Source organism: Haliotis rufescens, unplaced genomic scaffold (assembly GCF_023055435.1).
Source record: "Haliotis rufescens isolate VD_foot unplaced genomic scaffold, xgHalRufe1.0.p SCAF_67, whole genome shotgun sequence".
Classification (NCBI taxonomy): Eukaryota; Metazoa; Mollusca; class Gastropoda; order Lepetellida; family Haliotidae; genus Haliotis; species Haliotis rufescens.
Genome location: NW_025964358.1, coordinates 1,455,569 through 1,577,464, shown reverse-complemented (window position 1 = coordinate 1,577,464; position 121,896 = coordinate 1,455,569). Strand labels below are relative to the sequence as shown.

The 121,896-nt window shown below is 39.9% G+C and overlaps 4 protein-coding genes and 1 long non-coding RNA gene across 6 annotated transcripts; all 5 read right to left on the bottom strand.

Moving 5' to 3' along the window:
• Positions 1–203: 203 nt before the first annotated feature.
• On the bottom strand, positions 204–17,600 carry LOC125376003. Its single transcript, XR_007218893.1, has 3 exons — positions 17,392–17,600; positions 11,059–11,061; positions 204–213 (listed from the first exon to the last, which is right to left on the bottom strand). It is a non-coding gene; the product is annotated as an uncharacterized LOC125376003 (long non-coding RNA).
• Positions 17,601–19,923: 2,323 nt separating this feature from the next.
• LOC124126390 lies at positions 19,924–53,628 on the bottom strand. 2 transcript variants are annotated; one of them, XM_048387157.1, is made up of 11 exons: positions 53,604–53,628; positions 30,912–31,224; positions 30,353–30,438; positions 29,983–30,145; positions 29,699–29,748; positions 29,198–29,291; positions 28,046–29,116; positions 27,816–27,856; positions 27,370–27,439; positions 27,127–27,177; positions 19,924–21,605 (listed from the first exon to the last, which is right to left on the bottom strand). In XM_048387157.1, the coding sequence occupies exons 2-11, from the start codon at positions 31,183–31,185 to the stop codon at positions 20,950–20,952; spliced, it is 2,556 nt and encodes an 851-aa protein (XP_048243114.1). In that variant the 5' UTR covers positions 31,186–31,224; positions 53,604–53,628; the 3' UTR covers positions 19,924–20,949. The 2 variants fall into 2 exon arrangements, with proteins under 2 accessions (XP_048243114.1, XP_048243113.1); XM_048387156.1 differs by lacking the exon at positions 53,604–53,628 and adding an exon at positions 31,689–32,744.
• On the bottom strand, positions 36,625–40,331 carry LOC125376006. The gene is made up of 2 exons (XM_048387168.1): positions 38,184–40,331; positions 36,625–37,019 (listed from the first exon to the last, which is right to left on the bottom strand). The coding sequence occupies exon 1, from the start codon at positions 39,886–39,888 to the stop codon at positions 38,347–38,349; it is 1,542 nt and encodes a 513-aa protein (XP_048243125.1). The 5' UTR covers positions 39,889–40,331; the 3' UTR covers positions 36,625–37,019; positions 38,184–38,346.
• A 3,609-nt stretch (positions 53,629–57,237) lies between the features above and the next one.
• On the bottom strand, positions 57,238–79,747 carry LOC124127578. The gene is made up of 11 exons (XM_046490982.2): positions 79,720–79,747; positions 68,253–68,565; positions 67,710–67,795; positions 67,340–67,502; positions 67,047–67,096; positions 66,539–66,632; positions 65,387–66,457; positions 65,158–65,198; positions 64,728–64,791; positions 64,149–64,199; positions 57,238–59,203 (listed from the first exon to the last, which is right to left on the bottom strand). Exons 1-11 carry the CDS (start codon positions 79,732–79,734, stop codon positions 58,548–58,550), a joined length of 2,604 nt encoding a protein of 867 aa, XP_046346938.2. The 5' UTR covers positions 79,735–79,747; the 3' UTR covers positions 57,238–58,547.
• A 7,506-nt stretch (positions 79,748–87,253) lies between these two features.
• On the bottom strand, positions 87,254–112,512 carry LOC125376005. The gene is made up of 7 exons (XM_048387161.1): positions 112,449–112,512; positions 106,772–107,823; positions 106,495–106,553; positions 106,224–106,328; positions 105,957–106,017; positions 105,720–105,788; positions 87,254–90,534 (listed from the first exon to the last, which is right to left on the bottom strand). Exons 2-7 carry the CDS (start codon positions 107,820–107,822, stop codon positions 89,879–89,881), a joined length of 2,001 nt encoding a protein of 666 aa, XP_048243118.1. The 5' UTR covers position 107,823; positions 112,449–112,512; the 3' UTR covers positions 87,254–89,878.
• Between the last annotated feature and the right edge of the window lie 9,384 nt (positions 112,513–121,896).

The window sequence follows — 121,896 nt, the reverse complement described above, 5'->3', positions numbered from 1 at the left end:
CTGTGTTTTATCCTGCTACCGTAGACGTAGGAGCCATTCACTGAACACAACCATTACGCTGATAGCTGCGGCATTGAGTTGATGTACTACATGCAGAAATAGATGTATTCAGAGCTCTCCGTCATCCTCGTAGCCGTGCGGACACGGTAGCGCTTTGATCTTATCCAACTGCGACAGGGACGTCGTATATTTGTGACGTTGTTGGTGATGTTGCTCTACAAGCTTAGCTGTCCACGGAGAGGAGATTTATTACAGCTGTGTATATCGATTCTGTTTCCACCTGGCAACAACTGCGGCAGAAATAGCCAGTAAGTCCCCCGCACGTGTGTCCCTGTTCACAGTCCAGGTAGCCCATATTTAATACCATTTGTAATTTCCTATCTAAGTCCGTGTTTGCGTCACAGCGTCTGTTCGCCATCAGACAGGGCCTAACGAATCAAGTTTCAGTGGCGATCGATGAAAGTTTGTTATAAGCGCGTTCTGTGAGTCAGGGCGTGTTTGTGACGTGACCCCAGCGTATTGTGTTGTAACCTGTATAGGTCAAGACTGAGCAGTGACAGTCATTTACGCCATCTTTATTTTAATTGCACTTTTTTGACGGCATGTTCAGTTTATTTGTCCGGTTCTCTTTGATAATGTTTCTAGGTTCCTGAGCACCAAAATATCCCAGCTATATGACAGCGGTATGTAAATAATCAAGTCTGGACCAGACAATCCAGTGATTATTTGTAGAAGTGATTCTCTTTCTTGATAATCCCGTAATGGGATTCGAACCAAAGAGGTTAACCCTGTCAGCAAGCTGACAAGGTAAGGATGTCATCTGTGGAATGACTCCCCACCCTGCTACATATGACATTGCTTGTCGCGAGGTCAATATCAAGTTTGAATTACTGGCAATGTATTTGGGTCCAAATTTGCAACATATTAAATATAATTGTATCACTGGGATTGGTTCAAAACTTGTCATCGTAATGTATCCCCAAAAATTGTAATGGTTGACATTTCTGTATTATCAAGGTGAGATTAGGTTAGTTGGTTTCTTGTTTAATGCCACACTCAGCAATATTCCAGCTATATGACGGCGGTCTGTAAATAATCAAGTCTGGACCAGACAATTCAGTGATTGACATCATGAGCATCGATCCACACAATTGGGATACGATGACATGCATCAACCAAGTCAGCGAGCCTGACCACCCGATTCCGTTAGTCGCCTCTTACGACATGCATAATCACCTTTTACGGACAGCATGGGTTGCTGAAGACCTATTCTAACCTGAATCTTCACGGGCAGATAATTACTAAATATGTGATGAATTGTTTAGTGTGTGTGTGTTTTACATGAATACCATACAGTATATTGACTCCGACTGAACCAGTCCTTATTTTCCGAGCGCCATTATTTCCGAGCTCCAGGCAGGGTAACAACACGTACCATCTTTTAACATCTTTTGGTATGACGCGGCCGGGAGTCGAATCCCCGACCTTCCGCTCTTTGGGCAGACGCTCTACGACTGGACTATGGTAGCAGTCTGTAGAGGTCTAAGACCCGCATTACTTCGAATTCAACCCCCCTATCAACTGGTTATGTCGTGATATAATTCAAATGTATTGTTTTCAAAACACACCTGAACATGTATTCTAATGATTGATGGTGTGATACATTAATGGTAGGACACATTGATGGTGAGATGATGAGACACTAATGGTAAGATGGTGAGACACAGTGAGGGTGAGATGTGGGACACACTTATGGTGAGACACATTAATGGTGGGACACACTGATGGTGAGATGGTGAGACACTTATGGTAAGATGGTGAGACACACTAATGGTAAGATGGTGAGACACACTGAGGGTGAGATGGTGAGACACACTGAGGGTAAGATGCACTGACAGTGAAACACACTGATGGTGAGATGCACTGCTTGTGAGATGCACTGCTGGTGAAGGGCACTGGTGGTGAGAGGCACTGATGGTGAGACACATTGATGGTGAGACACACTGATGGCAGGACATACTGGTGGTGATACACACTGATGGTGAACGAACACACGCTCTATCCACCAGACCATGGAAGTGCTCTACGAACACACGCTCTATCCACCAGACCACGGAGGTGCTCTACGAACACACGCTCTATCCACCAGACCACGGAGGTGCTCTACGAACACACGCTCTATCCACCAGGCCACGGAGGTGCTCTACGAACACACGCTCTATCCACCAGACCACGGAGGTGCTCTACGAACACACGCTCTATCCACCAGACCACGGAGGTGCTCTACGAACACACGCTCTATCCACCAGACCAAGTAGGTGGTCTACGAACACACGCTCTATCCACCAGACCACGGAGGTGCTCTACGAACACACGCTCTATCCACCAGACCATGGAAGTGCTCTACGAACACACGCTCTATCCACCAGACCACGGAGGTGCTCTACGAACACACGCTCTATCCACCAGACCACGGAGGTGCTCTACGAACACACGCTCTATCCACCAGACCACGGATGTGCTCTACGAACACACGCTCTATCCACCAGACCAAGTAGGTGCTCTACGAACACACGCTCTATCCACCAGACCACGGAGGTGCTCTACGATTACACGCTCTATCCACCAGACCACGGAGGTGCTCTACGAACACACGCTCTATCCACCAGACCAAGTAGGTGCTTTACGAACACAAGCTCTATCCATCAGACCACGGAGGTGCTCTACGAACACACGCTCTATCCACCAGACCACGGAGGTGCTCTACGATTACACGCTCTATCCACCAGACCACGGAGGTGCTCTACGAACACACGCTCTATCCACCAGACCACGGAGGTGCTCTACGAACACACGCTCTATCCACCAGACGAAGTAGATGCTCTACGAACACACGCTCTATCCATCAGACCACGGAGGTGCTCTACGAACACACGCTCTATCCACCAGACCACGGAGGCGGCCCCTGGGGAATTAATCCGAACAGTCGATTTAATGCAAAACACGGGGAAGAAGATCCCTCTGCTTTTAATTTGTAATTTCTGTTCTATTTCGATGTATATTTCATTTGTACCACAACACCTGCCCATCTGTTCGGAAGACATCGCCTAATGTCCCTAATTGAGATGCTTAATGACCTATGTATTATATAGAAGGTTGCATGGACCCGGTTTTTTAACGGCACATGTTGAAATTCATCCTCCTGGTATTGTACAGAGTTCTCCATTGATTACAGGAGCAGATTTGAATACATTGCGTTGATATCATGAGACGAGCCCGTCCAGGTGTCGTTCTTTAGGCCTGCTATGCCCAGGTGTCATTGCAAGACCACCCGTTTGACAGTACTTGTCCCACAGACAAGGTATTACTCTTTTACTAATGATTTGTCAAACATTCGGGAAATTTGGGATATTGACATCCTTGCCCACTACCCCCCGACCTCCACACACACACACACACACACGCACGCACGCACGCACGCACGTACCCACGCACGCACGCACGCACGCACAAAAACACACGCACGCACGCACAAACACACACACGCCCCCTTGCCATATATAATTATATTCAGGACTTTTAAAGATGAACCCGTGAAGATCTTCAGCAACCCATGCTTGCCGTAAAAGGCGACTATGCTTGCCGTAAAAGGCGACTATGCTTGCCGTAAAAGGCGACTATGCTTGCCGTAAAAGGCGACTATGCTTGCCGTAAATGGCGACTATGCCTGTCGAAAGAGGCGACTAACGGGATCAGGTGGTCAGGCTCGCTGACTTGGTTGATGCATGTCATCGTATCCCAATTGTGTACCTCGAAGCTCATGATGTCAATCAATGGATTGTCTGGTCCAGACACGATCATTTTCAGACCGTCATCATATAGTGGGGATATTGATGAGTGCGGCGTTAAACAAGAAAGAAAGAAAGAAACTTCTAGATGACAACATCGTACATATATCATTCCCGCCCCAAGGACAATCATATTCCGTTGTACACCATTAGTCACCCATGAGGTGTGTTTCTCTGGCCTGTCTTCGTCACCGACGGACAGCGGATATCTACATCTGAAGTCGGTCCTCGGAGACGTTGACAATGACGACAATGCGCCAAAGCCGCAGAGGACGACACCGCCACCGTGAAGTGCAAATACGTGACAGGCAATCCATTTGGGTCAATATCTGATATGGAATACCATTACCAAAGGGAGATAACCGATGGATCAGTTGATTTCATGGTTTCTTGGAAGCTTCCGTGGCCTGATTTAAGAATCGGACTGCTAATCCCCCCTGAGATGAGGGAGCAGGTTGCATGCTGATGGTTCGCGCTGACTTGACCTAGATTGGGAGTCAATAATCCTTGTGACAAACCTGGTATTAACTACATATTACACAGGGAGAGTTGCGGTAGGGTAGCCTCGTGGTTAAAGCGCACGCTCGTCACGGGTTCGATTCCCAACATGGGTACAATGTGTGAAGCCAATGTCTGGGGCCCCCCGCAGTTATATGACTGGAATATTGTTAAAAGCGGCGTAAAACAAAACTCACTCATTCACAAACAGAGGGAGTTCAATTTTTCCATGTTACGTCATACTATCGGAGAAGAGTTTTACCTACCGTGCAGTCGAGATGTGAGTAAGGTAACCAATCTGAATGGAAATTCTCATTATTGACACAATTTATTGTGTCATGTTATGACGTGAGAGGATTAGTGACGTCATGAACACAATGTAACGCCAGAGGATAGTGTTATTGATACCATTATCCATACATGAAACTATTACTTCTTGTGTATAATTTCACAGGCGGACTTTTTCTTCTTCCCTCCCATGTCAGATCGCCTCCGTGGTCTAGTGGTAGAGCGTCCGCCCGGAGAGCGGAAGGTCCTGGGTTCGATCCCCGGCCGCATCATACCAAAAGACGTTAAACTTGTAAACTTGGTACTTGTTGTTACCCTGTCTGACGCTCGGCATTAAGAGGCTAAAACAAGGACTGGTCGGCTCGGAGTCAGTATACTGTGTCTGAGTGGATTATTCATGTTAAACTGCGGCATGGTATCTCAGTGTGCTAGCACTATAAATCGGCATCAGTCCGAACAAGTACAAGCAGCCACACACACACACACACGTGCATGCACGTCGTTATATTAGTGCAATAATCTTGGACGCGACGTGAAACCCCATTTAACCTGACCCTCCCATTTTAAAGATTCGGTTGTTTTCGTGTGACATCGAAGCAACACTGGGGTCCTTTTCAGTGTAGTTTTAAAGTAAATGTTTAAAAGTGACCCAGCATAGCAACTAGGGACACTAGTTGGGCGTCGCTGGTGTTAGACTCATCGCTACTTAATGATGTAATTTGTATACAGTGAACTGACGTCACAATGACGTCAAAGGGCCTTATCCCCAGCCATTGGTAATTAGATCAACAGTAAAGTTATCACGTCTCAGAGTGGGCTCACAATCTGACCCCAAACTCTGAACTCTAGTAAGAGATAAAACGCTGGTTAACGTCGGTGTAACGAGATAACGGGACATGAGTTGAAGTGCCAGCGATGTCACTTTGGTCATTGAATGGGAACGATGCTCCACACGCCCTAGGATATCAGGTGTTCAGTGTTGGAGTATATGAGGTGCTCAGTGTAGGGGTATATGAGGTGTTCAGTGTTGGAGTATATGAGGTGCTCAGTGTAGGGGTATATGAGGTGTTCAGTGTTGGAGTATATGAGGTGCTCAGTGTAGGGGTATATGAGGTGTTCAGTGTTGGAGTATATGAGGTGTTCAGCGTAGGGGTATATGAGGTGTTCAGTGTTGGAGTATATGAGGTGCTCAGTGTAGGGGTATATGAGGTGTTCAGTGTTGGAGTATATGAGGTGCTCAGTGTAGGGGTATATGAGGTGTTCAGTGTTGGAGTATATGAGGTGCTCAGTGTAGGGGTATATGAGGTGTTCAGTGTTGGAGTATATGAGGTGCTCAGTGTAGGGGTATATGAGGTGTTCAGTGTTGGAGTATATGAGGTGTTCAGTGTAGGGGTATATGAGGTGTTCAGTGTTGGAGTATATGGGGTGTTCAGTGTTGGAGTATATGAGGTGTTTAGTGTTGGAGTATATGAGGTGTTTAGTGTTGGAGTGTATGAGGTGTTCAGTGTAGGGGTATATGAGGTGTTCAGTGTAGGGGTATATGAGGTGTTCAGTGTTGGAGTATATGAGGTGTTCAGTGTTGGAGTATATGAGGTGTTTAGTGTTGGAGTATATGAGGTGTTTAGTGTTGGAGTATATGAGGTGTTCAGTGTAGGGGTATATGAGGTGTTCAGTCTTGGAGTATATGAGGTGTTCAGTGTAGGGGTATATGAGGTGTTCAGTGTTGGAGTATATGGGGTGTTCAGTGTTGGAGTATATGAGGTGTTTAGTGTTGGAGTGTATGAGGTGTTCATTGTAGGGGTATATGAGGTGTTCAGTGTTGGAGTATATGAGGTGTTCAGTGTAGGGGTATGTGAGGTGTTCAGTGTTGGAGTATATGAAGTGTTCAGTGCAGTGGTATATCAGGTGTTCAGTGTTGGAGTATATGAGATGTTCAGTGTAGGAGAATATGAGGTGTTCATTGTTGGAGTATTTCAGGTGTTTAGTGTTGTATATAAGGTGTTCAGTGTTGGAGTAAATGAGGTGTGTAGTGTTAGAGTATATGAGGTGTTCAGTGTAGGGGTATATGAGGTGTTCAGTGTTGGAGTATATGAGGTGTTCATTGTTGGAGTATTTCAGGTGTTCAGAGTTGGTGTATATGAGGTGTTCAGTGTTGGAGTATATGAGGTGTTCAGTGTAGGGGTATATGAGGTGTTCAGTCTTGGAGTATATGAGGTGTTCAGTGTAGGGGTATATGAGGTGTTCAGTGTTGGAGTATATGGGGTGTTCAGTGTTGGAGTATATGAGGTGTTTAGTGTTGGAGTGTATGAGGTGTTCATTGTAGGGGTATATGAGGTGTTCAGTGTTGGAGTATATGAGGTGTTCAGTGTAGGGGTATGTGAGGTGTTCAGTGTTGGAGTATATGAAGTGTTCAGTGCAGTGGTATATCAGGTGTTCAGTGTTGGAGTATATGAGATGTTCAGTGTAGGAGAATATGAGGTGTTCATTGTTGGAGTATTTCAGGTGTTTAGTGTTGTATATAAGGTGTTCAGTGTTGGAGTAAATGAGGTGTGTAGTGTTAGAGTATATGAGGTGTTGAGTGTAGGGGTATATGAGGTGTTCAGTGTTGGAGTATATGAGGTGTTCATTGTTGGAGTATTTCAGGTGTTCAGAGTTGGAGTATATGAGGTGTTCAGTGTTGGAGTATTTCGGGTGTTTAGTGTTGGAGTATTTCAGGTGTTCAGTGTTGGAGTATTTCGGGTGTTTAGTGTTGGGTCATTTCAGGTGTTCAGTGTTGGACTATTTCAGGCGTTCAGTGTTGGAGTATTTCAGGTGTTTAGTGTTGGAGTATTTCAGGTGTTTAGTGTAGGAGTATTTCAGGTGTTCAGTGTCGGAGTATATAAGGTGTTCAGGGTTGGAGTATATGAGGTGTTCAGTTTTGGAGTATTTCAGGTGTTCAGTGTTGGGGTTTATCAGGTGTTACAATGACCAATATGCAACGCAGTCACCCCATCGACGTAGATGGTCATCAGCTACGTCTTGTCCCATGTTAACGCCATTGGGCCGTTGACACAACATCATAGTTGCGTTTGCAGTGTTTCGGCAAAGAAAAGTTTAGACAACGGTTTTAATATTTTGGTCACATCCAGTTTTCAAGCGAACATCTTCTTTTGCTGGCGGTTTACCCGACATGAACGTCAGTCAAGGCGTCCAGAGTCTGGAAGTAATGTTCCTTATGAGATGCAAATATATCAACAACCAGCTACATCTTTTACACTTTTATGACTGAGACGTTAAACGAAAACGATAATATTTAACTGCCCTCAACGTAATATAATTCAACATCCCTACCACATATTGCTGTGTGAAACGCACTGTCAGTGGTTAGTTCGGCTTCCCGGATGAAAGTCATTTACGGAATCGTACATAAAAACACACTGCTTATTACCTTCTAATTTCCGTGTCGATTGTCTTGAAACGTAGAGGGCGATTATCCCGCGAGGTGCGATACTGGAGGCTTGGCTTTGATTGGCTGATCATATGAATACAGGTTTCGGCCACAACTTCCGGTTGTGTCTACCAACCATAACATTTGGTGTCAGAAGTGGAATAACAAGAACCCGACTTTGCGGGTCACGTGCATCGGCATTTCTCGTCGCCTTCAGTGGACATAACCTATAAGGAGATGCATTAACTGAAAACCGAGCCCTGCTGTGTACTCCATCGAAAGGAGGTAACATGTATTAGTACTGGAAGAAGGGGCAGCCAATACCTCCACATGATGAATATTTGGTGGGACAGGACACGACTGTTGTTGACGACAGCGAATCTGTTTGTAAAGATAATCGAAATATGGGGGCGTCCGTTAGGCGGGATGTATGCACCCACTGACCTCCAGATCGGTATCGGGTGATCACATACAAAGAGAACGGCGTTAAATCTGAAAAGAAGTCTGTGTAAAATTGTAGGGGCACGCAAAAATTAATTTGATCTTCATGAAGTCGTTTAAGAAAGTGTGTAACTGTGATTCTGACAGTCAAACAAATGTTTTCAAGAAAATATGGCTCGGGCTTTACAAAATGATATGTATGGAATCTTAGAAGGGTCGCAATGTCGCTCTTACAAAAAAAGTGTCAAAAATTAATAAAAGCGCGACAACGCAACCATGTCTCCCTAGGAGTTTATAGATATGCGTTCGCTTGACATTCAGGATCTCCTAAAAAAATATGTGTAGAAAAATTCTATTTTCAGAGGAACATTATTCATTTAAGTGACTATTCCAAAATAAAAACAATCACATTTCACCGACGTCCAGTCCTATCACAGAAGGAAACCCATTTCACTAAGAATCTCGGTTAACACGGAAGGAAACCCATTTCACTGAGAATCACGGCTCACACAGAAGGAAACCCATTTCACTGAGAATATCGGCTAACACAGAAGGAAACCCATTTCACTGAGAATCACGGCTAACACAGAAGGAAACCCATTTCACAGAGAATATCGGCTAACACAGAAGGAAACCCATTTCACAGAGAATCACGGCTAACACAGAAGGAAACCCATTTCACAGAGAATCTCGGCTAACACAGAAGGAAACCCATTTCACTGAGAATCACGGCTAACACAGAAGGAAACCCATTTCACTGAGAATCACGGCTAACACAGAAGGAAACCCATTTCACTGAGAATCACGGCTAACACAGAAGGAAACCCATTTCACTGAGAATATCGGCTAAAACAGAAGGAAACCCATTTCACTGAGAATCACGGCTAACACAGAAGGAAACCCATTTCACAGAAAATCTCGGCTAACACATTTTACTGTTACTGTCAGTCCCAATACTAAAGAATAACCCATTTCACTTACTACCAGTCCCAATACTAAAGAATGAACCATTTTACTGACTGTCAGTCCCAATACTAAAAAATGACCCATTTTACTGTCAGTCCAAATACTAAAGTATAACCCATTTGACTGACTTTCATTCCCAGTACTAAAGGATGACCCATTTCACTTACTACCAGTCCCAATACTAAAGAATGAACCATTTTACTGACTGTCAGTCCCAATACTAAAAAATGACCCATTTTACTGTCAGTCCCAATACTAAAGTATAACCCATTTGACTGACTGTCAGTCCCAATACTAAAGGATGCCCCATTTCACGAACAACAGTCCCAATACTGAAGGATGATCCGTTTTACTGTCAGTCCCAATACTAAAGAAAGACCGATTTTACTGTCAGTCCCAAAACTAAAGAATAACCCATTTTACTGTCAGTCCCAATACTAAAGTATAACCCATTTTACTGACTGTCAGTCCCAATACTAAAGGATGCCCCATTTCACGAACTACCAGTCCCAAAACTAAAGGATGACCCGTTTTACTGTCAGTCCCAATACTAAAGAAAGACCGATTTTACTGTCAGTCCCAATACTAAAGAATGACCCATTTTACTGACTGTCAGTCCCGATACTAAAGTATAACCCATTTTACTGACTGTCAGTCCCGATACTAAAGAATAACCCATTTTACTGACTGTCAGTCCCAATACTAAAGGATGACCCATTTCACTGACTACCAGACCCAATACTAAAAAATAACCCATTTTACTCACTGTCAGTTCCAGTACTAAAGGATGACCCATTTTACTGTCAGTCCCAATACTAAAGAATAACCCATTTTACTGACTGTCAGTCCCAATACTCAAGGATGCCCCATTTCACAGACTACCAGTCCCAATACTAAAGAATGGCCCGTTTTACTCACTGTCAGTCCCAGTACTAAAGTATAACCCATTTTACTGACTTTCATTCCCAGTACTAAAGGATGACCCATTTTTCTGTCAGTCCCAATACTAAAGAAAGACCCATTTTACTGTCAGTCTCAATACTAAAGAATAACACATTTTACTGTCAGTCCCAATACTAAAGAATAACACATTTTACTGACTGTCAGTCCCGATACTAAAGTATAACCCAGTTTACTGACTGTCAGTCCCAATACTAAAGGATGACCCATTTCACTGACTACCAGTCCCAATACTAAAGAATGACCCGTTTCGTTTTACTGACTGTCAGTCCCGATACTAAAGTATAATCCATTTTACTGACCGTCAGTCCCAATACTAAAGGATGACCCATTTCACTGACTGTCAGTCCCAATACTAAAGGATGACCAATTTTACTGAGGCCCAATACTGACACAGAAGGAAGTCCCATTTCCTATAGATCGTGACCAAAAGATTCACATTCAACTGAAGCCGAGACTTGGGACGACGAAACCAACTCCCACGCCAGCCAACACTCCACCAAAGTATATGAGCTGCAGCTAAACGCCGCCACCATGGCCACCGTATATCTGTACGTGACAGTGACACACCTACGCGCTATTCGACAGCCTGTAGCATCTGCCACTCCCGCACAGAGGATTGTCTTTCACGGCCTCGTCTAATTACATGCATAAGATGGGTTCAGGTATGCGACATGTCACGGCAGTCACGCTCAGAGTCGTGAAGCCAGGCTTATGTGGAGACTTTAGCTGTCGAGTCTGGACCAGGCAAAACAGTGGTCGAAGGCATGAGCGACGACTGAATATATTTTACGACGCTTTTAGCAATTTAGCAATACGCCTCCAATATCATGGCGGGAGGACACCTGAAATGGAAATTGGCTTCTATGGGAATCGAACCCTAGTCTTTGGCGTGACGAGAGGACACTTGAACCACCAGATTACCCCATGCCACGCCTGACACTATGACACACAGACAGCTAACTGTCGGTGGAACGATGTACCCAGTGTTCGGTTCACCCTCCTTGAAAAGACATAATGATGCAGGTCATAGACGTCTACCCCTGTGGTAAAACCCACGGCTGGTTAATCATGACTATCCATCCCCCCAAAATATAGAAATAAATAAGTTTATAAATAAATGAAATAAAAATATAAAACGGATGAAGTATTTGTGCTCCGTCTAATAAAAATCATGAAAGTTGACTGGTCGGACGGACATACACCACCACTCTCGTTTTTTTCGAAACAAGGACTTTTCTCGGAATTGCACGAGTTGTCAAGAATGCTGGTCGGTCGACAATATGGCGTCATAATTATGTGACGTCACTGACTCACAAGTGATTGTGCTCGCATTGTACTGATTGTCAAATAAACATCTTTTAGAGGACATTTATTTTAAACTTAAATTTTAACGCTGTACTCCATTTGTATTCAATACGGAAAAAATGCGAAGAGCCACTCTTCAACTGATCACAGATCTATTACTCGGCTGGGATACTTTCTATCCGGTGTAACAAACCCGTGCATTGTCGAGTCGTGTTCTCTGGTATTCCCGGATCTCGTGTTGACGGCTCTCCTCCACGTGAGTTATATGCCCTGTTGACAAGCGGGTGCAACATCCACAGACCCAGTCTTAACCGCCCGCAACAAATCAGCGATAGCGGAAGTTGTTCTGACAGTCGCTTCCGTTTAACAAATCACGACCGTTTTCTTTCATGTCTATTTCGAATACAACCCTCTTTAAAAATGTACAAACATAAAGCCGTCCTCACCACACGCAAAAGTAATTGTAGTCGGCGTATCAAATCGCCTTCAGCTCTTCAGCTGTATGTTGACAGGTACTTGACATCTCTTGGGTGACGTCACAGAGAGCGCGCGTGCGGCGAGGCCTGCCAGTCGATGCTTGTGTATCGACCGCGTAATTGTAGCGCTAATACGCAGCCCGGAAACACTTTCACGCCTTTTTACCTCAACTGACAGTTATGTGATCACGTTGTGTGTGTGATGCAGTTATCTTGGGGTCAGTCCCCTTCGCTTGTCTGACCCTAAAAAACAAGCTTCGCTAGAACCCTGTTAAATATTCCATCTAGCAATCCATTCCTAAAACCCAAAACTGTTACACCCGATATATCAACATTTTCGCTCAAAATATGAACTGTTTCACCTGGTGCATCGATACATGACATTATGTGCAATACATCCATCCATGCCGTTATGGTCAATACATCCATCAATGCCGTTATGGTCAATATATCCACCCATGCCGTTATGGTCAATACATCCACCCATGCAGTTATGGTAAATACATCCATACATGCTGTTATGGTAAATACATCCACCCATGCAGTTATGGTCAATACATCCACCCATGACGTCATGGTCAATACATCCACCCATGCAGTTATGGTCAATACATCCACCCATGCCGTTATGGTCAATACATCCACCCATGCTGTTATGGTTAATACATCCACCCATGCCGTTATGGTCAATACATCCACCCATGTTGATGTGTCGAATACGTCCACCCGTATTCCCTGTACTGGATAACGGAGATATATCTTCTACAGTCCATATGACTAGTCTTGTATTGCCCTGTACTGAGCAACGGAGATATATCTGCTACAGTCAATATGAATTGTATTGCCCTCTACAAAGCAACGGAGATATATCTGCTACAGCCAATATGACTTGTATATCTCTGTACTGTGCAACTGAGATATAGCTGCTACATTCAATATGACTTGTATTGCCCTGTATTGAGCAACGGAGATATTATCTGCTACAGTCAATATGAATTGAATTGCCCTGTACAGAGCAACGGAGATATATCTGCTACAGTCAATATGAATTGTATTGCCCTGTACAGAGCAACGGAGATATATCTGCTACAGTCAATATGAATTGTATTGCCCTGTATTGAGCAACGGAGATATATCTGCTACAGTCAATATGAATTGTATTGCTCTCTACAAAGCAACGGAGATATATCTACTACAGCCAATATGACTTGTATATCTCTGTACTGTGCAACTGAGATATAGCTGCTGCATTCAATATGACTTGTATTGCCCTGTATTGAGCAACGGAGATATATCTGCTACAGTCAGTATGAATTGAATTGCCCTGTACAGAGCAACGGAGATATATCTGCTACAGTCAATATGAATTGTATTGCCCTGTATTGAGCAACGGAGATATATCTGCTACAGTCAATATGAATTGTATTGCCCTCTACAAAGCAACGGAGATATATCTACTACAGCCAATATGACTTGTTTATCTCTGTACTGTGCAACTGAGATATAGCTGCTGCATTCAATATGACTTGTATTGCCCTGTATTGAGCAACGGAGATATATCTGCTACAGTCAGTATGAATTGAATTGCCCTGTACAGAGCAACGGAGATATATCTGCTACAGTCAATATGAATTGTATTGCCCTGTATTGAGCAACGGAGATATATCTGCTACAGTCAATATGAATTGTATTGCCCTGTATTGAGCAACGGAGATATAGCTGCTACATTCAATATGAATTGTATTGCCCTGTATGAATAACCGAGATGTTATCTGCTACAGTGGAAATGACTTGTATTGCCCTGTATGAATAACGGAGATGTTATCTGCTACAGTCAATAAGAATTGTATTGCCCTGTATTAATAACGGAGATATATCTGCTACAGCCAATATGACTTGTATATCTCTGTACTGTGCAACGGAGATATATCTGCTACATTCAATATGACTGGTATTGCCCTGTATTGAGCAACGGAGATATTATCTGCTACAGTCAGTATGAATTGAATTGCCCTGTACAGAGCAACGGAGATATATCTGCTGCAGTCAATATGAATTGTATTGCCCTGTATGAATAACGGGGATGTTATCTGCTACAGTGAAAATGACTTGTATTGCCCTGTATGAATAACGGAGATGTTATCTGCTATAGTCAATATGAATTGTATTGCCTTGTATGAATAACGGAGATATATCTGCTACGGTCAGTATGAATTGTATTGCTCTGTATAAATAACGGAAATATATCTGCTACAGTTCGTATGAATTGTATTGCCCTGTATGAATAACGGAAATATATCTGCTATAGTCAATATGAATTGTATTGCCTTGTATGAATAACGGATATATATCTGCTACAGTCAGTATGAATTGTATTGCCCTGTATGAATAACGGAAATATATCTGCTATAGTCAATATGAATTGTATTGCCCTGTATGAATAACGGAAATATATCTGCTACAGTCAATATGAATTGTATTGCCCTGTATGAATAACGGAAATATATCTGCTTCAGTCAATATGAATTGTATTGCCCTGTATGAATAACGGAGATATATCTGCTACAGTCAATATGAATAACGGAGATATATCTGCTACAGACAATATGAATTGTATTGCCCTGTATGAATAACGGAAATATATCTGCTTCAGTCAATATGAATTGTATTGCCCTGTATGAATAACGGAGCTATATCTGCTACAGTTAATATAAATAACGGAGATATATCTGCTACAGTCAATATGACTTGTGTTTTACAATGAAGAGTACTCGATTCCGGCAACAATGTTAATGACGGTACACTCGGGTGAAACTGCTCACACACAGACGAGAGCATTGATTCATATTGTGGCTTATTTTCCATACACATTACGTTCGATAAAATATTAAGTCAAGTGGGGGATTTCATTGGGAGCGATTATGTCACTTAAGTGGTCGCTTACATCAGGAGTCCGCGATTTGCATTTAATGAACTCTTTCTCAACACAGTAGCGGAAAATCTATAGTTTTATATGCATATTTACCGCTGTCAGAATTGTCAATTGCTGTAAGCGTCAAGCCCGTGATTATTTTGTTAAACTAGAAAGAAAGGACATCGAAGCTCATTGCTGTGGAAGGCGCCTGACAAATCTGAAGAGTATTTTACTGACAGTCTAAGTACCCACATAGTCATTGTACGTTCCCCAAGTCGTACATAGTGCACAACCAACACGGGAGAACGCGCCCTTGTCCAACCAGGCACTGGTCCTGCTGTGACGATTGGTTTTGATTTCGATTGAATCTGTTTGTAACCTTTACATCATGACTTGAGAAGGGAATTGCTGGGCGCATCATGGTGTGACTTGACTAACGATGAACATCACTTCTTGGCATCTGGATACATATAATATTTAATCAGTAAAGACGTATATTTGAAGTAAGTATGTACGTCTCCCGGCCGCCTGACCCCTGGGTTACCGGGTGTTGTTAAACAAACGTCATCATCAGTCCTTCTGGTCCGATGGACGTGGGACAGACAGAAAGACAATAGTTTATTAACGTCTCACTTCTGTACATACATAAAACAGCTTTGTACAACTTGACATAGATAGAATGTACAGAACCATTCAATAGAATTATTAGAGACAAATTATCACAGAATTTATACATAAATGATATAAAGATGATATAGTAAGAAGTTATCCATATAAAAGATGTTTTCTACGATTAAGAATTAAAAAGCAGACTTTGGCAAGTATAAAACACACACTGGAGTCACTGAAAATTAAACAAAGTTTGTCGATATCAGGTATATCTAAAACATTATAAGATTAAGCAATACATTCATTAAAAAGAGTTGCCCTGATATCGTCATATAATACGCAGTGAAACAAAACATGGCCCTCGTCTTCTACGCTGTCATTAAAGTGCAAACATTTTCTATTGTTGACAGGCACACCTTCGTACCGACCGGTTTCCACTCGAATAGGAGACACGCCACATCTAAACTTGGCTAGTGCCGATCTATAGTTTCTGGGCATCTTATTTGAAACATAGTATTCTGTCCCATATACTTGTTTGTAACATCGATACATTCTCAATTTATTAAGCCCATTTCGCCCCTCTTCCTTTCTTAACATATCACTCCAACGGGTAACATATTCATTCTTACACCATTGTTCCACCTGTGTACAAACAGAAAATTTATCAATAAAACCTGTAGCGTTTAATAGATGTCCTAAATCCATATTAGTAAACTTCTTTCTTACCCTACCATTCCAATTTTTACAACCATTTACAGCGTATCTATCAGCACAGTTAAACACGTGTTTGTTTAACCTACTAGACATGTTCTCAAGGCGACACCATCGTCTTGCTCCACTTTTCCTCTGTCTGACAACAGCCGGTATCCATCCCATGTGGGATGTGCTCGGTGGCCAGTTCATCTAGCATGGCGATCAGCTGTTAATACACCCACCGACATATTGTTTACATAAACATACACTCAAATAAGTCCTTACAGACATTATTTAATAAGCCCAGCCAATAACAAAACTTTATAAGTTCAGTCTGTTTTGACAAAAAACACTTATTCGTGAGTCAAGTCTCGTACATACAAGAGCGCGCGCGCGCGCACACCAACGCACGCACGCACTCACTCACACACACACACACACACACAAGCCTAACAACTTTAATTCAACCGCCGCCTATAGTTCCAGTCCCTTACATTAGTACAGACACACAGACATACAGTCCGGACTGGTACATTCAGCCACACACATGCACGCACGCACGCACGCACGCACACACGCACGCACGCACAGACACACACGGACATGCGCTTTCATAGGAGAGACTCTCACTCTTGTGGATGAACATGTTCTGACAGATCTGAGTAATATTAAGCCAACAAGAGTTGTTCCCCTTACCCGTTCGTCATCCCCAGTCTTGTTCACTGTAGGGTTTTACAGTAGACCTAAAAGATGCGTTTATATTGATTGTTTAACGTCACACTCAGCAATATTTCATCTATGAGGCCGTGACCTTTATATAACTGAGTCTTGACCATACAAACCAGTGACTGATAGTACGAGCAAACTTGACCAATCAATGTTGTATCAATGTGACGTCTGTTTCACGCTTTGCATACCTCACCTCAGACTTAATGTTGTATCAATGTGACATGTGTGTTTCACGTCACAGGATATCCATCAGTGATCATATCTTAGGCTGACGCATATACAACTATACAATCATATAAACTAGTGGGTGTAAGGTGATGTTGGGCGTCACAGGATATCCATCAGTGCTCATATCTTAGGCTGACGAATATACAAATATACATATAAACTAGTGGGTGTAAGGTGATGTTGGGCGTCACAGGATATCCATCAGTGATCATATCTTAGGCTAACATACACAAATGTACATATAAACTAGTGTGTGTAAGGTGATGTTGGGCGTCACAGGGTATCCATCAGTGATCACATCTAAGGCTGACAAATATACAAATATACATACAAACTAGTGGGTGTAAGTTGATGTTGGGCGTCACAGGATATCCATCAGTGCTCATATCTTAGGCTGACAAACATACAAATATACATATAAACTAGTGGGTGTAAGGTGATAATGGGCGTCACAGGACATCCGTCAGTGATCACATCTTAGGCTGACAAATATACAAATATACATATAAACTAGTGGGTGTAAGGTGATGTTGGGCGTCACAGGATATCCATCAGTGCTCATATCTTTGGCTGACGAATATACAAATATACATATAAACTAGTGGGTGTAAGGTGATGTTGGGCGTCACAGGATATCCATCAGTGCTCATATCTTAGGCTGACGAATATACAAATATACATATAAACTAGTGGGTGTAAGGTGATGTTGGGCGTCACAGGATATCCATCAGTGCTCATATCTTTGGCTGACGAATATACATATAAACTAGTGGTTGTAAGGTGATGTTGGGCGTCAGGGGATAACCATCAGTGCTCAAATCTTAGGCTGACAAATATACAAATATACATATAAACTAGTGGGTGTAAGGTGATGTTGGGCGTCACAGGATATCCATCAGTGCTCATATCTTAGGCTGACGAATATACAAATATACATATAAACTAGTGTGTGTAAGGTGATGTTGGGCGTCACAGGATATCCATCAGTGCTCATTACAAATTTGATCAGAGTGAGTGAGTTGTATAACGCTGCATTTTACTGTATTCCACGTGTCAGCTTAATGTGGAAAGCCAGAAGTTCTGCCTGTCTTAGACACTTACTTCTTTGTTTAAACCTACGAGCACAGTTATGGTGCTGACAAGCCTAGAAATATAATCGGTGCGAGTCGGGATTGGAACCCACGATCAGGTTTCTGGCGTGCCCAAGGGAGACAACTCTGCGTAAATTTGTTATGCTTTATTTGTGTGTGTGTGTGTGTGTGTGTGTGTGTGTGTGTGTGTGTGTGTGTGTGTGTGTGTGTGTGTGTTGTTTAACACCGCACTCAGCAATAATCAAGACAATCCAGTGATTGACATCATGAGCATCGACCCGAGCAATTGGGATACGATGACATGCATCAAACCAAGTCAGCGAGCCCGACCACCCGATTCCGTTAGTCGCCTCTTACGACAAGCATAGTCACCTTTTGAGGCAAGCATGGGTTGCTGAAGACCTATTCCACATGTCGACGGTTACAAAATAACCATTGTTTACAGTAAAGAACATATGTTTATTCGGACATGAAATATTACAAAACTGGTATTTCTGGTTAGGTCAGTGATTATTATTCCATAAAAAACATATTTCGTCGCGTAACTGTGTTTAATGGGAAATAATTACAGTCGACATATATTGATCAAAGATGAGCGAGTGAATGAGAGTGAGTTGATGAGTGGTTTGGTGAGTTAGCGAGTGGGTGAGAGAGTGAGCCAGTGAATCAGAGTTAGTGGTGAGTGAATCAGTGGGTGAGTGAGTGAGTAAAATACGTGTAGCTCATTTCATGTGTTCAGACTCTGAACTCAAGCTTATTTGATAATTTGTAGATCAAGTAAATAATAAGAACAAGTCGTCCCTGTAAGACTGGCGTAGAGTTCACTTATCTAGACTTGGATGCTATAAGGGCAGGCTTACTAAACACACAGGGCAACCTTGTAGCAGAGACCATTAAATTATTTTGTGGTCACAACTTGTAGTAAGGCTACGGTCAATCGTGTTCTCTCAAGTCTGTATCTAAAAAATCAGGAAGTCTGGAAGAGTCTGGAAGTGTTCGTAAAATCTGTAATCAACTCGTCATTCAAGATTCTGTTTGAGCGAAAGGATCGTCAGTGTGTGCACGTGGTGTAGTTGGTTGTTTTCCATCAGATGAGAGTTCAGTTTCTGGACCAAAATCTATAAGTTAGTGGCAGGTGTAACGAGTCTGACCTCGACATGACATCGAATGTAGAGCATTGTGTAATAAGCAATGGTTGAGACGCAATCACAGGATTGATATAAGAACACACTAAAGACACCCTTTTCTAAATCAAACAAAGACTTGTGCAGCACTGAGAAGATAGCGTTCTCTCCTGTAAAGGTATATCTATGATTGAATGATGATTTTCTCGAACTGGGTGTAATCCCCCCTGACAGCCTTCCGTGGTTTGCTGCCTTATTTCAGAGGCTAGTCCACTATAACCCCCCCCCCCCCCACCCCCCCACCCCCCCACCCCCCACCCGCACAAAAAACAACAACAAAAAACCAAATGTTTTGACGGTGTTGGTGTGAGACACACACACGCACACGCACACACACACACACACACACACACACACACACACACGGTCGCAATGTAAGTGAAATATTATTGAACGCGACGTTAAACCTCATTTCACCTCACCACACCATGTCAGAGTGATGAGATCTGATTGTATCACGTTATCTTGATAAAAATCTATGTATCCCGTCTGGGAGACAAATCAAATTTTTGAGCGGCAGAATAAATTCCTTATGCTCCGCCTCGAACAAGACAAGCTGTACGTGATTTCTGTGGGAACGAACAAGTCCCTTATTCCACGCTTCGAAGCGAAAAAAAACCCATGATCTATTTTTTTCGAGTCACGCAACGTCGCTGACATAGCTAAATTTAACCTCAGCTCACTCGAACAGCTGTTTTCCATCAATTTTGGATTTGTTTTAATTCTTTTGCAATGAGTTTAAAACATGTTGGTAAGATAAATTCGTTGCTGGAGTACCACTCGGGGTGCATGTATGTTTTTTGCGTTCCACTGAAGCGCGTGTAAAATACATTCTGGAATTTTGTCGTAAGAAATGATCAAAAGGAATTGTTGTAGCAAAATGTCTTAAAGAAATGCTTGAGAGTGTATTTAAATATAAATTTGATATTTTGTGCTAAATATACTTATCGCATACAACATAATTTACTTAAAACCAAAAGATATAAACACTTTAAACAGATTGATATTGATTGCATTCCCCACAGTCCGCAGTTGTTCCTGAGCAGTGAGTGTCTTCCAGAAATCTATGTGTGTTCATATCACCATCATTCTCACCATCACGACAACGCCTTGACAATCAGTGTCCTCATCACGACAACGCCTTGACAATCATTGTCACCATCACGACAGTGCCTTGACAATCATTGTCACCATCACGACAGGGCCTTGACAATAACTGTCACCATCACGACAGGGCCTTGACAATCATTGTGACGATCACGACAGCGCCTTGACAATCATTGTGACCATCACGACAGCGCCTTGACAATCATTGCTTTCTTCTCCTCTGTCATGTTGATGTCGCTGCCCACTACAAGTGTCATGCTGACAGTGAGGACAGATGGATTATACACCCCGAACATCGGCCACAGTGGCTGACTGGAGTCTACATTGTCTAACCTCGACATCACTTTGTTCTCCTTCACATCAATGAAGACAATCTTCTTCCTGGCGTCATCATAGACAACACCGTAATGTAGTGTGCGTAATGTCCTTGCTGTGTTGGGGAGAGTGTCAGGCAGACACAGCACACGCTTCCCCTCCTTCCATGTCTCCCTGCATATCCCGCCGTGTGTAGGACAGTGGGAGACCCGCATACAGCAGGTGCTGGGTTGTTCACTGATACAATGAGACACGTCCCTCTGCTCCTCCTGACACACCCCTACCTCCAGGATGAGCCAGTTCCATGTGAGTGGTTTGTCCAGACTGACCCTGTTTACCACCTCCCAGTACTGGGGACAGCCAGCCCGGGGGAGGGGGGCAGTGCTACATGTGCCACAGTACATCTTCAGTCTCCCTTCCCCTGCAGGTCTGGTGTCCGACTTCCTGTTGACTAGGTCTCCTTCTGTGTTGATGTGGACTTTGTCGAGATTGACTCTGTCTTTGTCATACTTCAGATGTATACCTACAACATATGAATGTTGTTTACTTGTGAATAAAACATAAGACAAATAGTGATAGTCTAGTTCTATAATGATATTTAAATGAAAGAAATTGACAATGTACTAATATACAAACAGTATAATATAATCACAGTGGAATAGTAAGAACATAAAACCTACTGTGTAATACCTTGGATCTATGTGTTTACATTGGATTCACTGATAATCCTTTAACCTGACTGTAGAATTAGTAAGTGACAGGTGTAGTGCGTGTAGTGCGCAAATTATTCAGAACGGCAGACACAAGACATCAACATCAATTAAATTACGTCACACAAATCAGAAATATTTGCAGTTGAGATTCTGAATTACAAATACGTGGGGATATACTGGGCACGACAATCACACAGTGGGCGAACAGACGCAATCACAATGTACACCGTGTTATAACAGAGACACTAATGAACGTGGTATAATGAGGAACATGTAGATTGCATGTCAATGTTGAGATCACAGTGTCACGTGACCTGGTGACGTCATCTAGAAGCTGGTGAAGTATTGTGTGGCACGTTGCAGGACGCACAAGGGTTGACGATGGATGATAGTATGGTTAGGCAGCATCGTCAGTAGAGGACACCAACAATAAGACCCGTGAAGAACAAATTACCGAAATCACTCATTAACCAGTCTTGTTAATCCGACACAGTGATCAGCGTACTCCGTGGTCATCTGCCCGCGAGTACACAGTCTGTGTTTTGATACGAGACGAATCGTCGAGTAGCTGTATATTTCAACGGCTGCACAGATAAACTTGCTTAACAATAAACAATTACTGCTTTAAATAAACAAAACAGGATTAATCACATGCCTAGATTACCTCAATCTCTTCAAATCGGATACGAGTTCTCGCTGCCGCTGAGGACATCCTCATTACAGGTCACGCCAGAACGACCATTCTCGAACTTTGACCGACCAATGAAATTACGTATTTATTTCTCAAAAATCATAGTCGCAAATCAAAGTTTACTCTAAGACTATCGTTGGTTATTTGAAACTCGGATGTTAAGCTTAGTACATGTGTCAGTGCATGGAAAAAGTTCTATTATACCACTGAGAGGGTACTAAGAGTGGAAATTGAACCCAACTAACTGTACCATGTTGTGATCACACGAGTGACCATGGAATCGGGATCATTTATTTTATTGATTATAATCAATAAGAAATATTTTTTACAATTTCTGTCAATGGTCGCAAACCACAATTATCCAAATAAAATCTGTAAATACTAATCTATAACGCTAGCTATTTACTGTGGTTTCCCGATGTAATATGTGAAGGTAAGGAATATTGAATAAGTGTAATAAGAGGTTGTGAAATAGCGTTTTCCGTTAGAAACGATTGAAATATTGTAAATCCTATCGACAAAACCCTTTCCATAAAATAACATGACATAACATGAGAGTGAGTGTTTTACTGTTGCTTATTATAAAATTACCAGTACTATTATTGCAGCTGTTCGCGTGGGTGGTGAGTGAATGAGTATTTGCCTACTTCATTGGGGAAATTGGTGGAATGATACCAAAATAATATTAGGTTTACTTATTAGCACACATTGCATTTTTTATTCATGCCTCGGCCATCTTTTGGCTTTCTTTCCTGAATAAACTATGGAAGTTACATCAAACTTAAAATGGCCACTGTCATCCTACCGTGTCATTTCGATCGTCAACTTCGTTGCTTTGCGCGCTATAACGGGGTGTACCATGGAGCCAAACAAGGTGTGTGTGTGTGTGTGGAGGGGGGGGGGGGGGGGGGGCATCATCCTACTTAACTTGGCATGCATGTTCTTCTAATTAACGGCATGGTGATTCTGGGCCACAGTATGTTTCCTCAGCAGCCAAGAGGCGATTACATGGATCGCTTGGTCAGGCTCAACGCATCTACAGGTCAGTAGGCGGAATGACAGGACGTACATGTGGAAGTTCCAGTGTCTTAAATCTTGACCAGGGAACCCAGATGTTCATGTATTTGGAGAATGGGGCCACACACATTGTCTACGGCATGTTCAACGTGTAGCAATGCTAGTTCTATAACATTGGAATAATCATCTGATACGTTGTGTATTTACATGTGAGCGACGGGTAGTGTATCTATAACAGACCGCCATCATACAACTGGAATATTGCTGAGTGCGGCGTTAACCAACCAACAAACAAACCATAAGAAAGTTTGTGAGTGTATATTGTCAAGTGTCAATAAGTCGGCGATTTTTTCAGAAATAGAATAATAATAATACAATCGAACTGATTCACACAGGCACGACACAGTTAACAGTGTTCATGGTAACAACATGAGGAGAATGTTGAACAATTCACTGTACCTGCCTGTACGTCATACAATTAACACATTTTCTTTTTGCTGGCTCCTTTATAGATTATCTTGACCCATCAAGTGAAGGGCTGACAGTCTTACAGCTTCAAACATATCAGAGTTCTTGTTGGACCACACCGTGAGTCTACCCTGTGTGATGCACGTGAAATATACTACCGACAAATAATAGGGGAACTATAGTCCTCGCCTCCTGACATGGAGTCACGAAATATCGCGATTATTTATTAACGAAGTTAGCTGCATGAGTGCTGATACTTATAAATCGAAAACTGGACATTTCGCTGATAAGGAATATGACTTACAGTAATTCAAATTATTAATTGCGTTTTGGTCATGTTGTCAGAAAGTGACTGAGGATCGGCATTTAGATGAGCGCGAGCGATTATATATTTAGTAGCGTTTTGGAGCGTACCAACATTACCGGCTCGAACTGAAAGAAGAGTACGTGCAGATGAAGTATTTAAAGGGCCATCGACCAAGGTCACTGCTAAATTTTACGTTCGCAGTCACCTGACTGTAGAATTTCCCCCATTTTTAAACCCAATGATGATGTTTATCGCAAAGAAAATGTACATTTCTTGAAAATCGCACTTTAAATTTTGTTACATTACCGTAGGTCATATTTCTCATTGGCGGAAAGGCTTGTTTTCACTCAATACGTATTGGCACACATTCAGCTTTCTTCGCTAATTAATCAGGCGATAGACCCGTGAAGAAAAGGTCCGGGGTACAATAGGTCTTCAGCAACCCATATGTAAAAGGCGACTATGCTTGTCGTAAGAGGCGACTTACGGAATCTGGTTGTCAAGCTCGCTGACTTGGTTGATGCATGTCATCGATCCCAATTGCGTGGATTGATGCTCATGATATTAATCACTGGATTGTCTGGTGAAGACAAGATTATTTACAGACCGCTGCATATAGCTGGAATATTGCTGAGTACGGCGTTAAACAACAAAACCGACAACAACCGACCTTCATTCATTCTTACGACGTGATATTTCAAGTAGCGAGAGCTATAATGTCTTGAAAGTAAGGCTGAGGCGCATTTGCAACGAGAAGCCGCGCCAAAAATGCCTTTAAGCTAAGCACACGCTAAATTAAAGAATGCCACATAGACAGATTCTCAATGAACAGACCAAATGGCGACTTGTGAATACGATAGAGGGTAGACGTCAATATTCCCAAGTTGCCCGAATGTTTGGCACTTCAAAAGTGTAATTTTCCGTCAAAAGGGTGGGGTTGCAATGCAACTTTGGTCTATGATGCTGAGAGCGACTTGATAATACCTCATGAAGTGAAGCCCTGCCAAGTTGATGAGCAGATGTAAGTATTAGAATATTCTTTGTTTAAGTGTGTCCCTGCCTATATTGTCGGATGAGTTCATATATGAGATAATATGGATTGTTTTAATTTTTCTTGTATCCAAATACATGCAAGAAATGAGTTCACCCCACGGAGCCTCCTTGAATGCAAGCTGTAAAAACACGTAAGCTACAAAAACAAAGTAACTTTGGTCATATCCTGTTTTGTAATATTGTGATGTTTTACAGTTTTCACAGAAACTCAAAGCTTTTAAGAAAAAAGCAAACTGGTGTTTATTTATCAACACCTAGAAGGTATATGGAGTGAAATGAAACTAAAATTAGCCTATTAGACTCTGGATTATTTAATCAGTTATCAAGACATTTGTTAAACAGACCTTCAAAATGTGAAAAAATGTAGTACTCATAGTGGTATTTATCTGGTAAATTGAGGTTTTCAGGAAAATTTCTTGGATATAAAGCCATTTCCACTGATCTCTGAATTCGAACATTCAACCCATGAAAATAGTATGCCTGCTGATTACAAATCCCCATCACTTCACTTGACACAAGCTGGATGGTGTAAGTTTTACCTAAATTACCTGATCATCACGGTGTAAATTTACATACCCACCCCACCTATCTGGTGTAGTGTAGCTCTGCCTCCGCTAATAAATGGAGGGAGGGGATCTTGTAGCCCTTCCTCCCCTGATGAATGGACCCGTGAAGATTCTGGGGTAAAATAGGTCTTCAGCAACCCATGCTTGCCGTAAAAGGTGACTATACTTGTCGTAAATGGCGACTAACGGGATCGGGTGGTCAGACTCGCTGACTTGGTTGATGCATGTCATCGATCCCAGTTGCGTGGATCGATGCTCATGATGTCAATCACTGGATTGTCTGGTCCAGTCTCGATTATTTACAGACCGCCGTCATATAGCTGGGATATTGCGGAGTGAGGCGTTAAACAACCAACCAACCAACCAACCCCTGATTAATGAAATAAGGGTATCTTGAAGCCATGCCCCCCTTAATTAATGAAAGAAGGGTATCAGTAATTTGAGGTTTTCAGAAAAATTACTTGGATGTATGAAATAAGGGTATCTTGCAGCCCTGCCTCCCCTGATTTTTGAAATAAGGGTATCTTGCAGCCCTGCCTCCCCTGATTAATGAAATAAGGGTATATTGTAGCCCTGCTTCCCGAAATTAATTAAATAAGGGTATCTTGCAGCCCTGCCTCCCCTGATTAATGAAATAAGGGTATGTTGTACCCCTGCCTCCCCTAATTAATGAAATAAGGGTATGTTGTACCCCTGCTTGCCCTTTTTAATGAAATAAGGGTATATTATAGCCCTGCTTCCCCTGATGTATGAAATAAGGGTATCTTGCAGCCCTGCCTCCCTGATGTATGAAATAAGGGTATCGTGCAGCCCTGCCTCCCTGATGTATGAAATAAGGGTATCTTGCAGCCCTGCCTCCCTTATTAATGAAATAAGGGTATATATTGCAGCCCTGCCTCCCCCAATGAATGAAATAAGGGTATATTGTAGCCCTGCTTCCCCTAATTAATGAAATAAGGGTACCTTGCAGCCCTGCCTCCCATAATGAACGAAATAACGGTATATTGTAGCCCTTCTTTCCCTAATTAATGGAGTAAGGGTATATCAACCCTCACCCCCCCCCCCCCCCCCCACCCCACACACCCCCCCACCCCCACACACACAAAAAAAAAGAGTGGAGGAATGGTATATTGTATCTCTGCCTTCCCTAATCAATGGAGTGAGGCTATATTGTAGCCCTACCTCCACGACAGGCTATGACAACAGTAACATACGTTGCATGTACTTACACTGAAGGATAGATGACCGGTCAATCTTTCTGGCATCCAGGAAGTATATTCCTGAAAGAAGAGAAAACTCAATGTATTTCAGAATCATTTCATGACTACAATAACGCGTACGTTGGCAAGTACCAAAGCATCGATATTTCTCTAGGTATTTTACATGACAATGTGCAGTCATCCGCAACCTAGACTGCATGTCGACATGACACATCGAGCTTGGCTCCAGAGGATTAACATAATGAATCTTACCTAGTGATTCCTGGTTGTCCTTTAAGAGCGTGGTCACTTCCATCAAACGTTTCCTCTCCATTTTGAAGTCCTAATGTAAAAACAGAAACAAATTCTAATATAACAATGGTTGTTGCGATGGGTCATAGAGACTTTGCTTGCTACATGTTAAGTTTAGAAGTGAATTTTAAGGGGCGTGTATTATCATACAAAATCATGACATAGCATGTTATGCTAATATATTTTCTATAACTGTACTAGAGAAAATCTTTTGGGAAAACTGCCAGTGTGAAAATAACATCTGATATAAAGTGAAGTCATTTACTTACTTACGTCATGTACGAATGGTGGGATTACATGTGCTCTACATATGTTTATCAATCCATAATTTTTCTATTGTATATTCATAGAGACGTACCTGACACAAACAATGAAAAGTTTAACATGTTGTTTGTTCTCTTATTTACCTTTTCCTGATCTTTGAAAATGACGATCTCATTTTGCAAGTCTAGAAAATACAGTAACAAAAAATAGATATAGCGAGTGTAATCTACAAAGATATTGTTTTGGTTTTCCACGCATTATAATGGATATAAGATATTTCATTGTTTTGTAAATTTATATAATAATTTATAGAATTAAATAATGATTTCAAACACGCGAACTAAAGTTATACCACACGAAGAAAGAAAATTACCTGTTATAGTCGGAATGGTATCTAGTTCATCTACGCCCTTGTCAGAGGTGCTGAAGGTGCCAAACATTTCAACCAATTCGTGAAGAGCTCTATGTCCTTGACGAATGAAACTCATGGACTGTGTCTTCACTGAATCTTCGGGAAGAACGCGGAGAAGGTCTTCGTCTATCTTGTTGACAATGGTAGATGACAGATCCATGAATTGGGCGTGTGTGGTAGATGCCATGGCTCTTTCAGCATAACTTAGTGTAGTCAGTACAGCTGAGCTACTGGTCTCCAGACATTCCATATCTTTCCGGAGAATCCTTCTGTTTTCCTCTACTTGATTTTCTATTTTCTGGGTGTGATGCTTTAACCTTTGAACCAAACTCAGAGCAAGGTCGCTATGGACATTAACTATTTCCTTCTTCACATGATCTGCCCTTTCCTCCAGCTCTGTAACCCGGATCTGTCGCTGTCTGGAGGAGGCCTTTATCTTCTCCAGATATTCCTTGTGCTGACGAACTTTGTTTACAAGACTCTCTTCAGCTTTTTTAAATGCTACATCCAGTGCTTTAATACCATGGTCGGCATGGTTTCCTCTGATACACACATCGCAAACTGATGTGTTGCATTGTTTGTCAAAATATTTGACAAGTTCAGCTGGATGGTTTGAACAAGTCGAGGGAGGTAGTCGTTCACGAATGGGCATTTGACTAAGCTGTTCCGCCAGTATGACAGAGTGTTGTGAAGTTCCCCTTGTCACCTCGTGTTTGCTTGTGCAACTAGCACACATGGGAATGTTACACATCTTACAATGACGCACAACGCCCCCCTTGCATTGATCTGTGAGGTATTCACATTTGCGTTTATCTGTAGCAAATGTGATTTCATTACTTTGCACGAAATCGGTCACTGTTTTTTTCTCGTCCAATTTGATGTCCCGTCCACACGAACACACAATGTTCTTCAGGTCGAGGTGGCCAATGCAGGGTTTACAGGCGGCATGGAGACACGGCAACAACAGCAGTTGTCTAGTGTCACAATCTGAAGAAGTTTTCAGAACACAGCCAGTTTCCTCCACTTGAGTCGCTGAAAACGTTAATAAAAGTGTATAAGTGATAAACCTGACAGTTGCAAGGAAGCATATCACTACATGTTAAAACGACCAACCTTGAGATGTTATTGAACCACTATTTTCTCTGGTCTCTCTGTCAGTGTGAATGGCGGTAAGAGCTTCAAACTTTTGCTGAATTTCCTTCAAATCCTGAAATTAAGCAAATTAACAAATATATTCTATAATAATTTCTATACCAAATAAATGTTTATCATGATATATTGAGATTACATCAACTACGCATAATATTCAAAATGACATCAATATTTTGGTGGAATTCATGTGATGATGAAGGATATTTGAAGCAGAAAAAAGAAACTGTAAATTCCAATCACCGTGTGCGCTTGGTTCAATGTCGCTTTAAAGTATACCACAGCGTGTCATGTAATGTCCCTTTATGTTCCCACATGACTCACAAGACGCATAGGTTTGTTTCATACCTAAGGTACCCGACGCTGCCCAGCGACATGGCATTTTGCCCTTCCAACCAATAAACCAATTAATAACAGATAATGAACCACCATAAGCACTACCTGCCTACTGTAACGAAGGCTTACCTTGGTCATACGTTCATTTTTGCCTTTCATCCCTTCTAACATTGCTTGAACTTGAATAAAAATGAAAACAAAATGGCGAATCCAATCAAGGAATATTTTAAAACAAACATGCTCCAAACCCTTGCCATCTAAATGCATTATTTAAACTTATATTTGTATATTCATCTTTCAGTAAATGTCATACATTTTGATTCCGATAGACACGTTAGGTTCCATTGCCTACACCAAACACTATACACAGAACATAAACAGTGGAATGTGTATCTTGTATCATGATGTCCTACCCGCTTTCGTCCTGTTCTTCTCCTGCTCCAGGTGCTGGGACAATATGTGATTTTCCTTCTTTAAAGATGTTTCCTGCTGTCCATGCTGCCCATTTAATTCTTTGAAATCCCTCTCCCATTCAGCCTTGGTATGTTGTGCTTCTTGTCTCGAATCATCTAGTTCCTGGAACAGAATGTTGCATTATTAGGATCTGGTCTCATGTAAGGTCCGTTTACTCATACTGGTGGTATACATATACCTAACAGCCACTCTAATAATCCCCTCAATAAAATAAGTTTTAAAAATTGAAAATAATAAACCTTTGTTAACTAATCAAAACAATAACTACAAGAACCAAACCTCCAGGGCCATTACAAAATTAATGTCTACCTTCTGCAACACAGCAACCCTCTGTTCCATTACAGACACCCGCTCCTGTACCTCTGTCTCACTGACAAATACCAGGCTTGGAGAATCTTGAACAAAACCGAAAATGTTACATACACACTGTGACTAAATGAGCCATACAACATAAAGTCTGTCCATTCTATCAATTTTAACAAGCTCACACTAACATTCAATACCTTTGGGAGGACAGAGGGACGGGGACGGGGTAGGAGGAGTGTTAAACGACTTCAATTCACAATCAGTTAAAGTGGTTTAATTACCATGTTCCCAAGTGGCATCCTAACCTCTTTTCAAGGTTTCAAGCCACACAGGAAGCCAGTTGCAAAATAATTCAATTATTGATCATGCTCTACATGGCGTTACGAAAATGCTAATTATTGATCATATGGATATGTAGGGTTCCAATCGGCATTTGGTATGATGACATTAATGGCAGCATGCAAGATGGTTTTACCTAATTCACTAGCACTGTCAGATATACACACTACCATACCAAGTAAGGTCATATTAAAGTGAGATGGTCTTTTTTCACAATGTCTACCTTCATGTTTGGCTGTTTTGTCCAACTGCTCTTTGAGATGTCTGTGGTTTTCGTGTAGCACAACACAGAATTGTTTATACACATTCTCTTCCTTTTTCATCAATATTTCCAGCAGCTTTTCAGTCTGTGCTCGTTTCTTGTCTTCTTCTTTACAGCTCCTATACTCCAAGTCGCTGAATGCTCCGGTAGACCACAGGTTGTCAAGCACCTCTTCTGGGTGCAGGTCCCTTTTGAGTAAAGGTAGGTTCCTTCTGATGATTTCTGCATGATGCATGTTCTTTCTCCAGAGTCTCTCTGCACCAGGTTGTGTATCCTAGTTGATTAGAAGCCAAAGTTTCACTTAGAATCATAAACTACATGAATGTTATCTACGTGATGGAATGCACAGAAGTTCGTCATTATAGATAAGTAGAAACCCGTATGTTTTGTACCAGAGATGCATAAAATGTTCACACCAATGGCAGATAACTGTTCGTAAATGAGGTATTAAAACTATGGCCAAGTATGCTTAAGCTAGCAGAGTGAGACCATGGGGAATTATTTGTTAAGCATCAAATGTAAATGTATATATGTGGACAATGTAAAGCGTACAGATTATGTATTTGCTCAGAAACAATCCACAATGAGACATTTTAGGTCTTAAATGTGAGCCTGGTCTTGCGGGTAAGAATTTAAATTGGTAATGTATTGATGAGACAATTTAAGATGGCGTTGTTATTGGTTTTAAAATAGCGCTACCACGCCTAACACAGAGGCAATGGATGCGAGAAATTCTACTTTCAAAAAGTAAAGAAATAAATTGGCAGTCCGAGAGGGAAGTTCTGGAAGTTTTTGCTGCTCAAGCTTGACCTGTTGTTTCCTGTGTGTATAAAAAATTACAAAGGCTAATGTGGAAGTATGTCAATATCTTTCACAATGATCACTGCATCTGCACCATATACATAACAATACTAGAAGAAAATATTCAATTGTAATCGGAACACAACAATCTTCTGTCATTTGCTATCTCCATGTGCCGTGACAGCTACAGTTTCGTTGGATCTGTGCACTGATAACAGAAATAGTCTACTCAACTGACAATAGCGAGGAGCGGCTACCACTGGAATTTTACACATTTGTCATTGGTACTTCCAGCAATTACAGGATATGTGGTAAGATGGACATGTTTCTATGCATGGATCACGGCCGCTTTAAACAGTATTCAAGTTATATCACGTCGTTTCAGCTTAATGTGGGAGGAAAGCGTTGCAGGTCTCTGAAGTTTACCAATTTACCACATAGGAAAACCCACGAGCACATTAACAAACATTGAAAGGAATCGGGGCGAAGCGGAATTCGAACCTACAGTCATGGGTTTCTTATCTCTCAAGTGGCGTATTAGGCGAGAGACGAGACACAACACACCTGAATATAAAATAGATTTTTCTACACACCAGGATTGCTACCTTGTTTTCTTTATAATAATTATATATTGCCCAGCTACGAACTTATATTTTGCTTTCAAAGATATGTCATGAATACACATCACATATATTAATGTATTTACAGGGAGTTAGATTTACTGAATATTTATGTGTATATTTTGTCTCATTCGACTGATATAATTAATACATTTCTTCTTTCTTGGTTTGATGACTGGCTGAAGTAGATTCCTTTTCATCTATAATTTAGCTGTATCTTATCAATATATTTTCGGGGTAATGCTATTAATATCCTCCATGTTATTATTAATGATCTATCATATAATAGGTTCAGGGTCATTCTTCAAGAGGCTGTTTCAGATATCTTCTGTCTCATACATCTTCCCGAGGCAAAAGAGTTAACTGACTATAACAGTTCAGATTCCGAACTAGGCTGAAATTATGGAGTTACATTTTGGCTGGACTAACGAGTCTATGCAAAGTCAAATCAAACTCATGTAACAAAATCGACATCCGATTTATAAAGAACATTGTGGCTGCTGTGCAAATTTCAGTCAATTGCACGATTTTCAGAGCAAGTGTGCCATCAACTTGGCGTTGACAGTTATTTTCCAAAATCCTTTCATGTTTTTAAATCAAAGTGCTCAAATGAGTTGATGCTATCGCGAATTAAGACCCGTTCTATGAAAATAAAGAGCTTGATTAATAGATCAGATCGTCTTGATTTTGGCGTCGCCATTTTGTTAAAGCAAATGTAGATGATATGAGAGATGGAATCTGATTGGTCAGTAGCGGCGACCTAGAAGGGAAATAACTTATAAAAGTGGCTGGTGGCGCTACGAAGGAGACACAAAATTATTGCCTAGGGTTGAAAGGTATGTTATAGTCAGCTAACTCCCTTTTCTGGAGAAGATGGTTTCGTATGATATTGATACCTTTTTGTTTGATCTTTAATTTCTACAGATTTTAAAGATTTCACATATTTTCATATTGTCATGCACGATACCATATTATTCGGTTAAGTAAGTAATGTTTGAGGGAGAAATATTGTGGTTTTTTTTAGAAACCAATCTGGTGTGAGACTCCTTGTTTTATGTACAACAATATATTGTTTAAAAACTTTGAAATAAAATAATTTCTTCTATGCAATTGACTATACATACTACTGTACATTGCATGATATTTTGTAAATCAAGTGACGTAATCATTAATAAATTTGATAAATCATTCAAGACCAGTTCTAAGTAAAGAAAAAAAATTCTCGTCAAATGAGCAGGAAAATGCACATCTTATTTTTTGTGAAATATTACTCTGAAAACAATGTGGTCAGTGAGGCAGACAGAACATAATATTATTAAATCAATGCATCTTTGTTTACACAGAATAGTCTGTTTTCAGTTAAGATCAAAAGACACCTGGCACAATGACAGACCACTATCTGTTTTGAAATCCAGAATGTATTATATAACTGCACTTGTCACTAATACCCAACCATAATGTTAATGCGTGTCTGTTTGTCTGTTCTACACATTGGGCTTTTATTATTTGGTTTACAGGGTGCCCACATAATAATAATTTGACTGATTTCTGAATGTAATTTCTTACATGTATGGGAAACAGAACATTTTTTTTCTCTTTTGAGTGGGGGAGATGGGAGGGTGATGTTAAGTCAAGTAGTTTTTTCCCTTCCAATTGTACCCTTTTTTACATTTATCAATGACTGAATAGGCTGTGTGGTAAAATTTCCCCAATATTTTATTCCATTTTTCTGTTGAATTTGTGTTAGATAACATTGTTTATATTCGTAATATCTAAAGAAGTACATGTAGACAACATGAACATGCTCAAGATATTCTCAGCCCGCTAAAAGGGTTTGTCAGATGTCTTGATCAATTATTATTTTGGTGTCATTTTACAATGAATTTATTTATTTAAAACATTCTTAAACTTATATTATCGTAATGAACATTATTCACATATATCAATCTTGTAAGTCTGATACTGTACACATATAGTTATTTTTTTAATACAAGGGATCGAAACATTATGAAATTATTATTTGGATGACCATTGGATGTATATATGAATAGTATTCCAATTGGTGGCTTCAGGTGCAATACTAAAGAAAGAACATGCAGAAGTACAAAGTATGCCAGAAGCCAAGTTAAATTTATTCATATTGCTGCCTTAAATATTCCAATGACTGAGTTTTTAATTGACATATTGAACTTCACCAATGAGATATATGCAATTCATTTCTACTTATACCAAATAAGAATTGGCAATTTCTTTATGATGTCACAAAACATGAATAAAAAATCACACACTTTAGTCTCAGGCACAGGTATTGATTATTTCATATTAGATTTTGTCTCATTCCATCAACAATTATGTCAACTGAAGTACTTTCCTTTTCATCTGTGTGTTTACTAACTCTATTTGATCAAGATATATTCATACATTTCGGGATTATTATAATTATATCCTCCATATGTTTATTAATCATACATGTTAATCATAATATTATCAGGTCCGGGTGTATTTTCGACATATTGTAATAGTGATATTTGTTCTATTTCATATGAAATGTGTCTGCGTGAGTGCGAGGGACGTGCGTGCGTGCTTGTGTATGATACAGTTTTTAACTTTGAAGTAATTAATGTTAAGGACAATTAAGTGTACAAACTGAATAGAGTGATCGCCCCTTCTTGAAAGATTCCCTTTGCACTTAGTGATCTTCAAAATTTCGTATTCATTAAAACCACAATATTTGGGGATGAAAAACACAAAAATAATGATAATGCTTGGCTTGGAAAATATGACAAAAATAATGATAATGCTTGGCTTAGAAAATATGACAATCTCTAGTTGTAACAGCGATATATGTACATCAGTCCATGCATATACACATCTCTATCTCGAAATGCATTACTTCCAGGTTTCTTACAATGAATTTCGGTGATCCATTTGTATAATGTTCACCCCTGTTTTGCCTTTTCCATCAGTGGAATCTAAAAATAACACTACTCAACGGAAGACAGACAACCTCGATATACAACACTTTACTCCATGGAAGAGAGAAAATCTCGATATACATGACTTTTCTCCACGGAAGAGTGACAATTTCGATATACAACACTGTACTCACGTGAAGACAATCTGTCCATATATACAACACTGTACTCCATGGAAGACAGCCAACTTCGATAAACAACACTGGAAGTGAGGACAAAAGGCCCATATATACAGCACTGTACTCCATGGAAGACAGCCAACTTCGATATACAACACTGTAAGTGAAGACAAAAGGCCCATATATACAGCACTGTACTCCATGGAAGAGAGATATACTCCATATCCAACACTGTACACAAGTGAAGACAATCAGTCCTATATACATCACTGTACTCCATGGAAGACAGCCTACTTCGATATACAACGCTGTACTCAAGTGAAGACAGAAGCCCCCATGTACACACTTTACTTCATGGAAGAGAGACAACCTCGGAGTCCATATACTTCGTTGTACTCAAGTGAAAATAAGTAGCTCCTATATACAAGACAGACAACCTCGATATACAACATTGTACAAACGTGAAAACAATCAGACCATATATACAACTCTGTACTCAAGTGAAGACAGCATCACGAATATACAACACAGTACACCAAGGAAGACAGACAACCTCCATATCCAACACTTTACTCACCGGAAGACAGACAACCTCCATATACACCACTTTACTCAACGGAAGACAGATAAACTCCATATACAACACTGTACACAAGTGAAGACAATCAGTCCTATATACAACACTGTACTCCATGGAAGACAGACAACCTCGATATCCAACACTTTACTCACCGGAAGACAGACAACCTCCATATACACCACTTTACTCAACGGAAGACAGATAAACTCCATATAGAACTCTGTACTCAAGTGAAGACAGCATCACGAATATACACCACTGTACTCCAAGGAAGACAGACAACATCGATATCCAACACTTTACTCACCGGAAGACAGACAACCTCCATATACACCACTTTACTCAACGGAAGACAGATAAACTCCATATAGAACTCTGTACTCAAGTGAAGACAGCATCACGAATATACAACACTGTACTCCAAGGAAGACAGACAACCTCCATATACACCACTTTACTCAACGGAAGACAGATAAACTCCATATAGAACTCTGTAGTCAAGTGAAGACAGCATCATGCGTAAACATCACAGTTCTCCTATATATCACCTTCCAATACAACAAATAACAGAACACTTTCTGGATTGCTATGCAGTGCACCACAACTCACTGTTTAATTCAACATTAATATCACATTTACATATATCTCAGTCATTTGACATCCATGATATACACAATATCTAACATATGACATTGAATAAATTGACAATATACAAATACTGACGACTAGTCTTGATTAACGCGACGAGCTTCAAATATACGTGGCAACGAGCCCTACAAAAGGCAACAAGCCATAATCAGTGATAATAAAATATCATGAGCAACGAGCTACTGTTTACATGCGACAGGCATCAGTTTCTCAGCATGACAAGCCTCCATGTTTGCGACATTCTCAGGGCGACAAGCCTCCATCTTTTGCGACATACCTCGTCGTGGGCGACAGGCCATCATGGTTAACACCGTTAACCGCACATACTGCAACTTAGAAACAATCATTAATAAAAGTAAAGTTTTCAGTGGCGCACTGCAAGCGAGAATGACCACTCTATACATGCTTAACCTTATATAGCCCCTTATAAGCGCCCCCTACTATTACACAACACCATGTTGTATTTTCCTACGGCAGGAGAAAGTAATTTCTTTCTTATTCGTACCTCAAACGAAAGAAATAATATTTCTCCTATATATCACCTTCCAATACAACAAATAACAGAACACTTTCTGGATTGCTATGCAGTGCACCACAACTCGAGATTCAAAGAACGGGCTGATAATATAAAATACTATAGTCCTAACGACATTGATACTGACAAACGATGTTCTACTGAATCCTTTACATATCCATCTTTTGCGTTCTCACTTTTCCATCTACCATGCCTCTTAAACATCCTGTCCGGGACACCATTGTTAGCTGCAGCTGTTGCACCGCCTGCACGCAAACTATGCAAACCATACTTTGATATATCTCTGACAAAGGGGGCAAAAGCTTCAATAAACTCTTCCCTCAAACGAGTATATGACATACTTGAATTTTGTTTTCTTAAAACGTAAGATGTCTTACACTTTGATAAGTTTCTGAAAAGATACTCTTGTGACTCATTATCAATACAAGCCGCTTCAACATATTTTTCTAACCAAAAAACCGGGCATAGCTTCCCTCTTGTTCTGCTTATTAATAACCAGGCACCATCTCGATACATATCAATTTTCGATTTCTCAATAAACACTTTCATATAAGATTCGTAAAAAATAATATCACATCTCTTCAAATTGAGAAGCTCAGCAGATCTCAAAAAGCCGGCATAAGCAACTTAACTCATAGCAACAATGCGAATATCCTTCAAGCAATCGCTGTGTTGCTTAACATCAACCAATTTCTCTAAAATATCTACAGTAATTGGCTCTTTTTTACATTTGGGTTTCGAAAGCTTTCTCTTAGCAGCCTCAAGAACATTTCGAACAAGAGAATTATCTGTCGGACTTGGCAGTCCCAACAAATTATGCACATGGCGTATGCTATAAAACGCAGTCTGAACTGATGAAAACGAATCATTACGCTGCATTACAGCAACAAGATAAATAGCACAATGCAAAGGCTGAACAGGAACGTCTACACATATGCTGTTTGAATTAGCCCACCTTTGCCACGCTTTAAATCCGTAATGGTACTTCCTGCTAGTAGAATCAGCTCGAGCACAATTCAACAAGTCCGGAATCTGGTCAGCTAAATCCCTGGCAGTTCCAGGCAACATCTCCAACTCAGAAACATAAGCACGAGTAAACACATCTGTAAACATAAACATCAAAATTGCATTTTCAACGCCAACATGTTAAAATGCAAATGCTCAATACCAAATATTCCCCCTTGACATCTACCTGGCACGTAAGCCTCTCTTTCTCTAGGTAGATAACAGAAATCCCACACTTGTGGTATGAAGATACCGTTAGGACACAATAATGGCCAGTAATTTGCAGAATACCACGCCGGAACTATCAAAGTACCTTTCGCTTTTGACCATTTCATGTGTTTCAACACTCTACTCACGAGGTACACAGGGGGAACTACCCAGTTATTTACACTATCCCAACTCTGTGTGAACGCATCGATGTATTCACACCCAGGATTCCAAAACCTTGAACAGAATCTGACAACTTTACAGTTGTAATGCGTGGCAAATCTATCGATGTCACATTTACCCCATTTTCTTTCGAGCTCATTGAAAATGTGGGTAGCTATACCCCAATCATCATAATCTACAATCCTACTGATATAATCTGCCTTCTGATTCTCTGATCTGGGTATCCATTGAATCTCCAGATGAATAGCATGTGACACACATAAATCAAATATCTCTAAAGCAATCTTCTGCAAATCTGCTTTCATACTTCCTTTGGACACTATGGATTCCACATTGCTGTTATCGGTAAACCATTTTACCCTCTGGGATGTTAGAACTCTGGATAAAGCATGTAATACACACTTAACCGCTGTTAATTCTCTCCAAGTAGAACTTTGTTCTGCCTCGTCACGTGACCATTGACCTTGAGCCCTCTGGCTTCCATATTGAACACAGTAACCACCATATCCCGAAGCACTTGCATCGCTATATACAACACGAGTCACACCTTGTGTTTCTGATAAAACACATTGTGAATGCTTATGAATGTTACTTTTCCAAAACTCTAACTGGCGCAAACTAACTTCATTCAATCTGATACTTTCGTTCCATGATGATACATCTAATGTTTGCAAACTCATAGACCGAGTCATCAATTGACACACTGAGCCTGTAACCATTTTCATAGAAATAATTTGACCAATCACTGATGCAATATCTCTCACAGAAACCTTGCTTCGAACGCCTATGTCTAACAAACGATCTATCATTTTCAGAACTTTTTCCAATCTTCTGGCTGGAACTGTCAAAGACATACTTTTAGTTTCAATGATAAGACCCAACCACTCAATGCATTGTTGAGGCTCCCACAAAGATTTTTCTACTTTCGGGACAAATCCTGATTTGATTAAATCCTTCTTTATAGAACCACTTGTAGACATTGCACAATTTTTCGTTTTATCAGACACAATTCCATCATCCAAAAATGTTACAACCTTATGACCTTGAAACCGCCAGTATTTAACCAATTGCCTTGTAACTTTCGTGAAAACATACGGGGCGGTTGTTAAGCCAAAGGGCAAAACTAGAAATTTGTAGAATATGCGATTCTGACCTTCTCCCCACGCAAATCCTAAAAAGTCAGTATGTGCAGGATAAATGTCTATATGATGATAGGCAGAATGAATGTCAAATTTTGATAACCAATCTCCTTTTTCAATATACATCAAAGCTGATCTCCAATCTTCATACTTCACTGAAGTTTTCCAAATATGTTTATTTATAATTGATAAATCTAGATTAAAGTCTTTTCCTCCCTGACGATTGTGTAGCGACTGATAGAGGGCTCACTATATGAGGTTTTACGTCACAAACATCTACGAGACCTTTATGTACTAAATCTTGAATGGCCGAATCAACAAATTTACTGTTTTTAATAGCAGATCTGTTATTTCTCTTATCCATCATTGGAGGAGTCGAGTAAAACGGAATCTTGTACCCGTTTTCAATAATGTCTAACACAAAATCTGTTGCTCCGATATACTTCCAAAAAGAAACATTTTCTTTAAGTCTATTCTTCACGCAGATCTCAGCCTGACCCTGCTCATACTCACAATAATCGGTTGTAATTCTAAATGTATCATTATTGAGAGAAGAAGATTCAAAACTACACTTAACTTTTGTCCCGGCTTCTTCGTGACGGACTTCACCTCGTTGATTGTTTGTCTGAGTTGAGCTTGGGCTGGGTCTGGCCGTTAGCGAGTGGACAATTTCGTCTCCAATGCGAGAAGTCACCGCAGTGAAAGCAGGCCCCTGTTGACCTCTGACCTCCACGGGCACGAAAAAGCTGAGAACCACCAACAGCAGACTGACCGTGCGTGCTGTCGTTGACCGCTGTTGACGCTGGAATGGGCCGTGGTCCATACCTATAAGGACGCGCACGTGCATTACGTGCGTTTTTGGCCTTGATTTTCTTGATGGCCTTGTTCTCGGCCCTCGTGATGCGACGGTCATCATCGGAGTCATCAGCCAATTCACGGGACACGTAGTTTCTCACGGTCTCCCAGCCTCCCTCGGACGAATCTGCAATTTTTATGTGTTTGTTTCTGTTCTCGATCCTAGCTATCTCATTCTTGACTAACTCAGTTACGTAATCACTCTTACCGTACTGAATTCCAAATTCAATTTGTTTAAATGTCTCTAAAGTCTCTTCATTAAAAGAATATTGAATGCGATTACCCTCGCGTGACCATACGTAATCTTTCTCTGCTCTCAGTTTCTGTAACTCTTTGTTTGTCCTTGAGAATTCTTCTCTTAAACCAGCAACTCTAAGATCTAATCGTTCATCTATACTTTTCGCTATCTCTTCTTTAGATGAATTCAACTGTTTCAAAATGGCGTCTAACTTGTCGTTGATAGGTGTTTGGGCTTCCATAACAAAAGTAAAGTTTTCAGTGGCGCACTGCAAGCGAGAATGACCACTCTATACATGCTTAACCTTATATAGCCCCTTATAAGCGCCCCCCTACTATTACACAACACCATGTTGTATTTTCCTACGGTAGGAGAAAGTAATTTCTTTCTTATTCGTACCTCAAACGAAAGAAATAATATTACACCAAGGAAGACAGACAACCTCGATATCCAACACTTTACTCACCGGAAGACAGACAACCTCCATATACACCACTTTACTCAACGGAAGACAGATAAACTCCATATACAACACTGTACACAAGTGAAGACAATCAGTCCTATATACAACACTGTACTCCATGGAAGACAGCCAACTTCGATATACAATACTGTATTCAAGTGAAGGCAAACAAGCTCGAAAAACACAACTGTACTCAAGGGAAGACAATCAGTCCCAAAATACAACACTTTACTCCACGGAAGACAGACAACCTCGATAAACAACACTTTACTCCATGGAAGAGAGACAACCTCCATATACAACACTCTAATTCACGGAAGAGAGACAACCTCAATATACACCACTGTACTCACGGGAAGACAATCAGTCTATATACACTTTATTCAGATGTATTGTAGGCCATAGGCCCATGATACAATGGTTACAGTGTGGTGATGGGAGTTGGAGATCCCAACAGACTCCCAATCATAGCTTTTAGAATATACATGGCTAGTTTCTTAACGGTAAATGGGTTGGTGGATGACATTAAAATACTGTACTTATGTCTTGTCGGGAACTCATAATAATTCAAGGATATATATTCTAACCTCAAAACTTGATAACAATCACAAATTAAAATAAAGTGATACTCATCTTCGATATAATCATGTTTACAAACAGTACAAACTCTTTTTCTCTAGGTTCCTTATTATGTCTACCTGATTCAATTCTTAGATGATGATAACTACATCTGAAACGTGCCATAATACTTCTAAATGTATCACATGATAGCCTTGTAATATACATTTCAACACCAAATGTTTGCTTATACAAAGAATAATAATATGATTTCGAACTTTCACGTATAGATGAATGCCAGTCTTGTTGGTACGATAATTTTATAAACAAAGGTATATTTGCAACATACTGTTGATCCCATATAAAACCAAATCCTGCTGACACAATTATGTGTCTAATTTTGGAAACCCAGTTTACTTTACCATTACCATGATCCAACCCTGCAGACATTGAACATTTAAGCTGTGAAATTGCTTTCCTCTCGGGAGATAGGTGAATCTAAAATATCCTTAGAGACATCATCAGTTAAGGTATTTACACATGATTTAAAAACGTCATCAAAACACTCATTGTCAACTTCACCATCATCTTCATGTGGGTCTGTCAACTATTAAACAAATCATTAAAATGCTCATACCACATACTTGTAGATATAGGTGATATATTATTACTAGATGATGAACAATCTCTCAATATTCTCCAAAAATCTTTAGCATTATTAATGTGTGACAATAATTTAACTCTAATCTTCTCAGCATAAAGTCTTTTTTTGTTCCTAAGAAGAGTTGTGTACAGATTACGGGCTGTAATAAAGTTCTGAAGAGATATATTGTCCCTGACTTGTCTGAATACTTTCAAAAGTCTATCTCTTTCCATCCTTATGTAAACACATTCCTTATCATACCAAGGTTGTGACTTCGGTTTTATGAACAGACTCCTTTTCATACAGTCAGCTGCGGATCATATAGCTGTGGTAAGTTCGTCTATAGCTGCATCAATATCAGTCATAGCTACGTCAGAGCATGACATTAACATATTTAAAATACCTGGTGACATAAGGTTGTCTCTAAAATCAGACAGCTTGTCAGTGTCCCACATATATTTATAACTGGCACTTGCACCAACACGTGCTTCTTGCCTCTCTGCATGTGCTGCCGAGTGAACACGTGATTGAAATGAACATGAGACCGGTAAGTGGGAGGATTCCCCTCTCGAGACAATGTTAAAGCTATCACACAAAGAAAACAGGTTGCTGGAAGTAATAATATAGTCAATCACACTTGTTCCTGTGGAACTGATATAGGTAAAATCACCTGTACCGGCATCACGACCCACTCTTCCATTTAATATATTCAGATTCAATGTTGCACAGAGATCCAACAATTTTCGGCCATATTTTTTTTTTTTTTTGTCACATGAATGCCTAGTAATATTGAGACTATCACACATAAAATCAAAGAAATTTATATTTAAGTGTTCGGCTATATCATAGTTTACAAAATCCACATCTGTGCCTGTCCGAGCGTTAAAATCGCCACCAAGAATTATATAAACATCGCCCACTTTCTGCAGGACATCAAATAAATCTTCTTGAAATAAAGTGATACCACATCTACAGTTCTTACTGTCATACAATGACGACCCATCTGGGTTAATATAAACTGAACACAACAAGATATCTTTTTCATGAACAAATAAGGACTTATTAAATGCAATGAATACCGCATTTTCACCAATATGCACATACTTTATAAAATATTTTAATGATTTTCTAATTTATAGTGAAATTACGCCTGATAAACGTCCAGACTGGGCAGTTTTGATAGCATTTACATTATAAGCAATGTAATCTGTGAATACATCCACAAATTCAATGTCTTTTGCCCGAGTCTCTGTGAGTCCAATAATGTCGAATGTATCGACAAAAGAAATGAAGTTATTGTCCACTATCTTTGTCAACAATCCGCTGACATTCCAAAAAAAAAAGTTTAGTCTTTGTGCACACCATGGGCTCGGCCACACCCCTATTTCCTGGATCCTTCCTCATGGGGATGCTGAGCGTGAGATCTAAGACGTCTACGACTTTCGTCACCACTGTTGACGTTGGTGCGACTAGCATCTCCACCTCCATGAACATTAGTAGACTCACTTGCAGATCCATCTTTCGAGGTAGATTGACTATCACATTCTTTGACAACCAGCCTTCCATATTTATAGTAGCCCACTTTATTGTTCTCTCTGAGCTTCTTTAACGCATTACGCTGCTTCATGGTAAGGTCATTAGAAATTCCAATGAGATTCTTTCTAAGATTTTCTCTGAGACCTAAGGCCCAAACCTTGTCCTCTACATAAATGAACTTAGCAATCATTGGCCGAGGAGACTTGCTTGCTGATCCGGAACTCACAGATCCTAATCTGTGCGCTGCTGCAATGGAATCATGATTGATTTGTGGATCACCTGATTTAGAATTATTATTTAATACTTCGCACACCATTTCCTTGCACTGTGATGTAAATTCATGGGGCATCTCTGACATGCCATACAGTATTACATTGTTCTTTCTGCTGTGTTGTTTCTGTTTATCCAGTTCGTTCTCAATCAAATCTCTCTTGCACATCTTTCAATTCACTAATAACACTTTCGTCACGTGACCTGTCTTCAAGTCTATCTAATCTTCCAGCCACATCGTCAATATCAAGTCTCATAATATCATATGATGATTTTAGACATTCTTAGTCCGATTTAATCTCAAAAAGTGATCATTCACTTTGTTGGTATCGGACCGTAGTCCTTTAATTTCTTTCGACATGCTAGATATATCAGTCTTCATCGCTCTCATTTCTGACAAAAGTTCTCGTTCTAGCTTCTGTGTATCTAGATTTTTATCGCTATCATTTGGGCCTGGGTTTACTTCTATATCGCCACACAAAGTGAGAAAAATGCTGCTAGCAAATTGTTCAAAGTCAATGTTTACCTTCTCAACGCATCTGACAATTAGCCGAGGAAGTCCGTGCAATGTGGGGCCAATGCATACCTTGCCATGTGACAGAACAGCCTCACAACTGGTTTGATACACTGTTGCAGCAACTACTGATATGCTTAACAAGATTAGCACTGTACACAAAACTCGATACCGGAGCTCGAGGTCGTCTGTCCATGTTGTGTATGGGGTATACTGAACAAGATGGCGTCTTCCACCCTTCCCACATGGTTGTGACAATCAGTCCCTATATACAACACTTTACTCCACGGAAGACAGACAACCTCGATATACAACACTTAATCAATGGAAGAGAGACAACCTCTATATACAACACTCTAATTCACGGGAAGACAATCAGTCCATATATACAACACTGTACTCCGCGCAAGACAGCCAGCTTCGATATACAACACTCTACTCTAGTGAAGACAAAAAAAACCTATGTACAACACTGTACTCCACGGAAAAGAGGCGACCTCGATATACAACACTTTACTCCACGGAAGAGATAACCTCGATATACAACACTGCTTAAGTGAAGACAGGCAGGCCCTATGAACAACACTGTACTCCACAGAAGACAGCCTGCCTCGACATACAACATTGTACCCCTCGGAGTGAGTGAATGTGTGAGTTGGGAAAAGCGCCGCTTTTAACAGTATTCCAGTTATATCAAGGCGTGTCAGCTTAATGTGGGAGGAAAGCCCGAAGTGATGCAGGTCTTTGACGTTTACCTCTTCGGTGAAACCAAAGAGCATGGGTATGGTGCTGACAAACCTAGAAACATAATCCCGGCGACCCGGCAATCGAACCATAAGTTTCTGGCGTGCCCAAGGGACGCATATCTGTACAGCGAATCGCGGAAACTGGGCCACCCGTGCCGCCTGTACTCCACGGAAGACAGGCAACCTCGGTCTACAACACAGTCCTCCACGGAAGACAGCCAACCTCGGTATACATCACTGGACTCAAGTAAAGACAAGCAGCTCCTATACAAAACTCCATTCCTATATGCATAACTGCATTCCACTGAATACAGGCATCCCCTATATACAACATTTTTATCCCCAGAAGACAGACAACCACATTATACAACACTCCACTCAACTTAAGCAAGGCAGCTCCGATATACATCACTGTACATTAAGGTAGACAGAAAAGTATGATAGTGAAGTATAACAGTAGACGTTATGACCCCCAACGAATCGAAGGACGATAGAGGTAAATGGAAAATTTTCAAAGTTTACGTTTTTGCATAAGGAGTGCGTGATATCGTCACGGTTTGTCAAACATTCATTTACTCGACGAGGCATTCTGTGTACGAGTCTCCCAATTGCCAGCTTCAGTCAGGCAAACCAAATAGGTCGGATGTCTATAGCTATGGCGTTGAAAGCTGCGACGATAACCCCAGTTTCGACGTTGTGTGCACTGTTGAAGTCTGATGGCAATATGACAATTTGTAAAGGCCGACACAGCATGTTTCAACAGAGCATGGATATGTATGTAAACTATTTCGAATCGCCTGACCCGTAACTCGTACTCCAGTAGCCTGAGATTTGAGCTAGATTTCGTAGAGCCTGGTTTCGTATCAATCTATCCTATCCTCCTTTTGACCCCAGGTGGCAACCTGAACGGAGACGGCCGTCAACATTGTGGATTTGTTGGTATCTTTTCCATAGCCTGCTAATTAATGATGGTGACACGTTGAACGTATTTGCCACTGCACGCTGACTTCTACCAGTTTTCAGGATGCCAGTAGCCGTAGACATTCCGCGTGTGGACGAGGCCGCATCACAATAGCTACATGTAGTTCATAGTTGAAAATATACCTGCGGCGTACCTCTGTGTGATGCAACAACGTCAACTTTCTGCAGACCTGTAATATTTGTGACAATTTCAGATATATCTGTCAAAAGTGAGTGAGTGTTTATGGCTTTATGCTGCTTTTAGCAATATTCCAGCAATATCACAGCGGGGGACACCAGAAATGGCCTTAACACATTGTACCCATGTTGGAAATCGAACCCGAGTCTTCGGAGTGACGAGCGAACGCTTTACCACTAGGCTACCCCACCACCCTATCTGTCAATATTTACACTTTAGTAAAAGCATGTAAATTGAGAAAACCGATTTTTTATCGGTTTTTAAAAAGTTGAGGTGAGAACTTCAATTGTTGTCATGATCTAATGATAAAAGATAGATATATAGATAAATATGTGCGAGTAAAAAATAAAACAATATATAATCCAATTGTATCTGAGATGATCAATTATTTCACCTACCAACTTCAAACATCTTTCTAAATTGTCTATGGAGATTGGCCCATTGCCACAACAGATAAATCTCAGGTCTTGACAAGACATTTCTACCCCACTCTCTAACATCTCTGGGGTATCTGACAAACGGGGTATGAACGTAGTGTCCTGAAAATTAACTAAACGTTTCTGGATTGCAGACAAGCAAACACTTAAAACAAACGTATACATCCAATACATAATAGGTACATAAAATGTAACACAAAAAGACACTGAATAACAATCATGAGTTTTTCTTATGTTGAAGTTTGTGAAATTCTGACATACCCAAATTCAAATACCCAAATTGTTTAATGTGTTGCCAAGTGAACAAGTCTACTTATTTGGTAACACATGCCAGGAATAAAATGTTCAACTTGGTAAAACGTTTTATACATATTCAGATAAATCACTGCTGTCTATTAAATATTGTTTTGTAGTACATTACGATTATGATTATCCTGTATTACTGCATGGAAAACTACTTGCTAAACTGAGGTTGACGTGAAAAGGAAGGCAACGATTCTGAGGCCCGTATTTATATTTAAAAATTAATCAACCGGCATAACTGTAGAAATGGTTTCTTGTATATAATCATAATATGGGTTACTTCCACTGAAACAAACTCTAGAGAGGACAACTGTTTTAAATTCTGTATTTAATGCTAACCCAGTCGACAGGCGCATAGTCGAAGGACACACACAAATGAAACTCGCTATAACTGTTCAACGAGTACGCTTTGCGTTTATTTTAAGTTAAGTATGGTATGCATAAATGCTCAGCTTGAAAACAATCAAGACTATCAGTAGTTTATTTACCTCGAAAAGAAAAAAAGTATCTGCCAAATTTCTCGGCACACAACGACCAGAAACGGCCATTGTTGACTTTTGGCACTTCACGTTGGTGCCATGCATTCCGATATTTTCTTTATAATCTTATCATTTTTCACATTTTGTCATAATTGTTTGTAAGCTGACGAAAAGAAACACTCAAGTTCTTTAATTTCTAAAAAAGCAAATTTCGGTGTAATTAATTATAAACAAAAACAATCGGAATCGTTACATAATCGATTGGATGGAACATTTGCGATCATAGCAACGGTGGTAAACAAACAACTCCACATACATTGTGATCCCCTTATACTATTACACTCATTTTGTGACATCTAACTTAGTTTTCTAGATTTATTGACTCCGATGTATAAATCTTTGTAAAAAATATCTCGTTTTCATAGATTTTGCAAATGATTTCGTTTGTTAAACTTTCGGACTTTCACGCCGACAAACGTCAGTGACACTTTTGGGCGTGGCCCAGCTTGCGATTTGTTTAGTTGAACAAAGTGAACAAACACTGCAAATATGGAAAACTATATTGAGATATGCCATAATAATAACAACATAATATTGTGAGTGGTCTGTCGTTGCAAGAATGACAACTTAGAATATTAAGGATGTTTCTAAAACATCACATTGACTGGTAGAACAAAATATGTTGACCAAAAATCATTGTTCATGTTCCTTAAGGGACATGCATGAGTATCACTGTCACACACCTGAGCATACTGCAACAACCTAAAAAGGTCTGCTTGACTAATTACACATTATGTCATTGGTGAGACACCAGAAGAATAAAATAAGGTAGGATATGTTCCATCTACTTTTTTCCAACAGAACAGAAATGCAAGAATTGTCAATGTATATGTATTTGCTCAATTCCTTTTTCAAAATAACATCCTCTCATAATATATGGCTAACTCACTAGCTGAAGTGCCACCCTGGTTCTTGTGATTAAACAAACAAAGGCGGTTCTTGTGATTAAACAAAGACATATCACTGTTACAAGTAATTAATGTATCAAATTCATATTACAACTTTTTTTAGAATTGTTTTGTTGGGAAACAAACCACTAAATACACAAGAGTAGTGTCAACATGAGTTGTATGTATATGTTAAGGATGTTATCGACATATTTATTATTCATGGAATAATAAATTGTAATCTGACATCAAAATAATTACTTATTCACATTATTGATGTACAGGTGAGAGATAATAATTTAAATTTTCATCAGTAACACTGTGCTGATGCATTGACAAATATTTAGTATCCATACACATATCCATTGTTGAAAAATAACTACTAATTATGATAATATAATTAACAATTTTAAAAGCTGTGAACAGGTGTAAAAAAATAAACCTTAACAAATCTTTCATCATTACGCAACCATTGCGATCTATATATTTAGGGAATGAATTTAAAAATTCTTCGTGAAATTGTTCTAAAATCATGCTAGAATCTACACTGCTTTAAAAGGAATAATCCTTTAACTATCCCAAACTTAATGTGAAACTAACACTGACGATGTATGTATGTAGTATTATACAGCTTATCCTATTCCGCCATGCATGAATGCTATTTTGAAACACAGTTTGTCACGCCCAATTACGCGCACCTGTTGTGGGGGGTGATCATTCCCTGACGATATCTACGGACGTATTGCGTGGGAAATACGTATTATTGTGGAAAGAAAATCATCAGCGTGTACATCGCAAATACATGAATCATGTCCCTTCATATTCAACGTAACATCGAATGGTAATCCTAATCTATCAACAAAAGTTCAAATAAAAGATACCAAGAAACTTGCACGTGGCATGTTAATTCATCATCTACCGTTTCCGGTCACGGGAGCATGTAAGATCAAACGGAATAAAAAATTCCCCATTTATATACTAGTAATGGAAATCACATTGTTATTTCATATTAGTGGTGATTACTGATACTATGTTGTGATTTGGGTTTATTCTGTATGTGACAAGGGAAATATTTCAAAATTTACGTTTATTGTTTTGTAACGAAAAATTATCAGCAGACAACTCCTTTCAGTGACATCCATATGGTGACCTTTGCACTGATTGAAATAATTGCTGTCAGAATCCACGATCTTTATTTTCGTCATATTAAACGGAAAATGACAAATGATACATTCTTCGATTGAGAAGATCGTCAACTTTCGCAAAGGCATATATATGAAGGCAATGTTAACTTTGTTGTTAAAATAAATTTTGTTGTTAAAATAGCAATAAGTTATGCCGAGGTCGGACGAAGCGCGCCATGTTTGATTTCCGAACGTCCACTAGCATCATTACACAGGATTTGTTTTTTCGTATATCGTAAATATTCAATCAAAACACTTGAAATTAAATTGGTGAATATTTATGAGTCATTAATTTTTCCTGCAAATAACATGACACGTTAGATGAACCCGAATGGTCGTATTACTGCAACTGACAGGATGACCTCGAAAATTGAGGTGTTTTCTGTTTAACGTTTGGATAATACATTTACTGAAATGGTTCATTATTTAACATCGCGCTGTTTTTTACTGACCGAAAACATCAAATCTACGATATTGGAGATTTGATTATTAAAATCAATTTGCACAAATTTCACGATTGAAAAAGGTTCCCTACATGAAACACAAACCACCTTCAACAAAGTAATTCAGGCAAGTTCAAGAAAATATTCAAATATTGTATTCGTTTTGGTCCTCACTTTAGTATGATTGAAAACATCAGGAAGATTTTACATAGTTATGTGAAAATTTCTATAAGTAATGAATGTGAAAAAATATTTCTTCAATTGGCCCTTGTTTATTGAAGCACCGACTGTTTGAAATCGTCCACCCTCTTTAGAGCGCCTTATGCTGAAACAATTCAGCTGGTTAATGTTTAAGTAACTCAAGGAGAGGAAGATATATCTTACGAAAAAAATCTGTATTCTATAATGCACCAACATATCGCAAACAATGCAAAGTGCGTTTGCATATGTGTAAACATGGAAAATATCTTCATAATTCTTCGGTCACCTTAACAAAACGACGAGAGTGCAAAGGAAGGGCATTCAGGCGGAACACTGGGACAAAGCAGTTGCATTCCTTGTCGCTACTCCCGTTTTCCTCTGATCTGAATTGAAAGCTGATATAAGGTAACTCCCACATTACAGGGTTACAACCCCGTATCCAGGCTACCATTGATAACAAAACTACTGCGTAGAATGAGTCATACAGATATTCATTCGCACAGGCGTTCAGAACCAACTATGCAAATATTCGCGAACATGTAACTCAAGATTTCATAGTTCTAACGGCATTGGGTGTATTTGATATTTGATCAAAATTTTATCCCAAAAAAATCACTTTAATCAATAAAGATTTCAGAAGTATAGAATATTGATGCCATGTGACTATTTTGCAATGACCTGAATAATCTGTATATTACTGACATTTCATCTGACATTACATTAAGACCAGTGGTTGTGTGAATATCACTTATCACCCCGGATTCCCAGCTTATCTCGGAAGCTTGACCACTGTTGCGTATGGGTGAATATTATTATCACTTAACTTTAAGCTTTCACCACTTTCCTCATATTTGTAGTTGATACTGTCACTCAATATTGTACTTCCACCCTATTGCACACTGCCATTATAATTACTGTACAGTAATTTTTATTGATCTGTAAACCTAGTTTATTCTGCAAAAGAATTTTTTGAAAGTATGTCATGTGCTGGTTGTTTGTTGGTTTCACACTAAATTCTTTTATGTACAGATGTTTGGGGTAACATTTTGTTTCAATTTGGAATCGACACGTAACAGTGTCATGAAAGCAGAAAGACTATTGTGGCATTTATGAAGCAATCCTTTCAGTTGCTACATAAACGATGGAAATGTTGACCATTGTAAAGTCAGCTGTGTTGACATGTCATGTGTGAACACGGTTCAGTGTCTAACCTGTGTCAGAATACAAGAACTTTTGTATGTGCGTAGCATAATGTAAATGGTGTGTATTTTAACTGAGGTATTTTAGACATAGGTAAATAATTGAGTTAAGCATGAGTTAATTAGTTGAGTTAATAGCTCCTATAATACTGTTATAAGGTGCTTTCAGTATTTATATAGTTTATAGTAGCTGTACCTGTTAGAACACATTTATCATTAGCAATAATTTGAAGCTTTCAGCTATAAATGAAATTATATAGTATACAGGATTTTAGTACACAAAATCTTGTATGAGTTAGTTGATGATTATGTACAGAGTTCTATGAAAGTGTTAGTAAATATGTTCTGATGTAGTGCATATATATATATATATATATATATATATATATATATATATATATGTGTGTGTGTGTGTGTGTGTTAGGTTTATATTACTGTGTGTGCGTGCGTGTGTGTCTGTGTGCGTGTGCGTGTGCGTGCGTGTGTGTGAGAGAGAAAGCATGTCTGTGTGCATATTAAAAACATTTTACTTAATTGTGCCTTTTCATTAATAGACTTATAGGTCATAGTGTTGGTATTGAAGAGATGAGCCTGCGTCCCTGAGACGAGGTTGGTATTTATGTGCTAATAGTTGTATGTATATATTGTTATATTTTGATGTGTATGACATCATATAAATGGGATTTGTAGGTGTAATTAATATACAACTGATTGTTGTTCTGATAATATATGCTGAAATTCATGTTCATGGTAAACATTAAATGTAATATGTTTGTATAATCATAGATTCTTGTAATTGTATATTACTAATTCAACCTTATTATATTATATTTTAGGGAATTATCATCCATAGCCATATTGTGGTGGGATCTCCATTTCCCCGATCTGAATAGACGGAATAAATCCCATGAACCCCCAACAAGTATTCGTCGTCATTACATAGACTTGATACCGCTGTAACATGTGTCGTCACTCATGTATCTGTACGATTTTGGCCTGTGGTCCATCTTTCCGGAATAGTTAACGAAAGATATATGTTTCTGACTTCTCAAGAAAGTTTCTTTCACAACTCTACATAACACAAGCACATTGAACATTACTGTAATCAGCTGCAGATCTTTCTATAACATGCAATAAGTAAAGACACACCACAAACAATGTAACCTGCAGGAAGTAACGGTTCTTGCAAATATAACATTGAACTATAGATAGTGCAGGAACAGCTTTATGTATGCCAACAACTAACAGGCTACATGGTGGTACAACCAAACGAGAATATATGCTAACAATCTAATTTTATAATGCCTATTCTATAGGTATTTGTCGTCTAAATAGTTTCAAGATAGGTTTTGTGTTAGCGAGCGCACACCCTTCCTCTGTTAAACAAGGCGACACGGCCGAGGGTTTTCAATTATACACTTTAACAGTAAAAGTGGGTCATTACTTATGAACATGAAGCCCGGCCACGCTGTAAACCGAAAGTAGGAATGTGTGGCAGTCAACTAACACTAACATTCAGGATACACGCAGTACGAATCAAGGTAAAGGCACCACCTTCAGCAGCCTGAAAGTATCTTGACATACACATGCAAGTTTTCACCCTGAATATCTAAGATTTATCTGTGTGTAGGGGGACAAAGTGAGAGACGAGACACAACAAACCTACCTGGACAGGTAACTTCCTTCTTCTATGAAACACACGTCATGTCCGGGAGATGACGTGTTGTTACAAGTGTGTTATAACCGAGACATATACATACGTTCACCATAATAACGACTGTGTCTATTCCCATATATATATATATAATAATAATATGGGAAATCTTATACCATAATAATAATATGGGAAATCTTATACGAAACAAAATGATGGAATAATGGTCATTCTTGGATCTTGGAATGATGATTTTGCAGATGTGTTCAACACTGTGACAATTTGAATGATCACATGTCCAGTAAATATGACTGTTGCTACAGTGTATAAATATAACATTGTAGTGTGTTTATACACATGCAGTCACTGTTGCTGTGGGGTTTACCCCTCAGCGTAACCTGAGCCCAAACTATAATTTGAACGTAACATGTAGTTCATTCAGTGAGATTCCACGAGGCTATATTTTGGTAAATATGTGTTAGTGAGGAGATCGAGGGAATGGGGGTTGACGAAGGGTGTCATCGTATGACCTTTATTTGTTAGATAAGACTGGAGGAGGCTGCTTTGATCTTTATTTAATAAAAAGCGTGTTATTCGCACAACAACTCTATTTAAGCCTGCGCATCACCACCCACCCATTACTGCACATGTTGCCTCTAACCGCAAGATAAACGACGTCTTGCTGTTCAGTTATCCAAATGTTGACACGCGACTCACTGTACTCACACCTCAACTGACTGAAATGAAAGAAAGATGGTCGTCAAGGTACACAACACACTGTGAATATTATACCACACTACTAAAGTCTCTCTTCACACTTCGGACGAGGTGTCATGAAACATTGGTAAAACGACAGCAGTTCTTTGTTCCAGTCGCATAACACCCATGTCGATCAGTTATTATATACAATGACATCTACATCACGTGAGTCGATCTCGGACACAGTACCAGTCACACAAGTACTAACACCCATTTACTTATTTTTAAAATATACTTAAAATGATTTCTTAATTTTGAATTAAGAATTGTTATATAGATTGCTATCAGTATTATTTACATAAATGAACCATTACACAAGCAGTAATTCTCTCTACGGGGAATATAAACAACAAATAATTTCGAAATGACACCATTTTCATTTAAAACAATTCGCTTGAGGTCCCATATCAGGAGCGATAACTCATTGGCAAGATAGATACAATATGAAGTTCTTACATAGTCATTGTACATTCCCCACGTACACAGTACACAACCAACACGGGAGAACGCACCCCTGTCCAACCAGGCACTGGTCCTGCTGTGACGATTGGTTTTGATTTCGATTTAATCCTGTTTGTAACCTTTACATCGTGACTTGAGAAGGGAATTGCTGGGCGCATCATGGTGTGACTTGACTTACGATGAACATCACTTCTTGGCATCTGGATACATATAATATTTAATCAGTAAAGACGTATATTTGAAGTAAGTATGTACGTCTCCCGGCCCCCTGACCCCTGGGTAACCGGGTGTTGTTAAACAAACGTCACCATCAGTCCTTCTGGTCCGATGGACGTGGGACAGACAGACAGACAGACAGACAGACAGACAGACAATAGTTTATTAACGTCTCACTTCTGAACATACATAAAACAGCTTTGTACAACTTGACATAGATAGAATGTACAGAACCATTCAATAGAATTATGAGAGACAAATTATCACATAATTTATACATAAATGATATAAAGATGATATGGTAAAAAGTTCTCCATATAAAAGATGTTTTCTACGATTAAGAATTAAAAAGCAGACTTTGGCAAGTACAAAACACACACTGGAGTCACTGAAAATTAAACAAAGTTTGTCGATATCAGGTATATCTAAAACATTATAAGATTTAGCAATACATTCATTAAAAAGAGTTGCCCTGATACCGTCATAAAATACGCAGTGAAACAAAACATGGCCCTCGTCTTCTACGCTGTCATTACAGTGAAAACATTTTCTATTGTTGACAGGTACACCTTCGTACCGACCGGTTTCCACTCGAATAGGAGCCACGCCACATCTAAACTTGGCTAGTGCCGATCTATAGTTTCTGGGCATCTTATGTGAAACATAGTATTCTGTCGCATATACTTGTTTGTAACATCGGTACATTCTCAATTTATTAAGCCCATTTCGACCCTCTTCCTTTCTTAACATATCACTCCAACGGGTAACATATTCATTCTTACACCATTGTTCCACCTGTGTACAAACAGAAAATTTATCAATAAAACCTGTAGCGTTTAATAGATGTCCTAAATCCATATTAGTAAACTTCTTTCTTACCCTACCATTCCAATTTTTACAACCATTTACAGCGTATCTATCAGCCATGTTAAACACGTGTTTGTTTAACCTACTAGACATATTCTCAAGGCGACACCATTGTCTTGCTACACTTTTCCTCTGTCTGACAACAGGCGGTATCCATCCCATGTGGGATGTGCTCGGTGGCCAGTTCATCTAGCATGGCGATCAGCTGTTTGTACACCCACCAACATATTGTTTACATAAACATACACTCAAATAAGCCCTTACAGACATTATTTAATAAGCCCAGCCAATAACATAGCTTTATAAGTTCAGTCTGTTTTGACAAAAAACACTTATTCGTGAGTCCAGTCTCGTACATACAAGAGCGCGTGCGCACACGCACACACACACACACACACACACACGGACATGCGCTTTCATAGGAGAGACGCTCACTCTAGTGAACGTACCTGTTCTGACAGATCTGAGTAATATTAAGCCAACAAGAGTTGTTCCCCTTACCCGTTCGTCATCACCAGTCTTGTTCACTGTAGGGTTTTACAGTAGAACTAAAAGATGCGTTTATATTGGTTGTTTAACGTCACACTCAGCAATATTTTATCTATGTGGTCTTGACCATACAAACCAGTGACTGATAGTATGAGCAAACTTGACCAATCAATGTTGTATCAATGTGACGTCTGTTTCACGCCTTGCATACCTCACCTCAGACTTAATGTTGTATCAATGTGACATGTGTGTTTCACGTCACAGGATATCCATCAGTGATCATATCTTAGGCTGACGAATATACATCTATACAATCATATAAACTAGTAGGTGTAAGGTGATGTTGGGCGTCACAGGATATCCATCAGTGATCACATCTTAGGCTGACGAATATACAAATATACATATAAACTAGTGGGTGTAAGGTGATGTTGGGCGTCACAGGATATCCATCAGTGCTCATATCTTTGGCTGACGAATATACAAATATACATATAAACTAGTGTGTGTAAGGTGATGTTGGGCGTCACAGGACAACCATCAGTGCTCATATCTTAGGCTGACGAATATACAAGTATACATATAAACTAGTAGGTGTAAGGTGATGTTGGGCGTCACAGGATATCCATCAGTGATCATATCTTTTGCTGACGAATATAAAAATATAAATATATATAAAATCATGAGCATCGACCCGTGCAATTGGGATGCGATGACATGCATCAAACCAAGTCAGCGAGCCTGACCACCGATTCCGTTAGTCGCCTCTTACGACAAGAACAGTCACCTTTTGAGGCAAGCAAGGGTTGCTGAAGATCTATTCCACATGTTGACGGTTACAAAATAACCATTGTTTACAGTAAAGAACATATGTTTATTCGGACATGAAATATTACAAAACTGGTATTTCTGGTTAGGTCAGTGATTATTATTCCATAAAAAACATATTTCGTCGCGTAACTGTGTTTAATGGGAAATAATTACAGTCGACATATATTGATCAAAGATGAGCGAGTGAATGAGAGTGAGTTGAGTGGTTTGGTGAGCAAGCGAGTTGATGAGTGGGTGAGTAAGTGAACCAGTGAAACAGAGTGAGTGGTGAGTGAATCAGTTGCTGAGTGAGTGAGTGAGCGAGTGAGTGAATCAGTGGCTGAGTGAGTGAGTAAAATACATGTAGCTCATTCCATGTGTTCAGACTTATTTGCTAATTTCTAGAGTATATAAATAATAAGAACAAGTTGTCCCTGCAAGACTGGCGTACAGTTCACTTATCTAGACTTGCCTTTTGTAAGGGCAGGCTTACTAAACACACAGGGCAACCTTGTAGCAGAGACCATTAAATTATTTTGTGGTCACAACTTGTAGTAAGGCTACGGTCAATCGTGTTCTCTCAAGTCTGTATCTAAAAAATCAGGAAGTCTGGAAGAGTCTGGAAGTGTTCGTAAAATCTGTAATCAACTCGTCATTCAAGCTTCTGTTTGAGCGGAAGGATCGTCAGTGTGTGGTGAGGTTGGATGTTTTCCATCAGATGAGAGTTCAGTTTCTGGACCAAAATGTATAAGTTAGTGGCAGGTGTAACGAGTCTGACCTCGACATGACATCGAATGCAGAGCATTGTGTAAGCAATGGTGGAGACGCAATCACAGGATTGATATAAGAACACACTAAAGACACCCTTTTCTAAATCAAACAAAGACTTGTGCAGCACTAAGAAAATAGCGTTCTCTCCTGTAAAGGTATATCTATGATTGAATGATGATTTTCTCGAACTGGGGGTAATACCTCCTGACAGTCTTCCGTGGTTTGCTGCCCGAGCTAATCTGAAACCATGTTTCTGTTATTCCAAACAAATATAATGTTTGAAAGAAATGACAGAAAATGCCAGTCAGTTATTTCAGAGGCTAGTTCCGCCCCCACACCTTGACAACCATTGTCATCATCACGACAGTGCCTTGACAACCATTGCCACTATCACGACAACGCCTTGACAATCATTGTCACCATCACGACTACGCCTTGACAATCAGTGTCACCATCACGACAGCGCCTTGACAATCATTGTCACCATCACGACAGCGCCTTGGCTATCATTGTCACCATCACGACAGCGCCTTGACAATCATTGTCACCATCACGACAACGCCTTGACAATCATTGTCACCATCACGACAGCGCCTTGGCAATTATTGCTTTCTTCTCCTCTGTCATGTTGATGTCGCTGCCCACTACAAGTGTCATGCTGACAGTGAGGAGATGTGGGTTATACACCCCGAACATCGGCCACAGTGGCTGACTAGAGTCTACATTGTCTAACGTCGATATCACTTTGTTCTCCTTCACATCCATGAAGGCAATCTTCTTCCTGGTGTCATCATAGACAACACCGTAATGTAGTGTGTGTGATACCCCTGTTGTGTTGGGGAGAGGGTCAGGCAGACACAGCACATGCTCCCCCTCCTTCCATGTCGTCCTGCATATCCCGCCGTGTGTAGGACAGTAGGAGACCAGCATGCCGCAGGAGCTGAGTTGACTACCTATACAATGATACACGTCCCTCTGCTCCTCCACACATACACCCACCTCCAGGATGAGGACGTCCCCTGTAAGTGGTTTGTCCAGACTGACCCTGTTCATCACCTCCCAGTACTGGGGACAGCCGGCCCGGGGGAGGGGGGCAGTGCTACACGTGCCCTCGTACTTCTTCAGTCTCCCCTCCCCTGCAGGTCTGGTGTCCGACTTCCTGTTGACCAGGTTTCCTTCTGTGTTGATGTGGACGTAGACGATATTGACTCTGTCTTTGTCATACTTCAGATGTATACCTACAACATATGAATGTTGTTTACTTGTGAATGAAAACATGAGACAAATAGTGATAGTCAAGTTATATAATGATATTTAAATGAAATAAATTCACAATTTTCTAATATACAAACAGTATAATATAATCACAGTGGAGTAGTAAGAACATAAAGCCTACTGTGTAATACCTTGGATCTATGTGTTTACATTGGATTCACTGATAATCCTTTAACCCGACTGTAGAATTAGTAAGTGACAGGTCTAGTGCGTGGCTCGTCAGTTGTCAAATTATTCAGAACGGCAGACACACGACATCAACATTAATTTAATTACGTCACACAAATCAGAAATATTTGCAGTTGAGATACTGATTTACAAATACGTGGGGATATACAGAGCACGACAATCACACAGTGGGCGAACAGACGCAATCACAATGTACACCGTGTTATAACAGAGACACTAATAAACGTGGTATAATGAGGAACATATAGATTGCATGTCAATGTTGAGATCACAGTGTCACGTGACCTGGTGACGTCATCTAGAAGCTGGTGAAGTATTGTGTGGCACGTTGCAGGACGCACGTGGGTTGACGATGGATGATAGTATGGTTAGGCAGCATTGTCAGTAGAGGACACCAACAATAAGACCCGTGAAGATTCCGGGGTAGAACAGGTCTTCAGCAACCCATGCTTGCCGTAAAAGGTGACTATGCTTGTCGTAAAAGGCGACTAACGGGATCGGGTGGTCAGGCTCGCTGACTTGGTTGATACATGTCATCGATCCCAATTGCGTGGATCGATGCTCATGATATTAATCACTGGATGTTCTGGTCCAGACTCGATTATTTACAGACCGCCGTCATATAGCTTGAATATTGCTGAGTGCGGCGTTAAACAACAAACCAACAACAACCACAAACAATAAATAACACAATAAACCACACTATTTTGATATATTTCTGGAATATTCTTGTAGATTGTAATTTGGAGTAGATGTTACATATATGTTATAAACTCCTTCTGGTTTCTTTATGAAGAACTTGTTGAGACTAAAAGCAGCTGAATTGAATGTAAATATACAAATATTATTCGAACAACCTTCCCGCAGACCCGTGAAAATCCAGCTTGATAATAAATCTTGCTTGTCAAACACGCGACAAACTGGATCGGGTGGTCAGTTTCGTTGGCTTTGTTGATGCATGTCATCGTATCCCAATTGCGTGGATCGATGTCAATCACTGGATTGTCTGGTCCAAACTCGATTATTTACAGACCGCCTTCATTTTGCTGGAATATTGCTGAGTGTGGCGTTAAACAAACACACAAATAAACAGAACAAAACTTCCAGCTTGTTCTTGTGACAAGAAACATCGCGCTTCACGTGCGAAATAGATTCGCCACCGGTCAAGCACGTGCAACTCGTGGCGACACCGCCCTTAGTTCAGAAAGCACATGCGAGCAGACGACCAATTGGTTGCCAATTTCATTCTACAGTCAGTTTTTTCCGACACTCGTTAATCCGACAGTCGGCTTTATCCGACACTAATGATGGGAACCGATTAAATCAGTGCTATTTAGACCCGTTAATCCGACCGTCTCGCACTCCGACTCGACACACCTAACTTGCAGCCAATTGCCGAAATCACTCATTAATCAGTCTCGTTAATCCGACACAGTGATCAGCGTACTCCGTGGTCATCTGCCCGCGAGTACACAGTCTGTGTTTTGATGCGAGACGAATCGTCGAGTAGCTGCATATTTCAACGGCTGCACAGATAAACTTGCTTAACAATAAACAATTACTGCTTTAAATAAACAAAACAGGATTAATAACATGCCTAGATTACCTCAATCTCTTAAAATCGGATACGAGTTCTCGCTACCGCTGAGGACATTCTCATTACAGGTCACGACAGAACGACCTCTAGTCGAAAGTTTACTCTATGACTATCGTTGGTTATTTGAAACTCGGATGTTAAGCTTAGTACATTTGTCAGTGCATGGAAAAAGTTCTATTCTCCACAGAGAGGGTATTAAGAGTGGAAATTGAACCCAACTAACTGTACCATGTTGTGATCACACGAGTGACCATGGAGGGGCATCAGTGTAAATGCATCACCCTACAGCTGATAACACTTAACTTGGCATGCATTTCCTTCTAATTAACGACATGGTGATTCTGGGCCACAGTATGTTTCCCCAGCAGCCAAGAGGCGAGTGCATGGATCGCGTTGTCAGGCTTGGTCACTGGTAGGTCCACGTCTCAACGCATCTCCAGGTCAGTAGGTGGAATAACAGGACATACATGTGGAAGTTCCAGTGTCTTAAATCTTGATCAGCGAATGTTGAGGTATTTGAAGAATGGGGCCACACACATTGTCAAGGGCATGTTCAACGTGTAGCAATGATAGTTCTATAACATTGGGATAATCATCTGATACGTTGTGTATTTACATGTGAGCGACGGGTAGTGTATCTATAACAGACCGCCATCATACAACTGGAATATTGCTGAATGCGGCGTTAACCAACCAACAAACTAACCATAACAAAGTTTGTCAGTGTATATTGTCAAGTGTCAATAAGTCGGCGATTTTGTTAAGAAATAGAATAATAATGCAGTCGAACTGATTCACACAGGCGCGACACAGTTAACAGTGTTCATGGTAACAACATGAGGTGAATGTTGAACAATTCACTGTACCTGCCTGTACGTCATACGATTAACACATTTTCTTTTTGCTGGCTCCTCTATAAATTATCTTGACCCATCAAGTGAATAGCTGACAGTTGCACAGCTTCAGACATATCAGAGTTCTTGTTGGACCACACCGTGAGTCTCCTCTGTGTGATGCTCGTGAAATATACTAACGACAAATAATAGGGGAACTATAGTCCTCACCTCCTGACATAGAGTCACGAAATATCGCGATTTTTAATTGACGAAGTTAGCTGCATGAGTGCTGATACTTATAAATCGAAAACTGGACATTTCGCCGATAAGGAATATGACTTACAGTAATTAAAAATATTAATTGCGTTTTGGTCATGTTGTCAGAAAGCGACTGAGGATCGGCAGTCACATGACCGCGAGCGATTATATATTTAGCAATGTTTTGAGGCATACGAACATTACTAGCACGAATTTAAAAGAGAGTACGTACAGATGAAGTATTTAAAGGGCCATCGACCAAGGTCACTGCTAAATATTATGCTCGCAGTCAACTGACTAGAATTTCCCCCATTTTTAAACCCAATGATGATCTTTATTGCAAAGAAAATGAACATTTCTTGAAAATCGCACTTTAAATTTTGTTACATTATCGTAAGTAATATTTCTCATTGGCGGAAAGGCTTGTTTTCACTCAATACGTATTGGCACACATTCAGCTTTCTTCGTTAATTAATCAAGTGACGACGCTTGTCGTAAGAGGTGACTAACGGGATCTGGTGGTCAAGCTCGCTGACTTGGTTGATGCATGTCATCGATCCCAATTGCGTGGATCGATGCTCATGATATTAATCACTTGATTGTCTGGCCCAGACTCGATTGTTTACAGACCGCCCTCATATAAGCTGGAATATTACTGAGTGCGGCGTTAAACAACAAATCGACAACAACTGACGTTAATTAATCATTGCGACGTGATATTTCAAGTGGAGAGAGTTATAATGTCCTGAAAGTAAGAGTGAGGCGCATTTGCAACGAGAAACCGCGCCAAAAATGCATTTTAGCTAAACACACGCTAAAGCATGCCACATAGGCAGTATCTCAATTAACAGACCAAATGGCGACTTGTGAACACGATAGAGGGTAGACGTCAATTTTCCGAAGTTGCCCGAATGTTTGGCACTGCAAAAAGTGTAATTTTCAGTCGAACGGGTGGGGTTGCAATGCGACGTTGCCATATGACGTTGAGAGCGACTTGATAATACCCCATGAAGTGACGCCCTGCTGCAATATACCCTTATTGAGGTTTTCAGGAAAATTACTTGGATGTATGAAATATGGGTATCTTGCAGCCCTGCCTCCCCTGATGTATGAAATAAGGGTATATTGCAGCCCTGCCTCCCCTGATTAATGGAATAAGGGTATCTTGCAGCCCTGCCTCTCCTGATGTATGAAATAAGGGTATCTTGCAGACCTGCCTCCCATAATGAATGAAATAAGGGTATACTGTAGCCCTGCCTCCCCTAATTAATGAAATAAGTGTATCTTGCAGACCTGCCTCCCCTGATTTATGAAATAAGGGTTTCTTGCAGCCATGTCTCCCATAATGAATGAAATAAGGGTAAACTGTAGCCCTGCCTCCCCTAATTAATGAAATAAGGGTATCTTGCAGCCCTGCCTCCCCTGATTAATGAAATAAGGGTATCTTGCAGCCCTGCCTCCCCTGATGTATGAAATAAGGGTATCTTGCAGCCATGCCTCCCATAATGAATGAAATAAGGGTATACTGTAGCCCTGCCTCCCCTGATTAATGAAATAAGGGTATCTTGCAGCCCTGCCTCCCCTGATTAATGAAATAAGGGTATCTTGCAGCCCTGCCTCCCCTGATTAATGAAATAAGGGTATATTGCAGCCATGCCTCCCATAAAGAATAAACAAGGGTAAACTGTAGCCCTGCCCCCCCTAATTAATGAAATAAGGGTATCTTGCAGCCCTGCCTCCCTTGATTAATGAAATAAGGGTAAACTGTAGCCCTGCCTCCCCTAATTAATGGAGTTGGGGAATATTGTAGCCACCCCCCCCCCCCCCAAAAAAAAAAAAAAAAAAAAGAAGAAGAAGAAAATGGAGGAAGGCTATATTGTATCCCTGCCTTCCCTAATCAACAGAGTGAGGCTATATTGTAGCCCTACCTCCACTTAGAACTAAAGTGAGGTATTTATGTGTTACCATGTAAACTTCAACCACATACAACAGGCTATGACAACAGTAACATATGTTGCATGTACTTACACTGAAGGATAGATGACCAGTCAATCTTTCCTGCATCCAGGAAGTATATTCCTGAAAGAAGAGAAAACTCATTTTATTTCAGATTCATTTCATGACCACAATAACTCGTACGTTGGCAAGTACCAAAGCATCGATATTTCTCTAGGTATTTTACATGACAATGTGCAGTCATCTGCATCCTAGACTGCATGTCGACATGACACATCGAGCTTGGCTCCAGAGGAAGTATATTATTTATAACAGATTCTAACATCTGAGTTATGATTAGTTGTTTGGAGTTCTTCGTCTTCCTCTTATCAAGTAATGAATTCCACGGAAACCTGTTTATATTCTTGAAATTATTATTGAAAAAATCAGAAATCTCAAGTATCCTGTGGGGGTTGAGGTGTTAGGGTGTTAGGGATGGCACTCCTATCCTCACATCTGAAAGTCACCCTGGAACACGAAACTAAATTAGTATCATCGCAATACAAAAACACATTACAACTAACAAGATGACCTAGTATGATTGAAGAATTGTAAACACCATTAGCAATAATAAGCAGTCACTTCACTTGAAATTAACATGATGAATCTTACCTAGGGATTCCAGGTTTAAGAACGTGGCATTTTCTATCAAGCGTTTCCTCTTCATTTTGAAGTCCTAATGTAAAAACAGAAACAAATTCTAATATAACATTGGTTGTTGCGATAAGACTTCGCGTGTTTCATGTTAAGTTAAGAATTTTAAGGGGCGTGTATTATCATACAAAATTATGACATAGCATGTTATACTAATATATTTTCTACAACTGTACTAGATAAAATCTTTGGGGAAAACTGCCAGTGTGAAAATAACATCTGATATAAAGTGAAGTAATTTACTTACTTACGTCATGTACGAATGGTGGGATTACATGTGCACTACATATGTTTATCAATCCATAATTTATTTATTGTATATTTATAGAGACAATATATCTGAAACAAACAATGAAAAGTTGAACATGTTGTTTGTTCTCTTATTTACCTTTGCCTGATCTTTGAAAATGACGATCTCATTTTGCAATTCTAGAAAGTACAAGAACAAAAAATATATATAGTGAGTGTAATCTAGAAAGATATCATTTTGTGGTTTTGGTTTTCAACGCATTATAATTGATATAAGATACTTCGATGTTTTTGTAAATTTATGCTAGAATTAAATAATGATTTCAAACACAAGAACTAAAGTTATACCACATTAGAAAGAAAATTACCTGTTATGGTCGGCATGGTATCTAGTTCATCTACGCCCTTGTCAGAGGTGCTAATGGTGCCAAATATTTCAACTAATTCGTGAAGAGCTTTTTGTCCTTGACGAATGAAACTCATGGACTGTGACTTCACTGAATCTTCGGGAAGAGAGCGGAGAAGGTCTTCGTCTATCTTGCTGACAATGGTAGATGACAGATTCATGAATTGGGCGTGTGTTGTAGATGCCATGGCTCTTTCAGCATAACGTAATGTAGTCAGTACAGCTGAGCCACTGGTTTCCAGACATTCCATATCTTTCCGGAGAATACTTCTGTTTTCCTCTACTTGATTTTCTATTTTCTGGATGTGATGCTTTAACCTTTGAACCAAACTCAGAGCAAGGCCGCTATGGACATTAACTATTTCCTTCTTCACTTGATCTGCCCTTTCCTCCAGCTCTGTAACCCGGGTCTGTTTCTGTCTGGAGGAGGCCTTTATCTTCTCCAGATATTCCTTGTGCTGACGAACTTTGTTTACAAGACTCTCTTCAGTATTTTTAAATGCTACATCCAGTGCTGTATTGCCATGGTCGGCGTGGTCTCCTCTGATACACACATCGCAAACTGATGTGTTGCATTTTTTGTCAAAATATTTGACATATTCACGAGGATGAGTTGAACAGGTCGAGAGACCTAGTCGTTCCCGAATTGGCATTTTCTTAAACTCCTCAGCATGTACAACCGTGTGTTCAGAGGTTGCTCTTGTCGTCTCGTGTTTCGTTGTGCAATTAGCACACATAGATATGTTGCACACCTTACAATGATGTACAACCTCCCCCTTGCATTGTTCTGTTTGGTATGCACATTCAGGTTTTTCTTTTGCAAATGTGATTTCATTTCTTCTCACGAAGTCGACTGTTCCACTTTCCTCCACCATGTTGATGTCTCGTCCACATGAACACATAATGTTCTGCTGGTCGAGCTGGTCAATGCAGGGTTTACAGGCGGCATGGAGACATGGCAACAGGAGCAGTTGTCTGGTGTCACAACCTGAAGAAGTTTTCAGAACACACCCAGTTTCCTCCACTAGAGTCGCTGAAAGCGTTAATAAAAGTGTATAAGTGATAAACCTAACAGTTGCAAGGAAGCGTGTCACTACATGTTAAAAAGACCAACCTTCAGATGTTAATGAATCTCTTTTTTCACTGGTCTCTCTGTCAGTGTGAATGGTGGTAAGGGCTTCAAACTTTTGCTGAATATTCTTCAAATCCTGCAATTAAGCAACAAATATATTCTACAATAATGTTTATACCAAATAAAAGTTTATCATGACATATTGAGATTTCATCAACTGCACATAATATGCAAAACGACATCAATATTTTTGTGGAATTCATGTGGTTTTGAAGGACATTTGAAGCAGAAAAAAGAGACTGTACATTCCAATCACCGTGTGCGTTTGGTCCGATGTCGCTCTTAACAGTACTTGAAATATACCACAGCCTGTCAAGAAATGTCCCTTTAAGTTCCCACATGACTCACAATACGCAAAGGTTTGTTGCATACCTAAGGTTCCCGATGCTGAGCAGCGACATGGCATTTTGCCTACCCATCCAAGGAAACCAATTAATAACATATACTGAACCACCATAGGCACTACCTGCCAACTGTAACGAAGGCTTACCTTGGACAAACTTTTTTTTTTTCCTTTCATCTTGTCGTACATTGCTTGAACTTGAATAAAAATGAAAACAAAATGACGAATCCAATCAAGGCATATTTTAAAACAAACATGCTCTAAAACCTTGCCATCTAAATGCATTATTTAAACTTATATTTGTATATTCATCTTTCAGTAAATGTCATACATTTTGATTCCGATAGACACGTTAGGTTCTATTGCTGACACCAAACACTATACACAGAACAAAAATAGAGGAAGGTATTGTATGTGTATCTTGTATCATGATGTCCTACCCGCTTTCGTCCTGTTCTTCTCCTGCTCCAGCTGCTGGGACAATATGTGATTTTCCTTCTTTAAAGATGTTTCCTGCTGTCCATGCTGCACATTTAATTCTTTGACATCCCTCTCCCATTCAGCCTTGGTATGTTGTGCATTTTGTCTCGAATCATCTAGGTCCTGGAACAGAATGTTGCATTATTAGTATCTGGTCTCATGTAAGGTCCGTTTACTCATACTAGTGGTATAAATACACTTAACAGCCACTCTAATAATCCACTTCATAAAATATGTTTTAAAAATTGAAAATAATAAACCTTTGTTAACTTATCAAAACAATTACTACAAGAACAAAACCTCCACGGCCATTACAAAATTAATGTCTACCTTCTGCAAGACAGCAACTTTCTGTTCCATTACAGACACCCGCTCCTGTATCTCTGTCTCACTGACAAACACCAGGCTTGGTGAATCTTGAACAAAACCGAAATTGTTACATGCACACTGTGACTAAATAAGCCGTCTGTCCATGCTATCAATTTTAACAAGCTCACACTAACATTCAATATCTTTGGGAGGACAGAGGGAGGGGGACGGGGTAGGAGGAGTGTTAAACGACTTTAATTCACAATCAGTTAAAGCGGTTTAATTACCATGTTCCCAAGTGACATCCTAACCTCTTTTCAACGTTTCAAGCCCCACAGGAAGCCAGTTGCAAAATAATTCATTTATTGATCATGCTCTACGTGCCGTTATGAAAATGATAATTATTGATCATATGGATAAAGGGTTCCAATCGGCGTTTGGTATGATGACATTAATGGCAGCATGCAAGAAGGTTTTACCTAATTTATTAGCAATGTCAGATATACACACTACCATACCAAGTAAGGTCATATTAAAGTGAGATGTTTATTTTACAATGTCTACCTTCATGTTTCGCAGTTTTGTCCAACTGCTCTTTGAGGTGTCTGTGGTTATTGTGTAGCACAGCACAGAATTGTTTATACACATCCTCTTCCTTCTTCATCAATATGTCCAACAGCTTTCCAGTCTGTGCACGTTTCTTGTCTTCTTCTTTACAGCTCCTATACTCCAAGTCGCTGAATGCTCCGGTAGACCACAGGTCGTCAAGCACCTCGTCTGGGTGCAGGTCACTTTTGAGTAAAGGTAGGTTCTTTCTGATAATTTCTGCATGATGCATGTTCTTTCTCCAGAGTCTCTCTGCGCCAGGTTGTGTATCCTAGTTGATTAGAAGCTAAAGTATCACTTAGAATCATAAACTACATGAATGTTATCTATGCGATGGAATGCACAGATGTACGTCATTGTAGATAAGTAGAAACGCGTATGTCTTGTTCCACAGATGCATAAAATACTCAAACCACTGGCAGATAACTGTTCATGAATGAAGTATAAATACTATGACCAAATAAGCTTAAGCTAGCAGAGTGAGACAATGGGGAATTATTTGTTAAGCATCAAATGCAAATGTATATATGTGAACAATGTAAAGCGTACAGATTATGTTTTGGCCCAGAAACAATCCACAATGAGACATTTAAGATCTTAATTGTGATCCTGGTCTTGTGGGTAAGAATTTAAATTGGTAATGTATTGATGAGACAATTTAAGATGGCGTTATTATTGTTTTTTTTAAAATAGCGCTACCACGCCTAACACAGAGGCAATGAATGCGAGAAATTCTACTCTCAAATAGTAAAGCAAGGAATTGTCAGTCCGAGAGGGAAGTTCCGGAAATTTTTGCTGCTCAAGCTTGACCTGTTGTTTCCTGTGTGTATACAAAGTTGCACAGGCTAATGTGGAGGTATGTCATTGTCTTTCACAATGATCACTGCATCTGCACCATATACATAACAATACTATACAACTGAAAGAAGTAACTATTCAATTTTAATCAGAACACAACAATCTTCTGTCATTTGCTATCTCCATGTGCCGTGACAGCTACAGTTTCGTTGGATCTGTGCATTGATAACAGAAAAAGTCGACTCAACTGACAATAGCGAGGAGCGCGTACACCTGGAATTTTACTCATTTGTCATTGGTACTTCCAGCACTTACAGGAAATATGGTAAGATGGACATGTTTCTATGCATGGATCACGGCCGCTTTTAAAAAGTATTCAAGTTATATCACGTCGTTTCAGCTTAATGTGGGAGGAAAGCCGGACGTGATGCAGGTCTCCGAAGTTTACCCGTTTACCACTTTGGAAAACCCACGAACACATTTACAAATATGGAAAGGAATCATGGCGAAGCGGAATTTGAACCTACAGTCATGGGTTTCTGGATTTCCCAAGGGACGCAGCTCTGCATGGTGAACTGAGGCGCCTCGGACTACTGGACCTTTGATGCTCATGCTCAGCTGTCATTGTTAAAGTGTTGGATTTGCGATCATCTTAACACTGACGTCTGTCCGTGCAAGTGGGCCCAGGCTAGGACTTACATCTTAGGCCACTAATATGTATTACGGACATAAATTATCCTCCTTAAACGGCACATCAGGATATTCGCGTTATCTACACACAACATGGCAGTAGTTTGAGTGTGTCATGGTTTGTAAGTATGGCTTGCCCGTCGTCCTTGTAAAATGAAGTAGGAAATAGTGTAGTCACGTTATAGTAACTACAGGCTCCAAAGTCTATGAAACACTATGAAACACAGGAATGTGTACCTGTTAGGGATCATCAAAGCATATGCACATGTACATGCAAGTTTTGGCTTATGTCTGAAGTGGTGTACTAGGCGAGAGACGTGACACAACACCCAGATTGCTACTTTGTTTTCTTTATAATTATTATATATTGCCCAGCAAACAAACTTATATTTGGCTTTCAAAGAGATGTCATGAATACACATCACATATATTAACGTATTTACAGGGTGTTAGATTTACTGAATATTTATGTTTATATTATGTCTCATTCGACTGATAGAATTAATACCTTTCTTCTTCTTGGTTTGATGACTGGCTGAAGTAGATTCCTTTTCATCTATATTTTAGCTGTATCTTATCAAGTTCGGGGTAATGCTATTAATATCCTCCATGTTATTATTAATGATCTATCATATAATCGGTTCAGGGTCTTTCTTCAAGAGGCTGTTTCAGATAACTTCTGTCTCATACATCTTCCCGAGGCAAAGGAGTTAACTGACTATAACAGTTCAGATTCCGAACTAGGCTGGAATTATGGAGTTACATTTTGGCTGGACTAACGAGTCTATGCAAAGTCAAATCAAAATCGTGTAACAAAATCGACATCCGATTTATAAAGAACATGGCGGCTGCTGTGCAAATTTCAGTCAATTGCACGATTTTCAGAGCATTTGTGCCATCAACTTGTTGTCGACAGATATTTTCCAAATCTTTTCATGTTTTTAATCAAAGTGCTCAAATGATTTGATGCTATCGCGAATTAAGACCCGTTCTATAAAAGAGAGTTATTAATCGTCCCACATTAAGCTGACACGCCACGATATAACTGTAATACTGTTAAAAGCGGCGTTAAACAGAACTCACTCACTCACTCGTCTTGATTTTGGCGTCGCCATTTTGTTGAAGCAAATGCAGGTGATATGAGAGACGGAATCTGATTGGTCAATATCGGGGACCAAGAAGGGAAATAGCTTATAAAAGCGACTGGTGGCGCTACGAAAGTGACACAAAATTATTGCCTGGGGTTGAAAGTTGGCGTAATCATCAATGACATACCCCTATCTGTTTTGAAATCCCGAATGTTTTATATAGCTGCACTTGTCACTAATACCCAACCATAATGTTAATCCGTGTATGTTTGCATGTTCTACACATTGGGCTTGACTTTTATTATTTGGTTTACAGGGTGCCCAAATAATAATAACTTGACTGATTTGGGAATGTAATGGGAAACAGAACATTTTTCCTCTTTTCAGTGGCGGAGATGGAAGGGCGATGTTAAGTCAAATAGTTTTTTCCCTTCCAATTCTACCTTTTTTATATTTTGCAATGACTGAACAGGCTGTGTGGTAAAATTTCCCCGATATTTTATTCCACTTTATTTGTGAAATTTGAGTTAGATAACATTGTTTATATTCGTTATATCTAAAGAAGTACATGTAGACAACATGAACATGCTCAAGATACTCTAAGCCCGCTAAAAGGGTTTGTCAGATGTCTTGATCATTTATTGTTTGGTGTCATTTTACAATGAATTTATTTATTTAAACCATTCTTAAACTTATATTATCGTAATGAACATTATTTACAATATCTATCTTGTAAGGCTGTTACTGTACACATATAGTTACATTGTTAATGCAAGGGATCGAAACATTACGAAATTATTATTTGGATGACCAGTGGATGTATACATTGCTGCCTTAAATAATCCAATGACTGAGTTTTTGATTGACATATTGAACTTCACCAATGAGATATATGCAATTCATTTCTACTTATACCAATTTTTATTTGGATCTCAAAATGATGCCAAAAATCATAAGTTAAATATCACACACTTTAGCCTCTGCACAGGTATTGATATTTACTGATTATTTCATATTAGATTTTGTCTCATTCCATCAACAATTAAGTCAACTGAAGTACATTCCTTTTCATCTGTGTGTTTACTAACTCTATTTGATCAAGATATATTCATACATTTCAGGATAAGTATAATTATATCCTCCATATGTTTATTAATTATACATGATTATCATGATATGATCAGGTCAGGGTGTATTTTCGACATATTATAAAATTGATAATTGTTCTATTTCATATGAAATGTGTGTGCGAGAGTGCTTGTGTATGATACAGTTTTAATTTTGAAGTAATTACTGTTAGAAGGAGAATTTAGTGTACAAACTGAATATAGTTATCGTCCCTTCTTGATAGATTCCTTTTGCACTTGAGGAACTTCGTGCAAAATTTCGTATTAATTAAAACCGCAATATTTGTGGATGAAAAACACAAAACTAATGATTATGCTTGGCTGGGAAAATATGACAATGTCCAGTTAGCATAGCCCCAAGGCACTCGTGACATAGCAAACGAGCACAATCCACTCAAGTGTTGCACATTATATATGCCGTTGATTTATAATAATATAAGTTCTATCATTTAATATACTATCACATTGTTACAGAGGTACTCGTATATGTACATCAATCCATAAACACATCTATATCTCGATATACAACACTGTACTCCATGGAAGAGAGACGACCTCCATATACAACACTGTACACAAGTGAAGAAAATCAGTCCTATATACAATACTGTACTCAAGTGAAGACAAACAGCCCCCATCTACAACATTTCTCCACGGAAGAGTGAGTTAGAGAGTGAGTTATAATTTAACGTCGCATCGGCATTATTTGCAATTGAAACATTTATGCAAAGTTGTATTTTAAAAGCCACGTAAGAGAGACGACCTCCATATACAATACTGTATTCAAGTAGAGACAGACAACCTCGATATACAACTCTTTACTCCACGCAAGAGAGACAACCTCGATATACAACACTGTGCTCAAGTGAAGACAAGCAGGCCCTATGAACAACACTGTACTCCATAGAATACAGCCTGCCTCGACATACAACATTGTACTCCACGGAGTGAGTAAATGAGTGAGTTGGGTAAAGCACCACTTTAAACAGTATTCCAGTTATATCACGGCTTGTCAGCTTAATGTGGGAGGAAAGCCCCAAGTGATGCAGGTCTGTGACGTTTACCACTTAAGTGAAACCCGAGAGCACGGGTATGGGGCTGACAAACCTAGATAGGGGCGACCCGGCAATCGAACCATAGGTTTCTGGCGTGCCCAAGGGACGCATATCTGCACAGCGAATCGCGGAAACTGGGCCACCCGTGCCCCCTGTACTCCACGGAAGACAGGCAACCTCGATATACAACACATTACTCCACGGAAGACAGGCAACCTCGATATACAACACAGTCCTCCACGGAAGACAGCCAACCTCGGTATACATAATTTTACTCAAGTGAAGACAAGCAGCCCTTATACAAAACTCCACTGAAGACAGGCAACCTCTGTGTATAATACTAAACTAATAGGCAACTCCTATATGCATAACTGTATTCCACTGAATACAGGCATCCCCTATATACAACAATTTTATCCCCAGAAGACAGACAACCACATTATACAAGACTCTACTCAACTTAAGCCAGGCAACCCGAAATAGATAAGTGTACATTAAGGTAGACAGAAAAGTCTGATAGTGAAGTAGGACAGTAGACGTTATGACCGCCAACGAATTGAAGGACGATAGAGGTAAGATGAAAATTTACGTTTTAGCATAAGTAGTGCTTGATATGGACACGGCTTGTCAAACATTCATTTACTCGACGAGGCATTCTGTGTACGATTCTGTCAGGCAAACCAAATAGGTCGGATGTCTATAGCTATGGCGTTGATAGCTGCGACGACGATAACCCAAGTTTCGACGTTGTGTGCACTGTTGAAGTCTGATGGCAATATGACAATTTGTAAAGGCCGACACAGCATGTTTCAACAGAGCATGGATATGTATGTAAACTATTTCGAATCGCCTGACCCGTAACTCGTACTCCAGTAGCCTGAGATTTGAGCTAGATTTCGTAGAGCCTGGTTTCGTATCAATCTATCCTATCCTCCTTTTGACCCCAGGTGGCAACCTGAACGGAGACGATCGTCGACATTATGGATTTGTTGGTATCTTTTCCATAGCCTGCTAATCAATGATGGTGACACGTTGAACGTATTTGCCACTGCACGCTAACTCTTACCAGTTTTCAGGATGCCAGTAGCCGTAGACGTTCCGCGTGTGGACGAGGTCGCATCGCAATAGCTACATGTAGTTCATAGTTGAAAATATACCTGCGGCATACCTCTGTGTGATGCAACAACGTCAACTTTCTGCAGACCTGTAATGTTTGTGACAATTTCAGATATATCTGTCAAAAGTGAGTGAGTGTTTATGGCTTTATGCTGCTTTTAGCAATATTCCTACTATATCACGGCGGGGGACACCAAAATGGCCTTAACACATTGTACCCATGTTGGAAATCGAACCCGAGTCTTCGGAGTAACGAGCGAACGCTTTACCACGAGGCTGCCCAACCACCCCTATCTGTCAATATTTACACTTTAGTAGAAGCATGTAAATTGAGAAAACCGAATGTTCTGAATATTAACTGAGACGTTTCTGGATTGCAGACAAGCAAACACTTGAAACAAACGTACACACATAATATGCACATAAAACGTAACACAAAAAGACACTGAATAACAATCATGAGTTTGTCTTATGTTGAAGTTTGAGAATTTCTTATGTGTATTTAAATACCCAAATTGTTTAATGTGTTGCCCAGTGAACAAGTCTACCTATTTGGTGACACATTCCAGGGATAAACTTTTCATCTTGGTAAAACTTTTATACATATTCAGATAAATCACTGCTGTCTATGTAAATATTGTTTTGTAGTACATTACTTATGATTATCCTATATTACTGCATGGAAAACTTGCTAAACTGAAGTGGACGTGAATAGGATGGAAACGATTCTGAGGCCCGTATTTATATAAAAAAAATAATCAACCGGCATAACTGTAGAAATGGTTTCTTGTATATAATCATAATAAGGGTTACTTCCACTGAAACAAACTCTAGAGAGGACAACTGTTTTATATTCTGTGTTAAATGCTAACCCAGTCGACAGGCGCATAGTCGAAGGACACCCACAAATGAAACGCGCTATAACTGTTCAACGAGTACGCGTATATTTTAAGTTAAGTATGGTATGCATAAATGCTCAGCTTGAAAACTATCAAGACTTTTAGTAGTTTATTTACCTCAAAAAGAAAAAAAGTATCTGCAAAATTTCTCGGCACACAACGACCAGAAACGGCCATTGTTGACTTTAGGCACTTCACGTTGAGCGGCATGTATTCCGATATTTTCTTGATAATTTTATCATTTTTCACATTTTGTCATAATTGTTTGTAAGCTGACGATAAGAAACACTCAAGTTCCTTAATTCTAGCAAATAGAATAGCAAATTTCGGGGTTATTAATTATAAACAAAAAGAATCAGAATCGTAACATCATCGATTGGATTGAACATATGTGATCATAGCAACGGTGGTAAACAAACAACTCCACATACATTGTGATCCCCCAATTCTATTACAATCATTTTGTAACATCTATCTTAATTTTCTAGATTTATTGACACTGATGTATAAATCTGTGTACAAAATATCTCGTTTTCATAGATTTTGCAAATGATTTCGGACTTTCACGCCAACAAACGTTAGTGACACTTTTTGGCGTGGCCCAACCTTCGATTTGTTTAGTTGAACAAAGTGAACAAACACCGCAAATAATGAAACATATATGAGATATGCCATAATAATAACAACATAATATTGTGAGTGGTCTGTCGTTGCACGAAGGTCAACTTAGAATATTAAGGATGTTACTAAAATGTCTACAACGTTGTCACAACTCAAACTCATTGTTTGATTTTGATAGGAAAACGTAATCTGAAGAGGCCAGATAAGTTTGTAAACCCTATGTTTATTGTAGTGTTTTCATAGAAAAGTGATACAAAAAGAAATGTGTATCTTTGATACTAATAAAAAAATAATCTGGGTAGAAAGCGCATACCAGTTTAGCTACCATAATCACATTTCAACTGGATTTCGTGGAACGATGGGATGAAAAATATTGTTTTTGCGTCAGTAGAATTCCTTTTCACATTTTACAATGAGTATTTGTTTACATAACTAAATGCCAATAGACGGCCCATGTTTTGTCCTAAAAGTAGAAAAAGAAATCTGAAAAATATGGACATCTGAGAAATGGGGGCTTTCACTTTGTCAGATAGTTTGACGTTGGTCTATCAAAGAAAAATCCTTATCATTTAAAAAAAAATATGTCACTGAAAATTTCCAGCACTTAACCAAAGAGTATTCAAGGAAAGACAACCATGTTTTTTATTGCAAATACAACTTTTAGGGGACAATTCTTGTTTCATAATGGCAAGGGCACTTTTTTACACACCAGCTGAGGAACGTGCGATTCTGTGATTGAATACAAGGTACAAACAGGTTTATAGCAGTACATGTATGCACAAAATAAACCACATAAGGTGACAAAATCATGGGGTGTGGCTGACAGGAAAAAAATACATCTGGCAAGGGTAATCATGTAAACAGGGACAATTATTTTCACTCCACCCAGAAGGCTGAGACACGTGGAACATGATAAGGACCTATACTGACTGGATATTCAGAAACCCGTCAAATCATCAAGGATGTCAGATCTAAGGCTGGTGATGATGTGCCTATATTTTGAAGTTTTGTACACCACATTGACTGGTAGAACACAATCTGTTGACAACATTTCACAATTCATTGTTCATGTTCATTAAGGGGCATGCATGGGTGTCACTGTCATACACCTGAGCATACTGCAAACAACCTGAAAAGTTCTGCTTGACTAATTACACATTATTTCATTGGTGAGACACCAGAAAAAAATACATAAGGTAGGATATGTTCCATGTACATTTCTCCAACAGAACAGAAATGCATGAATTGTCAATGTAAATGTTTTTGCTCTATTCATTTTTCAAACGATAACATCCCCTCATAATATACGGCTAACTCACCAGCTGAAGTGCCACCCTGGTTCTTGTGATTAAACAACCAAAAATCTCATGTACTGTCACAAGAAATCAATGAATCATATTCATATTACAATATTGTTTTAGAATTGTATCGTTAGGAAACAACTCACCAAATACACAAGATTGGTGTCCATATGAGTTTTGTATGTATATGTGAAGAATCGTATCTACTTATTTATTATTCATGGAATACTAAAATTAAATAATGACATTAAAAAGTAACTTATTTACATAATTGATGTACAGGTGCAAGATAACAATTTGAAATTTGATCAGTTACACTGTGCTGATGCATTGACTAAAATTTAGTGTCCACTGATTTTTTTTATTGATACATACATCACGCACTTGCGAATATCTTATCATATTCCATTACGCATGAATGTTCTTTTGAAACACAGTTTGTCACGTCCATTTACGCGCACCTGTTGTGGAGGGTGATCATTGCCGATCAACGATATCTACAGACGTATTGCGTGGGACACAAGTATTATACTGGAAACAAAATCATCAGCGTATACATCACAAATACATGAATCATGTCCATTCATATTCAAAGTAACATCGAATGGTAATCCTTATATATCAACTAAAGTTCAAAGAACCTTTCCTGTGGCATGTTGATTCATCGTCAACCGTTTCCGGTTCACGAGAGCGTGCAACGTCAAACGGATTGAATAATACGCGAATAATATCATGAAAATCACATTGTTGTTTCATATTAATGGTGATTACTTATACCATGTCGTGATTTGTGTTCATTCTGTATGTGACAGGCGAAGATTTCAAAATGTCATGTAATTGTTTTGCGACGAAACATTATCAGCAGACTAGCCCTATCTGTGGCATCACATCCAGTGACCTTTGCACTTACTGAAATATTGCTGGCAAAATTCACTATCTTTATTATAGTGTTTCTCCCGTCAAATTAAACGGAAAATGACACTTGAAACATTCTTCGATTGAGGAGATCGTCAACTTTCGCCAAGGCATATATATGAAGGAAATGTAAACTTTGTTGATATTAAAATAGCAGTAAGTTATGCCGAGGTCGGGTGAAGCACGCCATCTTTGATATTTGAACGTCAACTGGCATCATAAAACGGGATTAGTATTTTCCTATATCGTAAATATTCAACCAAAACACATGAAATTAGGATTGATGAATATTTGTAAGTCATTAATTGTTTCATAGAAATTTTATAACATGACACGTTAGATAAACCCGAATGTTCGTATTTCTGCAACTGACACCATGACCTCGGAAATTGAGTTTTTTTCTGTATAACGTTTGGATAATAAATGTGTCATCGGGCTGTAATCTACCGATAAGAAACATCGAATTTATACTCAGTTAAAATGACGATAACGGATATTTGATTATTAAAATCAATTTGCACCAATTAAACGATATAAAAAGGTTCCTTACATGAAACGCAACCACCTTCAATAAGTTAATTTAGGCAAGAAAATTTACACATTTTGTGATCGCTTTGGTCTTAACCTTGGTATGATTGAAAACATCAGGACATTTTTACTTAGTAATGTGTAGTTTTCTATCAGGAATAAGATATTTCTTCAATTGGCCCTTGTTTGATGAAGCACCGACTGTTTTAAAACGTCCACCCTCTTTACTGCACCTTATTGCAAAAACAGTTCAGCTGGCTGAAGGTTAAGTAACTTAAGGGGAAGAAGATATGTCTTACCAAAAAAAACATATTCTCTAACGCTTCAACATATCGCAAACAATGGAAAGTGTGTTTGCAAATGTAAATCATGGAAAATATCTTCATAATTCTTCGGTCACCTTAATAAAAGGACTAGTGCGCAAGGGAAGAACATTAAGACGGAACACTGCGACAAAGCAGCTGCGTTCTTACACTCTTAATATTCAGCGTTCCCTCTGATTGAACGCTGATAAAAGGTACCTCCTACTGTACAGGGTTACAACCCCGTATCCAGGCTACCATTGATAACAAAACTACTGCGTAGAATGAGTCATACAGCTATTCATTCGCACTGGCGTTCAGAAACAACTATGCATTTTATCAATTATCAATTGAATCAACAAAGATAACTTCTCAGAAATCAAACTGTAGAATATTGATTAACTATTTCGTCACAGTGAACTGAATAATCGATATATTACTGTTTTGTATGCATGCTACGTATGCCCAAATGCGTGTTGCTATGTGATAGTGTAATGTTTTGACAATGATCGATCCCTCACTATAAAGGTACTTTCAGCAACAACATAGAATCAATAGTACTCATGATAAGCTTCACCAGTTGATATATATTATAGTAACAAAGTGATACAAGAAATCCGTCTCTTATCTAACAGTCTGTGCATTCTATATGTATGTGTCGTCTAAATACGTTTCAATATCGGTAATGTGACAGCGAGCACATACGCTTCCTCTGTCAAACATGGCGACACGGCCGAGGGTTTTCTATTATACACTTTAACAGTAAAAGTGAGTCATTACGTAAACGCTGTAAACCGAAAGTAGGAATGTGTGGCAGTCAGCTAACACTAAAATTCAGGATAAACGCAGTACGAATCAGGGTATAGGCACCACCTTCAGCAGCCTGATAGTATCTTGACATATACATGCAAGTTTTAACTCTGAATATCTAACATTTATCTGTGTGTAGGGAGACAAAGTGAGAGACGAGACGCAACACACCTACCTGGACAGGTAACATTCTTCACTGTGACACACGTCACTTCCGGGAGATGACGTGTTGTTACAAGTGTGTTATATATAGCTGATGCATATACTTATGTTCATAATAATAACGACTATGTCTATTTCCTTTTTATATGTCATTGTTCCTCGTCAACTCAGATATTTTGGTCTCTTTAATTTGAGCCACGTGAAATTATCCAGGGCAATCATATTGAAAATGATATGTGTAATCTTATAACAAACAAACTGATGTAATACTGGTAGTTCTTGGAATGATTATTTTGAGTGATCACATGTCCAGTACATATGACTGTTGATGTTGGGTTTACCCCCCAGTGTAACCTGACACCAAGCTGTCATTTGGATATAACATGTAGTTCATTCAGTGAGATTCCACGAGGCTATAGTTTGGTAAATATGTGTTAGCGAGGAGATCGATGGAATGGGGTTGACGTAGGGTGATATCGTATGACCTTTGTTTGTTAGATAAGACGGGAGAAGGCTGCTTTTATCTTTATTTAATAAACAACCTGTCTTCGCTCAACAACTGCATTTACTCCTGTTCATCACAATCCACCAATTACTGAACATGTTACCTCTATCCTCGCTGTTCAGTTATCCAGCTGATGACTGTTCAATCAAATGTGGACGCACGACTCTCTGTCCTCACACGTCAACTGACTGAAATGAAAGAAAGACAACACACTGTGAATGTTATACCACACTTCTAAAGTTTCTCTTCACACTTCGGACAAAGTTTGTCATGTCTCTCAGAGAAACATTGGTAAAACGACAGCAGTTCTTTGTTCCAGTCTCATAACACCCATGTCGATCAGTTATTATATACAATGACATCCACCTCACGTGAGTCAACTAGCACATCAGAGTAACAGACACAAATACCCATTTACTGAGAAGTTCAAAAATGATTTGTTAATTTTGAATTAAGAATTATTATATAGAATGCAATCAATATTCTTTACATAAATCAACCATCACACAAGCAGTAATTCTCTCCTCGGGAAGAATATACAAGAAAAGATTTTGAAATGACACCATTTTTATTAATAACAATTTACTTGCGACATCACACCAGAAGCGATAACTCATTGACACGATAGATACCAAATGAAGTTCCAACATATTCATTATACATTCCTCAAGATGTACATAGTGCACAACCAACACGGGAGAATGCGCCCCTGTCCAACCAGGCACTGGTCTTGCTGTGACGATTGGTTTTGATTTCGATTTAATCCTGTTTGTAACCTTTACATCGTGACGTGAGAAGGAACTTGTTGGGCGCATCGTGGAGTGACTTGAATAACGATGAACATCGCTTCTTGGCATCTGGATACACATAATATTAAATCACTAAAGACGTATACTTGAAGTAAGTATGTGTGTCCCTCACCCGCCTTGCCCCTGAGTAACTAGGTGTTAAACAAACGTCATCATCAGTCCTTCTGGTCCGATGGACGTGGGATGTGCTCGATGGCCAGTTCATCTGCATGGCGATCAGCTTTTTATCAACCCACCAACATATTGTTTACATATACATACACCCAGACCCCTTACAAGAGCTGAAATAAGCCCAGTTCCTTACAGACAGCATTTAAGAAGCTCAGGCAATAACGTAGGTTTATAAGTTCAGTCTCCTTTGACAAACAACGTTTATTCGTGAGTCAAGTCCCGTATATACAAGAGAGTGCATAAGCCGAACAGCATGTCAACGGAGGCTTGCCGAGGAGTTTAAAACTTTTATCGACGAGGGTGTAATGGTATACTTATATTTTATATTCCAAAATCTTTCTCTCATCCTTTTGGTTTTCAAACAGTTATAACCAGTGTCTTGAGTGTAAAAAGGTCATGTGATGTAGTGATAACTGATGGCGTCACAATCGTCAGCAAAGCATTGTGATGCACATCCTTGTAGTGATATCTACTTTGAGATATCGGTGATCTTACCCAAGTTATATTCTCAACTTGGGGGATAAAAGTCTATTTTATACAATCATATGAAAAAGCTTACTCCTCTTTTTACCTTGTTATGTTTAAGCCCAGCTCGATTATCCAGTGTATCATATCTATATATTAAATATTTTCTTTGACTAAATGTCAGTCTAGCGAATAGGTACCAGGGGATATATATATACACTAGACTGACATTTAGTTCAAGAAAATATTTAAGACTATATAATCTATGAAACAAAAATAATAAAATCCAAATGAACCCAGAACAATCCTCAATTGTTCTCTAAGTTTCCTAGAGCTGAGTCAATCAAGACTTTCCAAATCATTCCAGACTCACTTTTTCAATTTTATGCTTTAGTGTCAGTGAGACAGACTACCCATTCACCACAGTAGCATCACTGAGCCCGGTTTGGATGACACGACTCTTAAAATAGATGTCCAATAAAAAGACAATGTTCCTTCATTATCTAAACAAGCAACGACAGCACCAATACTTGTCTTGACTTACAGATCCCGTCACCGGAACGTATTGTAGCCAAAGGACTTCCTTTCCAAGTTTAATACTTAGCAACATATCTTTCCCGTCTCGGAAATCATGTATAACAGTCTTTGGATTCATTTTCATACATCGCGGTCTTCCTGCAGTTTTGAGCGTAGACCTTTGCCAAACTCACATTCAGAAGAGACTTTTTGATTGGTTGTTGATGGCAAGCACATGTACAAAGTCGCTGTATAAATAATTGTAAACCTATAGAAAGTGTGTTCTGTGTTGTGATTGGCTAATTTGGGTCACATGGCCAAATGTCAAAGGGTGAAAAAAATAGTTTGCATTTCCTGAAGCAAGCGACCAAATCACTGTGTAGAAATACATAATTACCAAGCATTTTTTGCATACTAATCCCCATAGCAACAACAGAGCGATCGATGTTGACGCCTCACAACCGAGTAAGTACGAGGTGTTAAAGAGTGCGCATGTTTTTTTTTCTAAATAAAACAATAGGTTTACAATATCGATAAATACTATGTGTGTGTCTATTTCCGGGATTTTATCGAGTATTTGCATCTTGGAAATTTTCATTCGAGCCCCTCAAGCTAACGCTTTCGGGTATCGAGATGATTTTCCAAGATGCAAGTACTCGATAAAATCCCGGAAATAGACACACACATAGTGTTTATCTTTTAATCATGATCCTTCTGAAAATCATCTCAAGGGAAGACAACACTTGTTTATTGAAACGGGGTTTATAAACATGTGTTGCATTTACTTGAAACTCTTTTTAATTGAATCTGGTCAAAACACAACATCTTAATAATGTTTCTCCTTCTGGTCCGCTAAAACATACCTTACGAAATTAAACTTGAATAATCATGGGCATGCTTTGACAACATTCTCCACGTCACACAAGAATTCTCGCCTGTACCGCTGCTGTTATGACGTCATTGTTGTGAGACGTGAACTCGTCTGTTCCTACTCCCAACGACATGATCATGTCTACGGTCACAAAATTACGTGACAACAATGACTATTTCTTTCGGACAAGAAATATCACAAAACTGGTATTTCTATTTAGGTATAATTATTATTCGATAATGAACTTCTTTCGGCGCGTAGCTGTGTTCAATGGGATGTAATTCCAGTAAGATAGTCGACATATTGATCTCAGATGAGCGAGTGAATGAGAGTGGGTTGAGTGGTTTCGGGAGTTAGCGAGTGGGTGAGTGGGTGAGAGAGTATGATATTGGGTTCGAATCCCAACCTTCGCTCCTTGATCCTTGGTTTGTCAGAATATACCCTTCTCGTGGGTTTCACCAAAGTAGAACATTATAAGACCCGCATCGAGTGAAACTTCGGGCTTTCCTCAACACATTCATGTTAATACCAGGGATGCTGGCTACGTTACTGAATTGTCTCCCTTTGTCCACAACATTCCCTTCCAAAATCTCCACGACATGACGTCATTTTGAACTCCTCTTCCGCGAAGCAGATGACAACAAAAGGTACGTAAATGTGTTTTTAACCTCCATATCAAAGTTTAGTTTGCAATTTTAACTTTAAGACTATTGTTTTGGTTGTAAAACTATTGTTTCTGAATAGACAACAAAACTTCATTTACTACCGTGAATATAGATATGCACAGTCACGATATGGCTGAAATACTGCCGATGTGACGTTAAATATTAACTCACTCACTCATTACCTTAAATCATAATTTCTAGATTATATACTAGTAAACAATAAGAACAAGTTGTCCCTACAAGGGATAAGCGTTCAGTCCGCTTTGCTAGACTTGCCCATTATAAGGATAGAACTACTATACACTCATGGACTTACATGGGCAGCCTTGGAGCAGACACCATAAAATAGACAATTTCATGGGCACTGCTTGGAGCAAGGCTATGTTCAATCGTATTCTGTCAAGTCTGTGATAGCAAAATCAATGGAGTCTGGAAGCGTTCGTAAAAAGATCTTGAATAGAGTTGCACATTCCAGCATCAGAGCGAAAGGACAGCCAATGTGTAGTGAGTTCGGTTATTTCCATCAGACGCAGGTTTCTAGTGAGTGAGTGAGTGAGTGAGTGAGTGAGTGAGTGAGTGAGTGAGTGAGTGAGTGAGTGAGTGAGTGAAAATGTAACCTCGAGTCGGCAGTATTACAGTATTAAGATATGCTTTATCCCAGATACCTCATTTAAGTAGCAGCTTGTAACAACATTATATAGCATTCTTAAACTGACTTGGAGTCTGTGACATCACCGGGTGTTGGTCCTGACTTCATATGCTCTTAACCAGTATCCATGTGATTATCGCTTCCTCCTGTGTGTCGTGCCTCGAATGGTGGCTGTTGGCGATCAGAGATGAAGTTTTTCATATTAAAAATATCCAAATTGACCATTATCTTTTAGTTCCTGAAATTCCACAGAGGGTGAGTGGGTCACAGACGTATTGATACAACCAGAAGTAGGCTCGTCCGACATCAAAGGCAAACCTGTTTGTCTATATCATTTTCCAATTAATCAAATCTTGCAGTTAGCTCCTGTACACTAGTGTTGGTGTTGTTGATGGTGGTGTTGTTGTTGGTGTTGGTGTTGTTGATGTTGTTGTTGTTGTTGGTGGTTTTGGTGGTGTGCTGATGGTGCTGTTGGTGTTGATTGTGGTGTTGGTGTTGTTGTTGTTGGTGCTGGTGGCGTTGCTGTTGTTGGGGGTGGTGTTGGTGCCAGAGTTGGTGCTGGTGTTGGTGTTGGTTTTGTTAGTGTTGGTGGTGGTGCCGGAGTTCATGCTGGAGGTGTTGGAAGTGTTGTTGTTGGTGTTGTTGGTGGTGTTGGTGGTGTTGGTGTTGGTGCCGGAGTACGTGTTGGGGCTGGTGTTATTGTTGATGGTGTAGGTGGTGCCGGAGTTGGTGTTGGTGTTGTTTGTCTTGTTGGTGTTGGTGTTGTTGATGGTGGTGGTGGTGGTGGTGTTGTTGTTGGTGGTTCCGGAATTGCTGCTGGTGTTGGTGCTTTCATTGTGGTGGTGTTGGAAGTGTTGTTGGTGGTGTTATGTTAGTGTTGTTGTTGTTTGTGTTGTTGCTGGTGGTGGTGCTTGAGTTGGTGCTGGTGTTGTTGTTGTTGTTGGTGGTGGTGGTGTTGTTGTTGGTGGTTTCGGAATTGCTGCTGGTGTTGGTGCTTTCATTGTGGTGGTGTTGGAAGTGTTGTTGGTGGTGTTATGTTAGTGTTGTTGTTGTTTGTGTTGTTGCTGGTGGTGGTGCTTGAGTTGGTGCTGGTGTAGTTGTTGGTGGTGTTGATCTTGGTGTTGTTGATGGTGTTGGTGTTGTTGGTGGTGTTTGTGGCAGCGCTTGCATAAGGTTTATACAATGTTTCACATTGTGTTACTAAATATCAAACGGTTTATGTGTTATTTCAACCAGTCCAGCTTGTTGTCTTGTGAGCATATTCGGAAACTGTACATCTATTCAAAACAAATGTTATTGGGGCTCATTATGAAATAATATAACAAAATCATGTTATAAAATCCATTTCTGGCGTTCCCCGGCATATTGCTTCAAAATAAGCCATCATACTTCCATGCTTGTTTGTTTGTTTAACGACACACTCACCAACAGTCGAGCAGTATAAATAATCAAGTCTGGACCAGACAATTCAGCGATTGACATCATGAGCATCGATCTACGCAATTGGGATACGATGACAAGCATAATAGCTAAAATGGATAGAATTATCTTTAAACAACCCGCCTGTTATCAGAAATTTTCAGTCCACTTAATAATGCCGCCATATTGATTGACGTCAGGCCATTATAACCCCAAGATTTGTCCTGTGAAATAATTAACCATTAACAAATCTGTCATCATTACCCAACCATTGCGATCTATATATTTATGGAATAAATTTTAAAATTCTTCGTGAAATTGTTCGAAAATCACGCTAGAATCTACACTGCTTTAAAAGGAATAATCCTTTAACTATCCCAAACTTAATGTGAAACTAACACTGACGATGGATGTATGTACTATAATATTTTATACATCTTATCCTATTCCGCAGTGCATGAATGTTATTTTGAAACACAGTTTGTCACGCCTATATACGCGCACCTTTTGTGGAGGGTGATCATTGCCGATCGACGATATCTACAGACGTATTGCGTGGGAAACACGTATTATAGTGGAAACAAAATCATCAGCGTGTACATCACAAATACATGAATCATGTCCCTTCATATTCAACGTAACATCGAATGGTAATCCTAATGTATCAACAAAAGTTCAAATAAAAGATACCAAGAAACTTGCTCGTGGCATGTTGATTCATCGTCTACCGTTTCCGGTCACGGGAGCATGTAAGGTCAAACAGAATAAAAAATATCCCAATTATATACCAGTAATGGAAATCACATTGTTATTTTATATTAGTGGTGATTACTGATACTATGTAGTGATTTGTGTTTATTCTGTATGTGACAGGCGAAATATTTCCAAATTTATTTATTTAAATCAGCAAGGAAAGAAGGCAAGCGTGCCTCAATCGTTGTCGACAACCTTTATATTGATAATAAGCTCGAGAAAGTCATACCGCCACCCCCGTAAAGAGCCTCACTGACTTCGCCAGAAGCGACATCGAGGCAGGCTGTCATCTGGTGGTTACGAGCAAGTCCACGCTGTCAACCACAACTAAACTTTCCTCAAGACACGAACATTTCTAATGAGGGATGTCATGCTGGTACTGTGTCTAATCTCCATCTTAATGGAATAAAATATTCAGTGTCGTCACAAACATAAACTGTCAGTGTCTCTTTAATGACGATCTCTGCTCATGGACGCGGAATGTCGGTGAAATGCACACGTCTTCTCAAATAGAAAGCAGTACAGTTTTCACTACTAGCACTGACGACAACAACGATATACAACAATGTCAACAACATTTCTCTCATGAAAATATTTTAATGAACAGTACTAACAATAAGTGTTCAAAACAATACACTAATAACGATAGCAACCATCCATATGATGATGTTATCAATAACACTAATATTGATGTTAACGATGGTGTTTGTGATGTTCATAACAATGACCTAAAAAAGATGTTGTTAATGATGATAATGATATTGATGACAACGATGATTATAGCGATGATGAAGATGATAACCCCGGGATGGGTTTGGGTGTGGTCGGAGATGGCCGGTTTTGAATAAAAGAACACAAGACCTCAGTACAAATAAAAAGACTCAAAATCTGCCATGTCCGACCACACCCAAACCCACCCCGACCAGTACATCCAGTGAAACAACATCAAGATCCTGGCCAACAATCAGTCAGACTACAAATCAGAAAACTCCTAGAAGCCGTCTACATCAAAAGGATCCAACCAGCAATGAACAGGGATCAAGGCTACTACATCCCGCCTACGACATCACCTAATTGCTAAATCCTTATGTCCATCCAATAAATCCACTGGCTTCCAATGATCATCTCTCGATAATTTTAGCTATAATAACGGTAAAGCTATTTTTCAGGGCATTATCATATGCAGAATCCCTAGGTCTTTCCATCTGCCCTCCTTAGTCCGGTAGTTAATGGAAGACCTGAAGAACAGCGTCACCTTTACATTAACCGAGTTAGTGAGCCTGACACCCGATCCCGTTAGTCTGACGACAGGCATTATCGCCTTTGACGGCAAGCATGGGCTACTGAAGATCTATTCTACCCCGGATTTTCACGGGTCCATACCTCAATGTCAGAATGAGAACGCCTTCGTGGTCTAGTGGTGGAGCTTCCGCCCGTAGAGCAGAAGGTCGGGGTTCAATACCCGGCCGCGTAATACCAAAAGACGTTAAAAGATGGTTCTTGCTGTTGCATGTATATCAGTCGGCATTAGAGGGGATTAGAACAAGCAGCCACATATATAACCTTGCCTGCACGTCGCCCTGCAAGTGCAATAATTATGACCGCGACGTTAAACCCCATTTCACCTCACCTCACCAAGTCAGAATGATGAGATAGGATTGGTACACGTGTTCTTGATAACATTCTATGTATCCCGCCTGGCAGGGAAATACATTTCTGAGAGGGAGAATGAATCCCTTTTACCCTGCTTCAAGGCAAAAAGTATTACTCGGGATACATGTGGTTTTATGCGTTCCGCGTTAGATTATATACCACTCCACTCCGGCTCGTGGTGTAAAACAGCAGGTACACCAAATCCTGCAACAACGTATACGCAATAATTCTACAATAGTCACTGAGGCGGGTGTAAAATATGTTCTTGAATTTTCTCGAAAAGAAACTTCTTGAAGGAAAACATGTCGCCATCTGTCTCATAATTAAGGTGACATGTCTTATAGAAATGCAGGAGGCGTCTTTAAGTATATATTTTGTCCTAAATATACTCCTTGTATACAACATATTTCACGTAAAACAAGAAAGTATACACGCTTTAAACAAATTGACAATGCATGTGTATTCCCCATCGTGCAAAATCATCATCGCGAAACAGTCCAAATGAACACGAATTGTCACTGTTGATTGCCACATAATATTTATTGTCACAAAACAACCAAATCAACTTTAATGTAAATATTTTTAAAACAATAGCTTCTCGTAATATATCGCTTACATTATTCAGTTGCATAAACATCTCTCACAAAATCCCACTGACATCCCCATCCACTGTCAGCATGGACAACGAGGCGACTGCGTGGATCGATTGGTCAGTTCCGGCGACTTGCCTGATTGTGTGTCGTACCATGTACCATGATAGTTATACCCCACCCATGAAGATCAAAGTAGGAATAGGTCTTCAGCAACACATGCTTGTTATGGGAGGCGACTATGCTTGTAAGAGGAGACTAATGAGATTGGGTGGTCAGGCTCGCTTACTTGGTTGATGAATATCATCGTATCCCAATTGCGTACATGGATGCTCTTGACGCCAATCACTGAATTATCTTGTCCAGCCTTGATTTATTACAGCCCAACATCATATAATTGGAATTTTGCTGAGTTCGGCGTTAAATAACAAAGAAACAAACAACGAAACAAAACCGTTTTTCCTATATATCTAAATGTCATATACATTTACGCACATCACATCAATATTACAGGTTCAGGGGCGTATATTTGATTGCTGTTAGAAGATCATAATTTAAACTTCTGGTTTTGTGTTGCGTACACACTTCATTGTTTACATAATGATATTTAAATAAACGAAGATGAAAGCCTTCTTTCACACAGAAGACATTTTCGAGTCATGTAGTTGTTCCTGAGCAGTGAGTTTCTGCTTCAAATCTGTGTGTTCATATCACAATCATTGTTACCATCACGACATCGCCTTGACAATCATTGTCACCATTATGACAGCGTCTTGACACTTTGTCACCATCACGACATCCCTTGACAATCATTGTCACCATCACTACAACGCCTTGACACTTTGTCACCATCACGACATCCCTTGACAATCATTGTCACCATCACTACAACGCCTTGACACTCATTGTCACCATCACGACAACGCCTTGACAATCATTGTCACCATTACGACAGTACCTTGACAATCACTGTCACCATCACGACAACGTCTTGACAATCATTGACACCATCACGACAACGCTTTGACTATCATTGTAATCATTACGACAGTGCTTTGATAATCATTCTCACCATACCGACAGCACCTTGACACTCATTGTCACCATCACGACAGCGCCTTGACAATCATTGCTTTCTTCTCCTCTGTCATGTTGATGTCGCTGCCCAATACAAGTGTCATGCTGACAGTGACGTCATCTGGGTTATACACCCCGAACATCGGCCACAGTGGCTGACTGGAGTCTACATTGTCTAACGTCGACATCACTTTGTTCTCCTTCACATCAATGAAGACAATCTTCTTCCTGGCGTCATCATAGACAACACCGTAATGTAGTGTGTGTGATGCCCCCGCTGTGTTGGGGAGAGTTTCGGGCAGATGTTGCACATACCTCCCTTCCTTCCATGTCTTAATGCATATCCCGCCGTGTGTAGTACAGTGGGCGACCTGCATGCAGCAGGAGCTGGGTTGTCCATTGATACAATGACACACGTCACTCTGCTCTTCCCTGCATACCCCTACCTCCAGGTTGAGGCGGTTCCCTGGAAGTGGTTTGTCCAGACTGACCCTACTCACCATCTCCCAGTACTGGGGACAGCCAGCCTGGGGGAGGGGGGCAGTGCTACATGTGCCATGGTACTCCTTCAGTCTGCCCTTCCCTGCAGGTCTGGTGTCCAACTTCCTGTTGACGAGGTCTCCTTCTGTGTTGATGTGGACTTTGTCGAGATTGACTCTGTCTTTGTCATACTTCAGATGTATACCTACAACATATGAATGTAGTTTACAAGTGAATAACACCTGAAACAAATTTGGATATTAAAGTTGTACAAAAATATCTAATTGCAAGGAATGCACAGCAAAGAACAATGCACTGACATACACATAGTGTAATATAATGACAGTGCAGTATGTCAGAAAGCCTTTTGAGCCCAAATGTCTATTATTTCGTTTCGTTGTTTATTTCCACTTTTGTTATATTTGATTTCGTTTCCTTTACCATTTTCCAATTTCCATATGTACCAAAATGGCAGTGTTGACCATGTGCTTGACCAACAGAAATACAGTCTTTTGTGTCTAAAACAGCCTTGGCGTCCTATATCCATATTGGCGAGGCGGATACAATAACCAGGTGACGCCAAATTCCAAATAAAAACAGTGTACTATACGTACGCATTACCCATCCCGCCAGTGAATGGTAAACCCCACATTCAATCACAAGACAGTATACATCTCGTGCCAAATATCCTGTTACCAAGTCACATTCTCCATATGCAACTGTTACATTACATATACATTAACTGATTCCAGAACAGTATTCCTGCAACAGGCATTCAATGTTCATCCAGTGTTGTTCTAAGTTCGAAGCCCGGCAGCGAGGCTATTTTACGTCATAGACTATCATCATACGACAAGTCACAGACTGAAATACTTTTATTTTGAGGTAAATTATCTGAAGACATGGCGTTACAACCAGATACTAATACTGTCAGGTCTTCCAGATCACATAGTCTAAGAATACAGGCCAGTCACAGTGAAAGGTCACTTGGTTCAAGAAGTAAGTCCTCAAAAGTTTCAGTGATATCTGGACTAAGTGAATCTCAGTCTGCAGAGGTAAGACAGCAAAGAACAAGAGCTCAGCTTGACAAACTCGCGTTTAGCATACAGTAGGAGTTCAGATTTGATGAGCAATTGCAGGCATTAGATGACCAGGGCTATGATGCTCGCTTAGCTGCTGAGGATGAGGCGAATGTGGCTAAGAGACGGACAGAAGAAATAGAGCGTGACGCAATTCGCAGCAGAGAGGTACTAAATACTCAACTATCAAGACAGAGACAACTTAGACAAGCTCAACAGAAATTTGCTGAAGCAACCCTAATTGCTACCATGGTAAATGAAGACCCCAACAACAATGCAGAGAATGTACAACCTCCAGAGGAACTAACAGAATAACCCAGTTTTGATGGTAACATTCAAATACAGTCAGTAACTGGACCACCTACTGCTGACCCTGATGCCATTCAGCCTGGCAATGTAAGAAACTCTAATAATACAGAGCAGCTTACAATTCCTGACACCTCCCAAACTCTACCCACTGGTGAGGTCAAACCCTTGGGAACCAGATACTGCTGGGCCCAGATCCATCTGACAGAGTACATCCAGGTGTACTTCATCAAGTGATTAATCCTAATCCTGGTAACCTGACAACTTGTATGCCAGTATACAGACAGAATGACCACTTTCAAGGTCAGATGTTAACCAGTGCCAAACAAATCACAACACACAATGTGTTAAATACTTTCCAAAAAGCCACTGGTGTACTTACACTTCCCTTGTGGGTTATGGTACTGGTATTGATTCATGTCCAAGGAGCCACCCCCAGGTAAGTTTGACACCAACAATGGTAGTGCCTCAGCCATTGTTCTTGGATTCACAAGCATTTCCGTTACCGAATATGCCATCAAGCGCTCCAACCAGATATTCCAACATTGCCTCCAACTGAACAACTGACATAACCGCCAGTGTTTATTGGTATGACACCTCAGGTTGGCACACCTAACCTCACCGAACTGTTGATTTCCTCATCTGATGGCAGAACAAGACCTACATAACCCAATTTCACCAGTGGAAGAAAAGGATTTTGCTTTGCTTAAGATGGCACTGGATAACCTGGCGAATATGCATCCACACCTTACGGAACAATACAAATACCAAGTTTTACTTGACAAAATTGGAGGATGTGCGAAGCGCCTAGTTGCGGCATTTATACATGATCCCAAACCTTTCACAGCAGCCTTGCAAGCACTAAAGGACAAGTATGGTCATCCAAGACAACTTGTACAAAGTGAAATCGGTATACTCATGAATATGCCAGCACTTAAATATGGTGACTTTGATGGGTTTGACAGTTTTGCCCTATCAGTCCATTCCCTTGTCTGTATGCTAAAGTCACTTGAGGGAGAGAAAGGTTATGAACTGAGATGTCGGTCACATCTGGACCATCTGATCGGCAAGTTATCCCCAGGTTATCGAGATAGTTTTGTGGAACATTGTATCAACCATGATATCCTCAAGGCTGACAGTGACCAGACCTACACATTGTGTCATTTGTCAGACTGGCTGCAGACAAAATCCCGTGCAAAGCATATAGCTAACCAGGCCACTGTCCTATACAAAAGGGAGAGTACTTAACCTGACAGGAGGTATCCACGATGGACAAGTCAGAAGGGGTCTGCACCTACAGCTTTATTCCATTCAAGGGATTCCAAACCATTTGAACAGAAACCCGGATCTTCTTACAAATCTGCTAGGAGTCACATGACCAAGCCTTTCTGTCCATACTGTAACAGTAATGAACACTTCCTGAATATATGTCGAGGATTGAAGAAACAAACAGTGTGCCAGGTACGTCATCCTGGGACGTGTTTGTGGCTGATGTTAAAGAGTCCTTCGATGGGGCGGCCTGGCCGGAAAATGCTCAACTCTTGACTGCTGAACGGTTTGAACAAATAAAGAACCATCTCTATCAACTAGTGCAAATAGAGTCATTCCCTCCATCTTGACCCTATTTATGATATAGAATCAGATCTGATCAGAGGAGGAGGACGCTTACAGAGAGCATCCAATTCAATTCTTCTGGACCCACAACATGTTATTACAAAGTTGATCATCCAGGATCAAGATGAGAAGCTCTTACTCTATGGGCAGGAGCGTATACTCGCAGAGGTAAGACGCAGATTTTGGATATTGAGGGGACAAGAAGCGATTCGACGTCATCAGCGTCAGTGTTCCTGTCAGAAATGGCACTCAAACCCTAAGACATTGAAAATGTCTGACTTGTCACAACCACGTCTGCGACTTTTCAAACCAACATTCTTCTCAACGGGAGTTGATTGCTTCGGACTAATGCATGTGAAGGTTGGACATCGCTCAGAGAAATGATGGGGTTTGATATTTAAATGTATGACCACCCCTGCGGTGCATTTAGACATACTCAGGAGCATGGACTCGGATGCATTCCTCATGGCATTTCGCCGCTTCGCTTCACTGAGAGGCAAACCTAACAAACTCATCTCAGACCAAGGTTCCAATTTCCGAAGGGGCTAAAACAGAGTTGCAGGAGGCACTTGCAAGTATGGAACCAGGCCTTGCTAAACAACTGGCTCGCCATAAGGTCAGATTGTGTTCAATCCTCCTCATGCACCTAACTTCGGAGGTGTTTGGGAAAGAGAGGTTAACTGAAATATGGCCTCCGAGTGGCACTAGGAGATCAGACAGTGACAGAACCTGTGTTACGTACCATTCTAGCAGAGGTGGCAGGGATTCTGAATTCTAAGCCGTTAGCCTACGTTTCATCAGATGTCAGAGATTTGGACCCAGTTACACCAAGAATCCTGCTGATGCTTCTCTTCCACAAGTTGTCTATCCAGCTGATGAAACTATTACGCAGACGCAGATGGCGCCACAGTCAAGTTCTGGCCGACCACATTTGGGTACACTTTGTCAAATATTATCTTCCTGATATGCAGCTGCGAACAAAGTGGCAGAAAGAGAGACACAACTTGGAGATGAATGACGTTGTCATGATAGTTGATTCTTAAGAGCTCAGTGGCCTGTTGGTAGAGTCACCAAACCCTACCCCGGAACAGATGGATGTGTTCGCACTGCCACTGTCAGTGTGAAAGACATGGACTACACCAGACCAATCACAATACTCATCCAACTACCTGAATGTGCTGATGACGATAATTGACTCTAGTTCCAGTGTGGAAAGACTTTCTTCAGATGTTGACAAATTTAGTGCCTAAATTTGGAGGCGGCCATGTCAGAAAGCCTTTTGAGCCCAAATGTTTATTATTTCGTTTCGTTGTTTAATTCCACTTTTGTTATATTTGATTTCGTTTCCTTTACCATTTTCCAATTTCCATATGTACCAAAATGGCAGCATCCAGCCAGGAGTGTTGACTATGTGCTTGACCAACAGAAATACATTTTTTTGTGTCTAAAACAGCCTTGGCGTCCTATGTCCATCACGAACCGCCCATCCCTCGCCCGTGCATCCAAGCGCTGTTTTCACAGTAGTATGAACATAAAACCAACTGTGTATTACGTTTTGGTGTATGCATTCTGTTATCTTTTAACCCGAATGTAAAATAAATTTGTAACAGGTCTAGTGTAACAAGTTCGTCACTAAAAATATTTGCAGTGGAGATTCTGAATTACTAAAACAAAAGGATACACATAGCGCAATAATCACCCAGAGCGCGAATACTCGCGATCACAGTTGTTCACCGTTTTTTAACAGAAACACGAGTGAACGCGGTATAGTGAGGAAGATATTCGAAATGAGGATTGCATGTCAAAAATTGTTGGGATCACAGTGTGACGTGACCTTGTGACGTCATTCGGTAGTTGGTGAAGTATGGTGTAGCACGTTGCGGGACGCACATGGCTTGGGGCTTCGCGATTGGAGACAGGAGATGGGCAGCATTATCAGAACAGGACACAAACAGGCAATAACACAATAAACAATAAGGAACATTATATGTAGAAAACAAGTCATGATGGAAATACTTCTGGAATATTGTGCTGTATTATTATTTGGAGTATGTTATAATGTTCTTCTGGTTTGTAAACGAAAAAAATGTTGAGACAAAACAGCAACTGAAGTAATTGTAAATATATGCAAATATATTTTGAAAGGTCTTCTTGTGCTTTGTTGTCAGAATAAATGTCGTGCTGCACGTGCGAAATGGATTGGCCGCCCGCCAAGAACATGCAAATCAGGTTGACACCGCTCCAGCCGAGGCTCGTGCAATTTGATTGCTCTCAGTTTTAAAAGCAGATGAGTGCAAATGAACAATTGTTGTCAATTTCGTTCTAGTTATTTCTGAAAATTCTTATCGAAAACATCACGACAAACTTTTGGTTTTGTGAAATTAAATGTCATTGCGTGGACAAAATATAGGTTGATTTCTATTATACCACAGATAAGGAATTAGGAGTGGATGGAGAACTTTCCCGTCAACTAACGCACACGCATGTTACCCTGTATACTGGCTGGTGACCAGTTATCCTCGACGACCAATTGTCGCTGACTTCCCGTTACAGCGCGCACGTGATCGCATCTCGTTTTACCGTTGCTCGGTTTCATTGGAAGAGAGAAATATTTATCTACAGATGATAAACAAAAAATACTCTTGTGAATAAACATTAAAAAACATACCATATGATCACCTTGCTCAAATACAATTTTAGAAGGGACACGCGGTAGGTGTCACGTGACTAATTGACGAAAATCAAACAACGCCAATTTCTTTTTCTCACTGTTTTGATTCCATGTCATCGCGTTATAACTGAAAGCCACTGAAATATTTTCCACGACAGAAATACGCGCATTTGCTCATAGTTTCACACAAATCAAAGTTTATTGCACAGTCAACTTTGTACATGGGATATTTCAGAATTACATGAAAAGATGGCGATAACTGGTCGGTGACCAGTTGGGATAATTTTATTGATTATTATGAAATAGGAAATGTTTTTAATCATTTTTGTCAATGGACGCAAACCCCAATTAGCAAAATGTAATCTGGAAATACAAGTGAATAACGCTATTTACTATGGTTTCACGCAGGATGCAGGTTATGAACATTGAAAAAGTGATATTGAAAGCAGTGAGGTAGTATTTTAAGTGAGAAATGACAGAAAGATTTAAATAAAAGCGACACAACTCTTTCCGTGACATAACAAATCACAATTGTATGATTGTACGGAATGTCTGACTGTCAGAATTAAAAATCAACAGATGTATGTCCTTCAGATAATTGAAGCAAGAAAATGTTGATATACATTTTGCCCAAGACCTAAGTCATCTGAACATATATACTCTTCAAAAAAAGAAACTTGACACTGACTTTCAAAACGTAAAATAATGCGATTGTTTCAAAATAGGACACAGAAACCATAGTTGAAACACTGTTTGAAGATCAATGTACACAATGTTCAAAACACTAATCGTGTCACCTAGACAGACACACGTACACGATACAGTTAATGTCACAGGGGTACAGAAAATGTCAGTATCGACCCATAGATGCAATCAAGTTGTCAATAACACGCTGTTGGATGTGCTGCCATTCATGCTGAAGTGCACGAAGAAGCGCTGGAAGTGTTTGGGGCGGTGGATTCCTTCTGCGAACCCGTCGATCCAACTCGCCCCACAGATGCTCAATCGGGGACAAATCTGGTGACCGGGCTGGCCAAGGTAATGTCTGGATGTTGTTGTGGTGTAAGAAGTCCTGACAAACACGTGCAATATGCGGTCGAGCGTTGTCCTGCTGGAACTGTCCGCCATGAACGTTGACGTGAGGAAGAACGTAAGGCTGTAGGATCAAGTCTCTGTAACGCACACCTGTCAATGCACCTGCCACATGCACGAGAGGCGTCCTACCACCGTGATAAATTCCGGCCCATACCATGACACTCCCGCCGACAAATGGGACAACCTGCTGCACACAGTTGGGGGCGTAACGTTCACCCCAACGTCTGTAGACACGTGCGCGCCCATCAGCATGTGTGAGTAGGAAACGGGACTCGTCAATAAACAGTACATTTCTCCACCTTGCACGTGCCCATCTAACCCTCTGTCGGCACCAAAGCAGACGGTCCGCCAGATGACGTGGGGTCAATACATGACGTCGAACAGGTCTTCATGCAGTACCCCAGGGATCTGTGTGGTTGTAGACGTGGCTGTGTTAGTGCGGTCTCGGAGGTGTCGCAGCCGGATGTATCGATCTTGTGCTTTGGTCGTCACCCTTTGTCTTCCTGACTTGGTCTGTCGTCAACTCTGTTGGTGTTGTTGTATCGGGTCCACAGTGCGGAGATTGTCTGTCTGGATACGCCAAAGCGCTTGGCCACTTCTTGCTGAGTTGCTCCAGCTTGTAATCTCCCAATGGCGTTGTTCCGTTGAGCTGCATTCAGTCTTGGCATTCTGTCATCGCCTCTACTGCCGTTATAAGGACTGTATGAATAGCCATTGATGTGGATTCTTATACCCATTCAGCAGGGGGGACCTGCATGCCTAAATGCAGGATCTTGTGCTGCACGTTTTTTACAGGCGGTTGCGTTTGGATGAAGCTGTTAAATTGATCCCCAAACGCTACGTTTATGTGCTTTGCATGTGTTTTCGCGAATTATAAACACATCATCTTTCTGTTTGACTTTTTTGGTTCTCATTTGATGTAATTATTTTAGATATTTGGCAAAAAGTGGTTTTACATCTATGTCATGTTTCTTTTTTTGAAGAGTATATTTACCCAGTAGCACAAGTCAAAAGTGAATTTTGTATTTGAATAATGACTCATTCATGGTGTGATATTTCTAATCAATACCTATTTGCTTTCAGTTTTCTATGATTATAACTATACCTATCACAACGGTCTTTCCTCTCCGAAAATGCACATGATAACGAACTGGAAATGTTATGATCGGTCGTCAAAAGCCTAGGCCCATTTACACTTTGCCCATAATAAAGGTTTGCTAAGTCCCTAGATAGTTCATAGATTAGCAAAAACTGCCACACACTACATTAAGATTGTCTGACATATTCAATGGAGAACTATAGTCATCATAGGTAGCAAGAGAATAATTATAGACATTAAAAATGGAGACTGATCTTTTATCCTTCATATGAAGAATGACTTCATTCCCTTCTAATTAGGGAAGTGGCACCTTATTTCACTAAATGACAGTGAGTGAGTGAGTATAGCACTATCACCTCGTAAACCAAACTGACGATCTTTACGTAGGAAGATATAACCTTCCCAACGGAATTGCTGTTTAGGATCTAAGAACGTCTCCTGAAGACATAACATCTGGCACTGGGTCAAGACTGTTGATATAAACCTTAAATCCTGGACCATAAGCATTTATTGATCTTGCATCAAGAGATCCATAAGAAGGATGGATTAAGACTTCCATGGTGACCTTAACAATGCTTGTCAGATCACCAGGGGACAATTTTAATCCAAGAGGGACTGGGCAGGTGTTGCTATTGTCTGGAGACCATCAGATGTGAATGCACGAGTAGTTCCAAGATTGGCAACTATACAAGTAACAAAATCAACAGGAGAGACATTTTTGAATAGAGGTTTGCAAGAGGATGCGCGCATGGTATCAATAACAGGATCAGTCTGACATTCACCTTCCAGACTGTCAGTCTGAGTACTTGCAGTCACCATGACTGGAGGAGATACAACATCAGAAATTGAAACAACCTGTGACAGTGGTTTAGCTGCAGGAGGTGGTTTATTGACTTTTGGACCCTGATTATGAGCAATATCTTAATCAACACGCACCTTTCGAACCGCCTGAGAATAAGACTGTTTACTTTCAACTCTGACTTTCTGGATCTGGACAGCTTCCTGGTATTTGAGACAACCTTTGTATACCGCAGAGTGAGCACCACCACATTTCTTACATTTAAGTGAACTTTCATTGCATTCCTCGTATTTGTGCTTCCCTCCACAATTAGCGCACACATGATGAGTTATCCTACACTTGGCAGAGACATGCTGAAAGGACTGACGCTTGAAGCATCGCAAAGCAGGATTGGAAACCTCTGAAAGAAAAGGACAACATGATCTGGTAAAGACTGACCAGTGAATGTAAGCAGAACAGTTTTGGTGGGAACTTTATCAGGTCCACCAGTCAGACTCACAGCAGAGCACATTAGAGGTAACACAGATTTTACCTCGTCCTGGCTCATCAAATACAAAAGTAAGATCAGACCAGGCAGTAGGAGGGACAGTATTTGGTTGCTTCGCAACATAGGCTTTTATAGAAAAAACATCCGGAATACGACCGATTCTCTTTCTTCCTGAAGCCACCACTTTGAATCCGTCCTCACATTCCATTCTGTTGGCAGCCATCCCCAACAACTGATTGTTACAATCAGCAAACACCAAATAAAAATAAAAGTTTGAATGCACTCCAATACAAGGGAAATCAAAATCGCTCCGGGCTATTACTATTGTTGATTTGTATTACCCACAGTAACACGTAAGCGCTCTACTCTTGCTTTAACGCAGTACTTGTGATAAGATTGGGAATGCGTCATCTACAACGTGATGAACGCCTACGGGTTATTGACATGCTTCAAAGTGGTTGATCTCAGCGAGAAGTGTTTGTGGCCAATATGTTCAATGTGTCTGAGTCTGAATGTTAATGATGGACTCAAAAACCAAAGGCGTTGAGAGAATAGAAAATAGGGGAATAACCGAGGTGGCTTCTGTAATGGCTACAGATGAATCCAGATTCCCTCTGGATGGACGTCGACGAACGTCATGCGAACGTCAACGCAAGGCAACAGTGACGGTGGGTCTGTACTGATATGGGGCGGGATTACTATGTCACTGCATATTGTCCATACGTGAGGAAGGGTAACTGGACAGTACTACCGATATAGCATGCTGGCGACAATAGTAGTTTTCGTTTTCGTTTTCGCTCCATGCTGGTCCACTTTTTGCCTTTTAAGACGATTACGCTCGTGCCCACGGTGTACGTAACGTAACAGTTTACCGCATACAGCAAAACATCGCAAGATTGCAATGAGCAGCCATGAGTTCTAATCTGTCCGATAAAACGCACGTCTGGGACATCTTGGGCCAGCCGCTGCAAGATAAATTAACAAGAATCCCTCAAATTGTCATTGGGTGATTGATTCGGACCATATCGAGCATAAACAATAAACGATTGTTTGTACCCTTACAATACACAGCCCAACATGTTCTGTTGATTGGTATGTTACACCTAGTCCCCTATTTTGCATCCATTCATACAAATCACTCGATGCTACTTAGTATTGTTTTGTAATAATGCTATATGCAATATTTCAAATTTATTTCGCCTTTGAAATATACTATCTGCTGTAAATTGTACGTTTCGCAAGCCGCCGTCTATAATGTACAAACGAAGGAAGTAACAATAAGGAGGCAGCTGCAAGAAGAATGTCAAGACATACATGCAGAAGTTCCAGTGTCTTTAATCTTAATTTGTGAACCTTGATATACACGTATTTGGAGACAAACAGTGTATAAAGAATGTTCAACGTGTAGCAATCGTAGTTTCATAACACTGGGACGATATTAGGCTTAACACATTACAACACACGTGTATTTTCACGTGAGCGATACAAAGGTTATCTAGCACCAAGTCTGTGAAACTGTATTAAAAAGTATCAGTAACACGGTGACTCTACCAGCACGAGAATATTGATGTATTTGAACCCACACGCAAAACAGGGTTGATGGTAACAACATGACCTATTAACAGGTTAAACAGTCCACTGTGCCTGCTTGTATATGATACGATTACCAATGACAACTTCATACTGGCTGGTTTGTTTATTATCTTGAGTCTTAAGTTTAAATGTTTCTGATACTAAATCTTATAAGCAGTACGAACCTCGCAGATATTGCACTTTATCATATAATGGTAGGTTTCTCGGCAGGATAAAGCCAACGGATAAAAACGATATCCGTTGGGGTCAGATGCGGATAAAGATGCAAATATCAAAGGTCAAGTAGGGACTACTTTCACTGTTTATAAACAAACATGGCGTCGCCCTCGTCATTTTGCGATCGAGTCAGAATTAACCATCGGGAATCTGGATAAACTACAGGGATAATTGCTATCATTATCAAAAGAACAGTCTAATATACTGAAAATCAGTGTCTAACTGTAACGTAGCTAAGGCATTTTATAAGTTTTGGCAACATTGGTGATATAAATTTCGAAACAATTTTGCGAGGGCACGAGGCCTAGCCAAGCGGGATCAGTAGCCATATCTGTGCTTGTAGACCTCTGCGGCTTGAAACCTTCTCTACAAATTAAAATAGTTGGATTTGGAACCAAATATGTTTGAATTGTTACCTTGTTTCGTTTTGTCGTTGTGTGTACATCTGACTACACTTCTTAACGTTATGACAGACCGACTGTCAACAACGTCTGACCGTGGCCGTGACGTCTCATAGACTAGGCTTAGAATAGCTTCCCTTTGACAAAGGGCAGTTACTCTAGCGGACAGACCGATGGATTGCCGCGAAAGGAAAATAAAAACAATTGTTGTTTTGCGTATATGTTGCTTCGCCACTGTATAAGAAACAGATTTCAGTTGGAACTATATTGGCTACTGTCACTGTACGACTGATACATCACTTACCCTCTGACGTAATATATATTTATGCGCGCATTCCAGGAAAACTCGCAATGTTTCGGTAATGTTTGTGAGAGAGGGAAAGCGATTTGAAGCACAGGATTAAAGAATGACATTATATGATAAAGAGGTTATCACGCTTGTGTGTTTGGGGATGGTAAATATCCTGTATTAGGAATAAATACTATGTATTTAGCTCGCCAAGGCTCGCTAAATACAATGTTTATTCCTAATGCAGGATATTTACCATCCCCAAACATACTCGCGTGATAACCTCTATATATACAGAACATACTAACGGTGCATCAAAGGTGTACAAATGTCTGCCTGGCGTTACAGGGATTGCATTGTCTTTCCAAGGTCCCCATTACGTCGTCTGAGATGGCGGTCGGGTGGCCAGGGTGCTCGCAGTTTGTGTGTCTCCAATGTCGTGATCTGTGATTATGCTTTCAATCGTTATTTTCCTACTCATTTCCTTGATAATTTCTAGCTGCAGTGAGAAACATTATCTGAAACCACTATCACCACCCATCCTTCCCCCATTCCCCTTACTTCTTTAAAGTAACAGTTACGTAATTCTACAGTGTGAAATTTAAATACAAGCATTCAATGACATATTTAAAATACCATCAAATATCTTAGTCTGTGACATGAAGACACTGGAACAGTTTGATTCGTGGATGCAGTTTGATTATCTTTTGTTTGTTTGTTGTTTAACCGCACTCAGCAATATCCCAGCTGTCCGGCGGCGGTCTGTTAATAATCGAGTCTGGACCAGACAATCCAGTGATTAATATCATGAGCATCGATCTACGCAATTGGGATACGATGACATGCACCAACCAAGTCAGTGAGCCTGACCACCCGATCCCGTTTGCCGTTTCTTAGGACAAGACTAGTCACCTCTTAAGGCAAGTATGGGTTACTGAAGACCTATTCTACCCCGGATCTTGATTATTCACGGGAACCTATCATCCGACCAACTGTATTTAAACGTGAGCGACACAGGTTATCTAGAAGCAAGTAATCTTTAACAAATGTGTCTTTAGTTTTGCTTTGAATGTCTGAAATGTTGAGGAAAGTCTAATCTCAAGTGAAAGATCATTCCATAACTTTTGGGTAGCCACACTGAAAGTCTTTAGTCCATAACCCGAAAGTCTATACTCGGGAACAGATAGCAGGTGTTGACTTGCTGATCGAAGAGTTCTTGGTGGATTATGAAGCTGGAGCAGAGTGGAGAGATAAGCTGGAGCCTGGTTGTTGACACACTTGTAAGTCAAGGACAGCATTTTGTACATGATCCTTGACTAAACCGGAAGCTGGTGTAGATGCTGGAATCAGTGTATATAACGACCCTGTTCAACACTGTATATCTTGTCTGGAATCAGTGCATATTATGACCCTGTTCAACACTGTATATCTTGTCTGCAATCAGTGTATATTAGGACCTTGTTCAACACTGTAAATCTTGTCTGGAATCAGTGCATATTATGACCCTGTTCAACACTGTATATCTTGTCTGCAATCAGTGTATATAACGACCCTGTTCAACACTGTATATCTTGTCTGGAATCAGTGCATATTATGACCCTGTTCAACACTGTATATCTTGTCTGGAATCAGTGTATATAATGACCCTGTTCAACACTGTATATCTTGTCTGGAATCAGTGTATATTAGGACCTTGTTCAACACTGTAAATCTTGTCTGGAATCAGTGCATATTATGACCCTGTTCAACACTGTATATCTTGTCTGCAATTAGTGTATATTAGGACCTGTTCAACACTGTAAATCTTGTCTGGAATGAGTGCATATTATGATCCTGTTTAACACTGTATATCTTGTATGGAATCAGTGTATATAATGACCCTGTTCAACACTGGTTATCTTGTCTGCAATCAGTGTATATTAGAACCTTGTTCAACACTGTATATCTTGTCTTCAATCAGTGTATATAAGGACCCTGTCCGACATTGTGTATCTACTCTGGAATCGGTTCAAATTATGACCCTGTTCAACACTCTTTATCTTGTCTGGAATCAGTGTAACACTATCAGAAAACCTTGTCACGTGACAGGTGTAAGATTGAACTCACAGGGCTATCAGGAGGAGAGTAAGACGTTAGTGTCTCAGAGGCTTGTAATTAGTAAGTGTCATTAGTAATGACGCCATAGCTTAATTCAGTTACAACAAATGTAAAATAAGCATCTCCAGTAATGTAGTGCTAAGTCAAAAGTGTCTACCTGATAAAGAAAGGGAGGGTGATAGTTTGAGATTACGTAAATTGTTAGTAGTTAATTCCACCGAATGGCTTTCATGTCGGGGCATTGGTGTCACCTCTGACGCATTTCGGAAACCTATGATCGTGGATTCAAATCCCAGAATCTCCCTGATTATGTTTGTCAGCACCTCATACATGACAACTGTCTAATACCGGTATCACTTTGTGCGTTGCCCCCACACAAGCTGACATGTCGTTATATTACGGAAATACTTTTTAAAGAGGCGTTAAAACCAATTCGCGCATTCACTCTTTTGTGTCACTGGACTTTAGAATATACTGTCTTTGTTTTACTGTTACTGTGGTTCGGTCAACTTAGCCGTCGCAATTCGTTATGTGTCACCTAAAACTATGCTTGCCAGAGTGTTGTGAACTTTTGTTTGATTTCAAAATGAGACCAGAATATAATTTGTCAGCTCATGGGTTCTTCATCAAAAGGTTGAAGGTCTAAGACCTGCATTACTTCGGGGTTTTCACCCAAATGAAGGTGCTACCAAATCGTATAACAGAATTGATGTTTAAAGTGGCGTCAATCACAATACACTCACTCACCCCTCTGGCTAATATTTCCTTGATACAATAGGCGGGGAGGCGGTCTACAATTGGCAACTGTCATTAAGGTTAACATTTCCAAGACGATGAAATAGTGGGTAAGATTTGTTATAGCGACCGATTTGGCACAACCTTTGTCGGAATGAGCAAAGACTAGTTACCCTGTAGCCATAAAATATATATGTCCACAATCTTCAGTGCAATTACTTATTAGATGCTAATCACCATCGTATTGTACGTCGACTGTCAGCCATCCTGAACGAGCTGTGCAACTTTGTCACTGATTATTTACTGTTGTTTATATTGTCGACTTAATCCGTGTCACATGATCATGGATATAAAATCCATGGTCTAGTGACAAAAAACCATAAGGCCTCACCTTTAGCCCAGCTAGGGTTAGGTTAGGCGATCCGTGGCACCAACAGAATGTGCTAACCTGGCACCTAGAGCTTCTTGTATATACATATATCCACCTGTCTAAAGCAATGTGTATATCGTGCAAACCTTCGACTTCATGTTGTCACTTCCTACAGAGAACCGTTCACCGACCCCGTGCATATACGAGTATGCAGGTAATCATTAATAATTCAACGTCAGACCAACGCGTTGTTAATTTAGCAACATTAAGCTATAATGACTGAAGTTGTACACAGTTACCAACGTGTCCTGTAATTGTTTACGTAATTAACATGGGCCAGGTAAACAATGACAGCCGATGACACACAAAGACTGCCAGCGCCTGAACTTCGTTAGCCCAAGCATGAGCCAATTATCTACTCTATGCCCCTCAATCGTAGTTGGTGACTAAATGTTCCATGCGTGATGACGTTTTATATTACTTGAACACGATGTACATCAAGACCTATATCGAATGAGATACATGATAAATGTACTCACACTTCAGCACCATAGATCTGTCTGCAACGTCTGACTTCAGCAGATGAACACCGCATTCTCTGGCCACACCTGTAACATCAAGATCACTAAATACATGTATGATGCAACAAAGGGACTTAATGTATGGGTTTTACTAAGTTTACCACTCACGGACATGGAGATGCATGTTCAGTTATCTAATGTATCTGGGATTATGTGATGAAGGGAGGTCAAAGAAGAAGTGTGATACAAATTTACCAAGTAAGACATCCATGGTTTTTGAGGCGATCTTCTCTGTGGTTTCCTTCTCCTTAATGCGCTGAAAATATAGCATATGTATTATATAACGAAGAATGTGCCCTATCATGACACCTCATGGGTCTAGGATTTTCAAGACATGCAATAGTTAACGGTTGCAATCAATATCAAGAATTCATGACACTCTCATCACATGAGACTCTCATGTTGAAATGGTAGACGTTGACATGTCTGAAGGTGTGTACATGTAAGGTAATAAAAACAAACCGATTTCAAGCTTTCCATTTCAGCATTGAGCTTGTCTGTAAGTGTTTTGAGGCTTTCAATATGTTTTTCGTCTGAACCAATTTTCGTCTTCAGCTGTGTTAGGTCCTGCAAAAAATACAAGCGTTAAATGGTCTGATGCACTTTCTCTCCATGTGATGAACATAGTTATGACGATTGAGGCAAATTTGCTTTGGGCCAACCTCTAGTTGGCCAGTTGTTTGGTCAGTGTGCAACCAAGAATTCATGATATTCCACCACTGATTGTACTCACCATTTTGTGTTTCATTTCCAAGTCTGCCATTAAATCATCATCAGTCTGAGTATCCTTGTCTGAAACAACAGACGAATAACTCCTGACGATAAACACCGGGAACGTGTCATGTGTTGTCTACAAACATTAAATCTTTATAAACAAAGCATGAGTCTTAAATAAAGAAACATATGAAGAAAAAAGAGTGGCTGTTAACGAAATAGAATGTCACAAGAACTTGCAAACATTGTACACATACAAAGAATGAATAAAACTACATGATGTTCAATGTGAATACCTTTTACAGATTCCTCATCCACTGCCCTAGGCAAAATGGCACCAAACACTGATATGTTTGATTTCAGTGTTGACAAGCTGTTGGTGTTGAAGACAGCTGTAGGTACGACATGTGTTTGAGGCGCTGCGGTTTCTAGGTAGGTCCGCGTTATGTACCCTACATAACTCTCCAGTTCCACGAGGTCTGACTTAGAGGCATAGAGGAGGACTATGGCGATGTAGTCTAAAACCCCAGTGCATGTCTTCCATTCTTCTTCAGATGTGGTGAGTTGAGCATGTAGAGTTGCCTTGGTCTCCTTCGTCTGACTTTCAAGATCGATCAGAAGTTCCTTCTCTCTTTTGTCCAGTTGTGATCTCAGAGATTGGAATGTGTGGCCAATAGTTTCTTTCAAAGTGTTGTGTGTCCTGTCGGTGGATTCGGTTCCCTGTCTGATGCTCTGCATGTGTGATTGCTGGCGAGCCTGTAACGTTGATAGCTCATTCCTATGTTGATCCAGCTTTTTTGCTACAGTATCAGCAGCCACATCCAGCTCCACAACTTCATGGTCTGCGTGGACATCAAACCTACATTTCGCACAGATTAACTTCTTGCAGCTTTTATCAAACAGATAAAGGGGGTGGTATTTATGGATACCGCAAAATGTTGGAATCTTCGAGACAGTCGGTTCCATGTCACAGAAGTTTTGAAGTACATGGTTCCTGGTAAGTTTGATTCTGCTGTGCATGTTCTGGCAGTATTCACAGAGGAACTCTTCACACTCCTGACACCAACACACAGCCTGGTTCCCGTCATCTTCATTTGTACAGAGAAGCTCTGTGGGGTGATGTTTGACTGTCAGGTGGAATATTTCCTTCTGTCTGACTGCATCCTTCTGGAGGCTTGTGTCTGTGAGGTAGACCTTCCTCTGGCATGTAGAGCATGATATCACACCACCAGCTGCAGATGTCACACACGTCTCACACACAGCGTGTAGACAGGGCAGTAAGTAGGGGACTGGACTTTTCAGGGTAAACTGCTGCTGACAGACAGAACACTTCGGGAAGGTGTCCATTCTAAAAAGACCGAAAACTTTAATGAGGGACCAAGAGCTATTTCCAATCAACGTAGTGACACGTATCAATCCATTGTGCTCTTATCAATTGGGGCACATCTCAGTATAATATTAAAGACGCACAAACATACCCAATGTCAGCCTGTGTCATACTTGGCGAAATGCCATCCTAGCACGGCCTGCTCCATTTACAGCACAAAACAGACACGAGTTCATAGACGTACGTAAAAAGACGTACGTAAAAGATCAAGTGTAATCTATCCCTGATTGTTTACAATTTAAACATTTGCAATATTTGAAATATCAAGGACACGTAAATAGGTCTGAAGCAACCCTGGCGTGCTGTTAAAGGCGACAATGCCTGTCTTGCAACATCACGTTGACTCGATCCAGCTTCAAGCATACCAATGGCTCGCAGACGCTCATTTTCGGACAGGCGTGGCATTTCGTAAAATTGAATAATTGCGTAATTTTGTTGTTTTTCTGAGTAGTTGTCAGCACGATGCTAAACAATGCATATGGAATCCCGTTAACGCTCATGTTTTTATACCCATTCTTGGGTAGTGAAATGCATTGAGGTTGCATAAAAGTCAACTTTTGCATGGAATGCATGCTTTTCTGTAGCAGTTGCGTTTTTGTGACTTGATTCCATACATTTACTACAATATTGAAAACAAAACTTTACTTGTTTGAAAAATACACTAAAATATTGGTGTCACAGGAACTTTTGGACAAAAATGGACATCGGCCCGTGTACAACGCAGTACACCGTAATCATGAATACAACAGAGTAGCAAACACTCAAGATTCATACTTCTCATTATTGAGCAGTGACAGATGGTAATAATGACTGCTTATATTTTAAGGCTTCCTTAACATATCTTAAAACAGTCTAATCATGTTTTACATTTGCAGTTTGACAGCTTTGAATATTTAACATTTCCAAGGATAGGACATTACATAACACAAATATATATATGTTTTACATCCAAACATGAAATGGAGTTCATCCTCAATGTATCTGTGGTAAAACATGTAGTCTAAGTTGACAAAAACGTGATATTCAATTTAACAGCGACTTAATCTGTTTATAATGTACAAAATGTAAAGAAGCATTAATCTTCTCAAAATAAAATAAAAACGCAAACTGCAGGATTGTACCTTCAGTGCTTCATAGGATGATAACAAATGTTAGTTTCGTATAGTTTTTTTTATAGTTTGAGTGAGTCTCACCCCTTCATATTCACGTTTTACCTCGTACAACTAACTTCTGTAATGGAGAAATCATGCGAATCAACATATTTGAGTGATTGCTCCGACTTAAACCATGTAATCATTGATATATAATTTCACTAAACTTTTGCATAATGACTGATAGTTGTTTGTAGTTTTTGATAACATGTTCTACTCTCCTCTCATTATTACGGTGGTAAGATAGTGCGGAGTGTGTCATCCTTCACTAACTTCGACAAATTGAAAGGAAGATTTGCTTTATTTAATGCTTAGATAGTATCTCAATAAAGACAGGTCAAGGTAGAAAGTCAAACAAGTCGGTTAGACACAGGTTATGCATAACTGACCTTGAACTATTGTTGATTACTGGAAAAAACATATTTTTATAATTATAAGGATGATAATTCGATAGTAAATGATAGCATCATCTTTGTAGATGATATTTAATTTTTTGATGGTGGTTCTAATATGCTTCCATCCATAACAGCATAAATGCATAAATGTCCCTTGATACCTTGAAATTGACATTGTTGCCAATTCATTTCAGTCAATGATGTATTTTGTTCATTGAATATAAATATGACACGAGGTTGGCGCCATTGATAAGATCGTATCCAGATTAGATATAATTATATTCTAGTTTAATGGAACGTGCTAGTCTAAACACATGACATAATGCAAGAACTATGACCTATTTCAGTAAATATGATTTTACATTCTGACCGAGAGTTTGTTATCAATACAGACTTGCTCCCCCCGAGATAATAACTCTCACGTGGAGAAGATAGCATGCGTCTGAAGCATCAGTGTACCACCAATCACATGCGGCAATCCTGACACTGTCACACGTTCTCTACACAGTAACAGCTACAAACTTACAACATGCACACTTGGAGAGAGCAAACTTACAACATGCATACTTTGAGAGAGCAAACTTACAATATGCACACTTGGAGAGAGCAAACTTACAACATGCACACTTGGAGAGAGCAAAGTTACAACATGCACACTTGGAGAGAGCAAACTTACAACATGCACACTTGGAGAGAGCAAACTTACAACATGCACACTTGGAGAGAGCAAACATACAACATGCACACTTGGAGAGAGCAAACTTACAACTTACACACTTGGAGAGAGCAAACTTACAACATGCACACTTGGAGAGAGCAAACTTACAACATGCACACTTGGAGAGAGCAAACTTACAACTTACACACTTGGAGAGAGCAAACTTACAACTTACACACTTGGAGATAGCGAACATTAACACTGGTAATGAAGGCATGCGATAATTTAACCAACTATACACATAGAATTTATCTTGTACTTCATATTGATGCTTTGTTTCATGCCATGGTTGATGATATTATGTGATCTGATAATGTCAGTGAGGGATCTTGCATTTGAACTTGAACATGTCGATTGTGAATTTAGAGGTACCTACATGTTCTTGAGTGAAATCATTAATACAATACTATCAAGTAATACTATCTACGGATTTAACATAAATTATACATAAATAACTTTTAGTTCATATGATACATGTACATATGAGTACATAATGCAACCTGGCAATTACTGGAGGGGTTACCATGAAGCCCTGTACACATTGTTCCCATCTTGAGATGCGATCGCGGCAAATGACGAGCCAAAGGTTAAACCACCAGGCCACCCGGCCGACGCGTAAGATAGGTAGATAAAGCTCAATGTCAGTTACAATGTGGTCGTCGTTATTCAAGTCCCACATGAGGCTGAGGTTTGGAATAAAGACCTGTTGTAAATGTGGTTCCCACAAACGCCAACGACTTGTTTTCGAAAACTTAAAGTGCTATGGAATCAGGTAAAAAGTCAATGAACACGAGGGAAGGAATGAACAAATTAGACCGTCATAGTAGTGTCAACGTCTGATATTTCAGTGACACATAAACGCCTGTAGCATTCAGTCCAGGAGTAACTGACGAATAACATAAACATCAGGGCTCTCAAGTTTTTACTCAAGTGTAATGTATTGATCAGAGGATTCGTTTGACACAACTGTAAATATAAAATTAGTGCACTGTGTTTGCGAACGTTGGCGGGCACTCAGTTGTAACATGCTTCAAGCAAACTTCGTAGTGGACCTTGGACAGTTTACAACAATGTTGAAGACACCCCTTTGTACTAGATTTGAGTGGATAAATTCTGAACTGAATGATGTGCTCACTGTTGTAAGTGATTGTGTGTTATTGCAAGAAAATGTGAGAGCTGACGGTGTCATGACTTTGTCGCTCGTCAGACATGCAAGAATAGTTGTTGATACTTTGAACGTTCTTGTGTCCAGATATTTGCAGAATCTGTGTGGAAGGATCGTTAGCATTGACTAATTTGTGTACACGATGTTTCAGGTCGCTATGATTTTTGAGACGTTTGACATGCTGGCAAGTTTTGCCAAAATTTGGATAACAGAACCAAGAGTGTCTTTTCTAACTGTCATGCGCTCGAACCATAGCTGACCGTGTTTCTGTGGTGTCAAATTAAAAGGGAGCCTCGGAATGACTGTGATGAACAGGCGGAAGTATTTTGAAGTTTGAATATCCTGACAAGACATGACAGCGGATTTTCCGGAGTAGCCCATACTCGAGGAGGAAGGATTCGTAACATTGTTTTACAATTGTGCTGAGGTTTGCTTTGACGTTCGTTATACCACAGGTATTCCCTGTTAGATTAGTCTTCTGTCAATTGGATATACCCCAATTTCCTGTTCCCATGTCTGTTTGTTGTTTAACGCCGCACTCAGCAATAATCCAGCTATGTGACGGCGGTCTGTGAATAATCGAGTCTGAACCAGACAATCAAGTGATTGACGTCATAGGCATCGATCTACGCAATGGGGATACGTTGACATGCATTAACCAAGTCAGCGAGTCTGACCACCCCGATCACGTTAGTCGCCTCTTACGACAAGCATAGTCGCCTGATATGGCAAGCATGGGTTGCTGAAGACCTATTGCTGCTATGTTAACATGACGCTAACAGTGATATCATGTGTCACCTTTATTATCGGACGTCACTAAACATTATGCCAGGAATGTTGTTTGTACTATAATCAAAGTTTCATTTGCGTTACCCCAGCATGTGCTTCGTATGGGTAAATATCTACTCACATATTTTGAGCTAAGTATAATCGGGTATTGGATCGGAACAACTGTGCACATGAAAATAGCAAACCGATAGCGTTTCAGTATTTAGAAGATCATGAGGGTTGTTTTTCATCGATGCTCGAGTAACATTCCATTATGACTTTAAATTGTGTTTCAATGTAGCAGGGCAAAGTTTCTAAAACTAAGTTTTATATTAAACTATAGAACTGTTATACATTCACGAAACATGTAGGGGTGTTTCCCCACTCACCTTCAGTAAATCTCTGATGATCATCAGTAATAGATGTGCGTTGCTGCACACTCTGGAGTGTGGGACATATCTCACAACCGTGAACAAAAACAAGGCAACCTTTGACTTGCCAGTGGATAACCTGTAAGGTTATCAGCACTCACTACATCAACATGCATGCCATGTATGAGCCAGATCGAAGCAACCAATATCAGTTAGTGAATATTTTAAATATCTTAATCTTACCGATCCAATTTTAGTCATCAGAGCATTATAACACACAGTTTATTAGGTTTACAGATTACTTCTTAACGCTGCACGAAATACGATTTTTCTTGCAAGCAGTGATAAAAATGGAATGGCGGGTTACTCCTCTGAAGCCTGTACCTCAGTATGATTTGGTTGGTTTGTTGCTTAACGGAGCACTCAGCAACATCCCAGCTACATGTATATGACGGCGGTCAGTAAATAATCGAGTCTGGATCAGACAATCAAGTGATTGATATCATGAGCATCGATCCACGCAATTGGGATGACATGCATAAACACAGTCAGCGAGCCTGACCGCCCGATCCCGTTAATCGCCATTTACGGCAAGCATGGGTTGCTGAATACTTATTCTACCCCGGGTCTTCACGGATGGCAACTCCGTATGAAACGGTAATTAAACACCACCCGGAGCATTCAGTGTCGTTCTTTTAGAACTTGCTTCTCCATTCTCACACTTGGTATAATATATTATAGAGGGGTACATTTTCGGAAGTATTATAACCACATAAATGGTTATGCAACAGCATGATTCATGTGAATAATGTATGTTTACAAACAGTAGGTAATGATGTACATGCATACGACAGCATCAACACATGTTTCATGAGATAGTCATTTTAGTTCTTCAGATATTGCTCGTGCTGGGAATACACGTACATGGATACAGGTTAGAAGATGCCAACTGTAGTGAGACGTGAGTGAAGATGATAACAGTTTAGGTCAAACTGACATCACTTTGGAGACAGATAATATGGCGAAAGGCAGATTTAGTCACCACAATCAAACTATGACACATGCCCTCATTTACTTTCCGTGTACAATATCGCATGTTCAAATTGTGTCATTTGAATATCAGGGAGCTGGTATTGTATGAAGATTTCTTTTCTGTTGAAAACATTCCATAGATTAAATAAAATACGGGTTGAAGCAAGAATCAGATGTATGGACCATGCTGTGCCTATCACAGATCAGTGTGACGCCTGTGTGCAATCTACCAGATGGTGCAACCAGAGTTGACATTTGGCGACAGAGAAACGTAGGAAGCCCGATTTCTCAGTATGCATTGTATGCATACCTCGTCATGTTGGCAGGCATGCTTGGAGCAAAGAATTGCACCAGTATGATCTGAGCACCTCGTCTGTATGTGGAACGTCGTTGCAGTTTTTACACATGTTCAATATCAAACAGTAGGCTGGGATAAGCAATACTCAGAGTTCAATCCAGGGTCCACTCTCGACACGTGGTTAAAATTCGATGTATTTTATAAAACGGTTCTTGTCATGCTTGCCAGTGTGGTATCAGGATCCACGGAGTTGTAGTGAAGACTAGCGATGCTCTACAGCAAACATATTAACACCTATTGCCAGTTTAAGTTATGGCTCAAGAATGTTTTATTTCGAAGTATTAATTAATCATTGAATTCATATCATATACTGGTTGTGGGTTATGATCTGTTGTATACCCACTGCAAGTACATGTAGTATAAAAGGAAAATGTTACAGACAAACGTGTTTTCGAGTCAGATTTATGCATGTAGTCTAAGTTCTTGAGGCGTAATCATCAACATAGTTCAATGATAACAGCTTCCGTCATGTGGACAAGAGATCACGCGCCTGATGTACTAGTTTTGTCCAATCATAGGATGTCACATTACATTAACGCATGCACCAACTGATAACACGACACGCGAACTGTAAGTGATAGCAGTAAATTATCAGCTAAAGTATCATAACCACCTGAAGCTTTTGTAATATAACATAATATATATGTTGATGAAAATTAAGTAATGATATCCATGTATACAAATGCATTGAATTATGTAAATGTTAGTTATTCACATATGCATGTGCTTGGATCATATAAAATGCACGTTCGTGTTTCTCATGATTACAATGCACTTTGTAATGTGCAACATCATGAGACAGGAAGTGAGTGAAGATGATAACAGTTGAGGCCATAATGGCATTACTTTGGATAATATGGCGAACGAAAAGCACCACTCTGAAACTATGACACATGTCCCCATTCGTTTTCCGTGTACACTGTAATATGTTAAAGTTTGTGTCGTTTGAATATGACCAAGGTGGCATTGTATGAAGAAATGTATTATACTGATAACATATCAACATTCTGTTTGCATTGATTCAATAGTAACACGACTACCTGAAAATTGTAGATGTAATGATGAAAATATAACAAACATGTTTACGAGTCGAGTTTATGAATGTAGGCCAATGAGGCGTAATCACAAATATACAGTACTTCAGTGATAACAACTATTGTCACGTGGACAAGAGATAATGCCACCGATGTAGCAGTATTGTCCAATCATAGGGGTTACTTTACCTTGCAGCATTCAACATCTAGAACTGTACGTGAATGCAGTAAACATTTACACGAAGACAACAATTTCATAGCATACACTTTTGATTCCCGTATGTTATATACTTTAGATATATCAATTATAAATGCATAGTTACGAAAATAAAGCTTATATTTTGAAAGTGACATCCGAAGATAAAACAATTTGATAAAATTATGCGTGTTTTACACACAAACGAAGTTTGACACCTTCTCTATTTTTGTTCTGTGAGTTCAGTGCCCTTGTTAAAATGAATAGAAATAAATATATCTCTGGTTTGCCGGCTCAGTTAGTATTTCACAGGTGTCGATATACAGGAACTAATATATACTACAACTATGGAATAATAATGTTCTTTAATCCTGTTCAAATATGTACAAAATGGCGATCGAGTAACTTTGTGATTACAGCATTCATTGGACATGGGAAGACCCTCATTCCATTCCCCACAAGGACACAGCATATGAAGTTCATTCGATTCGTGAAGTTGCTTGAATATTAAAAAGAACTAAATTTTACCACACCCATTCTCTACAAGGTTCGTAACATGACTTGGCGAACATTTTCAAGAAACACTTCTAAAGATCGGTTGCATCTAACAGGAATATTTATGTAGAGTTTTGAAAACTGCAATTCCACTATATCATTTAGTTTATGTATTATGTACAATTGCTAGTGTCACCTAAGCTGCATCATGTAGAAATGTTGGCTCTAATAGCTAAGGAAGCAGTAGTAATAAGGACCAAGGATCATCCAAACTCTCATTGTTTCGTAAATTAAACTTTCTGTCACTAAATGAGACAAATGAGGCAAATGTGTTCCAGATTCAGACAAAACAGGATTATATCTGAGAACTATATAAAGAATTTCTAGATTATGGAATGAATGAACAAGCGACATGGTAAAAGCGTGAAAGTTATGTAACAAACTAACAGCATATTTTGACATTAATAAAAGACGGGTGAGAGTGAGATTTTCACACACAATTAAAATTTTGATCGATGTTTGCGATACCCAAAAGCCAGATGCAAGTACACATGTGAGGTTTGTCTTGTGTGACTATTTTTGAAGCTATGAACACTGGAAGCTATTTAGATTATATTTGGTAAGAACTGACATAAGACCTGCCTTAACATTTTTATTTTGATAGGTCAGAGTTGCAGTGAGTGCACACGAGGTATTCTTTGAGCTAGCACCGCAGCTCATTCTGAGCAATCAGCCTAGAAACTGAAGTTTGCATTATGACCGCAGCCCTTCACGTTAATTAATCCAGTGTTATCAATTGTGCATTCTCTAGAAGCTCTTTTATCAGGTTTCTAATAAGGCATTTGTTAGTAGTTCAAAGCCCTAGAAGTAATTCTTTTAGCACTATTCTCAGATTTTGACAGAACAAACAGGGTGGAGGTCTGAGTGATTTGCCCCTAGTGGTCTTTGAGAGTTGATACATTGTTTAGAATTACCGTAGTTTTTTTTATGAATTTGTGGTATACACATGTTTTATTATAAGCGATGTCAGTGCGCTTACGAACGTCAACATTTGTCATTGTGTAAGGTCATTTATGAGGCACATGTTACCAAAACTGCATTTGTGTACTGATCTATGAAACTGACTCTCAAAAGCGCATCTGCCATTACATTGTCTATGCCCTTGATATGGTCGATCTCAAGAACAAATTCTTGCAAAGACAAACACAATTCCTCAATCACATGTTCACATCAACAAATACAACCTTCTGTTGATGGCATCATCATAGACCGTAATGTAGTGTGTCCAATGGTCCTGGTATGATTGGGAGAGTGTCACACATGTTTCCCCTCTTGACACAGCCACATGCATATCCCGTTGTGTGTGAGTGGGCAACGTCGAGGGTGTGACTCCTCACCTATATTGTGACTTTCATCCCTCTTCCCTCCCATACTCTCGCCCATAGACTTCTGGAAACTGCCCCTTCTCGAATCTCTAATCACTGACGGGTTAAAAATTGGTCTTCAGTAACCCATTCTTGTCGTAAAAGGGATAACTAACGGGATCGCAAGGTGAGGCTTGCTGACATGATTGATGCATGACACTCAGTTATTCCAAATACTACTCAAAATTTTGTCATGACAAAATCAAGGCAAGGAATTCTTTTTTGTGTGGTGCTTGTCAAATGTCTTTGAAAGTAGCAAGCAGTAAGATTGAAGCCGTATGGATGATCTTGCTATAATATACTATGTATAGTTACACAACAGCATGATCTCGCGAGGACCAATTGAAGTGAAAACAGTAGAGTGTCTTTATTCACACTATTTTAATTCATGTATATCTCTAACGGAATATAAAATGTCCAGTTTCTAAAGGTGTCATAACTGTAGCTTGAATGCATAAGCGCATGGGTGTAACAGTACAAGTGGGATGAAAAATAGAATTGTTTCAATTGGTTGTATGACTATAACCCGTAAAGATACAGTAGACGAGTAGACTGGTTAGTATTTTTACTGTTTCCCGCAATACATTCATGAACAATTTTCCATTGATGGCACGTCTAATTGCACATAGCTACATGTATTTTTTTACGTAATCCGCTCCGACCTATTCTGTGACTTCGTCATTTCCGAAGTCGATGACCGAGAGTTTCAAATTGAAATTGAAGAGTATTTTGAAAGAATATTTCATTTTAGGTAATCAGGAAGAATGTGTGGATTGTACAAGTACGATATTTACTCTTTATTATGTTTGATAAAGTGTTCTTTAACACCAGCATTTGCGATACTTTAATTAGGTGTGAATTCGATTACGTTGCGCTGACGCAGTAGCATGCTGTGTAGGATCTTGTTTGCCAAAGAAGTGCTTTTAAATACCATTTTCTTTTGCAATGCTGAGATTAGGTCATCCGCAAAATTTGATCTAACGTAGATTTGTAACGGCTACTGGACCAGTCAGAATCCAGGAGGACATGCAACACTGCATATTGAACAACGTAGTGTACATGTAACTGAGATTGGCCAAGATATCCATAAATGTATCTGTCCACACCAATGAGAGATGTTTGTAGACGGCCAATGATTTCTGAGGCGACCTTGAGACAAAAGAGTGAGATTCCTTTTAATCATCCCATTTTTTTCTTCCAACTTTTTCAGTCTTTAAACAATAACAAACAGTGTCTTGTGTAAAACCTGCAGTTGACCAGCGGGAGAGATAAGTGTCATTTGATTGTAACGTGATGGTCAGTGATAACATCACAGTGATCTGTTAAGCACTGTGATGCAAAAAATATTCTAGTTCTGGAGGACAAAATGAACCATACCGAAGACAAAATGATAAATCTTTGAAAGCATTATATATTTATACAGAACATGTCTTAAAAGGGAATATGAAGCTGAATATTCTGAACGAATATATAAGGCATTCCAGTGCCATATCACATGTCACCATTCTTGTGATTATTAGCAGTGAATATGACAAAATTATAAACAAACCAATTTCATGTTGTTTGTTTCAGCATTCAACTTGTCAGTTTGCATTTGAAGTAGTTCAATACTTTCCTTGTCTGAAGCAATATTTGATTTCAGTTCTGTAAGATCCTGAAAAGGAAAACATATCTTTAGGTAGCAGTTCGAGGCTGTTAATTAACACTTATAAATCCAACAGTAAAAAGACCTTACAATTACAATCAGGTTGATACTATTATTGTGTGACCAAGAGTTAATATGCATCACTTGATTTGCCCTCGATGTAAAGGAAGCAAACGTCACATTCGGGTCGTAGTGCTATGATCTGTTCAGCTGTCCTGGCCAACATCTCATGTAATGCAGATGTTCTTATATTGACCTACAACTCAGACTTCCTGATAGTGTCACCCAACACAGTTGTTCTGACACTAATAATGACGGTAGCTGCTAACTATAGAACACGAAAAGCAGCAGACCTCATCAGGGTAGAGGGATCATGTTGACATAGGAGATGGTTGAATTAATAACACTCAACTTGAATGGAGGGAAAATACAAACACCACACTTCAACAAGTAGAACATCTAACATATCTCCATCAATATCAGCATCTCATCTATCTGACACTCAGCATTGGCTTTTTATCATTTGATATCGGACACTTCCAAATTTTGCAGTGCCTGTAGACTGCTATTTTGATCATTACCCAAATACTTCTTGGCCATCCTGATACAATGCACGAACAATATCACGAAAGGTAAGGTGACCAAATGACTGTGGGCCTATTCCTACGTACGTGTATCCACAGCTAAGTAGACATACCATTTCTTGTTTCTGCTCAAGGTTCACAATATAGTCATCTTCGCTCTTTGTTTCCTTATTTGATATTACAGAAGCAAATTATGAATAGCACTTCATAAAAAACATGGCTTCAGTTTTGGAGAATCTGGGCATATGTCATCAATAAAGGTTAAAGCTGTTTTTATGTGCATACCATCAAGTGTGTTTCCTTCTTGAAAGGCAATGATGGTACCAAATTTAGACATATCTGATTCAGTTTGGACAAGCCGTTGGTGTTGAAGGCAGCCGTGTGTACATCATGTGTTTGGGGTGCAGCAGTTTCTAAGCATGTCTAAGTTATCCCCTCAACAGAGCTCTCCAGCTGCAGGAGAACCGATTTTGATGCATAGACAACTCTTTTCCTGATGTAATCTAAAACCTCGGTGCATTTTTGCTTGATCATCTTCACATGAGGTTTGAAGAGCACGGAGAATTGCTTTGGTTTCCCTGGTCTGACTTACAAGATCAATCAGGAGTTCCTTCTCCCTTTGGTCAAGTTGTGATCTTAAAGACCCGCTGTATACCTTTGTTTATTGTGGATATGCAATCGAGGAAGCTGTGTAACGCGCATGCTTGCACTGGTGCCTTTATATAAAGTCTCTGCTTGTGCTTGTAAAGACATTATACATTGAATTATAACATTATTACTGGTCATAGACCAGACTTGTCATATCCATAGGCACAGTAGGTTTGGGTACAGTCCTACCAAACAAGTAAAAGATGGCGTCTGGCTTCTTGAGGATAAAATGAGGACTGACTGTGTCTGAACGGGGTATCCATGTTAAAGGGCTGCATGGCATGACGCTATAAAACCAGCACAACCCCTAAACAGTACAAGCAGCCACACACAGATGTATTTTGGAACAACATCTTAATTATTCCTGTCTCACGTGAGCATAAATACGGTGCTTACTGATCATGATCGCCTAAAAGTTCGAACACAACAGTCTGACTGTCTGCACATAGGCAAGTACAGGTACTAATAGATGTTTGTTGGCTAACTCCACATACAGCAATATTCGAGCTATACATATGGAAATTAATCAAGCAGCACCTAATTCATAGACCTATTATTCTGTTAATTAAGAAAACAGCATTTTGCTGATCGATCATTGTGACATATTGCATCTTGCTGCATGGCATGACTTTTTAAGCCAGAAGTGTGCATGGTACTGGCAGTTAAGTCTGTGCCACAAAAGTGACATTCGTAATTGTTTGTATGAAATTGTCATTTTCGAAATCTGTAACATCTTAAAAAGCACATTATTTCATGGTATTCTTGGCTATGTTTCTCAACCCTTTCTCTTCACTAAATATTTTTTTCGTACGGAAATCGTTTACACATTTCATGCACCAGTTCTTAAAGTTGCTCGATCTGACAATATACGGGTGTTGCTTAACTAATGTCCATATGTATATATTACGGCGTTTTGTAAATAATCGAGTTTGGACCAGACAATCCAATAATTGACATCATTCGCATCGATCTTACGCAAATGGGATACGATGACATACATCAACCAAGTCAGCGAGCCTTTACCACATCAAACAACTCAGCGAGCCTGACCAGCCGACCGCGTTACGACAAGCATACCCAGACTAGGCCACCGAACTGTGCCACTCGGCGATAGTTTGAATAAATGTTTACTCCCTGGCTTGCCGTGAAGTGTACATTCCATTGAAGTGGATGGACTCGCAAAAGTTATTGTATAACGAGCATGTGATTTCTTTTGATGTCTCTTGAAGAATTTCTTGGTAGTCCACAAAAATCATGTGACAAACAACGAAATAACAATATACATGAATGGTCCATCAATGCAATAATCTTTCCCTTTGCATCATCGCAGGCAACATTGTATAGTAATGTGTGTGATGCCTCTGATATGGTAGTACGAATGTCAGGAAGCGACTGTGTCCCCTCATGACAAACATATCCTGCCTTATATGGGAATAGGGGCGACGTTAAAGCAGAAGGTGATCTGCATTGTGATGGACGTTCCAGCCTCCACACGCCAGTCTCAAACCCGTGGTTTGTCCGGATTGAACCTGACTGTGATCTCCAAGTAACGGGCGCAGCCAGACTGTTTTGGGGGAAACAGTGATGCAGGTGACTTGGTACGATATAGGTCACCCTGCCCTGGAGGATGGTGTCTCCTTCTGTGTATAGATATAGTCTTGTCCTCCTTACCTGTCCCACTGTGACACCCGGAGACGTACACGTCAACACGGTGTTGTCAAATGTATATGATTGTGCTAGCAGCTTGGTGAATGGATGTGTGTGGTACTGCTTGACACATTGTGGTGTGAAGTGTGTATGTCTGGTGTACTCTTTAAACACATTGTTGTGTGAAGTGTGGACGTCTGGTATTCAGGTTTAACACATTATGCTATAACGTGTTGATGATTGTACATGTTTAACACATTGTAGTGTGAAGTGTGGACGTCTGGTATTCAGGTTTAACACATTATGCTATAACGTGTTGATGATTGTACATGTTTAACACATTGTAGTGTGAAGTGTTGACGTCTGGTATACAGGTTTAACACATTTAGTATAAAGTGTTGTT

What these genes read in the sequence shown, in the direction of transcription:
- LOC125376005 (XM_048387161.1), bottom strand. Translation starts at nt 107,822, where the DNA reads ATGGACACCTTCCCGAAGTGTTCTGTCTGTCAGCAGCAGTTTACCCTG. An exon ending in TGGAAATGAAACACAAAATG is followed by an intron (nt 106,329 to 106,494) that starts GTGAGTACAATC and finishes TATTTTTTGCAG; the next exon opens with GACCTAACACAGCTGAAGAC. An exon ending in AACCATGGATGTCTTACTTG is followed by an intron (nt 105,789 to 105,956) that starts GTAAATTTGTAT and finishes TTGATGTTACAG; the next exon opens with GTGTGGCCAGAGAATGCGGT.
- LOC125376006 (XM_048387168.1), bottom strand. Translation starts at nt 39,888, where the DNA reads ATGTATATTGAAAAAGGAGATTGGTTATCAAAATTTGACATTCATTCT.
- LOC124127578 (XM_046490982.2), bottom strand. An exon ending in AGATTCATTAACATCTGAAG is followed by an intron (nt 66,458 to 66,538) that starts GTTGGTCTTTTT and finishes TAACGCTTTCAG; the next exon opens with CGACTCTAGTGGAGGAAACT. An exon ending in TACCATGCCGACCATAACAG is followed by an intron (nt 65,199 to 65,386) that starts GTAATTTTCTTT and finishes TGTACTTTCTAG; the next exon opens with AATTGCAAAATGAGATCGTC.
- LOC124126390 (XM_048387157.1), bottom strand. Translation starts at nt 31,185, where the DNA reads ATGCATCATGCAGAAATCATCAGAAGGAACCTACCTTTACTCAAAAGG. An exon ending in GAAGAACAGGACGAAAGCGG is followed by an intron (nt 29,749 to 29,982) that starts GTAGGACATCAT and finishes TTTTTATTCAAG; the next exon opens with TTCAAGCAATGTTAGAAGGG. An exon ending in CCGGTCATCTATCCTTCAGT is followed by an intron (nt 21,606 to 27,126) that starts GTAAGTACATGC and finishes CATATGTTGTAG; the next exon opens with GTATACATCTGAAGTATGAC.